At 37.6% G+C, this 144,179-nt stretch overlaps 5 protein-coding genes across 8 annotated transcripts; all 5 read right to left on the bottom strand.

Moving 5' to 3' along the window:
- Positions 1-16,492: 16,492 nt before the first annotated feature.
- Positions 16,493-18,349, bottom strand: LOC139694160 (glucose dehydrogenase [FAD, quinone]-like). The gene has a single exon (XM_071592590.1). The coding sequence runs from the start codon at positions 18,347-18,349 to the stop codon at positions 16,493-16,495; it is 1,857 nt and encodes a 618-aa protein (XP_071448691.1).
- A 30,756-nt stretch (positions 18,350-49,105) lies between these two features.
- On the bottom strand, positions 49,106-69,894 carry LOC139694159 (splicing regulatory glutamine/lysine-rich protein 1-like). The gene is made up of 10 exons (XM_071592589.1): positions 69,844-69,894; positions 69,621-69,761; positions 64,486-64,637; positions 63,788-63,921; positions 61,237-61,383; positions 57,526-57,832; positions 54,097-54,253; positions 51,586-51,776; positions 51,170-51,406; positions 49,106-49,577 (listed from the first exon to the last, which is right to left on the bottom strand). Exons 1-10 carry the CDS (start codon positions 69,892-69,894, stop codon positions 49,106-49,108), a joined length of 1,989 nt encoding a protein of 662 aa, XP_071448690.1.
- An 8,897-nt stretch (positions 69,895-78,791) lies between these two features.
- Arp1 (Actin-related protein 1) lies at positions 78,792-89,956 on the bottom strand. Its single transcript, XM_071592363.1, has 9 exons — positions 89,850-89,956; positions 89,501-89,565; positions 89,222-89,423; positions 89,008-89,132; positions 88,644-88,787; positions 86,643-86,808; positions 84,169-84,342; positions 83,988-84,050; positions 78,792-80,614 (listed from the first exon to the last, which is right to left on the bottom strand). The coding sequence occupies exons 1-9, from the start codon at positions 89,895-89,897 to the stop codon at positions 80,471-80,473; spliced, it is 1,131 nt and encodes a 376-aa protein (XP_071448464.1). The 5' UTR covers positions 89,898-89,956; the 3' UTR covers positions 78,792-80,470.
- Positions 89,957-92,524: 2,568 nt separating this feature from the next.
- On the bottom strand, positions 92,525-109,772 carry Pus1 (Pseudouridine synthase 1). Of its 4 annotated transcripts, XM_071591850.1 has the most exons (9): positions 109,694-109,710; positions 109,458-109,554; positions 109,072-109,339; positions 106,962-107,128; positions 105,801-106,131; positions 105,568-105,668; positions 105,299-105,453; positions 99,863-100,008; positions 92,525-94,017 (listed from the first exon to the last, which is right to left on the bottom strand). In XM_071591850.1, exons 2-9 carry the CDS (start codon positions 109,459-109,461, stop codon positions 93,711-93,713), a joined length of 1,479 nt encoding a protein of 492 aa, XP_071447951.1. In that variant the 5' UTR covers positions 109,462-109,554; positions 109,694-109,710; the 3' UTR covers positions 92,525-93,710. The 4 variants fall into 4 exon arrangements, with proteins under 4 accessions (XP_071447951.1, XP_071447952.1, XP_071447954.1 ...); XM_071591851.1 differs by lacking the exon at positions 109,458-109,554 and having other exon boundaries at positions 109,694-109,772; XM_071591853.1 differs by lacking the exon at positions 109,694-109,710 and having other exon boundaries at positions 109,454-109,675.
- A 5,038-nt stretch (positions 109,773-114,810) lies between these two features.
- On the bottom strand, positions 114,811-140,478 carry LOC139693901 (small G protein signaling modulator 3 homolog). The gene is made up of 16 exons (XM_071592224.1): positions 140,276-140,478; positions 139,966-140,165; positions 139,755-139,853; positions 139,465-139,628; positions 139,171-139,381; positions 138,962-139,092; positions 138,619-138,852; positions 136,294-136,388; positions 135,190-135,356; positions 130,452-130,549; positions 126,992-127,183; positions 126,588-126,698; positions 122,095-122,262; positions 118,072-118,214; positions 116,506-116,666; positions 114,811-115,869 (listed from the first exon to the last, which is right to left on the bottom strand). The coding sequence occupies exons 1-16, from the start codon at positions 140,342-140,344 to the stop codon at positions 115,659-115,661; spliced, it is 2,454 nt and encodes an 817-aa protein (XP_071448325.1). The 5' UTR covers positions 140,345-140,478; the 3' UTR covers positions 114,811-115,658.
- Between the last annotated feature and the right edge of the window lie 3,701 nt (positions 140,479-144,179).

Raw genomic sequence — 144,179 nt, 5'->3', positions numbered from 1 at the left:
CTCTCCCCCCCTTTCCACCACTCGCATTATTGCGCAACCCTGCCCGCTGCCCTCGGCCCCGTGGGTGCCCTGCTAATGGGGGCCATTCTGTGTCAGCTAGCCCCCCCCCGGTCCGTCTCTCTTCCCCCTTCCGCTGTCTCCCCCTTCCACGCGATTGGCTCCTCTTGTGTCGTCGCGGGGCGAACAGGAGGCTGCAGAATGGAAGCCGAAGGCCGAAAAAGGAGAGAAATTGATGGGACACAAACGAGGATAATATAGCGTGCGCCTAAGAGCGCAGGAACTTTGGAAACTGAGCGGAAAATGCAGGCTCGGAGGGGAGGTGGGGAGGGACGAGACAGGCGTGCCGTGCCCGCAGGAGAGCTTCCGGTAAAGTTAAAGGGATTTTGGTGGATAGGGAATGGCAGCGTTCGTGTGTGACACAACTGAGGGAAAATATTCCAGTCGAGCTATTGACGCGTGATACTCGAAGCTATGGTAGGAACTCGTAGAAATGCTGACACATGCCGTCCCACAAGAAATAATTCAAATATTCAGAGGCAAAATGGCACTTATAGTCAAAAATGGAGGACGGCGTCATGTGATAGGGAATGCAACCAACATTTTTCCCGTGGTTGCCTGATTACCAATGTTTCATTGCGTGCGTTTCACGATCAATGGAGCAACCCACGCAACTACATAGAGTACGCTTTAGTAGATTATTTTGAAATATTTACCTTGAAACCAAACTCACCAAAATATTTACCATAACTTAACATCATAGTAAGAGAATGTCTATTTCTCAGTATGAATATCTGGGAAATAAAGCCAATATTTTGCCAGAATGAATTTCTCTGACTAAACTTCTATGCATTGACTAATATCAAAATGTTAAAGAAGTTATAAAGAATAATGATGGTATATTTAGATACAAAAAAATTTCTTCTTTTTCGATTTAACAGATAAAGGGCCCATTGTTTCAAGCGTTTTTCTTTTTGCCCTCTTCCTTTTAATTTCTCGCTGCATTCCCTTTTCCTTTCTCCTGTCCACTTCCTCTTGCCCAGTTCTTTATTATTGCTTCCCAGCTATCCGGGAACATGCCCATTTACAAATGAGTATGTTACACGTGTATTCTACCGTGTACAGCCAAGTTCTATCATTTCGCGGAAGTCCCTTCCCACTTTCTCAAACCATATTCCTTTGTCATTTTATCTTAGAAGTACAAGTATCTTGTACTTCCAAATCTTACTGCTTATTTTCGTTTCTTGCATTCTCACCAAGTGCCCATAAAATGTAACTCTGAGTTTTTCTCCATCCAGGGAAGTGCATCACTCCTCCTGTGTCTTTCCCTTGCATATTTTACTGTCTCTGTTTAAGCCTAGCATTTTTCTCAAGATCTTTCTTTCTCTCTCTCTCTAGTATCCAATTTTTCCCTTTGCTCTTTTTTACCAATTGCAAGACATTCATCTATATAATGGGCTTATGATCTCTTCATGGTACAATAATGTCCCAATTTGGCAAATACGGTTAAGGACTTTTTTGTTGCATAAGTTTTTCGTAATTTGATGAGCCAGAAATGGTTTTGTATTTGTTTCATCGTGAAAATAAGGTTTCCTTTCCCAGGTTGAACAGTCCTGACCATTATTTTACGAGATACCTGAATTTCCCAAATGGCGAGAATGTTTTACCATTTATCTTAACGGAAACAATAATTCCGCAATAAATTCCAAAACAAATTATGAATTGATAGGCGCCGCTTCAGCTTAGAGAATATCACGCCGTAAATGAAATTCACATTAAAATTCGTGAAACATATCTGTCATGGCGGAATCAGAACATGCGGCATTAGACACAATATCTTCTCAATTTTCTGACGCAATATACTATATGACGGGAAACATAGCCGGTATTAGAATAGCGATCTCACAAAATGTTGTCTTCAATTTAACGTCGAATTAGCAAACGATTACCGTTACTTAAACTCAGACCAATTTGATGGGATATAAATCAACGACCTTGATATAACATGAAGTTAGGGAGCAAATCATGGGAGGCAAGTCAAATGAAACGGAATAAGGAAGAATGCCGGTCTGCGTTTATCAACCTTCGCAATGAAATTGAAGGGAGGGATGGTGAAAATGTAAACAGCTAGCAGGGCAACCAGGGCACATCCCTGCTTTTACGTTACCACTTTGCCCTACCATGGAGCTCAAATTCTCCAAAGACCGACCCTGTATGGGTAGGCAGTTGTAGATTTCCACCTGGTAGGCAATATTACCTGGAGAAACAGTTCCAAGAAACTGCGGGAGATACCGCGAAAGTACTCATAACTTTTGACGGAGTTACACGCTAAATGTGCATTACAAAGCAACAATTTCAGAGTGTAAAAATCATTCGCCTTGATCGGGATACCCTCGATGTTTAAGAGGACGCCTCGAAAGACCTCGGCCGGCAATCGAGGGATCCGGATTCGAACCCGGATACCTCGATGTCCGGCTGGGTGCTTCAGCCAGTTAAGTTACCGAGGTGTTCTCTTACCCTCCCAGATGTTTGGTGGCTTTAAAGAAACAAGATATTATGACGGAATACCATACATACAATGTCACAGGCTTCGTAGTCATGCGCGATGCGTCGAAACCCACGAGGTTAAAGCCAACTTTAAAAATACCAGGGGTGTTTTACCTTTTCCCTCGATGTGTAATAGGACGCTTCGGTAGCTTGCAGCTAGTCTGGGAATAACTAACGGAGCGAAGGTTATATTATAGATTAAATCTCTTGCATTCATTGGAAGGATGACTCTTTAGCAGTGATGTTGAAAATGTATCATTACCTCCATCGTACTACGGTAGGCGAGATCATGTCAATAAAATTAGAGAGATTAAATATAGAACAGATAGATTTAAGATGTCGTTTTTTCCCACGAACGATAGGGGATCATAATGACATTGTCTGGCAGCGTTAGGGTCATATTCGGGTCAAAATTAGTCTGACGTGTATTCACCCATTGCCACACACCCTAGCAATGGCTTGAAGGGTAATAAAAAAAACGAAATAAATAAATAGCTTAACTAGATAAAGCACTCGGTCGGGCATCGAGGGAACTTGGTTCGAATCCCTGTCAAGGCGAATGATTTTTATACGTTCTGAAATTGTTACATTGTGAAAAAACGGTATTTGAAGACCTAATTGAAGCAATGCTTTTGCGTGGGTGCAAACTTGTAGTTTACATACATATCTATGTACTTGGATATCGTTTCCGCGAAACACATCCCGAGTGGGAGAGGTGAAGGAAGGAGGTGGGAGTTGACAAGGGGGCGTGCAAGGGGGAGGGAAGAAGATTGACGAGGTCGTTAATTCCGGGAGGGAGGGAGTCCCCCTTTGACGGGGTCGGCGGTGGTGTCGTGAGCGGTCATAATGACCCCTCACCCTCACACACAAATCCTCCTAGTCTTCTTACCACTCCCCACTCCCTGGGTCCGTCCGCAATTAGGTCCCCGCCCGCTCCCACGGCACCGCATGAAAGGAGCAGGGGCGACCGATTGAGTGCGATGCGGCATCATCGCGGGCCAGTCCATCGCCGCGGCGGCCATGAATGGGGGGGCCCGACCCTGCCGGGCCGTTGATGCGTGGTCCACATGCAAGCACGCAGCCGGAACCTTTTGAAAGGGCAGAACGCATAAAAATGCTGTGCCGGGATAAAAGAGTTTATGGGCCCATAAACACGATTCGTTTTTGATTCCCTTACGAAAGCCATTCCCTCGAGTGTAATGTGCTTACTTTAAATTCGGACCATTTTAATGGGTTTTGGGGGGGAAGGACTTTAGGGTCTCTCCCGATCCTTAAGAGTTTCGCAACGAACGCACCTACGTACCCTGCGAGAACCATTGTGAGGACATACTAAAAATCTTTACAAGCCTCACGGATATCACGGAAGAGTAATATTCATCACTCCCATACCTCAACACCTTGAAAAGGTGCTCATTTCATCTTTAAACTGTAATCGCGGATATGATACCTTTTACACGCTTGCCGTTTTCCTATGTAATGACAATTGAGGGGGGAGCGTGATAATGGAGGAACATCATACGAACATCTCTCTAACATGATATCCTTGCTACCACTTCCTTCCGTTCGCTAAGACGAGAAACTGAAACGATTGGACATGAATTCATTCGTAAATGAAATGAAAACATTTTAAAATATGCTAAAGAGCTTCTAATATGTTAATATTCTGAATAAATCAAAGGCTTTAATTCTTATAAATAAAAGCATTTTTCTCCAATTAAGTAAATTATCGCATTTCAATCTTAATTTTATCATGGAAAATGTAAAAGAAACACAATCTGTTCAAGCATGCGAAATAATTTAGGCTTTTGAACGAACCAAGTTCAACTGAGTCCATCGCTATTGTAACGACGTTTCAGTGTAACGGCTGCATCACTACTGTTCTTAGCCTTCGGTTGAAGTTACGTTTTGGATGGAAACAGATGACTGAGCATTGCTGCCCTGTTTCATCCTCATGAATCTGACTCTACCCCTCATTAGGACGGCATTGCGATCCGAATCCCCATCGCTCCCGGGAAACCATTCGAATTAATTACGCTGTTCCGAAATCTGTGCCTAACCGTAAAATAGTCTAACTGATATTCTTCTGAATTCCTGGGCAGTATTAAATTATAACTACGTCTATTGTGGTGTTCAAATCAAGTGCCCATCCATTACTTTCTCTCTGCCCTCATTTCTTGTTCCTAAAACGTAGTCCCGTACCTCATGTCATTTCTAACTTCAGTAACCATAGCGTTCCAATCCCCCATAACCGTCAAAGGATCCCCTCCGGGGATACCTGAAATTATTTACTCTAGTTCACTGCATACCCTATTTCTTTCTCCTTGTGATTACTTGTTGGCATTTACACCATAACAATTGCCAGGTTCGTTGATTCAGCCTTTATTCTACCAATAATGGTCCATCACTAACCTGCTCTTTGTGTACCACGCTTCTTCCTACCCTTTGCTCAATGCTATTCCCACGTCTCGCTGACTCTCTCTCTCTCCCTCCACTATATATTTATCTTTCCTCTCTTCATCTTCCGTATTATATTTTCTAATTTTCCTGTCCTAAATATCGTCCTAAGATTCCAATTTTGTATTCTTTTTCTGTACTCTAATGCGTCCTACGACATTACTATATCCTTTAAAATTATGACTACACAGAGGCAACAATCATATCGTAGTGTCTTATAAATTTTGGCATCTTTTGGAATTTTATTTTGAACATTGTCCTTCGATTTTCTATGGACGTCTTCTTCTTCGTTCCAGCCATACAATAGTTTTGGTTGGGAATGAAGGTGAAAATTGAAACTGTGCAAAAGTAAAATATTACTGCTCTCCAAGCGTATTTGATGGTCTGCACGCTACTTAGATACCAATGGGCCACTTGAGATAAGGTGTCCCAGGGGCCGAAAGATCATCGTTGGCACACACCCAAGCCAGGGGCGGAGGTCTTCCCCACAAGCTATGAATGTTTGCAAGCGCTACCACCTGCAGTTGCCATCCCATACACTGGATCTCATACTAAATGTCCACTGCAGGTGAATACCGTCGGAGTGAATTTCTTTCGGTGATTTTGGGATATTTTACGTCATTAATTCTTTTCCCAATTGACAGATGAGGATTGTGATAATATGCTCGCCTGATGAAGGGTACAAGAATGAGGATTCAAGAATTTGTGCGTATATTCAAGAATCGTAAAATGAAAAACTTTTTATCAATTGATTAATATAAATAATAAAGTAATCAAATAATTGAGTAAAAATTGATTATATATATTGAGAATAGCATTGATGGTTGAGGTTGCTTATTATATCCGATTCGAGCAATAATTCAATTTTTATCAAATTTCGAAATACGTGTGAATCGAAATTAGCGAATATTTTGAAATTGTCGTATAAATTGACACATAATATATGAAATATAATAGAGCAAAAGGGAGTTGTGGAAGTTTAAAGTGTCTTTTTTACCCTTATCAGGAAAATTCCATTTCTTATATCGCCCATCGAGGTGCTCATAACCCATACTGCAGCTTCTAGATGAAGATTCATAGAAATGTTGGTGGAATATCACATTTCCTTAACCCTACTTACATTTTAAAAGCCTAGGTTTACCCCATGTGTATTTTCACCTCAGCATTCCATCCTTCTTCCGTTACTTCGACTAGTCTCGTATATTTCTTCGACATGCATAATTGGTCAAATTGCGTGGGTCAAATGCGTCACTGGTTTTCAGCAAAGCTGTTTTAAAATCCATTAACAGAAAGGGCAGTTAAATATTATACTCTTAACATTTCACAAACAGATACCTCATCATAAAACTATGGTCTATTTTTGGCCTATCTAAAAAAATACTAGGGAATTGCAATAAGAGGGTCAAGGAGCTTTTCTATTTCACGTTATTCAGGCCCCAATTTGAGTATGCCGCGGGTATATGGGATCCTCACGAAGTAGGCTCAAATTTGGAACTAGATCGAGTGAAACGCAGAGCAGCTAGGTTTTCAAAACGTTGTAATGAACAAAGTAGCTGGGTCACGACACTATTGGATGAATTAGAATGGGAGCCACTAGTTGATCGCATGCTTAAATACAAGTTAAATTGACGGCGTAAATTTGAGGAAGGTTATTTATCCGAGGATATTAAGGACATATTACAGGTCCCGACGATCAGATTACGTACTTATAATCAGGGTCGATAAAATATGGTCGATTAGATTACGTACTTAAAATCAGGGAGATGGATAGTAGAACGGATGGATTAAAAAAGTCGTTTTTTCCTCGTGCTATTTATTTGAGAGACCCATCTTTTTAACAGTTCTACGGCAATATTTGAATGCACGTACCCTGTTATTAAATATTGTTGCATGTAAGTACTTTATTTAGTGTGTTTAAGGTTTATCAAGCGAATAAACAAAATAATGTTTGTGTAAAGGTAACATGATTTGGTTTTGCATGTGGTTTCATCCTAGTTTACGGGTGGTGACCTAACACTCCCCGCCACACGCCCTTGTGGCGGCTTGCTGGGTATTGTATAGATGTATCCATGTTATAACCGCATTAGCAGTCACCGATAAGTTGATCAAGCTATTCGGCCATTTCGTACTAAAGGAGACTTGAAATTATCGAAACATTACATTCAATTAGGAAATGCATGAACATAATAATAACATATTCAATTGGCAACTCTCCAATTAACTCGTATCATGTTGCATATACTACGAAGAAAATATCGAATAGGAGAAATTTCTTTCGGCCAATCCTAAGAGAGAGGATTTACACAACGATACACATTGATTGTAAGAAACTGACCGTTGATTGGCCAGGAGAAATACTGCCCCCAAATGACATGAAACATAGTGAAAGAATCCGTGAAGGATTCTCGGGTCTTCCACCGGGTCAAGGGTTCCATATTGGCCGACGTTTCGATGCCCGACTCGTGCATCGTCTTCAGGGTTGAACCCTGAAGACGATGCACGAGTCGGGTATCGAAACGTCGGCCAATATGGAACCCTTGACCCGGTGGAAGACCGTGCATCGTCTTCAGGGTTGAACCCTGAAGACGATGCACGAGTCGGGTATCGAAACGTCGGCCAATATGGAACCCTTGACCCGGTGGAAGACCCGAGAATCCTTCACGGATCAAATACGCCGGGAAAGCACCAGATCTTACTTCATAGTGAAAGAAAATAGTCCCGATTCGGAATCGCACGTTTAGAACTGTGAGGTTAGAACAGCATCGCTCCGCCTGAAGGAGAGTTGAAGTCTCCGGGATCTCCTTCATTCATTCTTCTCCCAATCGAGATGCACACAGGCACCGCGGAGGTCGCAGCCAATCCGCCGCCCCTCAGGGGGGCCTACGGTCTTCTTCACACCTTCCGCCCCTCAACACCCTTCCATCCCCACCCCGCCTCAAGAAGGGAAAGGGGGGGAAACTACTCCTCTTTGAAGGGGAGCGCATTGTCCCTTTCGCCCTCCCCTCATGAACCACCTCCACCAACCTTCACTCCTCCTCCCAGGTATGGCGGGGGGTGGGGGGAGGGAGAACCAGGTGCGTCGCCCCACCCCTTCCCATCTTCCCCTCCCCAAAGGGGCGGGCGCGTACCCAACGGTCGCCGAAATCCCGGAGCACGGCTGCTAAGCCGCGGCCCGCACTCCTCGACACGGGAGGCGAATACGAATAGTAACTATAATAGTGTGTGTACGGGACATTATACCCACCCCCCCTCCTCCTCCTCCTTCCTCCCACTTCCTCCTCCCGTCAATATACCCACGCCGCCGGCCATAATGAGAGGCGTCTTGGGTGCGCGCAGGCAGGCGTAAGGCACGAACGTGTCCATCTCGAAGACATGCTCGTCATCCTTTTGCTAGCGACGTTCTCCTTCCTTCCCTCCCTCACCCTCGCGTGATTGTGAGAGGAAGAGACAGACAAAAACCGCTCTCCCGAGTTCATCCCTTTAAAACACTTCATGAGGAGGCCACGGGGCGGTTTCCAGGTGGAAGGGACAATGGAGGAGATCGCAAGCAATCCTTTGGGTGCACTCGAAGCTCTCTGGCGGCGGAGAAGAGAGAGAGAGAGGGAAGGACGGCCGGCGGGGCGGGGCTTGTTGACCCCGCAGCGGTGCTAATGTGGACGCGGGAGAGGTGGAAGAGAGAGGGGAGGGGTGGGGGGTAGTGGTGATGGTTTGGGTACCCTTTGTTCGGATCACGCAGGTGGCAGGTAATAAGGGAGGATTTCTCATTGTGCCTTAGTTTAGGAGATGTGGTGAGAAGATTATGAAGGGAAATCGCGCAGTATGAACTCGCCTCTGCGAAATTTGCTTCCCGGATGAAGTCCTCGGCAATTTTTTGGATCCTTTTGGGGTACTACCGAATCGATAAAAAGTAATCTCTCGCCATTTATCTCATCGATATTCTTTGTTCCCACGCTTACCAGAGGTTATGAAAATGGAATATCGCTTCGTTTAGGCGAAGGATCTACGACAAGGCAAAATTTTGAGAGACCTGAAATTAAAATCACATGATTTCGACAAATAAAGGTGTTGTCTAATGGTTTAAATATTCATTCAATCCCGTGTTTGGGGCTAAATGAGGAACGTGGGAACCTAAGGACATAAGTACGGTATGTTTGCAATGGTTTCATGTCCATAAAACTAAAATTGTTTATAATTATTGAAAGGTACAGTGGTATATACCACTGTGTTGGATTTATACTTGTTGGATTTATCATGATTTATCTAATAATCAATATTCCTGAAATCAATAAAATTCGTTCAAACTGGGGGCGTATTGGGCTTTATGAGTTTTCTGAATGCTGAAAACATTTTCTCCGACTTCTCTCTAAAATACTCAATCCTCACTCAACAACTCTTTTATTGTGAAAACGTATTTTCACAAACATGTCCAAGTTCGTCTTCTTTCTGTAGGGATTCGAAGAACTCGCTTTGAGGTAAGTAATTGCGTAAATCGTTAAATTTCGGCAAAAGTCTCAATCAATATGCCCTTGCACTTAGCACTGAACGTTTATAAAACTATCACATTAAAAAGTATTAAATTATCACGCATGGTTTCTTTGGTACTTAAACATTTTTGTTAAAACCAGGTAAAAAGAAATTTCTTTAGAGTTATATTTTCCGTTCATCCCTCCTCAATATTTAGGTAACTTACCCACACGTTGAGGGTATACGTGGCAGCAGAAAGTGGCATTTTACTGCTCAATGCCAAAATAGGCGTTTCTTTCACATCCAGGCTTACTCTTAGCCGCAATTTTAGCATCCAAGTAATAGAGCAAAATAAATGAAGCTGACACGGCCCCGGAATAACAAGTCTATTTTAAAGCCTTGATCAGTACTGCTTCTGTGATTTGCTCCACTACAAGCGATATTATCACTGAAACAATTCTTGTTACTAAAACCACCAAGTCTGCTGTGCATAGTCTAGGGCCGGCTGGTTAACTATGGGTAGTGGCTCAGCATTTGGGGAATCTAAAAAGTCGAAATGTATTTATGGGAATACCGCTACTTTCTTCTATATTCAAATGCAAAAACACAGACCAAAAATATCGTCTTGACAACCAAAAGATTGGGGTACATAAAATTAATGGTTATTGCATTGAAAAAAGTTACAGCGGATAATAAATTCAGTCTTTCTTTTATAACTGGTAGAGGAAAAAAATGACGACCAATCCTTCCGCCAAAAACACAACCCATATTGTATTATGTACAAAAAAATCCAATGCTAGAAACTGCATACCTGTACGTCCTGAGCTTTTCTAATCTGCCTTCATATAGTCTCTAAAAACTAGACCAACCCAAAATCCATGTCCTTACCTTCATATTATCCAGTGAAAAATCGAAGGTCAGAGATTTGACTACACTTCATCAGGACATCCGTGTTGGCTCTTCGTACATGGTGACAAAATATTGAAAGGTCTCCAACGTCGACTAGGCCAAATGCTTTTTTTTTAAATGAATACCATTTTTGTGGATATGTTAAAAAACTACGCAGACATTGTCATTATTTTTCAAGATATTACGTAAACTATTGCATGAATGTTTTAATTTCCCTAGCTTAATGGCATCCACCATTGATCCATATTTATTATATGAGTCGTTTAAGTTCCAATCTTATCTAAAACATTAAATTAATACTGTAAAAGCACACAATCAATTAAAATAAAAGGTTACCTGGTGCACTGGAGCAAGAACTCGGCTAGGAATTCATTCCAGAATCCTCCACTCTAGAAAAATAGAATATTACATTAGTTCAAGAAATTAAATTAAAAATCAAAGTTAGCACTAAATGTAACAAGCATTCAGAGGTATTTACGCATAGCAGAGTAGATTGGGCATAATGCTCGACTAAATGCTGAATCAACAATGGTAAAAAAACTGAGCAACGGAAATTCTCAAATCACTAAACAAGATTATCAACAGATCAGTCAATGGGTCCGTAGTAATGAATGGACCTAGGAATATGATTGATCACATCTATTTATTTGGGTGTATCTCTCTACTACTGGTATCCGTGCGTGGCGTGGTATTATATGTACACTTTTGAGTCACCATGGATGTTAAATTGACGTGAACATATTTTCAACCCGATGGAGACAGGCGAAATGAATGGAAGATAGATATCTCTTCTGATGTAATGTTGAGAAAAATAACAGGATTTTCGCTAGTGATTTTTTATCTTTCGTTTTCACTTTTCAGTGATTTCTCCCGCTATTCCAGTATAACGGCCAATTTGCCTTTGGACATCTAGCGTACCAATTCACGTAATTGTTTCACTTGCAAACAACTGGAAATCGAGATGTCCGGTACAAAATGACGGACGTAATTCTTTAACAAGGAAAGATATATTTTTTTTGAAAATCGGATGGTTTTTTTTTATGAGAGGATCACGATTACCTGAAATATCTTTGAAATTCCGATTTTCCGAAAAACCTGTGTTACAAAATTCTTCGAGAAATGTTTAAGTGTGTACACCCAAGTCTTCCACTTCTAGCTTTGGACTGCCTAATGTTCAATAAATTGTGCTCTTCTGCTTATCAGTGTCAAGGTTTTGTCTTTTAACTTTCAAATTGAACTCTTCCATGCCTTGTTCCTAATTACCAAGTGTCCACTTCAGATTCCCTTCTTCCCTTGGTTCTACTATTAGGAATATCGACTGCTAGCGTCCTAACATGCCACTCTTTTCTCCGTGGGTCAACACTCGAGCTTCCATTCATTCAATTAAGTTGCACCAATTATGTTTTCTTTTGCAAGCGGCGTATCGCCCTATTGTCGCTGTATGGCACTCTTTTGTTCTTAACAATTAGGAGCGCTGATTCAGATCGGTTTTCCGGCATAGAATTAGTGAATGCGTTCTCCAAATGCAAGTATGCGATGAAATTATGGCTGGTCATCTTCTCCGTGAGCGTCTTAGATAAGTTGATTAAATAAGAAATAGCTACACTAAATACCTTGGGTCTAAAATAAGTTGACGTTTCCGAAATCCAAGAATGGGTTTTAAGAGGAGGCGACGGAAAAGAGAAACCCGGCATTGGCATTAGCCTACACTTTAAAAAAAAAGGTCGCAAGGGGTCAATAATTAAACGTCCCATTCAACGGACGACGTTTTCCACTTAAAGTACTCTACGTATGGCACCCAAAGGAGTGGGGCATTACATACATACCGTTCATTAATATTTTCAAATAAGAATTTTTTATCATTTTTTATTTTTGAAATGCGAACTGTTGTTTCTAAAAGTGGAAAGTTTCCCACGATGATCGGGCAGTACAACGCACAGGTGAATAATTAGCGTACATGATATAAATAAGTGTTTCACGCAGTAAAAACACCATTCGCGCATATGGCGACCGTCGTAAAGAGGAAACGGGATTACTATTTCCGATATCAGCGAAATTTCTGGCATACACAACGCAGCAGTGAGGGCTGGCGAAGCCAGGAACAAAGCAATGAAGGACAATAATTCAACTGGAGAGTTCGCGAACCTTACAGTAACCACGAAGGAAACGCACCGGTTTTCTCAAAGAGTCAATTTTGGTGTCCCCGTTCCTCGGATGAGGACGGGAAGGGATGGCGGAGAACACAGATGGAAGGGAAGGGGAGTGGGAGGACACGGCGACTGCAACTACTTACTATACTCGTAGGTAAGCAGCAGCTGCTCTTTTCCAAAGAAAAGGATCCCCCGCCGCACGCTTTCCTTCCCAGCCTGCATTTTTGTTGGAAGCAGCGGAGTATTTTATTGACTCATTCTCCATAGCCCTCCTCTCCTCCCTCTCTGAAGAGTTCCAAAGCAAAGAGAAGTGAACCCTCTCGACGACTGCACTTTCAAACTGCAAAGGTGTCATCAGAAAAAGTCATTCTTATCGGACCGTAGATACTCGAGTATGGCACGAGACGTAGCTAAGATTTTGAGCAATAATTAGAGGAAGTCACGATATATTTGAGCCTTCTAAATTTAAATTTTACTAGACAAAATGGACGACCTATTCAAACGCGGAAAATCGAATTTAAATGTTAATTTGCTCGATGAATCAATATAATCGATCGAATATCATAAGTCTGAATTATCAAAGCGAGATTCCAAGGGAAAAACATCTGATTTTTCACTTCTAGAGTTGGAAACAACATGTTCGACCGCCGTGTTTCTAAATTCGACCCAGAGCATACGAGGTCTGTAAGTGAAGTAATGAGACTGGCAACGTAGCGCTCGATATGGCAACAATGGAGGTGTTAGGCTAGGAGGGACGGCGGGGGAACATGTGATTCACCTTCAGTACGATTTTGAACTCGGTCGAGTCATTTGGATGTCCGTAGCGATTTTTTTCTTGAAACAGTTTTTTCTATTTTGTTCTACAAATGAGTGACATCAATTTCAAGCAATGGTGTGCCATCAGGTTTTGCTTCAGACTGGGACACAATGAAATGGAAACTCTAGCTAAACTTCTTCAGGCCTACAGAGATAGTGATTCGTCAAAAGCCCAGGTTTTCCGGTGGTTTAAGGTATTTTCAGAAGGAAGAGAGTCGATTGAAGATGAACCACGAAGCGGAAGGCCTTTATCTTCAAGAACCGATGAAAATGTCGACAGAATCCGAGATCTTGTGCGTTCAGATCGTCAGTTGACAGTCAAAAGGATCGAGGAAGAGTTGAATTGGACTCACACCACCGTTCATCAGATTTTGACCAGTGATTTGGGAATTGTGCAAAAATTGTTCCAAAAAACCTTTCGCGAGACCAAAAGAACCAATAGTTTTTGGCCAGTTTTTTATTCCTGTGTCTCCTCAGCCTCCTCATTCGCCTGACTTGTGTCCTTGTGACTTTTTTCTCCTCCCAAAGTTGAAAAATCACCTCAAGGGAACTCATTTTGGTGGGGCAGTCGAAGAAAACATTGAAACGGCTGTAACCGACCAGCTGAAGGCTATTCCAGTATCGGAGTTCCAGCACTGCTATGAGGAATGGAAGAACCGTCTCCAGCACTCTGTGGCTTCAGAAGGAAGTTGTTTTGAGGGTGGCAATATAAAATTGTAATTCTATTGGGATGAAAAAATTTTGAACAAATCAGTCTCATTATTTAATTTACAGACCTCGTACAGCGTAAGAAAGAGTGTTAGTAGCGAGAGAGACTGCATTTTGTTTTGTCAGTCCCTTTAAAAGCTAATACCTTCATTAATCTAAGTTAACATTGAGATTTATCATTTTTGAAAATAAAAGGTCTAGTGTTTGTTTCTTAAAGGAGTGAGAGATAAAAGCGGTCCTCTTGGACGGCTTTTATTGGACTTGATGTCAGCAAGTAAGAGGGATTCCATGGGATAAATACACGCATATCCCGAACTCGGGTCAGACTTTTACGATTTGGTCAAGGAGAGCAGAAACAGCAGTCTTTACTTACATTCATCCGACTTCAAGCTTTAAGAATAAAAAAATCCAGGGCAATGCAACGCTGTTGTCACTTAAATAGCATCGGCTGGTTGCTGCACATGCGACGTGTATTAGTACTGAGAAAACGCTTTGGGTAGCAAATTCTGAGAAAGTTTCTCAGAATTTGCTACCAATGGATTGTGGAAACAAAAATTGATAATTATATTATCAGAGATTTGCCATCAAATTAATAAAATGTTGCACAGCTTGGGCAATTTGGAAACACGGGCGAAACGCCCAAGGCAGTTTACTTCTCAGAAAATGGTACAGTACGCGCCTTCACGAGAGAATACTTCTCGTGAAGACAAGTGTTGTCCTTGCCTGGATGGCTGGAGAAGTAAACTGAAACCTTCAAGAAAGTCAACCGGCTAAATCTGTACTAAGATATAAAATCCCCTCGGGCGTATTCGTTAAGAGCTCAACAGAATGGCTGGATGGATTATAGAGTTCTATATTGGTAGAACATTTTTTCGAATTGTCGACTGTTTAAGTCAACTGCGAAAGGCATCATCTCTACTTTATGTTCAGGATGCACCAGAAAAATTCTAATGGAGTCAGATGCAGTGCACTGAAAACAGTGATATGAGCGTTATATCTGGTGGCTTGACATCCCAGCGTCCGTCCCTCGATGTTTGTATAAGCAATGCTCTTTAAGGATCGTATTCGCCAGATGTCGCCTGAACTGGATATGCTCTGATTCCGTTAAAGCAACAAAAAGTGGACTGCCCCTCAGACACCCGACCTGACTCTTGTTTTCCGCTGGGTAAGGACGCCTGAGATAGAATTCCACCTAAAATTATCCAAAAATCTCTTTTAAAATGAGGAATCGTCAACGCCCTAGATGGAATAGAATATGACGCTGTAGATGAATATGAAGAAAATGAGGAGTACAAAGAAGACAGAGACGATTCACGCACACAAGCAGTTCAATCAACATCTGAAGATCTATGAGATTTGTTTGCGAGTTACGACATTCTAATTTCTTATCATTTTTCCAAATTTTTAGCCCTTGCATTATTCGAATGTTTTATTCAATCATTATTTCACCGGGTCAGCTTTGATGCCGTAAACATTCCACGAAAACGAAGGCACCCAGGAAAACAAAGGACATGTATTCAAGGAGAGGAATTCATCGTTCTTGCGCGTTTATTCAGAAAATTAATCGGTTTAAATACCACCAATACAACGAAATAAGTATATGTGTGCCATTTCAATTCCATATCAGAACTGTTGGATCAACGAGAGAGCGTTCCCATGGAAATTATGAAAAACAGCATATTTACAAACCCACAAGGTGTATGACATCAAAACTGATGCGCATTTAAAAAATATTCACATAATTTTAAAAACTTTTATTTCTTTATTTCTTTCAATGCAGTAAATTCACTGACGCCATCTATGGAGCACCTCAAAAACCATTCGGCGTGCCTTAAACATATATCTTTTGGGTATTTTTAGGAATACTATCGGTCATACTATATGAATATCAGAAAATTATTTCCAGCTCATAAATTCAGCTTTGGTGCTGGAGAGTTGTGCATATCTCTCATATGGTTGAAAGTATTTCGTGAGAAAATGAGATCATCAATATTCCACCAGGAAACACCGCCTTTAATTTCCCGGACTCGCATCAAATGTGAAGTTGCCAGTGCTTAGGAAGAAACGCGCTGGAAAAATGACTATCATATATACATCTGATGTATTCAACAAATACTTCACAATTTAACAATGTATTCCATTTCGACTCGTGTTCCTTTCCAAATTTAAGGTGATTTCGCAAAGGATGGTATTGCAACTATACTATATACGTAAGTAATATACAATAAGTGGATACAGCATTTTAAAAAATATTTTTTTTATTTTTAATACACATGTATACAGTTTATTATCACTCATACTTATTCATTTTCATTTACAGTTGGAAATTGCAACCCGAATCTTAAATTCACTTGTTCTGTAGCAAAAAGATAAGGAGAAACGTCAACAGTTAAACAGCTTATAACAGGCAATCGTAATGGCTCCCTGAAACCATCGAATTCAACTGACTAATGCCTCCAGTCTTCCTTAATCATCGTGGCGCCCTTCTCCGCCAAAGCCACGACGGCGCCAACTGTCTCCCCGGTCGTGATGGTGGGCATGATGGCGGCGTCGATGACCCTCAGTCCCTTGACCAAGTGGACTCGGAGGCGTGAATCGACCACCGAGTGCTTATGGCTGGGTCCCATCTTACACGTGCCAACGGGAAGGAACTCTGGGGCTGCTATCTTCCTCACCGCGCACCGCCAGTAATCCAACGACATGAGCGGCGAATCGTCGATGTTCCCGCTCGGAGAACTCTTCCCGGGCCTCCAACCCTTGCGCAAGCACCGCTTCAGCAGCACCCTGGGCTCAACGCGAGCCGCGCTCTTCAACGCGCACGTCCTCGTGAGCTTCATGCCCTCGGCTATCCCTTCGAGCAAGGCCTGTTCGTCGGCTATGTCCTCGAATAAGTTCGGGACTATAAGGGGTTTGTCCAAGGGGTCGCTGGACGCCAGGAGCATTCGTCCGCGACTCCTCGACTGTTGCAGAACAATATCAACGACAAGAATGTCAGCCTCCTTCAACAGGGAAGTGTACGAATTGATGATTTCTTTATCGTAATTCAATGCTGACAGTGCCGTGTAAAGGGTTTCGGTGTCTCCCTTGGTGTAGTAGGCGAACTTCACTTGATTGATTGGATGTTTGTGGCCATGCTTGGAGGAATTGATGAATCCTGTGAATTTTCCGTACCCGATTCCGGAAAGTTGTCCCGTTTTGCTCACCAAATAATTCACCACCTTCTCTATCATTTCCTTTTGGGAGTTCTCCGAAACGACCACTCCCCTATTTATGCTAGCTACTATACCCGGCATTCTGACGTGTCCGTGCATGTTTTCTCCGACTGGCAGGTCCGCGACGGACTTGATTCCAAATTTGGCCAGGTGCTCCCTCGGTCCGACCCCAGACAACATCAGCAATTTAGCAGAGGCGAAAGCGCCAGCAGAAATAATGATTTCCTGTTCAGCACTGACGATGAACTTCGACCCGCCCTTTAATAATTCCACCCCGACCGCCCGTTTCTTGTGGTTAAATAATATCCGCAAGACGTCAGCGTTTTTCACGATATGGAGGTTCTTCCGGTATTTGACGGGAGCCAAGTAAGACTTCGCGGCGCTGTAGCGAGTTCCGTTGCGGAGTGTTCCCAGGGGAAAGAAAAATCCAAGGTCGGCCAAAAGTTCATTGTCGTAAGAGACCCTATTTCCAAGTTCTCCGGCGGCGCTAGCCAAAGGATAAAGGAGCGGCAAATCCCCCCCGTCGAATGGCTCCAAAGTGAGGTGCCCCTCATCACCATCCGTCACCTTTCCCTCGGATTTTTCGAAGTACTTAACCATGTGATCATAGTCCCACCCTTCATTTCCCTCCTTGGCCCAACGCATGTAATCTTTCGGATTGCCCCGAAGGTAAACCATCGAATTCAGCACGGTGCTTCCGCCAAGAGCTTTCCCCTCCGACCACCTGCACTTGTGGCCAACCATACCCAAGCAGTAGTGTCCTTTGCCATCTGACTCGTAACTCCAGTCCGCTTCGGTGTTGTGCAGACTGTCGGTGAATGCTGGCACCTCTGAGGTGTACGGGGGATCTCCGCCTGATTCCAACAGGAGTACTTTATTCTTGGGGTCTTTCGAGAGCCTGTTTGCGACGACGCATCCCGCAGTGCCAGCACCGATCACGATGAAGTTGTAATGCTTCTCAAGGTCTGAGGACTTCGGGTAAATGTCGGTGTTCCCTATCTCACACTGCATATTAGTCAGCGAAGAGATTGCGCTCAAGAAAAGAGTCGCAGCCGCTCCGCTGGGAGTCACTCCGCTACCGCAGCAGGTCATCTTGGAATGGAAGAGAAGGAGACAGGGCCGTTCCTGTAAGAAAGCCGAATGGAGGTATGAGGAAAGACGATTTGACCTACGATTGAACATATGTTGGCGTAGGAGTTAACTTTTCCTTGACGCTGTATCTACGAAAGGATATTGACAGTCATCTTCTACTTTCATTTTTTGTTTTCTTTTCGAGAATCCTTACTGATCCCTAACTAATCTAACCTGATGCATTCCCTAAGGATAACATGTTTGCCCTACGAATAGAGCGTTAGATACTGATCGGAGAATATTGCGCTCACATCTGAATAATTCCTCCGGAAATAACACTTTAATCACAGATAAATACATTTCTGACATTAAAATTCTTAAATATCGACCTGGTTCAACTTTTAAATGATTGTAGACTTTAAAAAATTAGATGATGCATGATTAATTTACACTTTTTCCCTTAGAGCAATGCTTAATGCTTAGAGCAAAATATTAATGCCGAAGAAGACGGCGCGCATTCTTTCGGGTGAGTTATTAACACCCTATGACGTACGTATTATTCCCTCTTTATAAAGTTATCGGAAAAAATATTTTTACTTCCCATTAAAATGTAATGACATAATTTATTTCAGTTACAGCTACTTACTCTAACCGTTTTAATGAAGAATTAATTTGCCTAGAACATACAGAGTAATTATTATGTACTACTTCAAGGAAATAAACAGTCATTAGGCAATAACTGTAAAGCGTAAGCAATTCTTAAAGTAGGTAGTTCACATTATATGTTTTTTCTCGTTTTAGCAATCGTTTATGGTACATACGAGTATTATACATGGTCAGTCACAATCGAAATATCTTTAAAATGAAGATTTCAACGGAAATTCGACAAAAAAAACAATTGAACGCATTTTATTTTTGACAATACTATGATTCAAAAATATTACTCATTATGACGATAAGTTGAGCGGATCAAAATACTTCCTAAGCAAATAGTTTTAGAGAGAAATCAGCAAAGCAAAATATTTAGAATATCAACACTCGCGCAATTTTCAAAATTATAAACTTAAGTTTAAATTTGTAAGAGAAAAAGCAGACAAAATAATCAAATGACCATCTACGAAGGAACACCTTTGAATCGATTTTCACCGAAATCAACTATTTTCTACCCCTGGAAAAACTTTCTTGCGTCACATTCGTGTTGCACAGATCATCATTATTTTTACTAACCTTCAAAATTCCGGTCGATATTTTTCATGAACATCATCCCTCTACTCCCCCCTACCCTGATGTGTGAAATTCACACGCCGGCGGGCTTAGTACTGGGTGGCCAACTACTACCATCACGCATATATATATATATATATATATATATATATATATATATATATATATATATATATATATATATATATATATATATATATATATATATATGTATGTATATATATATATATATATGTATATGTATATATATATATATGTATGTATATATATATATATATATATATGTATATATATATATATGTATATATATATGTATATATATATATGTATATATATATAATGAACTTATAAACAAAAAAATAAACTAAACATCCCTCTACTACGTATAAAGATGGTAACTAGATAAAAGTATGTATTTAGCATGGCTCTAAGAAATGTGTCACCTACCGGCAAAGACCAGTGGGGGCTGCTTCGGGTCGTCGGATATGTTCCGCTGGAGTGTGCGTCCAGCGTCCGAATGTGGAGACAGTCAATTGGTGCATCATTTATACTTGGGTGCCGCGGGTGATGGAGGTGACGCCGGAACGAATGGAACCCCAACGCATTCCAAGGTTACGAGCACCCGACGGTGCCCAAATTTACGAGCGAGCACGTATTCCACTTCGCCAAGTTTGTTTTCAGACGCAATGTTTGGCATTTTGGAACACGCGACATTAAATCCGCTCGAAGCAAGCATTACTAGTGAGTATCTGATTGATTGAGTCGTTAGGTCTCCCTTCCGCTTTTAATGTCCCTTTACTGAAGTGATTCCTCGCGATGGAGTCGTGGGTTTGTTTAAAATCGCGAGAGCGGTATTCACTGGGTGTGGTCAGCGGGATCGCTTCCGTACGTTGAACTAGACGTCCACGATCAAGGTCACCTTGAGTAACAATAAATATTTTCATTGATGCCAGTTTATCATTATCATCTAAACGCTGAGGCATGTCACGGCAGTCATTCCCCTGCATCCACCATCAAAATTTCATGACAGAATAGAGTTCGGAGTCCATTTTACCGATTAAACTATACCATAAGGTGCTCTAAGATGATCATCGTGTTTTTCACCGAGATATTTCCTTCAATCATCGTGTGTAGCAGATTAAAGAGCTCCATCTCAAACGCCAGCTCAACTTCCCTTTCCTTTCGTTCCAAACGTCTTTTTAAGATTTCTTTTTTCACTCAATCCCTTAAGGCCTTTATCGTTGTATTCCTTAAAAGCATTAGCTTCGTTTTATTTTCAATTTGTTCTCGCCTTATCGTTTAATTTACTTATTTACTTACTAATTTACTTATTAATTTACTGAACCCAAAGCGAAAACTAATGAAATGCCTCCATGGTACTAATCAGGAAGAGAAATAAACACAAGGAGTGTGTACATCGAATTCACCAAGTTTTTAATGTTTGAAAGGAGCATTTTCACCTTTTGAGGAGAATTTACTAACGTTCTTTCAGTACTCATGCAAATTCAAAACGGTTCAACATCCGGTCAAAATAATGATGCCAGTACCATTAGAAAGTATGGCATTGTTAATTATTTTCAAATGGAATATCTACGGTACGCTTTCTTCTATAAGATAAAACCGTCTCAATTTGTATGAAAGCAGGTGAAATCGGAATAACAGCGTCTATTTTGAAGTTCTTCAAGTATCCCTTTCTATTTTATGTTCATCTGTATTTGCTACTCACAATTTTATTATACTTGTGTGTGTATATATATATATATATATATATATATATATATACATATAATATGACATGGCTAATTTATGCTGACGCAGGACGTAGCATAACAACTTTTTTAAAACCAGGATGCGAAATACCGCGACTATTTCATCGGAAAAAATCTTTTATGCACAAGGATGCATTTATATTTTCCCAGTATTTACAATACTGCTCGTGGAGCAATGAATTAAATCATTATGTCTGAAAAAATTCAAAATAATTTTACTGCCAAAATTCATAAATTTTCATATATTGTTGTATGAAACTCATCCCGAGTATCTTGGTGTTTCTGCTTCACGGGAGTATTTTCACAGAAAATTAATTAGAAAAAAAAAGAATTACGGGTGCGCAAATTTACATCGTTCTTATTGCTCGTGATATGTCTCCCTTAAAAAATCATTGAATTTAATTTCCTCGATACGATTTACTAAATAATACATTTTCAATTGCATTATTATTAATATAATGTTCCCATAATTTTTAATAGGAAAATAACCGTTAGAGAGAAGGGGAAAAGCAAAAAAATGCACATTATTGAAGCAAAATTTTGAAATAATGGAAATGTTGATGTTATTGCCACCAAAAGACGCTTTTGCTCCTCGTGAAAACTATGATCATTGAAACTACATGGGAAGGCCCAGAATACCCGGCCTGATCTAGAGATGGCGGTAGTTGTTCGAAACATATCACTGTATTAGAAAATGCGCAATCTATAAAGCATGCGTTTCAAGTTTGAAGACGCCATGCTGTTTAGTAATTGTTTGGCAGCCATCAATAGTGAAGGTTTTCAGTGAATTTGTGAAAATTGAGAAAATTGGTCATCGTTATGTGATGCAATACTTTTATTTGAAAGGCCTCAGCCCAACCAATATAAAAGCTGAACTGGATTCTACTCTGGGTGAGTCTGCTATTTCGTTTGCCTTCGTTTACAACAGTAAAATATTGGGTGGCAGAGTTTAAACGAGGCCGTACGAGCTGTCAAGACGAGCATCAAATTGGTCCACCAAATGGGGTGACGACTACAGAAACGATGAAGAAAATCCACAAAGTGATACTGGATGATCATCGGCTGAAAGTGCGCGAGCTGGCAGACGTAGTAGGCATTTCAAAAAGTGCGGTACATCGCATATTTACAGAAAATTTGGAAATGAGAAAGCTGTGTGCAAGATGGGAGGTGGCAAAATTTTTGTTTTTTCTTTGTTGTGTCGGGTGCTTCTGTGATTACCCTCGTAAATTATTTTTGATTCAATCAACAAACAATTTGCCCGACCCCTCGCCACGTCACACAGAGGAACTGGCGAATGCACCAAGGGCGGCGCGGGACCCAAGTGACAGGAAGCTCCGCACATTCTGCCACGCGCTCGGAATTCTCGAAGGTCTTCGCCGAAAGCAAAACACGCTGCTGCGGACGAGGCCGTTCTGATGACACAACAGACCGCGCGATATTGCGGGCCGGGCGGAAGCAAGAGACGGCTCAGTCAGACTCGAGATATTTGGGTAGTTCATCGTGAGATGAAATCTCAAATTTAATCGCTTAAAGCAATTGGTTTACCCGCCATAATATTAAATTTTCAATTTTTCTTTGGTAGGAGTGAAATTTTCATGCTAGAATGCACATTCTGTTCACGTTGAATGTGAACCGCTCTTACCTTAGTGTGCAAAAACAAGTAATTGGCGCAAATTCGCTATGCACAAGGTGAGTTCTACAAGCCAGAATGTAAGTTTCCGCAGGCGGAAATGAACTCCTTGGCGGTCACCGTTAATGAAAACCGCCAAGGAGTTCATGTTCGTTTTTCCCATTGATTACAAGATGTGTCTCCACGTGGAAATTCATTTATATGCTTGTTTTAAAGCCAGAAATATGTTAAAAAATATAAATGAATAAATTTCTACCGATTCTCATAGTGTGCAAGTGTCCCAGTACATTAAGTATTATTGTATTTTAGGAAAAGATGTGATCTCGACGGATCTCCACATTCAGATGAAATTTTTAATCTCATAATTGGGGGCGGATATTGAAGGCTTAAGATATAATAAATTATTATCATCATTGATATTGTACCGTTTAAGGTAGGTTTTGGATGGACAAGACTATGCGACGGTTCAATGATACATTTCTCTTCTTGCAAAACACAACCAGACATTTCACACTATAATGAACGCTTCTTCAATTCCGCATACTTCCTTCTTCCCTTCAATCCGTCCAACAAATATATATCCTATTTCTACCCCTTCCTCGCTCGCCTAACGCTCTACCAACTATCATAGATTTCAACATCTCATCGCCAATCAACACGCTCTGCATCCATCTTTCCTGCCTCCTTTGGATTTCTCCCCTCTTTCCCCACCGTGCCTAGCATTTCCGAAAGCCTCCAATCTACGACTATCGTCTTGCTCAAACAACCATCTCGGCACCGTGTAATAACACGCTCCATATCAAAGATTTAACTAGTACTTCCTTAACGTCCTTACTTAACGTCCCTGCCATCAATTCCCTCCGTGTGAAATCCTCTTTGCCTAACCTAATTCTTCTCCTTCTGTCCTTATTTCTTTGACCATTTTGGACCAAAACATTTCCAAGATAAGTAACTGTTCCACATGCTCAAGTGTATGAACTCCTACTTTAATAAAATATAATTAATTATCTTTCCATTTCTCCTTTGTTTTGGTTATTATCCCTATCACACTGACTTTCCTATGCGCTCAGCAATGTTTGAAAACCTATTGCTGACTAATAAACAAGAACTTGATCATCAGCAAACCTGATTTTATGAATTCTACACAGACTTCCATTCCTATCTTCTGTATCTTCACATGCCTTTTTAACCGTTTCCTTCGCATAACTTGAAAAGCATTGGCGTTAATAAATAGATAGATAAATAAACGTATTAATTCGGGCGAAATTGAGTTCCCTTCTTCCATTTAGCCGTGGACACCCGTCTTACTCCTCTTCCTAACTCTCCCTATCAGACTTTCCGTCCGCCTATCACACCTAAGCTGTCTGAGACATGTACAGGTTGCGGATAAGTCCCCTTTCCATCAAATCTACTCCTATTTTCTACAACACATTCAACAACTCCACTCAATTCGATCTATCTCTCACTTTCTCGACATCTAAGAAATAGACAAATATGTATATTCCGAATGTATTCTTTACTCCGCTCTATAAGTGACCTCATTACTTCTATGACATCACGCGTGCCTTTCCGAGCCCAAACTGATTATCCCCTAAGTATTAATCTGTTCTGCTCTCCATCCTTTTGTTGATGATCCCGAGTGCCTCTTTTGCTGGATGCGGAATCAAACTTTATAGTCCTCACATATGGCTGCCTTTCCCTTTTTTGGGATGGTCACTAACACTGATCTGACGAAATCTTCCGGTCATTTTCCTCTCTAATAAACGACTTAGTCCATAAAAACTCTTTCTCACACGTTTTTCCTAAACACGCAAGTAGTTCCGCGGGAATTTTATCCATCCCCACGGCCTTATTTGATCTCAATGCCCTTTCTATCTCACCATCAAGTCCATCTGGACCTAAGCTATTATCATCAATGTCATATTCTCTTTCTATGTCTAGACCTACAGGCATAATGTCTTCTATCATATATTTCCTCCAATCCTTTCCATTCCTCTTGAATGATCTCTGGTTAAATTAATAATTCTCCTGAATTATCTTGGTCTGTTTCAACGGTCCCATCTTACTTCCTGAGAGATGTCTCACCTTTCTATGCAGTGCATCGATTTTTCCTTTCGTAATCTCTCCTCTCCACGCGCTGCGTCTTCCACCATGGTTTTTCGCTCTATTACTTTCCTGCCTTAGTTTATTCATCAAAATTTCGAACTATGACAAATTCAAGAAACTGCGAGAGATACCGCGATAGTAACGTTTAGCGGAGTCATCTGCTAAATGTGCATTACAAAACAATAATTTCAGAGCATAAAAATCATTCGCCTTGACTGGGATTCGAACCCGGATCTCTCAATGTCCGGCCGAGTGCTTTAGCAAGCTAACTCTTATGTTTACATTATCCCATTTCCTTCGCTTGGTAATCTTTTTTATCATTTTGTCTGTAATCCATGGTTTCCTTGTCCTTTCGCCATGGTCTTGTTTGCGGCTCTCGACATCTCTTTTTTATAGGTATATTTCTCATTTTTCTTCTATATTACCCAGCTAAAGGGTCGCGGCAGTCCAGGGGGTAGAGCGTTGTACAGCTGACCGGAGGGTTCCGGGTTCGATTCCCGGGCAAGGCACTCTGGGCACCTGCAGCTCCACCCAAGCTATGTGATTTTGCGGATATTAGGCCTTCCTGGGAAGCCCTAACTGGCACAGTGTATTAAGGAACTGGTCCCCCTACCCTGATGTGTGAATTTCACTCGCCATCGGGCTTAGTACTGGGTGAACTCCGCCATCACCTACCGAACCGACCTTCGGGTTGGTTACTGTGTTTATGGTTATGGTTTATTACGCAGCTACCTTTCCTCACTCATGATTTTCACTACAGCCTGCTGATATTCTTGTCTTCCGGTCAATGCTTCACAGATACATTCCATTTCCTCAATCCTCTTCCCTGCTTTATCCTCTTGAACCTTAAGTTACTCTCCATTAGTCCTAAACTATTATCTTAATTCGCATCCAAAATATTTTCCCTCACATAATTACTATTTCCCAATATTTTATACTTTCAGATATCTTCATTTAAACTTTTAATGAGAAGGTAAATTTCATTTGCCATGATCGTTATATAAAGGTAAAATATTATTACACTCTAAACTATGAATTTACTCAAATGTATTACAAGAAATACCTATATACTACGGGAATATTACACATTATTCTTTGTTTTAATGAAGCCAAGGTTGAAGAAAAGTTCCTTTTAGGAAAGTCGGCAATTGTAAGCCTTAATGAATAACTGATCGTTGGACTTTTCCACTTGATAAAAATTTTATTTTACGACCGATTTTCGATGTATTACATTATCATCAGGTGTACCTGATGATGATGTAATACATCGAAAATCGGTCGTAAAATAAAAAAAAATCAAGTGGAAAAGTCCACGATCAGTTATTCATTATGCTCGACTTCCAACGCATCACGCCTGAAACTACTCTATTTGTAATTTAAATCCTTAATAAAAAAAGCATCACTAATGTATTCGAAGAAAAAGGGCAGCCTTCACAACACTTGCAAAAATTGTTGCAACATCTATAATCACACGCAAGACTATTTAACGAATTTAGTATACAACTTTGCTAAATTTTTCTATCAATATGTGGAAGTATTAAATATAATTTTTCATATGAGACACGTTAGTCACCTGACAGTGTAGCATAAAGAGATTTTTGTTTTAAATTACCAGTAGGATTACTTCAAAATAAAGGTTGGCACTCATTAAAAAACCTAACAAAATTACAGCTGCCATTACGAAAGCATCGATATTAATACAAATACGAAACCTCAAAACACAAATAATTTTATTGGGTCTCAGAAATATCAACGCCTCAACTCACAGCAATTATTATAAATTTGATCATTGCAGAGGGTTGAAAATACAATGCGATCAAATAATAACTATTTGTCTGAATGTATTGTACGTTTATTCACTACAGCCATCGTTATCAGTAAGATGACCGAGAATTTTCATCTCAGTTTCTATTCCGATGGTTGATTTCTATTCGACCACTTCACTGAAATGATTTCAGTCTTTGCTAGGCCTGCTCATTTTCTCCGGAGACGGGTTAACGGCGGCGCCGTCCAGGCGACTCCGAGAAGGTGTTCCGATTCTCCAAATCGCTCTCTCGGAAACTTGGGAAAGATCTCAGATCACAGGTGTCCAGTTGCCTTAGCTCCCTCTGAAACAGATATGAAAAACCAATAAAACAATTATTACATACAATAATATAATTATTATAATTCAACTGAATAAATAATTTCGGGGTCTTACGTGTTGTTCAGTCACGATATATTCTAGAAGGTTTTACTTCATAATTTCTCAAACAAGTTCCTCACTCCATTTCTGTCGCTTCTGGAGGTACGTTTGCCATAGGGATCCTGGTTAAGCCTTCGCTTATGATCAGGTTACTCTAGAGGCGAATCATCCGAGTTAACGCAACGGCCATACCCAAAGCGGGATCCGAACCTGCGACCTTTTGGCTGGCAGGAGGGCAATATACCCTCCACACGAAACCAGCCAGCTTAAACAAAAAACCTTTATGATATTTTAAATACTTAAAAAAATGGGTAAGAGAGCGTTTTACACCCGATTTGATGACGAAAATAGTAAAGCACGACAAAAGTGAATGGAATGCCACCATCAAATGGGAAGGTTTAGGAATTTATCCAGGGGGAGCGGGGGGGAGGGGGAGGATATGGATGCAGGCAATGAAAAGGTCACTATACTGAAGTCAGACCTCAATGTAGCAGTGCAAAGAACAGCGTAATCGATGAATAGAATGGTTTAAGGCGTCACTTTGTGGAAGAGATTCATATTGGAGAAGAAAATACTTTGTTCTTCCACATATATTTTATTATTAACGACCCAGGTTTCGACTTAAAATGATGATGACTAACCCCTGATGATGTCTTTGTAAGTCTAAACCTAGGCCGTGAATAATCAAATATATGTGGAAGAATAAAGTATTTTCTTCTCCGGTAATCAATAACGTTGCTTTCCTTGTCATTTTGCTTAAGACCTGACGACATTATTAAAAACCCTGGAGAATGTCCGAAGATGTGAAAAATCATCTATGATGCAGACTGTACCCGGGGAAATATCAATGAACTCCCAGAAGAACATAATTCTTCCCGGGCCTAAAAAGTACAGTTAACATATATTCATGTGAACATTTTGGACTGCCTGACTGTACATACACCGGCGATATTCACAGGATTTATCTACAGTATGAAACAAGCAGCGAATGAGTACCATTAGGCTTGGGTTTAGGAAAAGTACACGAAGGTTATAAAGGATATTTTTACTCTCTTTCTACTCACAGTCTGAAAGAGGATGGAAAAGAACCAACATACTTTCACTGCAGTATTATCCCTGGAAAGAGCATGCGATTATGTTGGAATAAAATGCTGAAGTAAATGGATTAGTTTTGTTGTCTCTAAAGCAAAATCGGCCGCTCTGAAAGAACTACATAATTACTACAGCTTCACAAGAAAAACCTACCAACAGCCAGCAAAACGATTCTGTAAGCAAGGAAGGTCTTTCATTTTAAACATCTGTAGCACTATTCTCCTTGGTTGTGAGGCATGGGCATTTGCAGAAACCGAAAAGTGAAGACTGGACTCGTGGTGCCAAAGGAGAATGGCGTAGATCAAATTGGCGAATCGAATGGCTAATGACGATGTTACTCAAAAAGTAGGAGAAGAAGAACGAACAGTGTCTTCGCACTTATGTGTGTCTTCTAGAAAAATGTCTGATTAGCATGTTTGGTATTCCACATTTTTGAATGTCGAAGACGAGCAACTCTCGGCCATTTTCAAATTTAAATTCAAAGATTAACCGACAGTGGGCCGTCATTCTTCCCATTTTAGAAGCTAGCTTGCTAACGCCCAGGTAGCTGTTCCATTTTACTATCCCTTGTTCATTATACTCTTAAGCCCTTACTAAGTCCGGACATTCGTCCCTCTGTCTTCCTCGTGTTATCTTTCTTTCTATTTTCACATCTATTTACTTCATGTCCGACAGGGAGTGCCCTTATTTACCTTATCGCCGTCCATACTACTATTCCCACCTCTTCTGCAGACCCCTTCTTAACTCGTACTTTTCAAATTAACCACCAGCACCCGTCTCCAGTACCAGTTTCCAAAGGCTTCTATTCTCTTCTAATCTACTGGTCGAATTATCCTTTCATTACTTATAGGATGATCAGATTGGTTTCAGGAAGGGAAAGGGTTAGGATTTCGGATGATTTAGCTTGAGTTAGTCAGTCAGTCTAAGGGTATATCACTGCTGAACGCATTATAAAAATCAAACTGACAGGTATGGGTCGAGAATGAATGTACAAAACTAAAGTTTTGAGGTTTTGAGAAAAAGGTAGGCTAACTTAAATAATCAAATAGCAAGGCAAAAACTTGAGTAGGAGAAAGACACGATTGAATTGACGAAGACATGGGGGGCCATAGGCAACCGGTCTGACCTAGAGATGGCGGTAGTTGTTTGAAAAATATCATTGCCTCATTTCAGAGAAATAAATACTTGGTTATTCCACAAATATTTTTTATTAAACACGACCCGGATTTCGACTTACAAAGTCATCATCAGGATGATGATGAATGAAATGAATCGCTTCCACAAAGTTACGCCTGAAACCATTCTGTTCAAAAATTACTGTATTAGAAAGTATGTAATCTATAAAGCATATGTTTCAAGTTATAAGACGCCATGTTGTTTAGTATTTGTTTGGCAGCTATCAATAGGGACCGTTTTCAGTGAATTTGTGAAAATGGAGAAAATTGGTCATCGTTATGTGATACAATACTTTTATTTGAAAGGCCTTGGCTCAAACAATATAAAAGCTTAACTGGATTCTACTCTGGGTGATTCTGCTCCTTCGTTTACAACGAGTTTAAACGAGGCCATACGAGCTGTCAACACGAGCATCGCATTGGTCGACCAAATGAGGTGACGACTCGAGAAATGGCGAAGAAAATCAACAAATTGATACTGGATGATCGTCGACTGAAAGTGCGCGACCTAGTAGACATAGTAGGCATTTCAAAAAAGTGCGTTACATATTAACTAAACATTTGGACATGAGAAAGCTATGTGGAATATGGGTTCCGCCTTTTCTCATACTTGAACAAAACCAGTGTCGTAAAGAAGTTTCAATATTGTTTGGCAAAGTGTCACAGCAGCAAAGGAGAATTTTTGTACCGTTTCATAACCAGAGATGTAATATGGGTCCATTACTTCACACACGAAGCAAAAGAACAATCAAAGACAAAACAATGGATTCAGAAGGGAGAACCACCTTCAAAGAAGGCGAAGACCGTTTCATCTGCTGGCAAGGTCACGGCGTCGGTTTTTTGGGATGCGCGCTGGATAATTTTCATTGACTATCTTGAAAAAGGAAAAACTATCAACGGCGAGTATTATGCGAACTTATTGCAACGTTTGACCGAAGAAATCAAGCAAAAGCGGCCGCATTTGGCTAAGAAGAAAGTGTTGTTTCATCAGGACAACGCACCAGCTCAAAATTCCGTTATTGCAATGGCCAAAACTCATGAATTTAAGTTGCATTGCTACCTCATGCACCCTATTCGCCAGATTTAGCCCTCTTGGATTTTAATCTGTTCGCAAACTTGAAAAAATGGTCTGGTGGTCAAATAATTTCCAACCGTGTAGAAGTGATGTCGGCAGTTAATGGCTATTTTGAAGAGCAAGACAGTTCTTATTATACAAAGGGCATCGAACTTATTGAATGTCGCTGGGAAAAGCGTATGTAGCTGAAAGGAGATTATGATGAAAAATAAATAAATTTTTATCCAAAAATTTTGTGTTTTCTCTGTTTGGCCGGGTACTTTTGGGAATGCCCTCGTACACCCGAACTACTGAGAGATATGGACGATAAGGGGCAGCAAAAAAGAGTTAAGAAGGAAATTATGCTGAGGAAAACGATGACAACCAAATGGCTAGGAAGTAGCAAATATGGAAGTTCTTCGGAAAATGGTTAAATATGCAAGACATTGACCAGAATAAAGAAATTTCATGTTTACCGAAAACACCAAATGAAGGAAAGAAAAACTTCAGAGGAAGAGTCAGGATAGTTAGATAGAGAGATATATGTGTATTTATTTGGACGAAATTGAGACCAAGTGGTCCCTTCTACCATTTAACCTATCATCTTATACATATTATATTACCCATTTAATTTATAATTACATGCATACACTTAAATACATACGTATAGACAGACAGACAAAAATTACATTTATATATACACATACTCATATACACATATCAATCATCACATTTACATATACACATATCAATTAATCATACACCTAAAAATACGCACATTAACAAAGCAAATTACAGTGAGGAAAGAAAACAATTACGGGGAAAATCTAAGCAAAGAATGAGGTCTAAAGATAAACTACGAGATGCAGGCGATAGAAGATGTAAGCGCAATGAACAATTAAGGAATAAAGGAATTTGCCGGGAACGAGATAGCTTGGAGAGTTTCTCCAGAACAATCCTCGCATGGACAACCCGTGATTATGATGATGATATCCACTGAGGAAAGAAAAGGCTCTGCATTTACCGGAGGCAAATTTAAACATCAAGGGTCTACCCCCAAAAATAAGTTGTATCATTTTTTCCCACCGACGCGGATGGCTGGAGTGGGGAGATTTGTGGCGGGCATGATGATGAGAGATCTTGACCAAAAACAAGATCGCTGTGTTTCCCCACCCAACCTGGTCACCACACCTGGCTCTATGTGACTTTTTCCTGTTCCCCAAACTAAAAACCCCGCTCAAAGGAAAAAGAATCGCCACCCTTCTAGGGATAGGGTGAAATTCGACGGAATAATTTTTGAGCATTCCGGCAAAAGCGTTCTAAGACTCTTTCAAAAAATGGGAACACTGTTTGTATAAGTATACATATTCGTTTTTTTATTTTAGTACCCTGAAAGCCCCAAAGGTGTGTGGCAGGGGGTGAATGCACACCAGACTAATTTTGACCCGAATATGACTCTAACGCAGTCGGACATGTTATTATGATTCCCTATCGTTCGTGGCAAAAATGACATCTTAAATCTATCTGTGCTACATTTAACCTATTTAATTCAATTGGCATGATCTCTCCTACCTTAGTACGATGGAGATAATAAATACATTTTCAACACCACTGCTGAAGAGACGTCCTTCCAATTTATGCAAAAGATTTAATCTGTAATATAACCTTCGCTCCGTGAGTGAATCCCAGCCTACGTTGGGGAGGACACTACTTTAAAGGGAACCCTGACCATTGATATGTCAGTGAAGTATTTTTTTGCAATAAACCAAGTTCGGGAAATTCCATAAAAGGCCTCGTACTCTTGAACTTTACATGCCGCGGAGCTCAGCGCGAGGTGAACTCTACTCTAATTTATAATTCGCCCATTCGAGCTGATTCCTGCAGCTCAGATACATTATTTCCCTTCAAATTCTTCTATCTTATATTTCCAAAAATTAGGTCCAATCAAAATTGTCCACTTCACTCTCCATATGGTGGTTCTTCATCGCAACCCGTCCCTAACCAATTACGGCGTATACTTTCATTAAAATTATATCCGGTTATTCACTTGTTCTTCACCTCACCGGACTCACTGCTGCTTTGTTTCACCGTACGCCTAACTCCTCTTGGTCTTCATCCCAAGGAACGACTCACTTCATGGCCAATGATTCTCGGAAATACAGCTATGACTGCCATGTTGCCTCCAATGGCCTTCGATTGTCCCTCCTTGCGCGTTGCCCGTCACGCTGCGTAAGAACTTCAAGGATCTGCTCGTGCTCTCTTAATACCAGTGTAGGTCAAACATGTTCGTCATAAAATACCCCTTGGGGGTAGTTCTAACCCCACGCCTTTCATGGGGAGCACATTTCAGGACAATTTGCGGATCCGCTTTAAATCAACTCAGCTTCATTAAACGGGTGGCGGGGAAATTAATTTAATTTAATTTAAGAATTACGTTGCAATTAGGCGATTTTTCTGGTGGCATGTAGAAAGGTAATGAGAAATTTAAAGAGAAGTGTTATTTTGCTCTAATTAGACCTCATTTGGAATATGCCCTAAGAATTTGGGATCCTTGGGAGAAAATTTGGCAAAAAGAATTAGATAGAGACAGGAGAAAATCTGCTAGATTGGTTAGAAACTATTATAGTGTAAGAACACAAGTGTGACGGGTCTCTTAGGGGGTTTAGGCTGGGAACCACTTGAAGTACGGAGAGAACAAGCGAGGCTTAGACTTTTAGAAAGGTTCAGAACAAACGAGTTTAACTATGACACCGAAGGAATTATAATGACCCCACACTACTTGGGTAGATGAGACCACAAAGATAAAATAAGGGAGATAGATTCCAGTACAGATAGATACAAATACTCACTATTACCCAGAACAGTCAGAAATCATAATAGTAAAAAACCAAAGATACTTTACTCTCTCACAGTCAATTTATTATTTTAAATATTAAAAACTTTTAATTTACAAGTCGGAACAAAATTAAACATTGCAAAGATATCAGGTACATTTGTAGGTGCATGTGTATGTTATTTGGTAGTTTTTGTGTTTGCATGTGTGTGGGGTGTAAGTGTTCTTGCATGAATGCATACCATGATTTGTTTGCGGACTGTATAAATTTGTGGCTTTTGCATGCGGTTTTTTTTACTAATTACGGGTGGTGCCGTAACACCCCCCGCCACACGCCCTTGCGGCGGCTTGCGGGGTATTAAGTAGATGTAGATGTGTAGATTTATACTCAAAAAGCTATCTTTGAAGTATTTTAAGACAAAGTCATAATATATCGCCGTATTGCATAAAAATTCCTGCGATGTGGATTCATTAGTATGTACAGAATGAAAGCAGTATTGAACATAATATTCGCCAAACCAACTTCGCCGGTCTTTAAGCCAGCTAACCATTGAATATCCTCATGATTGACCTTCAGCATGTCTTCTGAATAACCTTCACTCAGATACGTCTTCTAGCGTTAATTGAATCCGTATTATATCAGCAAGAGTCGTTTCAAAAATATGATAGCACAGAAAAACCCCCTTTATTTTTCTTGTTGCTTATTGATTTTGTAATGCATTCATTCACATCACGTTAAAATATTGGAAACACAATCAGCAATTCTAACTCGGGCAAAAGTTGCACCAATGGAATCAATTAATGACTTTATGAAAGGTCAATTTACTAAGCAAATATCGATTTATAATATTTTAATCAATGATTTAGACGATCAAAAAGACGAATACACAAAATACGTTGCCACGCCATACGTTAATTCAAAATATCCTAAAGACCATGCCCTTGGCGCCCTATGGCCCCATGCCCTACCTTGGCGTAGTGCGAGAAATGCCAATGGTGGACAGAAACTCAAAAGAATTTTATTTTGCAGGTAATTTTAAATATAAGCATCATTTAATTTAGACAGTTTAGATTGCGCTCCCTCGGTTGATGCGACCAGCATGATTTATTCCTGTAAAATCATTCAATACAAGTTTGGGGGATCGAAAACGTAACACCCTGAAGCAGAGCGGATTGCATCAAGTCCACTCAACGTCATTTTGAGGCTCGGAGTCGGAATGCCAACGTCAAATGTTTCATCATGCTACCGTACAAAAATGTTCACCCAAGCGAATTTCATAAGAACTTTACATTTCCTTTGACGTTCGCATCATGGTGCTCCCAAGACGCAGAGTGCTGGCTTAAATTATAGGCAGTGACATAGAAACAATAAGAAGGGAAACAGGGGCGGGCGTGGGGGTCCACAACGAGCTGAACTGACACGTTTGGGACAAGGTAGTTATTTCCTGAATACTTATTAAAAAAAGCCCTGCTGGCCCGGTTCTTTCATGATACGACGACGTTTAATCTTCACCCACATTAAGCTGTTACACTCAAACGAGGACATGAATGGGTTCACAACCTTTTGATTCATATTTGTGAACCAGAACTGCCCCATAACATAGTGCCATATCTAAATTATTAAGCGGGCGCTTTCAATTTCCATTTCCTATAACGGAGCGACCTCCTCCACCGATCAGAGCAGAGAGAGAGCATAACGCAATGGGCCATGGAAGTGATAACTATGACTTAGACGGCTAATTTGTACACTGATTATACAGGTATTATCATGGTGGGTATCGATGCCATTCTAACATTTTCTGGTTTCCTGCAAGCACTTAAAGAATACCATCTTTGAGGAAAAACCCATGTTGATAAATTTAAAACCGCCGAAAAAAGTTGGTTATAAGAAATTTCTATACGAAAATTCATTGAAATTTTGATCGTGGGACACATGCTTAGCCCTAACCCACAGAATGCTAATGCTTTTCAACGTTCAAATTGAACTGCGATCTGGAATTCGCCTTTATCTTCTAAAATATTCAACTCTTTTCAAATGAATATAATATATTCTTTACCCCATACCCGTCTTCCTTCCGTCGCATTCTTGAATGCATTCTCCCTCATCATATCTCCCAAATCCGCTTTTAATGCCCCGAATGCTCCACTGAGCCCACCCATCAAACTCTTCCAAACGTAACGCAGAAGCAAATGCCTCCCTCACAGATTGCAACATCAGAAAACCCTTCGTGAACTCGCATCTCGAAATCATACAGTCACCCTATATCACCTCACTAAAGATCTCACATTCCCGATCTCTTAGCAATCAATGTTCCAACTAATCTTTGTTCCCATTATTAGCTTATTCTTTACTCCTTGAAATTACTCCTTTTTCAATTGCAATATCATCTAAATAGGATATTCTACACAGCATTTTACCCACCTCTCCTTAGAATTTCGCCCAAAAAACTATTGCATCGATCCCATAACTTTCAATTCTCTTATGGCTTCTCGATTATCGAGTTTATATATAGTTTCACTTTGATCTCCTAATTCCATATCGGAATTCTATTCCAAACAGAAACAAGTAATCGCAATGCGTCAGATGATCCTTAATACGAGGGTAATTTGAGAAGTTCGCGGAATCACCACCAGATATCAGCGCTAGTGCAACGAGTTTCCCGCGTGTAAAGGTATGAGTAAACGTTTAAAGCGTCAGTGCTCTGAGAAGAAATGTATTTAATATTTAATTTCATTACCCTTGATGCCTTTTATCTCGCCATCAGGTATGCCTCGTTCTAAGCTGTTCCCATTTCTATTTCATTAAGGTAATCCATTATGAGTAAAGTCAGTGCACTGGGAAGAGATCTGTGGTGAGGAAGCCTCTCTGTTGTTGTTCCCGGTAGCGATTTGTGAAGATGGAAAAAAATTTAGATTCGAGGAGTGATTAAATACAGGGTGTGGTAACATAACTTCCTCTTTTCAAACGCAAAACGCTTTCAAAAAAAGGAATTTATGTTGCCGCAGCTTGTAATTTGGAAAGAAAGGTATGAAAGTAAAGGGAATTAATTCTGACTTTCAGAACACTCTGGAGGGCTCTACTCATTCAAATTTCACTGTGTCCAAGGGGACAAATGAGTTTAAGTTCAGTCGGGACAGCGTAGATGATGATCCGCGTACTGGTCGGCCAAAATACTTGGTCACTACCCCAGAAATTAAAGCAAACGTGGTCATGGAGGATCGCCGACCGAAATTGCGAGAAATCACTGAAGTTGTAGGGATGTCATTCGAACGGGCACATCACATTTTAACAGTGGTAAGTATTGGACATGGGAAAATTATCTGTTGAATGACTCTTGACGCAGATCTCGAACGCATCAGAATAGAACTTTCAGAACAATGTTTTGACCCATTTTAAGAGCAACCAACACGATTTTCCGCGTCGTTTTGTGACCACAGATGAAACTTGGGTCCATTACTATACTCCGGTGACAAAACAGAAGTCTTAGCAGTGGAAGCACATTGATTAACCGCCACCAAAAGAGAGCAAAGGCAATACAGCCGGCCGGAAAGGTGATGGCTTCAGTTTTCTGAGATGCGAAAGGGATTCTGCTGATAGACTATCTTCCCACTGGTCAAACAATTACTGGACAATACTACACTAACCTCCTAACATAAAACAGCAAAAGATACACAAAAAAGTCCAGGTTTGGCAAGGAAGAAAATCATCTTTCATCAAGACAATGCACGCCCACACACAAGTGTCGCTGCCATGGCAAAAATACGTGAATGAAGATACGAATTGTTGCCACACTTGCTTTATTCGCATAATTTGGCTCCATCAGATTTCCATCTCTTCTCCAAGCTCAAAATTTCTCTCAATGGATGGAGATTCTCTTCAAACAGCCAAATTAGACAAATATTTTTCAGGCCTGAAGGAATCTAATTTTCGAGATGGAATCAAGACATTGGAACATCTCTGGACCAAGTGCAGTGTAGTGTAGATGGAGACTGCATTGAAAAATAAAGTTTCACAGAGGTAAGTCGTTTACTTCTATTCCATTCCGAGAACTTTTAAAATTATCCTCTTACCTGAAGCTAGATTCGTAAATCCCAATGACTATGTTCTACAACTAAAAATACCCTCAAACCCATTCTAGGACTGTATGGTAGGTGTTCTAATTAATATTGCGAGTAGCCTACCTGCCAAGAAAGGTTTCTGGTGTATCAACTACCTAAGCACTGCTACATTTCAAAGCTCCACCTAACGCGACATTACTATCCAAAAGCCTCTAGTGAAATAAATCATTCCTCGACTCCACATACCTCCCTTCATTACGTCTAACATTCCTATCCTTTTCCCACCTCTCCCTCGTTTGCTCAACGTTCTCCCCTCTATCATCGTCTTCAACATTCCATTGGCACCCATTCATCTCTCCCGCATCCACTTTTCCTGCCTCATTGGCATTATTACGCCCAGCAACTACCTTCCCTCTTCCCCTTCCACACCAAAACTTCTATGCTTGTTTTTTTGTCCGTCCATTTCACTCCCCCCCCCCCAACATATCAAATTCCCCCAATCTGCGCTTATCCTCTTGCCTCAACAAACAGGTTTCCGAGTCGTAGGATACTACCCTCCATTTAAAATTTTCCACCAGTATATTCCTCATACCTTTACTTGAGATATCTGGAATCGATTCCTTACGTGTTGTATAATCTTTCTTTAACGGAAGCGATGCCTCTTTTAATGTCCTCGCTTCTTTGCCCACCGTCTAAAATAGTACCTAAATGGGTGAACTGTTCTCTAGTTCATGCACCCGAATCCAAGTTTATTTTAGGCCTCCTCTCTCTCCTCATCAATTTTCAACCCAATCCAAACACACATTCTGAAGATGTTAGAATATTGAGAGAAACTTTGATTCTTCATCGTATACCCTTGAAGACAAGTGGAGTTTAGCAATCAATTATTTTTAATTCCTGTCTCTGATATTTTCACATGCTGATATCCCAATCGCACGTAAAAAAAAAAGGCTCCTTGTATCAATCGGCTGGTGCGTCAGTGCATCTCCCTAAGATTCTGGAAGACTGATATTTATTTATCTTTTAATTTATTTTAGCCCCCTACAAGCCACCGATAGGGTGTGTGGCAGGGGGTGACTTCATCCCAGACTAATTTTGAACCGAGCATGACCCTACCGCGGCCGGACAATATTATTATGATCCCCTCTCGTTCATGAAAAAAATGGCATCTTAAATCTATATGTTCTGCACTTAATCTCTCTAATTTTATGAACATGATCTCTCATATCGTAGTACGATGGGGGTAATAATACATTTTCAACATCACTACTAAAGAGACGACCTTCCAATTCATGCAAGAGCTTCAATCTATTCTCCTAATTTAACCTTCGCTCCTTGAGTGATTCCCAGCCTAGCCGCTCTAATATTTTGGATATACAACAGTTTATCATAACAACGTTTAACAGAATTAGCTCCTCTACGCTGTATGCGATCCTATTCGGCAATTAATCCAACTTCATCAGGATCCCAGTAATACTAGCTGCATGTTCTAAATATTCAATTTGGAATCCCTCTCTGCCAGCAGTGAAATCATCCTATTAATATTTTTTCCAGCAATCTAAATAATTTTTCCATCGTGTCTTGAGTTCCTCCCATTCCAGCTACAAACGCTAAAAATCACGTAAAGACGCGGTGCATTCGCTTTTGCTCTCTGTCAAAAGTTTCTAAAAAAATCAGTTAGCTTTTTTCGTGAGGCGTCCATGGGTCAGATTTAAACGTGACACAACTCAAAAATTCCAATCCCTACGACACCAAATTTAGCACTTCGCTTGTTTATGCCTCTCGAATCTCATGCTAACGACGACACGGAAACAAAAATCTTTCCCTGGTCCAAAAATGAGCGAGATGGTAGCAGTAAGTCAATTGGTAAACAGACACAGACAGAAAAAGGGAAGAATGGAGGAAGTGTCCTCACCACAAGGAGCTGGCACGCCGTGGTCGCAGAGCTGAGGATGAGTGGACAGTCCTCGTTCGGTTGAGAGCGCTTTCCAGGCTTCCAGTCTCGCGAGAAGGTGACCTGGATGAAAGAGACTTGGTTTTTGTACAGAACCACAGACATTTATCTCATGGGCCTCATTGCATTCAATGACTGAGAAGCTATGAGAGCATACAGCTCAAAAAAAAAGAATAAGAATGGACAGAAGGAAAAGCCGCTTATTGGAGTTGCAAATCTTCCAATAAATTGCGAGAGATTCCGGAACAGTAACTTTTAACGGATTCATCCGCTAAATGTACATTACAATGCAATAATTTCAGAATTAAATTGTTGCCATCCAATAACAGAATTGGTCGTTCTGATATTGGATGGTAACAATTTAATTTGTATTTTGAACTTGAGAAAGTCTGTTGTCACCCATTATCAGAGTTTTCTGAGCTGAGTATCGGAAAGACATGCCAAGATTTGCAATGCAACAACTTTAGTGTAAAAATCATTCGCCTAGACTGGGATTCGTACCCGGATCCCTCGACTTCCGGTCGAGTGCTTTAGCCAGTTAAGCTATGATCGAGGCGCCCATTTACTCTTCGAAATTTTGGGGGCTTTAAATGAACAAGGTGTAGTGACAATATTTCGGGCATACAATGATATTGTTGCATTTTTATGCCCATTCAGCGGATGACTCCCTTAAAAGTTACTGTCGCGGTATCTCCCGCAGTTTCTTGGAATTTTTTAAAAGGTGAAACACGCCAAGTGTTTTTCCTCGTGGACCCCTTGGCTTTAACCTCGTGGACTAAGGTGCGTCGCTCACGAATACGAATGCCTGTGACATTGCATGTACGGTTTATCGTCACAACATCTTGTTCCTTTAAAAGCCCCACAAAATTTCGAAGTGTAAATGGGCGCCTCGATCATAGCTTAACTCGCTAAAGCACTCGACCGGAAGTCGAGGGATCCGGGTTCGAACCCTTGTCTAGGCGAATGATTTTTTACACTAAAGTTGTTGCATTGCAAATCTTGGCATGTCTTTCCAATACTCTGCTCAGAAAACTCTGTCAATGGGCGACAACAGACTCTCTCAAGTTCAAAATACAAATTAAATTGTCGCCATCCAATAATAGGGACTTAGGGAGCAAGGAAACGATAGCTGGGGCTATCGAATTTGATGACCAGTGGAACCTGCCAGCGTTTTTTTTCTAGAGAGCAACAATCAAGAGGTAAAGGAAAAAAACCAATGAAACTAGCCATGATATTTCCGGAATCGAACCCGGACCTTCTGACAGTAGATCAGTATACTGCTAGGCGGACCAATGAAATCCGTTCCTGGCAAAACACGAGCAATTAGCCACATTCCCAAGCTACGATACACTCAAATGTCAATCAATATACCTGACATTGGATTTGCAGAATCGCCATGCAGAGGACAAATACACAAGCCGTCCTCAGACACCCCCTGGAATAAAAGCAATTGCTTAGTGTTCAAACTTTTGAGAGAGAAGAATTAAAAACAATCAAATTCAAACAATTAGGGCAGAACGGGATGATGGGGCCAGCCGTCAATTGGGGAACGGGACTAACCATGAGAACATGTCGAATGCCTTCGCTTGTTCCAGATCCACACCAGGGAAATTTTGCAGATTCTGCAGACTTCGATCTCCAATCCTGGAGTAGTCTCGTCTTCTGCGGGACCTTCTTCCTGCTGCTTGGACCTTCGAGATCACCCGGAATGTCGCGTGAGAAAAACTCTCCGGCATTTATACTTTCCGGACCAGAACAAAAAAAGGGGAAACAAAGTTCCGGTCACAAAGGAAGAAAGGGAGGAGGCTCTGAGGTTGCGGCTGCGCGCACCTCCACAAACGCCCAAGACAGGTTGCCCACGCAGTTTCCATGGAAACGCGAATAACGACAAAAATAGGGACGCCTTTAGTGGCTAAAATGATTTTGTATCCGTAAAAATCCACGAGGACCAAAGGATGCCTCAAGAATCTTTTCTGGTAAGGGTAAACGTATCGCCATGGAAACGGAAACCACATTCTTTGATGCGTAATGGCTCCTCGGAATCGAAAGTAGGTGTTATAAGATTATGGAAACCCGAGGTCTGATCCGCAAACGTCACTTCCATATGCCCAAAGGTCTCCACAAACCTATATAAGAAAGAAAATCGATGTACTCTGAGAAACATGTTAAACGAAATAATTGTACTTCATGCGAGCAAAGTTTCTCGGGAAATCTCAGACCAACGTCAGCATGAATCTTAATATGTGCATAGAAAATAAGACCTCGTTCATAATGTCTATCGTGGTCTTATATGTTCAATTAAGCAATGTTTCCGAGGCCTTGAGTTACTATGTCATTCACTTGTAATTCCCACAAGCATCGGCAAAAACATATTTCTAAGGGATTGCTAAAAACATTTCCATTTTGATGCATATATACTAAGAATATATATTGTCAAGAAAGGATACGAGTCCCGCATCTCAAGATATAGAAAATATTAATTAATCTGTGTGAGTTAGTTCACAGATCGTTGCGCGACCCACTGCACTGTGCCCTCAGCAAGACACGACAGGACGACATTGACTTTTTGATGTAGCGACATGGCATCTGTGCGATTTTGACACCCCCCCCACCCCCGATACGTCGATGACGACATCAGAGACCATGCCGATGTCTTTGATGCAAATGTCGACGTCGAAATCGATATCGCGTCGACATGCAGTGCCGATTCGACACTCCAATCTTGTCTCGTCTGTTAGATCTATAACGGACGAATGTAACTTCGGACAGTGTACGTGTCGAATCTCATCCCTAAATGATTGCCACAGGATGAGATCGGATGGAGGGAAATACTCTTTTTAAAAAAACTATTATATAAACTATTATATACCATATTTTTCTACGGTTTCCTTTGCCTTTACCATGGCTGGCAGAGATAAAAGGATGCATCATTTACGCACGCGGATTACCTCGATCCTCAGGCGTAATGCGTAAATATGCAGCAAATGCATCTTATGCCTCCATTTATGGAGTCGTTTCTTTATCGCATTCATGAAATGTTTCGTCACAGAATACTGCCTATATTCACATCAATTTCAACCTCAATATCAATATAGTCATCGATATAATCCTCATCATTTATTATACGAAGTCGAAACCAATATCGACATCAATATCGCCCAATAATTTTATATTGACGAAAACATAAATCAGTGTCGACAGGTTGATATCAAAGTTAATAATCACTGACACCTTTCGGTGGACGGCTTCCATTTCGACATCCACCCGAAATATCGAAGTGTCGCACAGCCTCGATGAGCTTGGGATGCGTTCATGATTTGGGGAAGAGAGAGAGAGAGAGAGAGATCGTGTATTCACGGCCTCCCTCGAAGGGAACAATGTGAAAACGTCGCAAATCCACTTTCCGATACATCCGGATTCGAAGGCTTTCCTCCCTCCCACCAAAGGCGACAGGTGCTCTCTGGCCGAGTGGACAAGAATGGACTCCTCCTTTGAAGTCCGACATCCCTTTGCACCGACAGCTCCCCTTTTTCGCGCGGGGGACGCGAAGGGGGATCGCGTGGGCGGGGGGGGGAGGAAAACAAGCGCCATCGGCGAGCGGAGCGGGCGCGTGTGCTGGTCAAAGGCGGCGTCCTACGGCGCCGCCCACTCCTTCCGCTTTGAATCCGATTTCGTGGAGAGCCGGGATGAGCGGGAGGGGCTCGGGGGGAAGAGGGAACACGGGATGGATGGGAGCGCGGAATCTCTCGCGTCGAAAACAGACGTGAGGTGAGAGTAGTAAGTTTTATTTTTATTCATTTATTTTTTAGGAATCGAACGACTGTCGAATGTAGCACTCGTTGGAGGATGTGGGTCAGCAGAAGAAAGAAATTTACTTGACGAATTGGTGGGTATAACTATTCGGTTCAGATGAATGGTCAAAATGGTCGAAAATAGCCATTGCATACACTTCCAAATCGATTTGAAAGAAATAATAATAATTTGGCCCGTTCGATTAGAATCGGGCAATTTATTGTTTCAATTTTGTGGGGTAACTTATTATTCAACCCCAATACAACTTTGTTAATATTTTGCAAAACATGAGTTACATATCCTTCCTCTCTGTCGTTCTCCCCGTTCCCACTTTATCTTTTGTCGATAAATCTATCCAATATTTTCCGAATCGGTTCCTCGTGTAGATATTTCCCAATTTTTTGGACGTTAAGCAAATGTCCAAGGATAGCTTCCAATTCGCGTCTTTATTCGGCATAAATTGGGACTAAATAAAGGACTCTGTGTGTATTGCCGTGTCCTCCTCAATCATGCATTCACACGACCCCTCCTTTTTTCCCTATTTCCTTGAGGTATGATCTAAACTCCCCGTGTCCTATTAAAATCTGCGTACATATGTATTTCGAGATCTTTAATAAATCCAGCGTAAAGAACCGATTCACCTATTTGTTACTTTATTCAAAAAAATATTTAATGCGTGCCGTATCGGAAATTCTTGTTTTTATCGATTAAATCTTATTATTATTTATCTACGGTGAGCAAGCCGATTCATAAGCATAGATATTTCAAAGCATGAAATAAATCGAGCGAAAATAATCATCCAATCGCATATTTTATTTTTCAATTACTGCGCTTCGTGTTAAACATTCGAGTTTTCATAACTTCCTTTCAACTCCTAAATGGCTTTATCCGTAACGGAATTAAATTACTACGTCGACATATGTACGTACTAAACCGGCAGATGCTAGTTAAGGAATCCTAACAAATTCACAGACGCATTCACGCCGAATGTTGATCATGTGAACACGCTTGAAAATATTTGAATGCCAAAGAATAATATGTTCATCACGGAGTCGATCAATCGAGGGAGGGAAACACTGCATATATCATTCGATTAATCTAACTAATATGATCGATATATTGGGAAGACGATCAGTTTAGGGAAACTCTCACACATCATAAGCATGAATTTGTAGGGAAAATGAAACGTTGGTGACTGGAGGGTCCTCCTTAGCGCCCGTGAATTGTGCCACGAGATACTATGAGTGGCATAGGTGGGAACATTACCACCGAACGGAAATTCAATGTCAATTGGTAGGTCAACCGGTACCAAGGGTAACTCTTGCTTGGAAGAACCATAGACAGAGAGATAGGACTTCCCCTTATTCCTCCCCCACCGATTCGGAGCTATGTCTGGAGACGCAGCAGTGTGATATCAGGGGTCGCCGTAATTAAAATTCTATATCACATGAAGTGCTTGAGTCTATCATTTCCATACTTTTCCGAATATATTCTCACCTGTATTTTTGAAGGCGTTGAGATTGTATTTTAATATCTGGAGGAGAGGATTTCATTATCTTTCACTCCTAATTTTATTTTCGGGAAAATCCGATGGGTGACCGGGACATGGCTCCCAGACCTTCAACCCCGCTGATCCAGCCGAGCGAGGAGTTCCTCGAAGAAGAAGTGCTCTCGAGGTTCAAATTCGCTCCTAACCCACAGCACAAAGAGCTGAAAACGAGACGAGAGCCTAGGTTTGATTACCGAAAAGAGGAAAAATCTCCCTGCTGGAGAGTGAGTCCGCCCCTCCCCCTTTTTTCTGGGTTCTTTCCGAATCAAAAGGAAGATCTTGCAGCACAAAGTAATTATCGATTTGGTATTATTTTTTATTTTGCCTAATAGCGTATATATACGAGGTCTGTCCCTTTTTAGGACATTTTTTCTCGGATAGAAGGACGGACGGTCGGCGGTTTACTGGGTACGAGGAAGGCGAGTCTCAGGAAAGGCTGGAGGCCGGTGGCAGTTGGCTCCCAGCCTATGCGGAGTGCGGATCGTTCGTTTGCAAAACCTCTGTAACGTGACCTCGTTACGCTCCGTCATGAACCGGTAAATGGAACAGCGCTACGCCATCAAATTTTGCGTAAAACAAAGCAAATCCAGGAGAGAGACTCGAGACATGCTCAAGGCAGCTTATGGTGATAAGACCATCGGGTCGGGTGTTTTTGAGTGGCACAAGTTGTTTTGGGAGGGTAGAGAAGATGCCGAACGTTCAGTACGCCCTTGGACCTCAAAAAGTGATGAAAATCTTGCAAGAGTGAGGGCTTTGTTGAACAGAGATCACAGATTATGTGTTCACATGGTTTCTGATGAACTTGGAATCCCTAAAATTGATGTGTATCGACTTGTGACTGAAAATATGGACATGAGATGGGCGCGTGCGAATTTGGTGCCGCGAGTGCTCTCCGACGTACAACAGGAAACTCTCATGCGGAGCCATGACCAAGAGCTTCTTGGCCATGTGAGCTTAGCAGCATTCCGGGCGCCACCTTCCAGATGGCGTATGAGGCGTGGAAAACCCGTTGGTGGCGGTGTGTGGACGCACAAGGGTGCTAATTCGATGGCTTTTGAGTGCATGTATAAATTCTGGCATTATATTTTTTTCATCGGCTCAGTGTAACAACTTTTAGGACAGGCCTTGTATCAACAAAAGTAGCAGTATGTTTGGTATTCCCTTTAATGACTTCAATAGGTAAATATTTTCATTTGTAGCAAAGTTAAACATCCCCAATCTTTCATTAATAGTTCTATCACTGAAACAAAATTTTTGTTCGCCATATTCCAGTAAAACGCCAGGTAGTTACCACCAATTATCCTGCATGAGTCTGGTAATATTTCTATGAGCATTCATAGAGAAAGGAGGAAAATTATTCAACTAGTTTAATATGCACTGAAGGCACCATTTTCAGCTATTCAGTACATTCACCATGTAAAGACTCTGGGACTTGGAAGGTTTCTTGCTATGTTTTTTAGAGACCTGATGAGTAAATTGAAATAGCGTGTGGAACAACAACCTATTTAAACACTTGAATGCTGGACAACCTGTATTAGTTGTTGCACCCAAGAAATCTCTCTACAAATCAAAACAAATTCGTTTATTTTGAATTTTTATTTTTTTCTTTTTTAAAATTTATTACAAATTCATCGAATCTCAAATATTGAACAAATATCTATTAGAGATTCTGGAAAAATAATTCAAGGTGTGGTAAGTAAAATGCATCTCTGAAATAAAACATTAATTTACTACAAATAGTAAGAGTAAGTAATTACACTTCTATGGTGCTCCGATGTTCAAGATGACTTCACTCCATAAATGCAAATGCTAAAAAGTCAAAATAATCAGAATAACAACTTCGCCAAGCATTTACTAGAATTCGACCACAGCAGTGACTTCGTCCCAGAGATATTACACACACTCCCAAAAGGATTAAAAATGGACGCTCTCGAGCAATTAGAGATAAGAAGGCACTTGGTAAACCCCAACACGACACTTTGTAATGAGCAATTGTTCCCATACCCCTCCCCACTCCTCTCCGAGAAGCTAGCCTGGAAATGGTCAAAACAATCCATCAACGCACCTGCGAGCCCCCACCCCTCTCAAATCCTTCCAACCCTCCCCGCCCCCACTCTGTCCTGAGGGTATATATTCTTACTCTGTCTGTTTTGCAAATTTGTACCTGATGATGCCGCAAGTCGGTGAAACGCGTTGTACCGTATAATAAAATCTGTGGAAAAGTACGAGTCTTTCTTTTTAGTATGGATATTAAATACTTCCATGAAGTGAAGCCTGAAACAATAGAATATATGCTAAAAAGTCATTTAGTGACAATATAAAACTCATCAGACATGCAGGCAGCATTAAGAAGTGAGGATGACGCCTAAGCCAAACAACGTGCTCCCCATCTGGCTGCTATCCAGACCAACTAATTCACCACAAATGAGCTTCTGTTTTAATATTATGCCGACAATTCACTGCCTACACTTCTGTATGAATGAATCGGTTCCCGGGTCCAGTTTTTCTGTAAGTCTTTTCACTGCATTCTCCATGGGAAATGAACAGAACATTTAGCAAGTACTCGTACAGCACCAATTTCCTTTTTGAGTTTTCAAGATATTTTTCTCACCTAAGTTATGCTTATGTATGCTTTGTAAGAGCCAATCATTGGGTTAAAAGTGGATAAACATGGGTGATAATAGACCCATTTTATATTCCTATAAATATGTAATAGTAAATCAAAATCATAAAAAGATAATTGCCTCCAGGAACAGATCAAAGGATGGAATTAGGACAGAGGTTCAGCCACATCCCTTGGTCTCAAAGTCATACTATGCTTCCCATTGGCAGATGCAGATGAGGCGTGCACAATCCTCAAAGGAGGAAGGAATGGGAAAATGATTTGATGTGAAAGTTGATGCCAAAAAATTTTATTTTAAATGTCCAACGTCGAATTCATATAAAATATATTTTTTAAGCACCTTCCTAATTTAACGAAGCATATTTCTATAAAGCTCAAAATTATTACCAGCAGATGCCCTTTCATTAATATATTTAAAATGGTTACAACATAATTAACTTTCAATTATTTTTCCAAAAAGGTGATGCTATTTGCTTCCTCATTACTTAGAATTAATGTCATCTATTATTTTTCATTTCATGTTTGCAAGGGCTTATGAACACAGTAATGCCAATCGTTCATTAACCTAAGCTGGTAGGCTACAGCCAATAAAAATTTTACATTTATTTAGGACAGTAGCTAAGGGAATTTACAGAAGTTTAGCCAAGATATGGCATGTAAATATTTTATTGACCACACACACAGGTGCTATACCACACGGTTGTAACTTCCCTTGCATTGAATTCATCCCTGTCATTTCTTCAGAATGAATGTTGTCACAAACAATCAATCGAGAGCCCTTGAGGATTCACGAAACTATAACATTCTATGGAGACCACTTCACAAGAATACATTAGGGTCTAGCCATGTGTTTCCAATCAAATACCAGCCCTGAATACTCTCAACAGTATGAAAAAAATATGTGTGGCTTATCTCTCGTCTAAAAATTCCATGAACTGAGATTTGCCTGGATTACTAAATAAATGCCCAGGACTGACAAATTCCATGAAAAAGAGAAATATAACACATCAATAATAAAGTAAGAAAACTTCCAGAAAAAAACCTCAGCTGTCTCTGAAATTTCATAGAAGCAAATAAAGTTCAAAGGATTTTTATTGAACTCAGCATGTAAGAATTCTGCAAATGTTTATTTCATTTTAAGATTTAAAATGAGCCATCCGTAAGATATAATATGTGTAACATTTACATATGGTTGAAGGTATTAACTACTGACTATAACAAATAAAAACTTCCAAGACCAGTAACAATACCTCCAACAAGAAGAAATGTCGGCATGGGCATGGAGTTTATGCAAAAATCTATGTAGTGCAGGGAGTAACTTACCTGTCTCCCATTTATTTTTTAAATAAATAGTTTTATATGTAAATAAATTAGTTTTAAATAAATCATTGAATATTAGAAAACAACAACTCTCTGTTAGAAAAAAACAAACACAAACAACATACATGTACACATAATGCACAGAAATGCAGCACACTCTGACAATGGTGTCCCAAATAATAGAAATAACATTTTCAATAAGAATTCCCACAGATGGATGAAACAAAAGTTGGTTTGATATCACATTCACCATGGTGTTAGTTATACCACGAAAAATCATCCACAAACACATGAACCGGTATATTATTTTGAAGCATTTAAGGGCAATTGACACTAACAGCAGAAGTACAATGTGACCTTTTTATTGATAACTATTTGCTTCAAAAGTATAAACCAAGCCCATAACCATTGATTAGTTCTCCATATCCTCTTGAGAGCAGGTCTCAACCCCTAAAAAGAGTGGATCAGTTCCTGGCACGAAATTATCTTCCTTGAAGTCGAAATGGGTGCTAATTGCGGCATTCACTGCCTCTTTGTCCTCACATTCTCCACCACGGGTGGAATTTTGGGAGCCGCTACCAGAGGCTGTGTCAGCATTGTTTATGTCCTCTGCCTGGGAAGACCCTCTCTCCTCTTCTCTGCTTTCTTCCCCACCCAACTCATCCAAGAAGTCCTCATACGACTCGGGATACACCATGACCACAGCAGAGTGGTGACCCTTCTTCTCACGAGTGCCTTTCTCATGGCCGTCCTTACCTCTGCAATGAGAGCTGCGGCCACGTCGCTTTGGGCTATTGCGGCACTCCTTAGTTACAGAGCGACTGGAGCCACCCCCCTCCCTCGATTTGGGCCTCTTCCACCTCTCTCCGTGATGGGATGACCTCCTGCATTTTGGAAGAGAATCAACTGGCTTCACAATTCCCATCCCTTTAAAGAAAATGCAATCCCTAAAAAACCATTAGACACTTTTATTTAGCCATTCAATACTATTTAATTGGCTATCTTTCCAAGTTTTGCTGGCAATATTTGCCACCCATCTGCCTGTGGTTCCTCCAAACCCCATTTCAAGAGAGTATACATTGTGGCAGTGACATCACTTGCTCAATGCAGACATAAAGGATGAATGTCAATGAAATACTCCAAATAAACTGTAATACTAATACAAATTGAAACTTCCTTACAGCCTTGATAAATATCTGGGCAAGTTATTTAAACAATAGAACCAACCAATGGCAACCAATTGATCACTTTTGATTTTTCGGATGTAAATAACTTCATTAATCTTTGTCATATTGCCTTCGAATTTTTTTCATTTTTACCAGTTTAGGTGATGGTCTATTTACAAAAGAATTCATATTTTTATATGTAAGTTTTTGCTTCAACATCATATTTGGAAATAATAGCAGTTTTACCTACTGTGCCCAGAGGTGGTCAATTGACCATTGCTAGTTCTAAACTGTTGCTCCAAATATTTTTTTGTGGCATAGGTGAAATTTACAGGATTGCTAGGATTGGCAGACCATGGGTTGCCTGGGTAAGTAACTGCGAACTTCATTTAAATATAAGGACACATTTGAAAGGGTGGTCACGCATATCATAATGAACAAATATGCCTTCGAGTCTTTAAAAAAGGCAAATCTTTTCTTATTCTTTCAATACAGTCACTGGGATAGTAAAAAACCATATCATTTCCATGCAATTCATCCCAATAATGGCCGACCACCTTCCAACCTCTTCTCTCTCTCTCTCTCCCTCCCCTTCTCCAGCTCGACCCTCCCCTTCCGTCCTTCTCCCCCTTCACCATTTGCCCTGAGGGCCCCATCTCACCACCACATACTGAATGAGCCCTTGGACAAATAGTATGAACATAAACCACTAGGCTAGCTGGATAGGATGTTATTTTCACTCATGGCATATACAATCCGAAAGAGTGTTACACCAAATATGGCCATTGATTTCATGCCCTGGTTAAATTTTTCCCTGGCAAACCCACCCATACATGTGTGACAAAAAGAAGTTACATACCTAGATATTTTGCATTAGAGCACATTTGTAAAATTTGACTATATTCCAAGATAAAAAAAGTCTATTCCAGGTTTGATGTAGTGGAAGGAATCAATAATAAAGCAAGGATAGAGTACTTTTCCACAAAATAAAGCTTTATTGTACGACACACTTTACGACTCAGAGAGCCGTCCTCTGGCTCTCTGAGTCGCAACGTGCAATACATTTTTATTTTGTGGAAAAGTGCTATATCCTAGCTTTATTATAAAAAGGCATCCTGTGTGGTGCAATAAAAATGGATGTAAAGAACCAAAGATATAATGAAAGAGATGAGATTAGTGCTTTAAGAAGTGCTGCAGAGGTTATCTGAAGTGAGAAGGAAACTGGGAGGAGAGCAGCAGCAAGGCAACATCCAGATTTGCAACTACAACAACTGTGATGAGAAGTGTAAATTAGTGGAGATTAGAATCACCTTGAGTAGCGATCACCTGACCCAGAGCGCCGACTCCGTGAGCGCACATCGCAATGGTGGTGATGGCGGTGATGGTGTTCCAATGAGGGTGACCTTGATCTTCTCCTGTGTGACCGCCTTTGTCTTTCTTTCTCAGAGGATGATGGACTCATAGTGATCAAAGCAGGACTCCTGCAACGCTCCCGCCAGCTCAATGACCTCCTCCTGCCACTACTGCTTCTACTCCTCGACTTCTGACTGTTAAAGAATGAATAAAAATGTCTCAATCTTACTTAGCCAAGTCAAAAATAAAGGCAGTAAAGGGAGAACTTTTTCCAAATTCCAAATTTTTACAAAAGGAGCATACCCAAGAATAATAATGGAGTTTTTCAGTTCATAACCGACCAAAATGGATTAAAAATGTGGAAGGAACTTACTCATTATGTGAATGCCATCCTCTAGATGCCATTTCATGCCTAATCTTCTTGGCAGAACCTTCTTCCATATCCTTGTCACACAGCACTTCAGTCCTCTCACTTGAAGTTTTAGTAGAATGCAACACTGACTTTAAAACATCTTCCTCACTTCCCTGCTCATTAATCTTGTGTTTGGATTCATTTTCAGATAGCTGAAAGTTAATTAGATGCTCATATAATTCAAAAAAAACCTTCAGTAGGTGTGCTTAGTAAAATCATCATATTTAGATGTTTGAAATTAAAATGAAGGTTCAACATAATCGACAGGAAAAAAAAATTTTCAATCACTTTTTAGACATTCAATGATTGAGTGTTAGAAATGTCCAAGAATGAAGTTGTTAAAGCTCGTCATGCAAAAAAGGGAGCATAGCTTATATGTAACGAAAAAAATTATCTTCTTCCGGGAATTTTCTCACTATGCATCCTAAAATCCTCCCACAATGCTTCAACACTTCATTTTCTTTCTATTCTGCGGGGAGATGACTCCATATGTATGCTGGCATTAGATGCAATCTTTATCACAGATGTAATATAACATGTGGCAAACCTACAGTAGGAAAATTATTAATTTTTAGCAACTTTATACAAAATGACATGAATAAACAAATCACAGTTTTTATTTCCACCCTGGGGAATTTCCATTTTTTCTTTTATCCACCAATATGTGAAAATTAACGCAAGATTAATTTGGAGGTGAAGTGACAGCTATGCAGAGCTAACTAAGCAAAGTTAGTGGAGGTACCTCTTCACCACTCCTGTAGAGATTGGCAGAAAGTATGATGTTTCAATACTGGTACTATTTGCTGGCGATGGCACTGGGAAAAGGCTTGGAGACTACTCTATTTTGGACAATGGATATGCATATGGATGGCAAGGGCTAATTTTTAGTTTTCACATTCTGTTTCTCAATTGTTAGCGTCTGTATTTATGATAAGCATGCACTAGTACAGACAGTTCACACGCCTGGCACAACTGTGAAGAAGCAGAGTTTGGTTAGCAATAAAGACTCTTAAGTATTCTGCAGTGAATGACATATTTTTTCATGGATCTCAGAGTGTATTTCTCAAATGTATTTCTGGCCAGAACTGTTGCTTATTTGGAATATATAAATGCATTTCATTTTCTAAACGAAGCGAAGTAAAAAATAAGCCAGATAGCATTGCAAAGAGAAGTTATTTAATTGGAGGAAATGACAAAGTAAGTAACACAAAGTGATACCTAAAACTTGAATGTGATAGATGAAATTTCATATATATGCATTAGTTTCATCATCATCAAAGGCGATCTACTCCAGGAATGGTTTGTAGTAGCTCTCCAATCTCTGATTTTTTACCCTGTAATTTTTCATTCCTTTGTAATTCTATGTGCTAATGTCTCTCATCACCTACTCTTGTCATCCCTTGGCCTTCCTCTGTCATTTCTTCCCTCTGCTTCCTTCAATGATCTTCAGTAAGCCATCATGCCATATGATCTGTCCAATATTAATTTCACACTTCTTCTTGTAAAAGTCCTTCAAAGGCTTCTCTGTTTATTTCCTCATCAAAGCACTTCTTCATTTGTTTTTAAGGCATCAAAGTGCTTCTTAATCTGAGCAAGTTGCCAATATTTTTGGCCATTTCAGATTTATTTACCAAAACGAAACTTTTGTAACATTCAAGCATGGATTTTGTTGTGATAGATCAGATAAACTAAAAAAATGACATTTCATATGTAAATTCTTTTTATTTCCTCATTTATTTCGATACTCTAACAAAGAACATAAACATGTAAAATAGGAAAATGTTAATGCTTAATAAATGTAACACTTAACAGGGCATCAAATTCCTAGAAGGTTGAAGTCTGTTAAAGTTTCATATTAAATAAAATGTACAGTTCATGTGCTAGTGCTTGCCACTTCAAGTGTCACTCTTTTAAACACTTTTGACAAACCTTCACATAGCTCTTACATTGTCCACACATTATCTCCTTGCAATGAATACTTAGTTTATATTTCCTATTTGTGCTAGAGAGACCTGATCTTGCTTGGGCATTGCTTCTACTCATTGAGATGGAGTGTTTTCACCCACATATTTGCACATGGAAGAACTGATGACTCAATGACTCAACAGGATGAGTGTTATGGTGAAATGTGTGGCTGCAAACTTGACCAAACAGCGGGAAAAAGAGGAGATGTATAATAATTGGAATTTAGGAAAAGTAAAAAAAAAAAAAATTGAGATAATAAATCAGAATTATCAAAAATCCAAACTCATCAAATGATGGATGTCTGTCTTCTTGGCATTAAAATGGACCATTGAGAAAGTTTCCCTTTAACTATTATTATTTCCCAATCTCCTGCTGTGTTAGGAATATTCACATTAGCCCTTCCTACCTTTCCATATATTTGAGGATATTAAACATACTTTTCATTTAAGCAGTTTAGAGCAAATGATTAAAATTTCTTGTGATGTCAATTGGGCTTGAGCTACCTACCTTTTGAGTGGTTTTCACTGCAATTTCTTTCTTGTCACCCTCAGCCCCATTCATTACATCATTAATGTCTTCATTGATATGCTGTTTTTCAGTTGATTTGTGCACTTCTGAACGTGAATTGCTTTGATTTGATGACACTGAAGAAAGGTGTACTGACCTACAGAACAGTGTAAACCCAACTTAAATTAGGAAAAATTCTTTTTGCAATTTGTGCATTCAGAAATCAATAAAAATACAGTTCTTCCAATAATTGTTTATAGGTTTTGCAATTGTATTGGTTAGTTCTTCTTGAGGCAATGGATGGCCATTTTTAATTCATAATTGAGTTTAGAATGAACTTGAATGAGCGTTGGGTGTAATGACATAAAAGACACTGAAATAAATGGCATTATTTGGTGGAAAATACCAGCAACTCCTATAAACGATGATTGAGCAATAATTTGAAGATTAAATTTTCTTTTTTCATGAATAAGCCCAATTAATAACTTAATGTACTCCATTTCTTTTTACCATTAATGATTCAATGGTAAAAATGCAACTTTTTAAATACCTGTGTGAGTGTATGCCTTACATGCAATTTCGTGCTTGAAAATGCAAAAATAAAATTAGGGCATCTAAAATAAGTGTTTAACATGGATAATAGCTAAAACTAATGCCATATACACTAAAACTTGAATATTATGACATAGCATAATATGATTTCCTTTTCGCAAAAAAAATAAATTTTAATCATAGACATCAATTTCAAATGCACTCATGTTTCATAAATATACTCTATTTTTTCAAATGGTGGGTCACGATAGTCCAGGGGAGAGCATTGAACTTCTGGCTGGAGGGTGCAGGTTCAATGCCTGAGCAAGCCTCTCCAAGCACCCGTCAGCACCACCCAAGCTATGTGATTTTTCAGGTACTACATCTTCCTGGGAACCCTTAACCGGCACAGGGAAAGACACTGGCCCCCTACCCTGATTCGTGGATTTCAATTGCTGTTGGGTTTAGTACTGGGTGAACTCTAACATCACCTACCAAGCCGACCTTCGGGTTGAATACTATGTTTCAGGTTATATTTCCAATGGACATGATTATGCCATGCATGGGGTCATCAAGATGAAGTCATTTTGAGGCTATAGGTACATTCAAGTACACATATGCATACAAATTCACACAAATGCATAAATATGAGCAAAGTTGATAATATAGTTTAATATTAAATCATCATCACAACTATCCGTATAATGGATAATACTATACATGTATGTTTTAAGAATCTCCTTCAGCTTACTTCAAATGCTTTTTGATCCAGACACTTAATAATTGTGGTCACTTATTATACAATAGAATCTAAATTCATAATGAATAATACTATTAAGGTTTTTGTGATGTTATGATTGCTGATATGCAAACAATTTAGAGAGCTAGCATTATAATCATGCTCACCTGCATCTTTCATAAACCTGTTGCTGTTTTTGAATGTAGACAAATGATACCAAAATGTGTCAACCCTGAACAGGCAAAATATTAAGTTATTGAAAAGTAGGTTTGCTGGGAATTTTTAAAGGAACTTGTTTCATGATTTCCATGACCCTTTTTTGAATTAAAATATGTATTTTATTTTAAGAGAGGAGCCCCAAAGAGGAATCGCATACGTTAACCTAGATTGTACTAAACCATAGTAGAGAGTCCTTGATACATCAAGATATGAGACTTTGCTTAGGACACATTGCAAATGAGACTGAATTTGAGGTCTCAGAGAGTTGTCCATATTAAATGAGTTTGTAATTTTCCACAAATTTAAGGCTGTGGGAAATTGCAAACTCATTTAATATGGACACCAAACAATCCCAATAAGGTGAAACCTTTAAGTGTACAGTATATCCCAGAGAGTTGACTTAGATGCTCCTCTCATGACACATGAAAATCCATTCAGAAACCCAGTAATTTTACATTGGTTACTAATTTGATATTATTGCCATTAAATACAATCTTTAAGGGGGCAAATTGTGTTTTTGTGCGGGTTAAATTTATGAAGTTAGTTTTATTAGTATTCACCATTGAGCTCCTCGTAGTCAGCCATTGTTGATAAGACATCAAGTGCTCACGTTCAGTTGACACATAACTGGGTTTTTATTTTTTAAGATTAAATTCATATCATCAGCAAAAATAACTGGTTCAGCTAACAGAAGATTTGAGGGCAAAGAGTTAAACAAGAGAGAGAATTGGTTCCACGATTGATCCTTGGGGTATGCCACATGTTACTGGGTGAGGGCAGGGGGAGAGAGGTGTGGAGATTCATTGAACCACCATTGAAATCAGCCATCAACAACTCGTCAATGCCAAGGATTTGTGCCGCATTTTGCAGCGGACTTGTTCCAAGCCACACACGATGACCGAGTTTTCCAAAAAAAGATCATAACTGCAGATTAGTCATAGGTAGATGGCTATGACCAGGAAATAAAAGCCCAGTTACCCCCAAGAGTCTGTTGATAAGATAAAGGAGAATGCGATGAAATAGATGATGGCCAATCTGAAAAAGGACTTAGCCTATTGTTTTTTAAAGTGGAAGAGATGCAAGGATCAGTGTGTGAGGTCCCTAGGGGAGTACTTTGAAGGGGATTTAGGCCTTATTGTTGTTCTAGGCATGGTATTTGATATTCAAAATATTGCATGGGTGGATAGTTTCCGGACAGACCTCGTATAAGATCCATCTGAATGGTGTAGGAAAGCAAACAGTATCACCAGAGTACTCATATTTTGAGAAAAAAATAAGGAAGATGAGAGAGAATAAGTCAGTTGGACCAGACAATATATCAATTAATGTTCTAAAACTAGGGGACAACTTAATAGCTCCATATCTAGATCATCCATTCAATGTAATTTTAAATAACAATGCATTGCCTAATGATTGGAAAAAAGCAAACATCATGGCCATTCTTTAGAAGAGATATAAAACAATAGCTAAAAATTATAGGTCGGTAGGTATTACATCGGTTGTCTGCACAGTAATAGAGAAAAGGAACACTGACTACATTCAGAAATGGTGGACAGTTGATAGTTAAATATTCAAACACCAGCATGGGTTTAGAACAGGATTCTCTTGCAAAACACAACTCTTAAGACTATGTCAATACATCATCAATGTAATAGATGAGGAAAAGGAGGTCACATGCAGTGATTGTTGACCTTTTAACCTCTGAAATTCTGACTTCATATTTGGATTCAAAGTGAAAATTATTCAAGAAACTTTCTTACATTCAGTTAAACTGATGCTGACAGGTGCAATTATTTCTCAGGGCATCTAACATAATTATAGCTTAATGACGATGCTACTATGACTAATGTAACATATGATGGCATACACGTTGTTGCAACTATGATGGCATGACTAATGCAACGTATGATGGCATACTATGTTAACATTAAAAATCATACCTGTGTGAGGCATGACCTTGAGATCTTGGCCTATCATCATGATGATATGTTCTTCCGATTCCACCACTGCCTGAATGATGTTTGCCTGTCCTTTCCTTGGATCTAGATATTTTCCTTTTATGTGCATGTTCAGTTTCTCTTCTTTTAGATTTTGATGATTCTCTCTTTGAGCGTTTTGTTGTGTCTTCTTCTTCATCAACATAAACAGGTTTTTGACTTATATACTTCAAAAAAGACTCAGGAGAGGAGGGTATGGACTCTTTGCCTCCAAATGTTTCTCCAAGAATACTTAATAGCTGAGACTCCACTGTATAAATATAAAAGTTTTAGATATTACTTAATCATTTTATTGTCTACTACCTTCAAGCAAACTAGGTACCAACATATCAAACATTAAAAATATCCTGATACTTTTGGTAAATAAATGAGAATATCATTTACAATAGTATTTTAACTTTGGAGGTCAGTTAAAGGTCATGGCCATTTGATTTTTAATATCATAAATAAGAGGAAATAGTGATCTACGAGGGTCATCCGGAAAGTAGTACCCGTTCGTGAAATAAAGACACAAAAGTAAATATTAACAAACATAAAAAATTTTATTTGAAAGAGGATACTTTAAACTACTTCTCAACATAATCTCCAAGCAAATTAAGGCATTTGTCATAACGTGTGACAAGTTTCTGTATTCCTGCTGCATAGTCCTTCGCCGCCAGCTCATTGAGATACGCGAGGGACCCATCTTGCACAAATTTTTGCATAATGCAGATGGTGTTTAACAATTTCATGAACAATTGTTCGAGAAACATTGGGAAAATGCTCACAGATGTCATCAATTGTGACGCGCCGATTGTTCCTCATGAATTCGTCAACTGAGCTCACCAGTTGGTCTGTAATGACAGACGGTCTCTCCGAACGCTCATCGTCGTGTGTGTTCCCCCTCCCCATGTTGAAGTTGCGACACCACCGCCGAACAGACGACTCGTCCATTACATTGTCTCCATACACCTCCTTTAATTGGCGATGAATATCACATGGGCGAACGTTTCTTGCATTGAGGAATTTAATCACTGCCCTCACTTCACAACTGGCGGCGTTCTCAATTTATTTAAACATTGTAAACAATCACAGAAACAACACAGGCAATGCTAGCGTCACGCAACTTGGCTCAGAGAAGGCAGACAAGCCACTGAAGCTATCTGACCTCGTCCAGCGGCTACTCGCGTCGTCAGCACTTCATGCGGCACGAACGGGTACTACTTACCGGATGACCCTCGTATAAAAGCATGAATTTTGGGGATTTATGTTAAAATTGCCATGTATGTATATTTTTTCAAAATAAAGGTAATTGAGCCACTTACATAAGCTTTCTTGAGAAATGCTCTAATCCATGATTTGCTGCTGGTAAAGTCTATGGAAACTCATAGCTAAACACAAACTGAGTCTAATTTTGGGTATCAGAACTTACTGGGAAACTGTAAGAGGGAAACAGGCAAAGGAAGCCTCCTCTTAACACCTTGTTGATGTGTGAATGTTGTGCACAGTAGTGCTTAGTGCAAAGTGAAAACCACCCTCACCTATCAAGCTAATCTTTGGTTTGTGTCCACTCCTCTGCATGAAAGGGGTGGACAACTACATAAATATCTTGACAATTCTCACTTGAATAAACTCCAAGTATTGGCATGATATCAGTATCATGGATCCTATCCCTAATAAATCCATTTCATTGGGCACACTAACTTTTGAGATGATGACTTTGAAATGCCTCAGCCACCAGCATGTCAATCAATAGACTGAATGACAAAAAATCATTATAATTGTCATCATTAGTGAGAATTAATTTAGTATAGAGTATTTTGATGCCCTCTCCCATCTAGATCAAGCACATTTTCAATACTGAGATTGAAGATAAGAAATACATGGTTATATTATACCAGAAAATATTCTGTGCCTGATGTTCACCAGTTCAACATGAACAAAAAGTATCATGACAAATTACAAATGCATTTACATTCACCATTTTTTTTTGACATGCAACAGAGATATCATATCAAGATAGCATAGACAGACAGGTGCTAAAGATACTACAGTAGAACATGCAAAAAAATAGAGTACATTGAAAATGTATTCTTTGCCATATAAATGTCATGATGGACAAATTACACCAATTGGAAAGGTTTGGATTACTTTTGATCACCTGGATGATGTGCATTGTCCAAGATGTGGTGTTATGGGTCTTCTCGATGATGCTCCTCAGCAGTTATTAGTTTTAAGTCTTTCAGCAAAAACTTATCTCACGGCCATTTATGTTTTATTTCTATCAATATCTTACTCCTATCGCACGCACTGTCTTTTTCATAGAATAATAACCAAATGCTTTGTTTGCGCTAAGGATATATCTTGCATACTGAGTGAGCACACCTCAAAAAAGGACACTGCATTCCAATTAATGTAGTAGGATACTTTATTTTTGCTACAAATTTGTTTTTCATATGCAGTCCCATGAACAAATACTTGTCTCCTTTATGTCCATGCCATTTCATGTGAAGCTGTCTCTTCGACATTCCTTTGTCACCCTCCCTCTTTATACCATGTTAACCCCCACCCTTCTCCTCTCCCCCATCTATAACCCCCCCTCACTCCTCCCCTATCACCTTTCCGGCAGCTCAAACCTTGCCCTATTCTCTCCCCTTCCCTCCACATTCCCTGATGAAGGACTAGCTTTTTTCCTTCAACCTCTGCTTGCCAAAGGTGTACTCAAGAGAGAGGCAATACTTGGAAGGCGCAAACAACCTAGTGAGAGCAATCAATGGAAGTTCACACGTATCTTGAATTAATCAAGTGGCCATGTATTCTTAATTTTCGGTTGTCTTTTTCCTGAAAAACTTTCTTTGATTCCTAAATTATATCGTTAAAACGCATTCCCCGCAATCATCAAATTCTGCCGAGAACACATTTATTTCTCTCATAATCTTGTCTTAACGGAATATCTTGCGTGAAATTTGAAAAAGACAGAATGATGCATGAAGTAGATGCTGAGTAGTAGAAGATTATTAATTGCCATACTACAAGGTGGAATGCTGAATTTGAGGGCACGAATATGGAAGGGAATAGGCTTTTTGGGGCATCACAGCTGGGAGAAGTTAAAAAGAACTGAGGAGCAATAATACAGGGCAAACAAAAGTTTGGAGTCAGGGAGGTGCTAGAAATAGTCATTAGGGTCTATCCACAACCTACCTTTGAAGGGTTAACCTCCTGAATATGCTTTGCTCTTGATGAATTTCTACTCACTTAAAATGTAAGACCTTTCTTTCATCAAATCCTATAATGATGGCGCCAGTCACTAGTAATAGTAATAGCTGTATCATGCTTGGTGACATGAAGTAATGAAAAAACCCAAGTCATAAAATACAACACAGCAGCAGTTTTTTCTCCAGAGAGTTTAAGGATAATATAGTTTTAATTTATTGATTACTTATTTTTCTTTCATCGATTTTAATAACAAAATGTATTCATATGTGTATTTTCCAGAATTGGAAGCAAGCCTGCAAAAACAATGTCACCACACTGATACTGTTCTTTGCAAGGGAACAATTAATCAAAAATTTAAACCTTACAAGATGGTACCTAACAAATGTAACAACCCATTTCCCTAATGCTTAAACTTAAAAAAACATTTTGATCATCAATATGCAGTCTAATTAAAATTACCTGGGCTTATGGCAACAGATATTAAACTTTGAGCAGATAGCACTTTAGATAATGCCTCTTCAATTTCACAAATGGCAGTTTCAGTGCTTTTCAGTGGTGATTTTGAGGTTGGCTGATTATCACCACAATAATCTTCATATTCACTCACTGAAATAATATATACCTTGGATAAAATTAAAATATTCACAAGAGTATTCATGATAATAAATATACAGCAAATTACTCCAACAACAAAAGAAATTCATTATCAATCAAAATAAATTTACCACAGATTCTGTCTTGATATTAAAATTTATCCAAGTTAAACTTTGATTTCTATGAATTTATCACAAGACTGGGCAAATAACAATAACAATACAAAGTAAATATGGGAGTCATTTGGTATAACACTATGGATATTGATGTATCGATATGGATATAGATCTACTTCCACTGGTAAGCTTGAAGTTTATTCTTTTTCTCCAAACATTATCTTACTATAACCATGGATTTCTAGAGAAAAGACTTTAGCCAGAAAATATAACTTGCAGGCCATTTCATACAATAAATTTCATCTGCAAATGTGCATGAGATAAAGGAAAAACCTTCTACACAATCAGCCCCTGAATCGTATGTATCATATATGAATGCATGTACCTATTTTGCTGGTGTACACTTTGGCCCTTTTAATGCATGTTTTTAGGTAAAAAATCTCTACATTTTTCTTGAATTTCCATTATTAATTGTTACAATAATTGTATAAATATTCATGAGCTTTTCAGTTTTATTTTTTGCATATCTAAAAGAGTGTAACTAGGAATATTGTAGCCATATTCCTTTTCATTGCCAATCTCAAAATCCAGAAATTCATCTCCAGAGTTAAATGAATATTGAATTGAAACCTTTTGTTCAGAAATTGAGTCTTTGTGTAACAAATCATCCTCTGTGCTATCAAGAATCTTAATAACCCCACATTTCTTAAGTGTTTTTACAACTGTTTCACATTTCAGCATCCCATGAATTTCTGACCCTTTCACAAATCTACAAAATACTAGTCCTCTTTCAGAGTGAAGCATAAATATATCACACAGATCATCATTTTTACAGATTGGACAAAAAATTATGGGAAGATTAATTCAAAACAACTCTTTTGCAAAAAGACAAATTGCAAGTGAATACTTTTAAATGTATATTAATAATATAAACCAGAAGTTTTAGACAAAAATTTCAACTCATAAAATCGATTACCAGGGCATAAGATACACCAAATTTTTAAACTGTTGTTTGAGGGAAAAAAATATGATAAAGTTGAATTGCTAAATATAGAAGTAGACTGGAGGGATAGCTGACTTATTCCAAACTTGTACATGAATCTCGGGGCCCGGGTAAGAGTAGTAGAAGAAGAATCAGGATGAGCAGGGATAGTTATGGTAGTTAAAAGGAGTTTCCCATTATTTCCAGTACTTTTAAACATATATGCTGAGGAAATGTTAAGGGTGGCATGGGAAAGGCTTGAGTTGGGAAAAAAGTGGGTAGTGAGATGATTTAGTCACGCTTGCAGTTAAAGAGGCTAAGAGTTAGTCAGAGAGTTAAAGGGGTGACAGTCATTATTGACTGCTTTACAGGAACAATGAGGGGGGAATGGGATGAAGACTTACAAAGATAATGAGATTCTTGAGGAATTGGAAAACTATTAGGGTCAGTCACATGAAAATCGATTGAATGGATAAAACAAAGTGAGGAACAAGGAAGAGGAAAAGATCATATGGAAAGAACTCAAATGGCAAAAAGAACTAAATGGATTGGACAAACCTTCAGGTGCAATTTGTAGGTTATAACATTAATAGAAAGGAAAATTGAAGGAAAAGTCCTGTGAGGAAGACCAAGAGACAAGTACATTCCCAAGGTAAATTAAGATGAACATAAAACAGAAAAGGTATCATGGAGTGAGGGAATTAACCCTGACTAGAGAAGAATGGAGGGCAGCAGTAAACCAATCTTAGAATGGAAATACTGATGAAGAACCCAGTGGAAACCAACCACCTCCATGAAGGGGTACCTCGTCTGGCAACATTGGGAACAAGAGGAACCTCATGCATACTACGACCAGTGCTCAGGTACATGCTAGAACTACCAATTTTCACACGGCAATATACACTTGAACTTGGGCCCTTATGACCAGCAGATCTTCATGCCAACTACATCAGAGCCTTACTTAAACTTCACTAAATACTTTTAGACCACTGAAATATTTTTATAAAAACATTTTTAGGTCCATGATCAATTACATAAACAGCAAATATGAAAAGTGTTATATTTTTATGCATATTATAATAATTAATTATAATAATATTAATATAAAATTTTATTTTGAAAAATGTTAAATTTAGCTACAATAAATTCCATAAAAAATTTAAGAAAATTTTCGCGTAAGATATTCTTGGGTTAGTAGAGATTTTCCTAGGACTAGATCAGCATTCCTCAGAAAATCCCACTGATTCTAAAAACTAATTATAATGATGATAATGCCCCTCATCATTAACTATAAAAATGGCCTGAGGATCATAATTACCATCTTTTGCGGCTCTTTCTATAACTTTGTATGAATCTTCAACATGAGATTTTAATCTGCAAAGGTATTGTTTAAAAGACTCAGGGTCTTTTAAGTAAGATGGCTTCTCTATTACTTCAGTGGAGTGATAGACCCTATAAAAGAACAAATTTCACTTTATCTTTAAAAGAAACAATGTACTTAATCATTGATTTTAAATACAGTCGCATTTTATATGTTTAAGATTATATTTAGATACGAGAAATAAAACTTCTGGGCTTAGTAAGGGTTACCTGACCATAAATGTAATAGAAAAAAAAACACTCTTGATTTTTTCTCATAAAAAATTATTAATAGGAATGCAGATTCAGTATTTTAAATATTAAATTAATTTTAGACTTATATTAACTCATGTGGAGTCACTCGAGGTAGTCCAGGGGTAGAGCTTTGGACTGATTGGGGCCTGGGTTCGAATCCCAAGCAAGTCTCTCTGTGCACCCTCAGCACCACCCAAGCTGTGTGATTTTTCGGGCACCAGATCTTCCTCGGAAACTGTAACCGGCATAGGGAAAGGAACTGGCTCCCCTACCCTGATGTGTGAACTTCACACACTGTTGGGTTTAGTATAGGGTGAACTCTACCATCACCTACCAAACAGACCTTTGGGTTCATTTATGTGTTTATGGTTCATTAACTCATGTAGTAACACTCAAATAGACCATGGTAGTCCCATGGGTAGTGTTGAGCTACTGACTGGAGGGTCAGGGTTCGTTTCCAGGGCACAACTCTGAGCACCTTCACCAGAGCTGTATGATTTTTCCCAGATATTCCTGGGGAAACCATCAGTGGCACAGAGAAAGGAATGGCCCATCTGTACAATCACCCTTATATGTGAGTTTTACATGCCATTGGGCTTAGCACTAGGTCTAACTAACACCAACATCGTCACCTATCAAAACCTAAGAAGATTTGTATACTGCAATTTTGATTGATTGTCAATTCTATTTCGAATAAGCTGAAGGATACTGTCATATAAACTGTGGTAGCCATGATGAAGTGGATCTTAAAATACCACGGGCATTTCCCAGAAAAATGCTCTAGGACCAAGGAAAATGAATAAAGTGATGATACAGAAAATTCTACATCAAGATATATGGTCTAATTTTGGTAAAAAACTATCACTAGTTTGCATCAAAGATATCCTTGGCCAGATGTTCAAAAATAAACATTAATGAAAGACATGAAAAGAATTGTTTCCAAAAACTATGACTGACTAAAAAATTGTTGGCACCTTATTTATAAAAAGATTAGCAACATCTAAACATGAGCTGGCTCAAAAAATCAAGGCCATTTGTCAAAACAGTGTCATTCCTTGGCTGGACATTAAAATTAAATTAACTGCCAAAAATGAGCTAGCTCAAAAAAACAAGATTAGCCATTCAAAAACCAAGGCCGAATATTCAAAAAAACAATATGTAGCTGCAAACAAACATGACAAATTGATGAGGAGATGGCCAAAGAGAAGGGATTAATGCAAATGCAAGGTAGCTATAGAACAGGGTTGGCTACAAAAATTCATGTTACATAGCCCTGTATCCTGATGAACACAGCCATGTCACAACACAGAATTCTCTGTAATATTATTTACAAAATCAACTAGGATTTTATGCATCTTTTTTATCATTTTTCCTGGCATCATATCTCCTCGCTGCTTTAAGTTGTTGTCACTGACTTAAGTTTTTTGCAATTTTCTAAGACCATCCTTGGTCATCCATATTTTTTTCGACTGCAATACGAATTGTGTTAAACCTTTTAATCCTGTTGTCTACCAATAGTTTTATTCATTGACATAGAAATTGCTGGATACATTATTATAATAGTTATTTCTACCCTATAGGGTCATAGAAAGTATCCTCCAAAAATACACACGCAATATATCCAGATTTCCTTTCTGGGGTTAGCTTCAGTTTTATTTTCAAATACTTGGAATAGATAGCATATGTAAAAGAATCTTGTTACTTGTATTATAAACGTTACTAATAAAAGTTACTTGAGTCTTATTATTTGGTCACCTTTGGTATTTATAATAATTCCATCATTATTAAAGAGTTGCTCACTGAATCATGAGTCACATGTTAATTCAGCTGAGTCAATCATATTTGATGTTCCCTCTATAATGTCGAAGGACACCATTTTGGGATATTTTTTGTTTGGCATTTTAATCAATCATATCAGTCATTACATCTCTACTTTAAGATGCTTCTCTATTTTAAATATCTACAAGTATTTGAGTCCCTGCTAATAGTCATTCTTTGCCATTTGGTTTACAGAAGTTCCCTTAGGCAACTTTAAGCTCCAGGCTTAAAATACTGAAAATGGATTGCTAATTAATACATAATCAACGTCAATATCACTTATAAATAAAATTTATTCCAAATATAAAGTCCATGTGAATTCAGTAATTCATCAAACAAATATGCATTATACGTTATACTTTTAAATATTCGCCAAATTCATTCATAATCTCAATTAAACATTTAAAAAAACAATTTGTCAAGGCTTTGAGCTGTATCATAGATAATAAGGAATAGTAACTTTGAGTCAAAAATGACCCAAAGGTAATGAGCTTAAGACAGACGAACTAATTCATTGAGATTACAAAGAAATAAAATCAACAGCCAATTTAATCAGTTCCATTATTTTTAGACGGTCTGCACAAATTAAGTATCCCAAAGGAGAGATAACTACTTGGGTGAATAATGAATATGGATCATTATTTAAAATCAGGAAAGACATTTGGGATATTTGAAAGCAACTGAATCATCTGATTGATTCTATAGAGGGTGACAATATAAAATTGTAATTCTATTTGAATGAAAAAAGTTTTAAAAAATCAGTCTCACTACTCAATTTACAGACCTCATATTAGGGTCCAGTACACATATTACCGCTTTACTCAATGGAGATGAAAATGGGCCTGGCGCGGTTTTCTGCTCATATTCCTTTTATTTTATTTTACTCCATGAATAAATCCAAAAAAGTCTAACCCTTATTTTTTTCCTCTGAACTCTTTAGTAATTCTAAGAAGAGACTATATTTATTCCTATACCTTATTAGCCTTCATTTCTTGTGGTGATATTTATATTTTCCTATATGGTGCACCTTCACCCAACACAAATACTTGTCCACAACGCATATTCCCATCTATATCCAAGCTATCTAACATACTCATTCGAATTTTATTCTCGCGTTACTTTTAGTATCCTCTTCTGGGGTTCCTCTCCCCATGTGAGCATAATATTCAAAATCCAAAAGAGGATTATACGTATTATGAGCAATGCTCCTTGCGATGCACCATGTAAACCTCTCTTCAAAAGATTTGGTTTATTACCAGTACCTTGCATATATATATATATATATGCAAGGTACTGGTATATATATATATATATATATATATATATATATATATATATATAGATATATATATATATATATATATATACATATATATATATGTATATATATACATATATATATATACATATATATATATGTATATATATACATATATATATATATACATATATATATATATATATATATATATATATATATATATATATATATATATATATATATATATATATATATATATATATATATATATATATATATATATATACATATATATATATGACATTAAATATATATATATATATTTATATATATATATATTTAATGTCATCTTACATGCAAAGGGTAATATTTCCCAGTACAAGTCCAACCATAATTACCATAGTCACTATACAAGGACCTGCAATGACCTGCACCAACCATTTGTCAGCACACACAATACTGCTCATGGGCCCAAAGCAATGGGCTTAATAAAAAACAATTCAATTCAATTCAATAAACTTCCCCATGAAATCAAATATGAAACAAAAGTACCTGTTTTCAAGAAAAAGCTGTTAAACCTTTTAAAAAATAATATGATCTATTCTGTAAATTAATACCTGGAATTGTCACTACGCATCAATTCTGGCTTAACAAATTAATATGTAATTATACTAGTATATATATATATATATATATATATATATATATATATATATATATATATATATATATATATATATATAAACCATAAACACAGTAATCAACCCGAAGGTCGGTTAAGTAGGTGATGGTAGAGTTCACCCAGTACTAAGCCCTATACGGCATGTTAAATTCACACATCAGGGTAGGGGGGCCAGTTCCTTTCCCTGTGCCGGTTATGGTTTCCCAGCAAGACCTGGTACCCGAAAAATCACTTTAGCTTGGGTGGAGCTGCAGGTGCCCAGACTGCCTTGCCCGGGTATCGAACCCGGGACCCTCAGGTCAGCAGTCCAACGCTCTACCCACTGGACTACCGCGACCCATATATATATATATATATATATATATATATATATATATATATATATATATATATATATATATATATATATACACATATAGTATCTCTTCTAAAATTGTGAAATATATAATATATATATATATATATATAGTATCTCTTCTAAAATTGTGAAATTTATATCTGACGTGTCCTATATTTGTGTATGCATGAATATACAACAACAAAACTCCGGTCAAAAAAAAATGTACCCAATAATTCAAAGAGTCTTGCAAAAATAAATAAGTCTGGAAGCACGCCTTTCCAATCGATTTCTATTTTATACAGAAGAGGTGCTGTTACAGTTATTTCATCTCAAAAATCTATGAGAAAAAGGGCGCGCGTTACCTAAACAAATTCATGGTAACTACTAAGTTCTAGATGCGCGTTATACATTAGTTGCGCGTTATCGATGGGAAAATACGATATTTGACTAATTTCAAAGCCCTTCACCATTTCTTAAAGTAAGATTCATGACTGATGATACATTCAATAAGGGTTACATATACTGCTTCTCTTAATTGTCTAATTAATCTATATTTAACTACCTGGTATGAAATATAATAACTTAGCTTCGAAGTATTTCATCATATCATATACTTTGTTTTTCAAAAAGATAGCACTCCAAAGTCATCAAAGCAGTCCATTTAATATATTCTATAATTTCAATTTAAATAAAATGTTTGAAATTTACATTCATTGCAAATTTATATCTTACTTGTGAACATGTACCAAGTCTCTGCAAGCCAGGATGCCCTACAGAGACTTAAGTCAGCTAGAAAACTAGAGCCATCATTTGCTTCTATTTCTATTTTTTCAATTTCCTCCCCCCCCCCCCACAAGCAAGTACAGACATCATATTAAAGATATTAGTTCTGTAATATCACATTACATGCCATTAGGGAATAAAGAATTTAGGAAAATGTTAGAAATGGAATTGGCAAAATGAATTATGGAATCAATGCTATAAATTCAATCAAAAATTATCAGGTGTAAAATGGATAACATATTTCATAGCCCTTAGCCTAAGAAAATTATTGCTGATGGTCATACTTACTTTATCACCCTTCCATGAAGAGTTTGATTATTTAATTTTAGACCATTTATAATGGAAATTAAAGAACTGAATTCAACCAAGCAGTAACGAATTGGATCATTTCTTCTACTGCAAAATCTAACATATTTTACCTCGCCAGCACTCCCAAAAAAGTCTAACAGCTCCTGCTCGGTAACCTAAAACATAAAAATGTATACTATTGCAATTGAAAAGTTCTTGAGTAAACAAAGGCACATCCAACTTATTGAATCTTATTCTCTCTTAACATAGAATTGCTACTAAGAAAAAAACATTAAGCAGGAGGGAGCATATGCACATATTTATTTGAATGTAACAAAAATATATTACCGGTGATTGATACTTACGGATTCATCAATATTGACTACCACCAGAGTCCTTCGGATCTCTTCTAATGAGACTAAATCACTCAATTTATGATGTAATCTAGGAAAGGGGGGCAATGACTCTTCTTGGAGAAGCACATCCAAATGAAGCATTGACTGTAACTGGCATACAGATTGATTAAATGTAACATATTTATCATAACTCCAGCAAATATTAATTCAATGAATTACCCACTAAACCTACCAAAAGTTCATCATTCTTGTAATCACAGAATGATCCCACAGTAGCTTCCATGCTCAGCGAGAACCGCGATGAAAATTTTCAATCATAAACAGAATACCAACGTATAATGTCATTCACTTGCAACAGCAAGCGCCAAAAGCTGTATGGACGCGGCAGTTACTTTGGTTAATTCATCCTTCGCATCCCCATTGTTTAATAATTGGTTACAATTAGAGGAAGGACGACAGCTTGCGGCATGAGTATTATAAATAACAATAGCAACTTCTAACACCTTTAAACATTGTTTACATAGGCGGCATAGTAGTGTAGTGTAAACAGCAAAAATAGATGTGTCGTTTTGTAGTTTTTGTCACAGCATTACTCGTCGCCCGATATCAGTTCATGTAAAATACCACACAACTTTTCCAGCTTTCAAATATTAATGATGATCAAAATTGATACTCGACGCTATATCATTCATAGTTTTGGGCAGAGCTAATGCCTATGTTTGAATATTTTACGCACGAAAAAATTAAGTTCGCCGCTTTATTCATCACTTGCAGAGTCCTCTACAAGTCCATATAGGAAATATAACCTAAGTTGTGGCTTCTGAGTCGTTTAAGGTAATGGCAATGGCAACAACACCCTTCGCGAGAGTTGCAACCATTGCGCCGGTGAAACCTCTGCTCGAAATCGGCTCTTCGCAGAAACCATAAACCAGGCATTCGCGTTTAATCTTGAAATTTGCGCGAGTTAAATCCGAATTGGTTTCGCAGGAATCAAGTGTAGTCATGGCTGTGCGCTTTCGTTCGAGACGGTGCGGTGGCTATCGTACTGGCTTCCCACCCGGAAGGCCCGGGTTCAAATCCCGGCGGTGATGAATAGTTTTCAGAGGTATCCCGATGCTTTGTGGCACTCGAGGTGCTTAATGGAGGGCACTTTGAGTGAGTACGCCGGGTTTCTCTCCACCCTTCATCCTTTCCTATCCATACCCTGTGGCGCAAATGACCTTAGCTGTCGGTCGCCTCCCCTAAATACTACTACTATCATTTTCGCTCTCGGTTAGTGAAATACATGGTACCATTACGTACTATACAGACAATAAGATATTTTTTCCAGCTAACAATAAAAACTCCGAGGTACACTCATCATTCTTGTAATCACATGTTACATGCTTTAGAAATGGAATATTCCCACCAAAATAGGTAACGCCTAGTATTTAATCTACTCGACACATTCCGTTTCGGTATTCCTGATGCAGTAGGCGTTCGGGAGGGAACTGTTCTTTTTCCCAAAATTCATCATTTCGCACTTTTTTAAAGCTTAATTCTAACTACAGAGTGTTGCACCAGCGTGGTTTAGCATTAGGTCCATCTGATAAAATCGCTCTGTCCTCAGGATTGGAATTTTGAATACTCAGGCCAAAATATTAAATGGCACAGAATTGTATTGCATCAAAAGTCATTCTTAATACGCAGTAGAATCGGCGTCTATCTTTCACCTTTCCCGTCCCAAAATACTACAATTTTTGGGATGGGGAGTTCATATTTATGTAAGTATCAGTGAACTCTGTGATGTATTCAACCTTTTCTAAAGAATATTTCATTTACTTTGAATTAAAGCTTTTGTTTCCCCAAATATATTTTTCTACAAAATCTCCCATGCACGTCAGGTAATTATTATCACTGAAAGAGTGAACGTTGAACCAGTGATTAATTGTACTGGAAACGGAAAACGCACAATGGAATAAATATAATGTAATCCTGTTTTGTCATACCAATGCACTTTGTAAAGGGCCGATGTATCTGTTACAAGCAGTGAAAAACAAATTTCCCAGAGGTTAATTTTTGAACAGAATAGTGTTCATTAACCAGAAGAGTTTATTGGCTGCGGTCGTCTACTTGTAGATCAGCTGGTTGGTTGACGGGTGTATATACGTTATGGTACCATTCCCAACTGACCCAAGCTGTGTGCTCACCTCCATCTGCATCCAAAAGGGTTGATTCAAAGACTGGAATGGGATGTCAAATTTAAGCACTAAATTCATATTTCTACCACCCATGGAAGTATTTGACTCAAATACAGAATGGTAATTATTTTTCATTGGATATCCTACTCTATAAGGCATTTAAATTGAGTGGCAATGGTATTGTCTACACATCCTTGTTCATACTTTCAAGCAAATAACATTTCCCCTTTTTGCGTTGTCTGTCAAACAATCTAATTCAAGTGTCAAGACATATTAGAATACATTTTTCATAGCCTTAAAGTTGGATTTATTGATCAGAGCTCTTATGGTGAGAACAATCATTAGGGTCATACCTTTACCACTCTTAACTGAAAATTGCATTATGCTAGGGATAGACAATGTAGGAAAGATGAGAGCTAATATTGTAACTCTTTTTGTTTAAAGATAGGTCCCACTACTATATTTCCATCCCTTTCAATCCTTGATTTGACCTTCTAGGTTAGTTTAATTTTTTATATAATGTCAATCTATCACAAGTATTAGATAAATAATGCATTAAAATTGTTGACAATGCACCAATTTTTAAATGATTGTTTGATGGTTTCTACCGTAGATTAAAATCAAAGCAGATTTCATTACGAGTGGAGAAACATTTTCTTTAAATTAGGTGCTGTAAAGATATGCCTTAATGCTTTCAATTGTGGACGATGCCTCTCTGCTGACAAGCATGGTGTTAGCATAATGTTTATCACCTGTAATAAATTTGGTCCCTATAGAAAATATACCATTAAATTGTATGTCACTTCTTGAGTGATGTTGTAAAGTCAGACTAAATTGCATTTGTCTTGGAACATGCCAGTTAATTTGTTTCAATTTGTAAAATCAAGAGTATCAAAAACCTTATTTTCTACTGAACTTTTCACCTCTTAAGATATTCAATATGATGAAACTGATGGTGTTAACCATAAGTTCAACAGATTCAGGCTTGAGGTCGTGGAAGTTCATCATAATGAAATGAGGACAATTTGCACTTTTCCTCAGTTTATTTTACGTACGATGCGTTTCAACTCACAGAGTCATCATCAGGTACAAGACAAACTAAATAGTAAGGAGACCTTATTTATATGTACAGCAGATGTGGTTGGGGAGGGAGAGTCGAGTAGGGGAGAGGAGGAGGGGGGGGAGGAGAGGCGGAGAGGTTATAAAGAGCGAAAAATGGGGGGTTAATGACAGGAAAAACCGCAAAGTGGGGGACGAGGGGCTGGAGTATCGGGAGCGGGTTGTTGTATAGCAGGGGGTTAAAGGCTTAAGGACATAGGGAAGGAATTATCAGTAGAAGATAGTGTGGGGGGGGGGGGAGATGGGTTAAACAGGTAACTTTCTAGGAAGCAGAGCCCACTGCTGGTTTTAGTGGAAGGGATGAGCCACGTGCTGCGAGGGGGGGAAGAGAGGAGAAGGTAGGAGGGTGAAGTCATGAAAGAGGAGGGGCAGTAGGATTTTGATTCTTGATTTTATTAAGCGGGAAAGGGATCTTGAGGAGGGGTGAATGGTTCACAAAAATTTGTTCATTTAGGAGAACATTGTGGTCCTCCTGCAGTATTTCTAATTGTTCCAGTGTGTCAAGTTTCATCCCCTTATTCTCCAGGTGGAGGATTTCCGGAACAAACTTGCAATCATGCGATGTCCTTATTAGATGTTTGGCTAGGAGAGACGTTTCATCACCTGATGTCCAGCATCTCTTATGTTCTTTCACTCTCGTGATGAAACCTCTCCCAGTCTGGCCTATGTAGCACTTTTCACAGGAATCACATTTCACTTTGTACACACCGGATTGAAGGAGGGGGTCCAACTTGTCTTTGTTTCTGCATAATATCCTCCCTAGTGTGGAGGGGTTGTAAAGAGAAATGTTATATGTATCTTTGGGGAAACGTCTGGCTAATTTGTCCGTGAGGGGACCAACATAAATGCTAAAGAAAAAACTCCAGAGAATTGCCATTTCCAAAATTTGCCCTCTTAGGCCCACTAAGGATAATACAAAAAAGTGGTGTAAATTATTATTACATCAATATTCTACAGAGCATCTAATATTCCTACAGAGCCACATTATTGGAATTAAGTCTGACAGCTGCTGTCCTAGTTTGAGGTTTTTCAAATCAGTTTAGATTAAATAAAAGCAAATCTCAAGTAGCAATTTTCAGCAGCAACACAATTTTTGCATCACATGGAGTAAAGGGTATATTTTTGTAGTGGAAAGGGTAAGGGATAAAATTTTTATTGAAGAAAGACATATGTTAGATTTAATTACATCCTTTAAATGTGTTCCTATCCCTTTTCGTCATCTATTTCCTTGTGAATGAATATTAGCTCACCATATGGCGGGATTTCGTGTTTGAATGTGTATTTGGCCAATGTGGCTCGTCTCTTTCTTCTGGCTATGCGTGCCATGAAACACACTGTTCCTATCCTTTATGGCATTGGATGATTGCTTTCGCTATTATACTATCCACCTATGTTCTTGTCCATTTCTTTCTTGGTGGGTGGAACAGCTCTCTAACGCCATCTCTTGGCCGAAGAATCGGGGCACTTGGTTACATAAAAGACCCGCGGATCTCCATGTAATTTATGTTTCCTTGATAGCTCAAGTGGTTAGAGCATTCACTCGGCAAGTGAAAAGATCTTGTGTTCAAGTCCCAGACATGGAAATATTTTTGCAAAAATAGATAACACGTAAAAGGACACTGACATTGTAGATTGTTTGAGCTTTCAGCCTTCATCAAGTCAGGCTGAAAATTTTCAGAGGGAGGTTAGGGGACTGCCCCCCCCCCCCAGGGGAAGGGAAGGTGCAGGGAATGCTGGGAAGGAAATTAAAGATGGTGGTTAAGGGAGGAATTTTAAAAGATCGAAAAGCTAGTATGTATGCGGATTCACGAGTTCTCAGCTCTATATTGGTGGCTGAATCGGGTAGGGATTCTAGGATGTTAAGGGAGAAACACTGATTAAATGAAAGGTTGTGGGAATTTGTGTGTGAAGGGATAGGAAGAGAAGAGAGTGAGGCAGAATTACAGGAGTACCGGTGATTGTTCATTCGAATGGATAAGGGGGTAATGCATTCGCCTATATAAAATGAAGAGCATTTTTGGCATGACAAAATATAAATACTGTTTTTTGAGAGTCAATGAGGGGGTGTGGGGAGAGGGGAGCAGATCTGATAAGTAAACATGTTTAACATCGGGGATGGTTGCAAGTAGGAGAAATATGAGGAAACTTGTCAGGGGGGAGTGCCAAAGGGTTGGTGGAACTCAGAAGGTTTTTGAGATTGGCCGGTCGTCTGTATGCGAAAGATGGGCATTGGGGTAATAAGGATGAGGTCATGTCATTGTCATGTAAAATCGGAAACAGTTCTTAAAGAAAGGTTTTCAGTCTGTCAGATCCAGGGAAATAGGTGGTACAAAGTTTTGAGTCCTGCGTCAGATATGGGCTTGTTTTTATGTGGTACGTGTGGTTGGGTGGAGCGGTGGATTTTATTTTGTAGGAGCTCTACCAGGTGACTGCGTTTGTAGAGTGCAAGGTGTAGATTGTCGAGGTATTGGTTGAGAGCGGCTGTGGTGTTGATTGTTGACTCAACAAATACCTCGACAATCTATATTTCCTTTTTCTGGAACAGGAACTAACACTCTTCCGGCCAAAATCCTTTCTCATAAATGCTACAAATTAGTCCATATTGGCAGGAATGTTTTTTACCCCAGCCTTATTTGATTTAATTTACCGTAATGCCCTTTCTATCCCATTGTCAAGTATGCCAGGACCTAAGATATCTTCATCCACATCATATTCTCTTTCAATGTCTAGCCTAGCTGGCCTAAGTTTTTTGTCATACAGTTCTTCTATATATTCCTTCCATCTCTCTTGGAACTTTTCCATTTCAACCATTATTTTACCTGACTTACTGTTACCTGTTTGTGTCTAACTATTAACACGGATCTTCCCTTCTTACTTCCCTATTGTGTTTTAATCTTCCTGCATAGCGCAGCAATTTCACCCCCCCTCTTTGGACTTTCCATATCCTCGTTCTGTCTTTTCCACAATGCTTCTTTTGCTCTATTTGTTACCCACCTCAGTTTATTATTCAATTTTTTGTACTTCCATCTACCTAACTCTGTGTTTATATTCTTCCATTTCCTTATCTCATATATCATTCTAATCACCTTATCTGTGACCCATGGTTTCCTTGTCCTTTTCATATTGACAGTTCTCATAGTTTCATTTGTACTCCCATTTTTGTCAATAGTACTCAGCTACTTTCCCTCAATCATGATTTTCTCTAAAGCCTGCTGATACTCCTTACTTGTTAATCCAGTAAATGCTTCTACATTCCACTTCCTAACCAACCTCCCTCTTTTTGAATTGCATGCTACACTTTATGGCTACTAAATTGTAATCAGATTCTGCATTTTCCTCCGGGAAACTGCAAATTTATTACTTTCTCCCTTAATCTGAGCCAAATTATAATATGGTATAACTGATACCTTTCTGAGATTTGTGGCATTTTCCATGTGTACCTAACAGCAGAACTTGAATGCTTTCTCCCTCTGGTCATTTCTTCTATCTAAATGGTAATCCCCCACCTCATCACCATCTCCTCCGGTACTTACCATCACATTCAAATCTGCCACCACTACCAAATGATTTCCTCCAGAAACACCTGTGATTATGTCTTCTTCACTGATCGTAAACCCTATCAGCGTCTCCCTTCCTATGATTGCTTGGTCATACCTGAACAATGACCAAGTTTGTCGATTCTGCTGTTACTTCTACTAGTAATATAATATACTAGTAGTATAGTATCCACTTGCTCTATCTTGGCTATACCTCTTCCTACCTTTTTTCCAATATTTTGGCCACCCCTCACTGGCTCCCTTCCCCTCCACTGTATATTACTCTTTAACTCTCACTTCAGTAGTCTGTATTATACTTCCCTCTCTCCTCGCATAGACCTAAAATATTTATATTTCCTCTTTCCATCTCTCACTTAATAATCTCTAATTTTCCTGTCCTCAACATTTCCTAACATTCCAAATTCCTACGTATTTTAACTAATTCAGTCTTTTTCTTTGTATTATGTGCTGTTGCTCTTGGTTTGGCTGTGCAAGGGTTTTGTGAGATGACAACCGTGGAAACCTTGCTTCTCCCACTGCCGGGCACAACACATGGCCGAGTCCCGTAGTTGCCAGGACTCATTTTCTCTATACTGTCCATCATAGCAATCTTGGGAATAATAATTGAGGTGGTTCCACCTTGCCTTCCTTAATAGTGTTTTTAACATGATGCCATCACTCAAAGGCTGCCTCACTGGGGTCAGACGCCTTTTGGAGCCAACTCACTGAGGAACAGATGCTGCGAGGACTACCTTTTGTCTGGCTGCTAATTTTCAACCAACCATGGGTGATCCTACTGGGAGCAATCATCATTCCTCCCACCAGCAAAGCCCTAGGGGCCATCGGAATGCACAAGCCTTTTCTCCACATCAAGGTTGTAGTCCATGGGAGGATAGAACCTGATAAATATGATGAATTCAGCAGTATGTAATTATAAAGCATGAAAAGGAGGTCACGAAGGAAACAAGAATAAGTAGACACCAAACTTCAAACTTATCACAAACCAAAAGGAAACTGGACACAAAAAAATGAAACAACCTATCCATTAAGGTTAAAACCACACCAATGCTGCTTTTTAAGTACATATACCTACAAAAAAGTTGGACGAATTAAGCAACCCAACTGTCTTCCTTTTCTCAAAATAATTACGTATGAACCTCTCTGGATCCAAATAAATAGGAAACCATTGCCATCTTGAGTGATCTAATTTTGATGTAAATCGTTTTCACCTTCTAGGACTTAGTTTCTCTAACATGTATAATTCACTGAAGGAAAGTTCAGAGTATAATGAAGGCAAGTTCTTAAATTGTGGAACAAAAAATTTTTGTTATTTGAAGCTTGTTCTTAACATCTCTTTTACCACTAGGACAACTATTGACCCTTGGGGCGTAAGCAAAAAATGCCACAGACTGACTTGTTTATTTATGCTCTCTTTGTTTCATGTTTATGCTCTTACCCTCTATTTTGTGTTTACTAAATTTAAATGGAGTTAAGAGCAACATTATAAAATCAGACTACATGTTATGCTAGTCCAATGAGTAAAAATGGAAAAATTTGGTTTCAGAATCTAAATATTAGATTCTATACAAATTCATATCAGAAAACATACATGTATATCAAATCTCAGTAATTTTACACTTGGTAATAGCACTTGCTAGAGGGCTAAGGCAAAGTGCGCGTAGAAAGAAGCACATATACATATTTAGACCATATATGTGCATGTTGCCTCCAAGCTAGGGTATTTCTTCCAAACTTTCCCAAGGAAGGTCCCTCAAGTAACGTTTGTTGCATTAACTGACGGACTATTTACTGGTGAACCACTTTTCAAGTCAGTTCAATGAATCTTCAAATCCAAAACAGATCCAACATTCTTAGGAGAATCAAGCAGGAGCAGAGACAAAAAGTGGACTGTCAGCCTTTTCCCTAGCAATGTGAAGTTGAGAACTGTGATAGATGGGAATACATTATGTAAGCAAGGAAAGAATATCAAAAGGTTAGGTAAAGATCAGTGGAATGAAGGAAGTGTGCGAAATTGAAGAAGGGTAGATTTTAGTGTTGGTGCCAAGTTTTTTTCTTAAGAGAGGCTAAGAAATGTACCGTTGTTCAAACTGTATCCATCCAGAACCTAACTTAAACTGTCAAATAAACAAATATATTTCATTATTTCAGTGTAAACTCAGACTCCCAACTTATAATGTGCTGATCATGCATTAAGTATAATTAAAATACATGTATTACTGTTCAGCTACCCTGATGAAACACATTAAAGCCAACTAAATTCTATTCAGGTTTAACTACAATGGAAAGCAATTTTTAACGCCAACATTAATTATTTTTTGCTTTATTTTACGGAATTAAGGCACAAAACAAATACATAAAAGATGCCACATAATGAGGATGGGAGATGATAAATATTTCATTGAGTGATGCACAAAATATTTGTTTTTACCAATTAAATTAATTTTATTACTTAAAAAGTATAAACTAATATTTAAATAGAAATTATTTCACATAAAAATGCAATGATTGGTTCTAACAAGAACCTAAATAACACTTGAGACAATTTATGCACTGTTGTGCTAATTTATCCTTATAAGATTTGGTATCAAGTATTTAAAACAATAGGAATGAAGCAGAATGCATTCTACAGCACCTGCAGCTGTAATGCGTATCACACTTTATTCAATCCTTCATTGGTGTCTTTCTTCCAATCACAACTGATGTGTTGACCTTAGAAATGCTTGCAATATCAAACAAATTTAATTAATGGCTAATTTATATCACTGGAAATGAATGCCAAATAGCTGGTATAAATAATGGAAATCACCTGATAAGTAAGACCCATGATTTTCACTATCTTCCAATTTAATGCATTCCACAAATTAGGAAATAAAGCAAATCCATCACAGCAAATTGAAATAATGCCCACAACAGTACTGTATAATATTCTATAAATATAAAAAAAATGTGCATTAATTTGAAAATGAAATGAGTTAGGCCTGGTTTAAAGGATAGATATATTATGGCTACCAAAAAATGACCTATATTAAATTTGTTTTTTTATTGATCTATATATTTTTTTAATTTTGCAGATTCAACACAATTATAAATAATTTATTCAGGGAATTAAAGTGAAAGCAATTTTTTCACATGAAAAAAACCTGACTTAATAAGAGAATTTTTGTGCATATGCTTACACTAAGCATTAAATAAATGATAATAATTTCACAACTACTAAAGTTATGATAACACTACATGTTATCATAACTTTTACATTGCATTTTAGTCAGCAGTCAGTTACCATCTTTACCTTTGCCAATCATTTAATACATCCATCTCTGTGCATATTTTTTACAATTCATATCTGCCACCTGATCTATATTTATATATCAATAATTTTAAAATTGTTAGAAACTCAAAGTCTTTCTCAAGAAATTAAACAAATCTTAGTAAGCTTCTGTGGCAGAAATTAGCAGTGACTCAAGATAGAAACATTAGATAATTATGCCAGCCGGTGCACAGCCATAGGAAAGTGAAAAACTGATCAACAGGATTATGGGAGAATATGAAAGCAGCAATCACCAAATACAACACACTTTCTATTTCACAATCATAACAATTTCTCTGCATTGTAATAAAACGCTTTCACATTAAGACAAAACAGTCTTCCTGTTTCTTTTGATTGGAAAGCATAATAAATTAAAAAACTGCAGCCCAACAGTCATGCATGAGGAAATAGCCAAACCGCTGTATGTATTCATCACAAGCTTTATCCATTGCTCAATTAACTTGCCCCTCAATTAACTTCAGTGACAGGACTGAGAAGGATAAAAGCCATGTATCTTACAGAAGAGAGAAGAGTGAGCCAACATATTTTCCCATTCGATAGCACCTGTCCAAAAACTTGTACATTTCCGAAATAAATTTGCTCTACAAGTTGTCTCCTCTTCCCGTACTCTGTTACAGTCCTCAACCATTTACACATACACACAACCACTAGCGCATAAAAATCAATAGCTGCTATTCAAAACGTCTTCCGATGGATGGCCCTCTGCCCTTCTTGCTCATACTCTCTTTTCGACACCCACATCCTCTTGAAGGTGTCAAGGGAAGCCAAGATTGATCCTCCAATCCACGTCGAGTAGAGACGTTCCTGGGGAGCTGATATCTACAAAAAAATGCCAACAAATAAAACTAGGGTCTAAAATGATGGGTGCATGCATCTACAATTCACCATACAAATGAAATGGCAAAATATAATTAGTAATTCTAAGGTTGCTGTTGAAAATGGTGGCTAATTACACAATTAAAATGCCTTGTACTCTTCATTGGCTTTATTAGTAAAACCCTGACTGATTTCCACATAATAAGGCACCATTGGGCAACTTATAGAAGCCAATACTATTCTGACTTCAAGACTAAAATGTTCACCCCTCTAGAGTAGCTTGCCTCAGCAGCCACCTCAATGAAGAATGGACCAGCATGTTGACTACTTCTTATCCCATTTAACTTGTCTGTTGTGGGAGACCCTAACAGGATCAATGATCATCTCATTTAGATTAATAAGCTTATGGGTACTAAAAAACATCAAATACCCTATGATTTCTGTTCCCTGCATTTCTCTATTTTTTAAATTTTAGACCTAAACTCAGAAGCATTGATGAACTTTTTCTGTGAAAATTGCCAACTTCTAGTGAACATGGTGAAAAAATTCAGTTCAACCCATTTCCTTTAACACAAATTTAACTTCAATCTAGAAAATTTTGCGGTGAAATCACCTTTTACCTTAATTGTACTTATTAAACATGGTATTTTATAATGATATTCGATAGAAGTATCCCAAATCTGAAAATTACGCCAAAATATATTTTTTTGGCTATTATGTACAAAAAACAATTTTTCATAACTACATCAAACTTACAAATTTTGAATGGCTGTAACACCCGAGGGATCAGTCAAACAGTGGTGAAATTTGCTAAATAGACCATAAAAAGACCAAATTGTTTGAAATTTAAGAAAATCTAATATGGTAAGCTAAGTCATTAAATTGTCAGATTGGGAGGCATAGGAAGCCCAGGCACTCAAGATACATTGGTTTATTTTGCCAATCTCTGTTTAACCTGAACACTGAATGCAGATAGGGGACAAGAGCATCTTGGCAGAGATATGGATGTCAACCATTCAACCTTCATTCTGGCCCAACATTGCTTTACTTTAGCGATCTAAAGGGAGCCAGTGTTGTTTCAATGTGGCTAGACCCTTGTCGGAGATGGTCAGCTCTTTTCATTCTTTCAATATGATTTGGCCTACAATAGCCATCCAGTCTTGTTCAACTTCATTTCCTTTAACACCTCTTCTATTTTACAATCACGTGAGCCATTGGTATCCTCAGAGACATCATATGTTCTATGTTAAAACTTGCTGACCTGTTAAAATATCTTCACAAAGTAGTTACTCTTAAGTATTCTTTCTAAAATCCCTAAATTCAATTTCTTCTTTTCCCAACCCATCTTTGAAAATGTGAACTGAGTTTCCCTTCTTACTTGCAGACCGTTTTTTCACTTTCCAGCACAGCACTCCAATTACACCTGGCCTCCGTAAAATCTCCATATTCCAACACTCATCTTTCCACCATGTTTCATCCACCCCATTAGTTTCTCAGATTCGCCAATTCTCATTCCCTCAGTCCCTTTCATGTGGCCATCAAAATTTTCAACAATCGGCCACCAGGCATAAAATCAGCTCCTTCTAATGGTACATTTAAGAAATATCTCAAGCATTTTCTGATAGATAAATGCTATTGTAGCGTGGAAGACTGACTAAATATTTGGGACACTGAAACAGTTGATTGCTTGTTCTCTGATGGCCTATATTTTACTTTGTTAAGTCATGAGACCAATTAATATTACTATTATTTACACATTTGCCGCCAACATAATTTGGTGAAATAAATAATTGAGCAATTTCTCTCTGTCTTTATTAGCTGGGCTTTTAACAGTATATCAAACATTTTAATAGCCTTATGCCACAGAGGATAGTATTAGGAGCGATTATAATACCAACAGCACTAACAAAGCTTCTGGGGGCCATCAGGGTACATAAAACTAGTTACCATATCTAAGTTGTAGCCCATAATGGGGGGGGGCAAAACAGTTATAATTATCCTCAGTTAAGAAATAGAATAAGATAAGGATATTTGGGAATCTTAAATTTTCACCAGAGGTACAGAAAATTGCATTTGTTTGGGGTTGATTAAAAATGATAATCAGTTTAAATTCAGATAATAACATGGTGGCTCATGATTCAGCTGTGCTTGGACTAAATTTATAAGGCCAAGTCGCTAGAGACACATTAGAAATTAGAAAGCACCTCATTTGCTAAAATATATGCCATGCACTATTTTCCACAAGATCATGGGAAATGACTTATTTTGTAAAATGTGAATGAATCTTTTGCAATAACACTAAATTTCTCTAACACAGGAGCTAAGATCAATACAGTAAAACTCTGCACTTGCTTTATCGAATTTCACATTTTCCTACAATTTACAACCTTTCTATCAAGTCCCATACAATTTCCTATTTTTCCAATGCATGTGGAGACCCATATTTACACCATTTCATATTCAGTTTTTCTGCTATTTGCCCCAAATTGCGATCCCACGGATTCGACTTCCTTGGACTTCCACGTCTTCCAAAAACTCATAAGTTCCCTGGGTGATCAATATTTTTCATCCAATTATGAAGCAATTATGGCTTTAGATGAGCACTCAGTAGCATTTCCAGAAGAACAATACAGAGTCGGGATAATGGCACTGGAACACCACTGGATGAAATGCATTAACATTTAGGGTGATTACGTTAAAAAATGAAACTTTTTCGGAAACATAAATTGTCATTTTCATCATCAGGATGAGAACTTCTCAGATCACCCTCATCTGTAACTTGATTGGGAATTTTTTCATCTACCACTGAATAATGTGCACTGATTATATTTTCAACTGAATGAACTTTTCTGTATGAATGACAAGTGCGATACCGGAAGGAAACAAGTTTCATGCTAAAATTACGATAAAATAATCAACGGAATTACCGTAAGGACAAATTATAGGTATGAAAAATAAATCTGAAGCTAATTCACAGTGAATTCATGTTCACTACTTTGTGGATACCCAGTTTCTTATTTTAAAAAATTGTAAAGAGGGCGAAAATTCCCAATTATTCATGTTCCCTGAAATATCATAATTCATAAAATAAGAGAAACCATAAAAAAAGAAAGTGACCCCAGCCTGGAGCATGATATGTATCTTTTTTTTGCATGTCACCGCTGCCACTCCCACTATGTATAGAATGAGAAATCAAATGCACCGAGTTTCATGGCATTAAAATTTAGTGGCACGATGACCCGGTGGATCAAGAATTCAGCTACTGACCAATTTCCTTTTAACATACATCTTCATTATACTCTTAGGCCTCTACTCGTGAAAATCCATACATTCAAGTTTTCACAACTTCAATTTTATCCAAGTTCTATATCCTTACCTTAATTTTAATATCCTTTGGAGCCAACTTTCTGATTTCCGCCAATAACCTATCTCCAAAACTCTGTAAATAAAATTAAGTAGGAATTCAGTTCAAATGAAAAATGAATTCATGAAATGAGAGCCAAGTTTTACATCTTCAATTGTAGTTTCTTCAAAATAAAATGGAATGTAAAACCAACCCTGAAAAGAGTTGAGCCGCCAGAGAGAACAATGTTTTGGAATAACAGCTTTCTAAGATCCATGTCACTCTTCTGAATTGAAAAGAGCAGAACTTCATGCAAACCCTCGTATTCCTCCCCAATTAAATCGGGACGGAAAAGTACTTCTGGTGCACGGAACTGTGCAGGCCCAATCTGCAAGAAACACAAGCAATACATTGGAAATTAGGTCAAGTCGGTGAGAAGGCTATGGAACTAAATACACACACCAATCCACGATCATTACCTTACCCCACCCCTTCACACAAATATGTCCTAGTTCAATTGTGCATCACTCGCAAAATAACAGGTCAATAAATACATCCAAAAATAGGTATATGCTGAGCATCCTCGTGAGAGAATGGTGAGAAATAACTTCAACTAAAACATACAAAATATGTACACATTTTCACAAATATATTGTACTAATAAAAATATTACATATAAGTATAATTACTATAATTATACATAATCTACCAAGTGAGGTAGGTTTTGGATGGACACAAACGACCAAACAGCACAGGGACAATTCCCTTGCCTCTCCTAACGAACCAACCACGCATCCTTATACTAATTATTAATCCTTTCCATGGGAAGGGCATCTTTAGACGTGCGCCTGCGGTGATGGTGAAATGGGGAACGTTTATAGACGTGCCACACAAAATTATTTTTCCCCCTTGGGAAATGCATCTAGGGACGCGGTCTTTCGGATCTAGATTGTACATGGTTCTGCCATCTACTGTAACTTTTTTCAACTCGATGGTGTAAGTAGTAGACGCAATGGAGTTCTTTACTTTTGTGAGAGTTTTACGGTATTTTCGAAACAAAGGCACCCTTTGCGGTACTTTTTCTCTCACATACCCATGGTCACTTTTCTTACAGTAGTGGATTTGGTTTTGGTGTGTATGTTTGGTGGATAGAAATCTTTTTTTGGTGCACCTTAGCAGTTCTTTCATTCAAATCACTAAGGGCGTACATTGAGTGCTTGAATTTTCTTTGATTTCCTCTTTTTCGAGTGGAAATTAGAGCCTTGAGTGCCTTTTGTGTTGACTGCTACATTATTCAGAGTTTTGTTTCTTCCGTTTAGCAGATAGGTGGGTGTTACCCATTACTAGGTGTTCCTAATTTGTGATACCCAGGTCTTGAATTATTTGACCCTGGATGTGCTGCTCATTTTTTGCATCCATCATCGTGCTTTCCATCAGTGTGCAGTCTTTTTTAGCGACTGTGTTACTATCTCATCTAACTTTCCATCTATGCATAGCTTATAGCTTTCAGAACTCTATTAGTATTTTTTGCTTCTTTCATAGAATTTGGTGGAGGAAAGGAAAATCATTTGAGTTTCCGTTCGGATCTCATTTATCGACTACTAAGTAAATACAGAGGAGCAATTTTCCAAGTGCCGAGAAAAAGTTCTAAATTAGACCCCGCATTGTGATTATCAGGTAGGTATTTCCCGGACCTAAATTCACCAACTGTGACTAAAAAACATTCACACAAGAGTTGTGTAGCGTGCTTGCCACATAAGCAGTGGAGGGAAACAATGTACCGCTTAAGAGAGTGCAACATTCCACTCTGTGCAGCTCCGTGCTTCCACACGTACCATACTCAAGCACAGGACTAGGACAGAAATGCAAGTGTGTACATGTGTAAATAAATATTAGAACAAACTACATTCATTGGTGTTCAATAAAGAAGAAATTGCTGTATCGGTAAGAAACCATTGCTTTCATTTTTATTGCATGAAATTAGCAAATTTTTCTTAAAAAAATATGGCTCATACATATAAATAATGAGAGAGAAATTTCTTTTTTTTTAATTTCCCTCAATAACCAATCAATGATAATATATTCCAATAATAAAATAAATCATTTATCCACGGATTAAAAACTCCGCCAGGAAGTGGGACTAGTAGGAAATTTGTCCCCATTAAAGGAGGTTAACAATACAAAATACTACATAAATTTAAATCCATGGTGGAGAAAGTTTGAATCATCATGAATACATATTGTAAGCCAAAAGCTTTTTGGCAAAATAGAAAAAATTGTGCATTATTTTCCACAATTATAAACAAAAGAATAATGGATTTTTGTGATTAAAAATGTACTATACTAGATAAGAGAACCATACATTCTTGGATGTTCGTGAAAATATAAATTTATTTTACTACATTTGCAAATAACTCTTTAAAAGGAAACCATTCTCACATGAGAATATACTCTAATAAAAATCATCTTCCAAGAAAACGAGAGTGTAAAAACGCTGTATCCATGGTACATCTATTAAACAACATCCGACTCAAACTAATGTAGACTATTAGTATAAGGGTGATGTGGGTGGTAGAATTAACATTTATTTCAGTTGTAGGCAGAAGAGGATCACTAAAGGTTTAAGTTAGAGAATATATGTAAATACATGCATAATTAAAATCCAGGTGCTACAAATGGGCTACAAACCTCCAATGTACTGCCGTCAGGAAGCTTATAGGGAACCTTTTCTGTCTCCAGTGTCTCCTCCTTCTGGGGATTGCTGGCCAAATAGCAGGCTCGCTCTTTGATTGTGCGGACAATTTCAAATTCGGCAGTAGTCCTAAAGTTAAATCCTTCCTTGCGAAGTAATATCCTGTAATAAATTAGGAAATGAATTATTAAAACTAATTTAATTATAAAAACGACTAGAAAACCTACAAAATACGTCAATTGTATCCAGGTAAATTGGTCATTACGGAAGCATAAAGGACATAATAAAAGTTTCTGCACAAAGAGAAGCCCTAACATTTTCATCCAGCAATATTTTAAAGACGCCATCTATGAGACAATAGGCTACCAATTATTATTTTAAAAATACTTCTAACTCAACATAAAGATATCTTAGTTCAATTACGAGAATAGAAGAATGTAATGTTTTAAGAGTAGTTCACAAGATGTTACATTCCAGACTTGAAATGTTACTGACTATTCGGTGATTCTTGCAGAAACTATGCATTTCCCAATGGCGATTGATCACATCTCTTTGGAAAGAGAAAAAAAACACAACAACAACCACAAGGCAGCCGTCTTCTGCAGAGACTCAAGACTTCATTCCCTTATCTACGGAATAATGCAAGTCTTGTTACTTAGGACTTTAGAGCAGTCTTTTAAGATACAAAACCTTTTCCTTAAGTGAAGTGACTTCCCAACTTGCCTCTTCACAAATACCCCCAATCCAAGTACAGCTATTTCAATAATATATTTTTGCTATGAGGTGGAAGTATAACACTTTTTTTTTCAAAATTTTTAAAATGCATATAGAATTACAAGTGTAATTTAAGATCGTTATATCACTATCGGATCGTGGTAGTTCAGTGGGTAGAGCGTTGGACTACTGACTGGAGGGTCCTGGGTTCGATTCCCAGGCAAGGCACTCTGGGCACCTGCAGCTCCACCCAAGCTATGTGATTTTTCAGGATCAGATCATAACCAGCACAGGGAAAGGAACTGGCCCCCCTACCCTGATGTGTGAATTTCACACGCAGTCGGGCTTAGTCCCGGGGTAACTCTACCATCACCTACCAAACCGACCTTCGGGTTGATTACTGTGTTTATGGTTTTTATATCACAATCATACTGAAGACAATGAAAGATATTTATGTTTATGTGTGACTAAAATATATAATGACTCACAAAGGGAAAAATCTATGAGAATTACAAGGCATACATTTCATGTGTCTCATGTCATCATCTATTTCTTTAAAAGCAGATTGAGAATAATATTCATAAAAAAGCAATTGCCTAAGTTCAATAAACATATAAAAACTACTGTTTATCACGGAAACAACCTGGACAACATCAGCATTTGTTGGGAATTTAGGATTGATAATTTATCTCACTGTCTGTCAAGATGGGCAACATAATAGTCAACACTTTTTGGCTACCAGAGTCGATAAGATATCTGTGAATAGGTGAAGTCAACACCACTCATGGGGGTTGCTTTGTAAGTGATGGTTTCTGCTTGGCAACTGTGATTATATATATCTTAGAACTGTATATCAGAGGGGATATGAATGACTGGATTGGTGCAAGTTTGGATGCATCCGCAAAGGTGATAGGGCCATTTGGTGAACCTTGAGTGAATTATAATGGAGAAAAGCTGAAGTGTTTGCATGCATAGAAAACGGATGTCTTGAATACAAAATTTATACAAAAAATTATTAGAAGAAGGGAGAATTTTTATTAGGAAAAATGCTCCTCAGCTAAAATATAAGAGAGACACTCTTTTCTAACAATGGAACAGAAGTTGAATCAAATAATTATGGCGATATTTTTTTCTGGTGATGAACAAAAGAAATACATTAGTGACTTATCAGGTTGATTTTTACAGATTGTCTATACTTAGTCTTGAAGACACGCTTAAATGAGTACCACAATGTTTCGACTTAAATAATAAAGAAAACTTTTGTTTTGAGTAAAAAGCAGTACCTTAAGTATCTTGTGACATCTCTTCCTGCAATATCAACTCTCATTATGCTGTGAGGCATCGCAAAGCCTTCATAAATAGGGACTGAATGGGTTACTCCATCACCCGAGTCTAAGACAACACCTGTAGTTCTACCAGTAGCGTAACTGTAATTAAAAAGAATTATATTAATTTAAATTTATGTACCTGGAAACAGAACTCTACGTTGTAGGCAAACACAATTTAACACTCAGCAACAAAGGCACACTTCTGCTTACAAGGTTAATTTTATTAATAAAGCAACTCCCTTTATCAATTTTGGTGCTTTAAGCATTTTCATTGTATATCAACACAGACTGCTAATTGTGATCAAATACCAAAACTTACAGACTAAGCACTGCTTGCATCGACACAAATAACGCCGGTACATTGAAAGTTTCGAAGAAAATTTCTGCAGCCTTCTCTCTGTTCCTTCGGGGGTTTAACGGTGCCTCTGTGAGTAATACCGGATGCTGCGAAATGGTACAGGAATTATACAAAGTCAAGTTGAGTAAGGTAATAATTTTAATTGAAGTTGTAATTAACAATATTTAACTCTAACCTCCTCAGAAAATGTTTGAAGTTGATCTTTGCTGTAGATGTATTGCCATATTCGTTCCATGTCATTCCAATCCGTTACAATGCCATGTTCCATTGGATATCTAATACTAAGAAGGCCTCTATGCTCCTCAGCTTTCGGGCCTACAAACAGGTCTCCTTCTAAGGCCCCAGCCATCACCCGTACATGTTTTGGTCGACCAATACTGGAAATATTTCAATAACGTTACAATCACCGGGTCCAACGGTATAAGACAGAGAAAAATAATGGATAAAGCCTTACTAATTTGGGAATCTGCATTTCGGAATTTGATCTCCTGCAAACCCAGCTTTAATTACTCCAGAGCCCTAAGAGGAATTTTATTGACATAAATTAACTATAATTTATTAAATCAATTCACCATTCAAGTTCAGCGGATATCGAACATAATCATCAGTGATAGCGAAAAACCAACAAGGCTCGGTTTCACTGTCGAAACGAACGCCAATTTGTTTGTCTCGCTTTAAAAGGATGCTTTCTATTCTACAACATGGCGATGATTCTATGTTAAAAGACTTGACAGCAGAGTTGCTGCCCGCCAGATTTAATGGAGTAAATATACACCGTATTTTCGTGTTATGCATAAACTTACATTGTCAATAACAACTGGCTGATTTACAATAACATCATACGGTTCCATAGCCAGACAGTTAGGGAGCAGCGGACATATGAAGACGAAAACCGGAACTTATCTTCAGTGATGTCATTTCCGCAATTTGATGACATCGATGCGAATAATAAGAGGGAAATTCAAACTCACAGTACCATTGCAGAATATAGGATTCCATACATAGTATCCATTATAGTAACAATATCTCCAGTCTATAGTAGCAATATCTGAATAAAAATCATTCTAAATTATCTTCTCTTGAGATTTTCTTTTAAACATAACCATTGATCATATTATAAAACATAATTTTAACTAGTGTTTCTTGGTAATTTACATGCCAGATAACAATCTATTTTGCCCTTATTGCATCTTACTTTTCAAATTTCATTATTAACGCGATCCCTGGGCCAGCCAAGCCTGCTCTTTGGATAAAATGGTCACCACAGATGGTAGCAGATGATGATCTAGTTAATGTACAATAGTAATATTTTTCTGCTGCTTCTCATGAGGCTGAATTTGTCACTGTATAATCTTATCAATAACTTGAGGTAGTTACTGTGAAATCCGATTACTATGCATGATGGTTATAAGAATAATCATCTTTGAACTGATACATTTTTTTGGATAATTAATTACAACAGAGAAACTTTTCACACCAACTATGAAGCACTAACACCATCACAGCATGAGCCACATTGATGCCTCATGAATTTGACCTCGTGAGAATTTTTAGTTCCTCCCCACGGTATGATCCATTTACAGTTGTGTGTGCAATTATTACATGTGGAGATACCATTCCATGAATATTGAAAAATGATAAGACCATAACTTTTCCAGCGTCAGCCAACATTTGCTGTTGTTGGTGATGCTTGAGATTTCAACAAAGAATGTTTACTGTCTGCTCTCAGGATATTAATGAAGCAAAGTTTCACCAAAGTGATAAGTCTTCAAAAGTAGCTCATCTTCTGGTCACATCAACTACAACTGTAAGCAAACCTGAACACGAACAACCTGATGTTTAGGAATCACCATTCTGGGAAACCCATTGCACAGAAATGTATCTTGTTTAGTTTATCTGATATCAACATGTGGATGGCAGATTTAACTAAATGCTACGGTATCAATGACAAATTAGTAAATTAGGAGTCATCGATGGGTTGTGCTCAATAGATGTAACTTAATGACTTAAGCTCACAAGTTAGCAGCAATCTCAGATTATTTGAGGATGACACAATGGTATACAGGGTAATAACAAGCCCATCAGATGATGAGCTACTCTCTCGAGACTTAGCACAATATCAGATTGGTGCAAGGAATGGAGATTACTGCTTCATATATTCAACCATGCACTTTTGGAATTTTGGAACAAAGGAAGTGATGAACAGGATAAAAATTATGAAATAAGAGGGTTCAGTGCTAACTAGGGCCAATCAAGTTAAATATTTGGTGGTAGTTCCAACACCATGCCTTTCATGGGGAGCACATATCAGGACAATATGCAGATCTGCTTTAAATAAACTCGGCTTCATTACAGCGGTGGTAGGGAAATGTAATGACAAAGTAAAAGTGAGGGGCTATTTTGCTCTCGTTAGACCTTATTCGGAACATGCCGCAAGTATTTGGGATCCTTGGGGGAAAACTTGGCAAAAAGAGTTGAAATAAGTCCAGAAAAATATCTGCCAAATTCGTGAAAAATTATTATCATAGACAAGCCTTTCACAGGAATTAGGCTGGGAGCCACTTGCTAAGAGAACAAGCCAGGCTGAGACTCTCAGAAAGGTTCAGAACAATTGAGTTTAACAATGACATTGAAGGAATTACTTAGGCCCTACACTACTTGGGTACATCAGACCATAAAAATCAAGGAAATAGATTCCATTACAGATAGATACAGACACCCATTCTTTTCCCGGACAATCAGGAACCATAATAGCAAGAAACCAATGTCAATATAGAAATATTAAAGACATTTAAGGTCAGGACAAGATTTAAAGTTGCATAGACATAAGGTATGAGAGTGTTAGTTGATAGTATATGTATCTGTATTGTGTGAGCGGTAAAGGTTTTCGCATGAACATGTACGATTTTGTGTGTAGATAGGCATGAATTTGTGGGTTTTGCATGCGGTTTTATTCTTAATTATGGGTGGTGACCTTATTCCCTCCCACCACACACCCTTGTAGGGTACTATGTAGATGGCACCCAATTAAGTTTCCAATATTTGTGATGATCTTAACATTATACCACCTTCTATCACAGATGTGTCATCATGTTTACTTCCATGAGAGCAGCAACTGGAGCTCCAGGTCTACCTTCATTTGACACTGATTGCCTCCCCTCTTCTAAACAATCTTCTAGCCCTGCTTGCAGGGAGAGCACTTTCTCCATAAGCCTACTAGCAAATGAGGCTTAATGATTTGTTCCCGCACATGCCAAATTTCGACGCAATGCATTATGCAAGTCATTTGAACTCTTATTCTTGCCAAAAGCGAACTGAATGTTTCAACTTTCAATGGATACTGCACTACTCAAGTAAAATCAATGGAATTTTAACAGAACATAAATTACATGTCCAGTTAAAAATTTCATAAAATTACCAATAACAAAATCAAAAAATGTTAGCACAATAAATTGTTAGAATAAAGATTCTTTGATCAGTCTTTATTAAACAGCTTCCAGCCCTTGTAGGAAGGTCATCCATGCACATGTGCATATCAACTATATTTTAAATCCTACTCCTACCACAGTTGTTTGCTTAAGCAGAAGTAGGACTTTCAGGTCAGTTATATTTTTCAGGGGATTTCCCAATCAATGAACATGAAAAATCATTAGCCATCATTAATGATTCTGGTAGCAGTTTTATAATAAATGGTCCAAATACAACAGCAACAATTTAAACATTTTGGTTAGGTTTACATAGCCATTTAACTGTAACAAACGCATATTTCATACTAAGTATCATCTTTAAGGTTTAAATATTGCTTTTAAGGGAAAATTTTAATCGAGAATATAAAATCAATTATAAAAATCTTTTATCAATACACATGATAATATAATAGACTGAAAAACACAATAGATGCAATACAATTATGCACATCAGCGGATCTGAAGCATGTCAAATCCGCTTTTGGTGCACTTAACCACTTAAGAAATAACATAAAATATCTTCAATTCATTAAAATTTTAACAAAAAATTTCAATACTTATTGTTATAGTTGGAACTGTTTGCCTTTGGACTATTTCATGATGATTTGCTTAAATACCATGAAGGAATGTGAATGCAGATAAATAAAACTTAGGTTTTCTAAATGTAAATGACAATAGCTACTACACATGAGGAACACACAAAAATTTGTTGCATTAAAACATATGCATAAATAAAATATTATAATTAAAAAATTACCAAAAACCACCAAATGAATCACATATTCATTCGTGAGAGGATAAATGGAGACACTATATCTCATAGTGAAAAACTGCCCCAAGAAAAAGTGTAAAGCTTTCTTGAAAAACTCTTTCTATTCAATTTTCTCCATCTATTACATTGGTTTAACAATAAACCATAGTGTTCAATTACATCAAAAACTAAACAATGTGAGTCATACTTCGATAGTTTAAGAAAGTCAACAATAAAAAAAAAACAAAATACTTCTCAGAAAAGATAATATAGAATATGATTCACACTAAACAATGTCATTTATCTCACACACCACTAAGGTGAAGGTTCCACCATTTCCCATGGTGTGGCTTCCGCCATCTTCTATCAATAAAACCTAATGAATCACAGTCCTTCCACTTCACTCACAATGAAAGTGCATCAAAGCAGTTGCATCCTCAAGAATTTCACTGTCCATTTGGAACATCCTTAGCGGGGTCCCCTAATCCACTCCTTCCACTCACAGCCTCAGCTGCATTAGCCAGTGTCCTAAGTCCATGGGACAAAGATTCAGAGGAGGATGGGTTTCCAGATGAGGAAGAGCTTTCATCATTGAAAACATCCTCTCTTACTTTCACCTCCAAAGAGGAACTCTGTTTAGCTTCTACCCTGCTACTCTCCTTATCCACTGAATCGTCATCACTTCCCTGGTTGATGTGCTGCTCTCGCGCATCGTAAGAATGAAAGGGAAGCGTTTGAAGCCAATTAAACATACTGCATCACGTTAAGGGAAATTTTGTCAATAAATCCAACAGCAGTTTCACTAAATTTTTGTCAAAAATCAAACACACCATTAACTCACCAATAAATACACATGCAAAAACACAGGATTTAAGATTATTACATTTGAGATGAGAATAAGATGTCAATACATTTGCACAAGGAAAATAGCAATTTTGGTGACGACTGTAAATCAAATTCAATTTGTTAAAAATGCTTCATTATTAAGAATTCATGTACAAAGGCTCTCGTTTCAAAGCCTTCCTCTCTTCTGGGCAACCTTCAATGAATTGCATGCACTCAAATTTGCAACTCCATGCTTTTTCTTTCACCTGCGGGATTCATTAGACAGTAGACTAATCTAGATGGCACAGCCTTGCATGAAATTGGTTTGATTAATTAACTACATTATTTTACACAATACACTAGGATGGATTTGCAAATTAAACCTCAAAAATACTGTTCAAGAAATTATATTTAACACCTTTTCAAAAAAGCTTAAGTCCATTTAATTATTATTTACAGTTATGCCTTTACGTAAATCATTAATAAAAGGGGAGACTGGTGGGAAAGAAAGATATAAGGAAGTAAAGAATAGGCATTTTGGACAAAATAATGGGTGTTAGATATGCAAACATAAAGAAGATGTTGCAATATGCATTAAGAGTTGAGGATACATTGCGCTCCATATTAAGGTTTTTAACAAACCTTTTCTTAAAATCCTAACTGAAAGATCCTGTCTTCAATTATGACCTCCTCATGAAAGCTTTTTTGCCTAGCACAATTCTCCTCCTTATGTCATACACAAATGACCATTTTGGTCCAAGCCACTTCCAAGATATATGTACGTAAACCATTCCACCTGCTCTAGTTTGGGCCATCCTATTTTAAGGTTTAGCCTTCCTCTTCCTGGAAAATTGCATAACCTTTGTTTTATTAATATTGATTATCATCCCATATCTGACACACAGAGTTTCCAATTCTCTCAGCAATGCTTGCAACCCTTTGGCTGGCTGAAAAACTAAAGCTTGGTCATCAGCGAACCTAACTGATTTTACGAATTCCCCACCCACTTTCATTCCTACCTCCAGTTCTTCCCATGCCTCTTTTATCATTTCCTCCACATAAAGGTTGAACAGCAACGGTGATAATGGGTAACCCTGCCTCACACATCTTCCTTACACTGCCCATTCGGACTCCCCGTTCCCTCCTCGCACCTGAGCAGTCTGGACAAGCACAAGTTGCGGATTAGTCTCTTATCCTTCCAAACTGCTCCTATTTTCTGCAATGTATCCATTAGTTTTTCCTAAGTCACTCAATCAAAATCCTTTTTAAAATCTAAGAAATAAGAAAATATGTCCTGATTGTATTCTATGTTCCTCTCTATTAGTGCCCTAACTACTGCAATGGCATCATCACATATGCCTCTCCCCTTCCAGAACCCAAAATGATCTTCCCTTAAGTAATCATTTTCCCTGCACTCCATCTGCTCGTTGATGATCCCAATAACCACTTTAGCTACATGCAAAATCAGACATTGTTCTGTAGTCCTCACACGATGTAGCTTTTACCTTTTTTGGAATAGTAACTAACACTGATCTCACAAAGTCTTCCGGCCAGATTTCTTCCTGATGCTACAAATCAGTCTACATAGACTTTTCCTACCACATTTTCCTCAACCTTTTAGTACTTCTGCAGGATTATTGTCTACTTCCAAGACCTTATTTGATTTAAATTCCCTAAACACCCTTTCTATCTTGCTATCAAGTAAGCTTGGACCCAAGCTATCCTTATCTACACCAAATTCTCCATGTCAAACCTAGCTGGCATAATGTCTTTACTATACACTACTTCTATAGATTCCTTACATCTTTCATGAATTTTCTTTGTTCACCACTATTTTTCCCATCTTATATTTGACTGTTTGCAATGATTTATCCTTCTTACTTCCTAACAGAGTTTTAACCTTCCTACTTGGTGCACCAATTTCACCCTTTCTCGGTACACTTTCCATATGCTCGCACTGCATTTTCCACCATGCTTATTTTGTTCTATTTGTTACTGGCCTCATTTTATTATTTATCTCTTTACACTTACTCCTGTTTAATTATGTGTTTATATTCTTCTATTTCCTTCTGTCCCCAATCTTTCTTATCATTTCATCTGTAACCCATGGTTTCCTTGGCCTTTTCCTTTTTAGAGTTCCTATCATTTCATTTTAGGCCCTGGATGACCCTTCTTTCATATGTTCCTACTTTATCTCTATAGTATCCAGCTTTTTTCTAACACATGATTTTCCCAAAGCCTACAGATACTTCTTTTTTGATCCAATTAGCACTTCTAAATTTCATTTCCTTAACTGCCTTCCTCGTTTGATCTTTTTGAATCAGCGGCTACACTTCATAATTATGAAATTAGGATCAGAGTCTGTATCCACTCCACTGCAAATTGATCACACTTCCTAAATCTTTCCCTAACCTTAATATAGTCCCAACTGATACCTTCCTGAATCCCCAGCATTTTCCATGAGCACCAAAACCTTTTGTGCTGTCAAAAACAAGTATTCGTGACAATTAACCCCAGTCTCCTGCAGAACTCAAGTGCTTTGTCCCCACAATCATTCCTGATACCTAAACCATAATCCCCCACATCATCACCATCTCTTCCTTTGCCTACCATCACATTCCAGTTCCCAATCACTATAAAATGTTTCCCTGCAGGAACAGATGCAATTATTATCTCTGACTGATTGTAAACCCTATCTGCTTCTTCCTCCCTATGATTGCTTGGTGGCATGTATGCCTTAACAATGACCAAGTACATCAGTTCTGCTTTTATCTCTACTAGTAATATTCTATCCATTAATTCGTATATCTTGACTACGCTTCTTCCTACCTTTTTATTTAATATTATGGCCAACCCTCCCTGGCTCTTGTCCTCTCCACTGTATATTAATTACTCTATAACTATCACCCCAGTAATCCCCACTATCCTCCATCTCACCTCCAATAGACTTAGAACATCTAAAATAATAATAATAATTTTATTGGACATTAAACAAAATAGTTTTGCAATAGTCTTCGTCATAGAGATACATAGTTTAGAGATTATGGTTACATAAACACATATTTAGATACAATGGGTAAATATCAAATTTCTCAAAATACATTTGGTGAGACAAATGATTGTATGTCTATCATGGACCACACAATTTTTGAATCAAAAAACTCATTTACTGAGTAGAATGCTTTTTTAGTCAGCCAGTTCCAGATAACTTTCTTAAACTTGGGCACACTCACAACTTTAGCCTCAGAGGGCAATCTATTAAACAAACGAATTTTTGGAATATTGAAAGAATTGCTGTTCTTGGCTAATCTGCAATAGGGAATGTCTGGTGTATCACTGTTCCTTGTATTATGAGAATGGAAGTTAGACCTTTTCTCAAAAGAGCTAAGGTTTTCCTTAACATTACAAAGGCATTTATAGATATACAGACTATGCAGAGTCATAATGCCCGAATTACAGAAGAGGTTTACAATTTTCTCTTGGGGGTGAAAAGGAAATAATTCTTACTGCCTTTTTTTGCATCTTAAATAACATATTTGTGGAAGGTGAGTGGCCCCAAAGTACAATACCATAGTCAATGTGGCAATGAAATAAAGCATAGTATACCTGAATAAGGAACTCTTTTGGAATAATATATTTGAGTTTACGTAACATATACCAGCCTTTGACAATTTTCCAAGTGTGCCCAGTATGTGAGGCTCCCAAGTCAATTTTTGGTCGAGTTCGAAACCAAGTAATTTAGTGGTACTCGGGGGATTAGATATGGTACTTAGTGAGAAGACCAGGGACTGAGTTTTATCATTATTTAGAACCAGACCGTTTGCAGAAAACCAGTTTGATGCTTCTGATAAACACAAATTAGTTGTAGTACTAGAATTAACATTCTTAGTCTCGTGAACAAAAGTGGTATCATCAGCATAGAGTATGGACTTGCAGGAGACATTTGACGGTAGGTCATTAATTAAAATAAGGAATAAAAGAGGGCCAAGGACTGAACCTTGAGGAACTCCATAGACTAATTTCAGGGGTGAGGAAAGATTGTTATTAGTGCAAACACATTGGGATCGATCAGCGAGATAGAACTCAAAAAATTGTAATTCAAGATCATTGAAACCATAATAATGAAGTTTTTCCAGAAGAATTGGATGAGCAACACAGTGAAATGCTTTAGAAAGATCACATGCAGTTATAACAATGGAGGATTTACTTAGAAAAGCATTTAGAATTTGATTAATTGCGGACTCGACAGCTGAAGTAGTGGAGTAGCCTTTACGAAAGCCAAATTGCGAAGGAGAGAATAAATTGTTAACTTGAAAGTGCTCATAAACCTGAACCTTAATAGCCTTTTCAAAAATTTTTCCGAATACTGGCATTAAAGAAATAGGCCTATAGTTGGAGTAAACGTTTTGTCTCCTTTTTTATGAATAGGTACCGTTTTTGATATTTTCAAAGCATCAGGAAAGATGCCCGATTGAAAGCAAGAATTTAGAATTAGCGCCAGGGGTACTTCTATGAAACCCACAAGATCTTTAATTAAGTTGACCGATAGCCCATAGACATTGGTACATCTAGAGTATTTTAAGGTTTTGATAATTTGACGGATTTCCTCTTCCGTAATCCATTTCCATTTGAAGGGAGATAATGTTGCTGGTGAATTATTAAGAAGAGGCAAGGCAGTGCTTGGAGTTGAATTAAAATTTGACACAAAGCTATATTTCCTCTCTCCATCCCTCACTTTATATTCTCTAATTTTATTACCCTCAACATCATCCTAACATTCCATATCCCTATTCCAACTAATTTAGTTATATTCTGTGCAGTTTCTGTCCCCTTTGCTTTTCAAACTGGCAAGGGTGACCCTAACAGGGGTAAATGCCTTTGCTTCCGCCAGAACAGCTCTTAGAGGCCAAGAATGCACTAGCCCTTCCACCAGGTCAAGGTTGTAGTCCATGGGGATGAATGGTAAATAAACCAGAAGTGATACGTACAATATTTTTTTACTATTGAACCTCAGGGACTTGGATGGAGAGAAAATACATGGATACAATCCATAATGCAATTGAAACTTTGGCCATCGAGTCTTTTGTTCAAAGTCACCTTGACTATGTCAATCTTAATGACATATTGTATGATGGGACCTGCTGACACGGAACTTGGAAACATTCAATTTGGAATATTTTAAGGTGGGCTATCATTTCTTAAATATGCAGGGTAAATATCAAGTCATACTTTCCTCTTTGATGACCATTGCTTAGGATTTTAATAATAAGATTTCTTTTAATAAAAGTAGAATGAGCATTATAACAGCCAAAACAAATAATAAGTAGCAGAATTTGACATTCAGCAGCTAAGGTGGCACCAACTCCATTTTTATGGAGACTACACACACAATGTACTTTGAAATTGATTACTTTTAACTAGCAAACAAGAATTTCACAAGAGAGAGAGACATGTTTTGCAGAATCTATATGATTGCTTCAATAATTGATAAAGGGTATTCTTTCCAGTTCATCAAAATAAACAGAAAATATATGAATAATACACTCAATTAAAATAATTTTTTTGGCAAATTTTTATGAGCTAAATCCGAGTGACCAATTTTATTTATGAACGAAGTCACAGTCTAAACATGTATATCTATATATGTAATAGAAAGAAACTTCTTATCAGGCAGGCAATGAATTTAAGACTAATATTTTAATTACTTATCCTGTGTTTTAAATTATACACGCACAATGTCAAACTTTCACAAATTTTCAACCGAAAAGGATACGATTTTTCTTCCTTCTCCACTTTTATGATCATACTGCTTATGAATTCTTTCTTGAAAACATTTATCTCTTCATCATACTCAGACCAATCCAAAGCATCATGCATTCCATCATTTCCAAATTTTCGGTTGTATTTGTCGTAGTGGACCTAGAAAGGCAGCAAATAAATTTTATAAGCACACAATTTTTAAAAAGTATTCAGTGGAAAGATCACAAAATGTCCACAATGTTTACCATTTGCCTCCCAATAAGGGTTGACACAACTAATAACGACAGATTAATTATCATTGGCAAAATAAATCAACTTGGGCTTCATATAGCAAAAAAAAAACTTCATATAGCAAAAAAAACCTTAAAACTTAAGATGGAACCTCAAAACTAACAAAATGTTAAAAGCAGTGAGAAACCCTACCAATTCTTTTCTCCTCCTAAGATGTCATATCTCTGCCAAAACATTTTTCCGGTAGTCCAATTAACTGGACAAAATTAATTTGCAAAGATTCATTATTAATAATTTATGGCAATCAGTAAATCATTTTGGTGTAGATACATCTTGCATCTATGCATATTTAGACCAGACAATGTTTTCACTTTCGCACCAACACTCATCCCAAGCTAAGTTCCTTAGTTAATAATAGACAAAAAGCTATTTTTTAACTATTCACCACCAATTGCAGAGCATTGATAGATCTGCTATCTGAAGAAACTATCTGCATTAGAGAATTTCCAACAAAAACAAGGGTAAATAAAAATGGAGTCCAAGGCAGAGTCAGGCTAAACAACAAACTATCAAGGCTATGCTATTATGGGCAACAACTTGACAGACAGAGTGAGCCCCTTAAGAGAAGAGTAAGTGGGCCATAGTCTCCATATGATGAAGCTGGGGAGAATTCGAATACAGTGAACAGTACCAGCAGAGTTTTAACATCCTTAGCACTTTCTCCCCTAGTTAATGCCGAAATTTTCGTGAGGAGGTTCACAAATTCTGTTGCAGGCCTTCTCCTTCCTCGCCCAACCAGCAAAACAAAGAGTTTCCGTTTTTCTTGAAGGCCCAGCGTAAGATGTCAGAGGCATTAATAGTGACTCTTAATGCCACATTTCTATTTGTCTCCCAGCTCTGTGAAGGGGTCTCCTACATCACACGTGATGCTGTATTGAAATTATGCTTTTACCAGAACAACTCATCATCCAAGCCCAATGTAATGCCACAGGGGGATTATGGAAGAGTCCATTCTTCCTTTAAGAAGAGCAAGATGATGATTTGAAATATTTGATATCCAAAACTGTACTGTTCTATATTTATGTCTGTGCTTTCTGTCAATTAGTGTCTTTTTCAGGATTTGATTTGGCAGATGACCCTTCAACTTGTGCCCAAATTTTGTAATTTCCAATGAAGAAGGAAGTGAAGCTGAGACTGATTTTTCTCCTTCCAAATCTGAGAGTTCCAAGCTTCAAACCCAAATGAGAAACCCACCTACAGCATCACGTGAGGAAACTCGGGGAGCTGTTATCCCATTTATAGGATCAAAATGACCCTTGCAGCAATGTCCCAGCCACTAGCAGTGAATTGAGTGATCCTAGAAGTAACCACCAGATATTCAAATACGAGAAAACATGGAATTCCCTCAGAAATAACTGTAACTTTGGATAATGGGATTCTGAAAAATTTTGTCCATATTTTTTTAAATAATGAAATTATTGAGGCAACGGTAGCGTAAACAAATCTTTTTGAGATGCAAATTTTAATCTCTACCCAAGATTTCCAGGAACAATCAAGAATACACTCAATACGAAAGAAGAAATGAAGAGATTAATTAGGGCTATTGGCCATGCGGGTATTTATTTATTTAAAAAAGCAGCTAAACATGACACAAAGACTTTTACATTGGCTGACAGGCAATACATATAATATACATAAAAAAGAAAAGGGTAAGAGCAATTAACAACAATGAAAAATTAACAAAAATAAATGCCAAGCACAATGGTAACATAGCAGGAGAGCACACATGCAAGCAGATTGGGCTAAATGACTATCGGGCATTTAAGGAAGGAGGTGACAGCAGTGAGTGAGGAAGAGAGGTCCAAGGAAGGATACTCAATGGTTAGGGAATTAAATATAATGTGGAGTCGATGGAATAGGGAACATTAAGAGATCGAAAGATGGAATTTTGGAATCTGTATCAGACTCAAGTTACATGTTGATCGAGAGGGAATACGAACAAAGAAGAGAGGAAGAAGGTCTTTGGTATGTAGTGTTTAATTGAGGATGCTATGTAAGAATTACATATCAGAAAGCAAATGACAGCAGCATACATGGGAAATACCAAGGGATGAGAGAGTTAAGTTACAGGTCATATTTTTGCGGGTATAGTTTAAAAGCCAGCAACTCAGCACTATTGGTGCAAATGTAGACTTTTTGACCTCAGCATCATTTCAACAACAACGAGGTACAACAAATTTAGAACTCTGACTAAGAATGTGGCACTTTGGTCATACTGTAGAGAGACTGAATAGGGATGGAAGGTTAAAAACAGATCCTCTCAAAGATGCATGGCAGACCAGAAAGTGGCAGCCATACTTCACTCCTGGCATTGTATGTGCACAAGACATTAGCACCATTTGGGGTCATTTAGTAATATATTACTCCGCAGAAGAACCATAAATATGGCAGAATGCATTCAACTTGTATTCAGGTCAAGGATACACATGGAACATGAATATGAACTGTGAGAAAGAACGAGATACCACTGCATCAATTTATCGCTCCCATCAGTTTACTGGAAATGTGAAATTAAGGGAATGTAATCAGTATTCTAAGGCTTGCTGAAAAATAATTCAGTTGCAGTGTCGGTACCGAGAAAGAATTTTTATCTGTGAGTGCAAGACACTCCCCTAGTTACACACACAGTGGAAACTTGCATAACGAGCACCTTGCACAGCAAGTAATTCTCATATAGAGCAAAAATATTGGTTGCAAAAATGACTCGCTTAATACGGGACTTATCACATAATGAGTGACGAGGAGAGGGGAATTCCTGGATTCCTTGCGCACCTGCTGCTGCAGTTTGTCTCCAGCATTCGTTCCACTGAATCTCAGCGTTGCTAGTGATTACAAATTCTTCTAAACTTGTACTTAAACATATTATTAGTGATTTTAGTGTGCAAAGTTTAATAATATTTCATAGTTTTAAAAATGACCCGAATGAAAAATACTTAAGAAGAAAGCCAAAATAGAATAAAAATAACTGTAGAAATGAAAAGTAATTTTATTGAATATTGGGAACAAGGTGTGAGCGTGGCTGACCTAGTACGCACATCAATAATCAGCCCAAATCAATAACTCGCCTTTTCTCCAAGAACACGGACAAGACTAACGAGAGAGATGCTCAAAATAGAGTGACAAGAGTATCTACGCACCAGTTACGCATTCTCAACAACATCAAAAGGGTGTTTCTCATACGCACAAATGAAAAGCCATTGCAACGCGACACCATTAATGAGAATATAATTTGTGATCACGGAAAAGTGATTTTCGCAGACCTCTTTAATAAGATGTCACGATCATCAACGGCTGAATAATCATTTAAGGCGAGCCGCGCGTGGTTCAAGAAGTTAACAAGAAGAATCGTCGTCCATGATATTGTGAGGTATGGCGAAACAGCAAGCTCTAATTCAAAGGCAGCAGAGATATATTTATTTAACGATCATTCAGAGATGCATTTTTACCAAATTTCGGAGTGCCAGCAAAAACAAATGTCTCTAGACAGCTTTCTAGTAATAAGAAATCAGGTGCATATCATAAATAATTGAACATTTATTTTACTTCTTTTTTGCTTTTACAAATCAAGTCCGTATTCCCAGTTACTTCAATCCACGATAGACGAAAAGGTGAATGCCATCCACAATCCTGAACAATGCATACATAACTTTTTTTGACTAAAATTGCCCATAATTTTTTTTCTGCATGGAATGCATTGTCATATTTTACATTAATTAACATGCAAAAAGTTGTTTTTCTATTCAAGTGTTTTTGCTTTACGAGAATAATCATGGAGTGGATTACACTCATATTGTGACATTCAATGTATGTGCATTCAGAAGGTATTTATTTCTATTCATAATTTAAAAAAAAATAATAATTACGCAGAAAATTAATGAAAGACAAAACTGAATTGTGTTCATTCTGAATATTAAAAATACATATATACTTTGGTTTATTCATGTCATCGTTAAACTACTATGGTAATTTTTAGATGACCATTTCAGAGGTGAACAAAGGATTTTTGTGGGATAGGCAGAGGAGGGGGGTCTGTCCAGTCCAGCCTTTCATTATAATTCATCATTAAATTCTTCTAAATAAAAAAGGATGCCTGTATATGTTAGAAAACGAGTTAAAGAGATGAACTGGTCAATGTACCATTCTGAGACTAGGGTTACAAAAGGTATAATTTTTTTTATCAATTTTAATTTGCCCTGTGACATTAAAACAAATTTTTTCCTCTTTAGCTATGGCATAAAAATATTTTCCCTTTCCATCTGTCAGTGAAACAACAGCCAAAAATATCTAGGCTGAACTATGGTCATACTGTGGCTGATAAAATATCTTTGAATGATGTACAGGAAGAATGGGAAGGTGTTTCCAGCAATGCCAACTGATTGATGGGAAAGAGAGGAACAAATCTTAATGCACCTTTCACAGAAAAGGAAACTCAATCATTGTCCCAAGTTCTCGGTGATAAAATAAATATGATGGAAAAATTACAGACCATCAAATGCTTTGATGACCTCAGTGATGTTTGGGACAAGACTTCAAGAAGACCAAGAAGGCAAGTCATTTAATTTTCTAACACAATGTTGGGCTGCCTCTGCACAATAAAAGCATTTAAATTACATTATTAATAAAGTGAAAATAGTGAATAATAATTAATCAAATTTAAATGAATCCCTGGCATTAACAATGATTATAACTCATCGAATGAGATTTGCAATGGAAAGAGAACTCCTGACACAAAGGGGAAACCAATAAAACCATTGGAATGCCATTTAACAATGAAAAAATGCATGAATAAAAAACAGATGACTATGGAGAGATTATTTTTGTTTATAATTACATGAAATACTAAATCAGTTATTTGGTTGCCTATTAAAATTATATGAAAACCATATCGTCGCTACTCCTACCTCTAGAACTCACATCTCCTTTAACCTCCATTCAGTGATCACCAACAGAAAGTCACCTTTCTTTCAGCCGCTAAACAGCTGATTAAGACAGGTTTTCACACATTTAATTTTTCCTCCACTTTCACTTATCACCTTCAAAATTTCCTAATCAAAAGCTCCTCAGCAGTAACCATTTCTTTCTCGGATGATAATCACTTAGTGATAAAAATTAACCATTTTTTTATGAGAACTAACACATGCAGCTATGATTTACATACCTCTTCCAAGACTAATCCCAAGCTTGGTGCCACAGGGATATCTAAACGCTCAGTTTTCCATGCCTTTGCTATAGTTTCTGAGGAAGTTAGACCTCTAAGAACAGCTATGGCCAGTCCAACCATTTTCCTTATTTGATGAAGCATAAAGCTCTGACCTGCAAAAGCATCATTCCTTGCAATGGTAACACAATAAGGATTACACAGAGCCAATTCTGCAAACATTTTCAGTGATTAATCTAACGCCTTGAGAGCCAAATAATAAATATTACCTTTCACAGTGATGGTGGAGAATTCAATGTCATCATAAACTTCAGGTTCTCCACACTTCATGCTTAAAATATAACGCTGTGCACTGGGGTCCAATGGTTTTCTGTGGAAAGGAAATATATCCAAGATTCATGTGAATAATTTAAGTCAAGTTGCCATGCTGAAGTGTGTGTAATGACTTTCTACCAAACTCAAGATGGTAGTAATGAGTCCCCGGAGGGCAAATGAAACTCACTTTCGGGAGGTGAAGTTGTGGAAGTTGTGGGTGCCCTCGAAGAGTTTTAAGATTTCATTCACACGAGCAAGAGCCTCCGGAGGTAACCTGAAATCTTCCTTGGGCTCCGCCGGTTGACTGCTGGGTTGAAGCTTTGCCTCCTGGCTCTCTCCCGAACGCTCTTGAGGCACAACACTCGGCTCCAAGGCAAAGGTTGGGAGCATGTATGAGTAAGTCCGTGCATCACATGCAGATTTGCTGTTAAAACCCTTTGTCACACGCTTCATGCCAATCACTCTAATTTGAGGAGGCAAATACTCGTTGATACTTTCCACTACTGGTCCCTCACATGCTGAATCAATGAAAAAAATTAAAGAATATATGCAATTGTTCATTTACATTGTAATCACGCACGAAGGGTCAAAAGAGTGACACAGGTGGTTCAGGCAGTGTAGGTTAGATATTAAGAGTAAGGGTGGCGGGAGAAACCCAATAGCATCAGAGTTATAATTTTCCTGAACCTATTAATAAGATTTTGATAAAAATATGGATGGAATTTTCCTAAAAACATTTACACTTGCAAAAACTACCCCAGAAACATTCATGCATTGAATAAGGTAGGGACAAACAATGACTGGCATTACATATAATACATGGGGTGGGTAATGCATGAGTATGTCAGGGTGGAGCACACAACAGCAGAATGGGGAAAAAAGAAAAATAGTATATACTATTATTATTATTATAAGGTAATCTACCGGTTAAGGTAGGTTTTTGGATGGACAGAACTACCAAATAAATATTTTTTGACTCCTAACAAAACACACAATCCAGCAACCTAGTCTACATCGGGTCCCTCTTCATCTCAGACTACTCCCTTCATCCCGTCCAACATCCCTATCCTGTTCCTGCCCTTTGACAGTATATATAGGATATAAATACTTAACTAAAATATAATGCCGCATGATTAACGTTAACCTAATGCACATATTAAGGATAAATTGAAAAATTATGATTTTTTTGAAAAAATTTACGACCTTCCAAAAGTTAAATGAAATGACTTTCAAAATCTGCAATTGACTTCATTGAAGCTTCTAACCATTTTAACAGTTGATATAATGAATGCTAGGCAGGCAGGCACTACCTTGCTATCAGCGGAAAATTTTATTCCAATATACTTACGCAGTTTAAGAGAAACAATCTGTCGAGCAGCAGACACTCCTTTGTCGGTTCGCGCTGCTCTTTGAAACTGAATTTCTTGCGGATGCTCGTATGCCTCCTCTGAGATGAGATTTGCACTTTTCATGGCTCCAAGAAGATCTTCCTCTATCGTCTTCATCCCAGGATTTCTATGAACAGCAAATTTAAACTGAACTAATTAAAAGGCAAATTAAAATTTCAGTTGACCTATAAATATTTATAGTACCATGCTTTTGAGATTGTAGGTCTTTGTTTACCAATATTCCAGAACCTTTGAATTGGTTAAGCATGATATTAACATGAAAATTACAGAGCAGGGGTATTTCTCATTCACTTTTGTCATGTTTTGACTTGTTCTTCAAACAGAATTGAATTTGTAAAATTTCATAGGAAAACTAAAGGCTCCCTCAGATGAATCACAGACCCACATCTACTCTCATTAATGGTAATAATATTTGTAATAATATTTACAAAGGATTTTTCAGAAATATTCATGGATATTCATTTTCTCTGTTTTACAGACGACTTTAAAATGTTCAAAATGAAATCCTGAAATTCTTATAATTTAAAAAGTGAACATTTTAAACAGTTCCAACTTCCATTCAAAAATGCAGTCATAAAAATGGTATCACACTACTACTAGTAAGTTATTTGTAACTAAATGTAAATCAACGTTTATCAAATAATCAAAATACTGTAAGTTCGTTTATATCAGGAAAAAACAATCCTATCTAGTACCAAAGATCATGGTGTATTCTTAATTTAAGTTTAATGACCACATTGTTTACATAAAAACAAAACCTAGAAAAACATTGGTTTTATTTATTGCCAGTCTAAAAATGAAAAAAAATCCTTATGTTTTTCATTTGCTTTATCTATTTATTAATATAAAATTTAAAATGTGTACTCAAGTTTGGAATTCTGAATCCAAGATTAAAAGTTTGTCCGCAGAATAGAATGAACATAAATTTAAAGGTATCACTCCTACCATCGCCGCCTTCATTGCCAAGGGGAATGATTATTACACACTGAAATTAATGCATTGTAATGTATATTAACGGATGACTCCGTACAGTTACTGCAACGACATCTCCCACAGTTTCTTGGAATTAATCATTATATATTCTAGTCGATGATAACATTTTATCTTGGATTTAAGTTTATCTTTTTATCCTACATAACACACATTGATCTCATATTTTTCTATGAATAACTGAATAAATTGTATGAATAGTGAATCATCTGAAAAGAGTAATTCCAATTCCTTAAAATACCTACAGAAAGAATTTTTTTGTAAATAGGAATCACACTAAATATTGAGCAAAAGTCATGTGGATAGGATGATTCACCTAACAAATGAAGTTAACGTTGACCTATCCTTTCGATTAATAAAACTATAATTAATATGATCGTAGTTGTATTCATATAATTAAAACTTTTGTAAATAAATATGTTAGGAGTGTGCTATGAGTATTCCCATCAAATCGCTATCTGTATTAAGCACAATATGTTAATTGTCAAAATATGTAAATTTGCCAAAATTGGTTCATGGTTATGTTTTACACACAATAGATTATCTCAGCTACATTCAATTCATGCTTTGCTTTCTAGGGGCTTTTGAAATGTGTATTGCATTTATTTGTGAAGTATTGATCTCTTGGGTCTTGGAACAAAAGCCTTCCTTCTATTTCAAACATTACACCATTGTATTATTTTTACTCCAACGAGTAATTTCATGCAAATAAATAACCGCAGTAATCAACCTATAAATGTGACAATTAAATTTACCCCAGATAAGAATAAGCCAAAATATATGTGGCCAATTATAAAATTTTTCTTTATCGTCAAAGTAACGAACTTAACGCCCAAGGTTTTTCCACGATTACCATAGTTGAAAGTTGACGAAATGATTGCATGCCAAAACTTAACCAAATGTTCCCAGATCAATGAAGATTGTACATTTAAAATTACCTTTAAACTTCACTAATAAATGCTGCATTTATGCTTTTGAGGTTATCATTCAATTATTTCACATGAACAATATATTCATGAGAAATTAAATATACTAGCAAGTACTCATGCTCCAACTCACCTCTGCATTCCTAAATAACCACTCCCAGAATAGGCCAGTAACACGGCCATTTTCTTTCGCTTTACTTTCTCCAGTTTCGGGTTTTTTGGTTCTTCGGTAGGCTCTTGAGTACTGGAACTTATACTAAGAGGTCTTTTCCTAGAGCCATCAGACACGTTCATTACATTTGAACTCTGTGCTTCCGTTTCACCGACGCTTTCCGTTTTCATATTACAGAATGTATGTCCAAAATGCCTTTTCTGCCAACGTAATGTACGTAACAAAATTCCTGGAAACGAACAACTATTACATTGTATTCGGAGAACTCCAAGCAAATTTTTAATCACTAAGTATTAGAAAATAAAATTATGAGCAGCAAACAAATTCCAAACTGGAACGTTACTTGCTCATTTTCCACTGAACTCTTCAATCGTCTTGGACGGTGATAATTCATACAAAGCAAATGTTAAGTATTTTATCACTTATTTTTGATCAGAAATAATTCTTCTCGAATGGCACGTGCCCACGTTACATATAACACAGAACACAGTCATGATGAATAGTTAGACATTAATATAGGTATATTAACGCCCAGCTATAATTCAATTGTCGGTTTAATAAAGGAACTTGAATAAATAATTACCTATTCACAGCTAACGTTGCACGATTCCTATCCATGCGATTAGTTAAAACGTTACATACACGCTTTCGCGATAGTTGCCCCAGGAAGGTAAAATTAGCACGTATTTGCAATGCAATCTGCCTATACTGCAGGATACCGTATTATCCTGCAATATAGGCAGGATATGCTGTCTAATACAAATTCGGCGGACGCAAATTTACATTTTATCAGTTGTAAATGTACTGTTAATGAAAAAGATGTAATTTTCATGAAACTAAGCACAACCTTGGACCGGTGTCTCAAAAGAATTACATTATCTTCCTCTTCACTAAGAATTGAAGGCCATCTGATGAGATGGCCAAAAATATTGTCTAATAAAAAAAAAACCATTAGCATAGTAAACATGTTTCTGTCATACAACCCAACGGCTTAGCACTGGGTGAACTTTTTGAATAAAACTTTGAATAGAAATGTGAATACAATTATTTAATAATTTAACTTTATAATTGAAAGAAATTTAAAATTTTGGTATTTTTAGGGTGAAACTTCCAAAAGGAGATGTTTCATCATGTGAAATAATATTCAGATACTAAGGACTCGGACAGGCTGTAAATTTTTATATATGTCTATGTATTTTGTGACTTCTCAAATGTTGATATACCTTATATCATGTGCAATTGACCATCTTTGCTGTATTGTATCTTGACCTGGCAACAATGCCTAAATATTACAATATTTTTATACACATGTGATTCCATTGTATATAACCATTGACTTACTTAACGTAGTAGGACATATCTTGTGGACATACTATGGTTTACATATACTATTTTGCCTTTTAATGAAGTTCTTCCCCAGATACAATAAGTAGGCAGTTAAAATAGATGTCAAGTTCTTCATAAGGCCAAACAAGTGGCAGTATAATATGCCCTCAAGAGTTTACCACTACAACAGATTTGCCTCTTTTTGACAATCAGGACACATTCATTGTTGATCAAGCTATTATTTTTACATACAGACCCATTTATCCATACGCACCACATATATATTTATTTATACATACACACCACTCCACAATGTAATATAAAAGAATGAATTTTAAGTCAGTTCTAGAAACCCTCCCATTTACTAATTTCCTCTCCTGACTGTCTTCATTACATGTCTTTTACCTCAGCTACATTCATAAATGGTTTTATATATGCTCAACCACTCCATATGCTTCTATCATTCCTCATCTTGGGAGTCTTTTCACTTTAATTCAACAATGACTTTCTTTTCTATTGTTTCCTCTGAAACCATTGACCTTAAAAAATGTTTTTGCCTGTTCGGTAACTCATCTGCTGACCACTCTCTCAACATGACTACACCAGACTAGCACAATTCTTTCATGCTTGCCTCGCAACAGGGCATCCAATACACATTCTTTCATCCTCTCTCCTCTTTTGACCACATACACTTTTTAAGTGTTCCATTTCCACCACATACGGTGGAAATTGATGTCAACCCAAGTTTTTCTTCCGCACAATATTATGAGGAGAGTACTTTGTAATGTACTAATATATCTTTTATACATGCATGTACACATTGCCATCTTTGCTGCCTTATCAACACTCTATTTTTGGTATGCATACATGCTCCACATACTTACCAATTGCCATTCTGCTGACATTTCAGAAGGAACTCTCTCCAATATATAAGTATAGGGCTGGAAATATTTCACCTTCACTCCCTCCTAAACGTTTTCCTTCCCAGAACCCATTCAGCACCACCCCTACCACCAAGATTCCCAAACCACCATTTCCTTCTTCCCTTTATCCTGTTTCCTCAAAACATGCCAGAAGTATCCACTCCCAATCCCACCCATCGTTGCCTGGGCCCCCTGTCCCACACCCCTCCCCCTCCGCCGAGAAGAACAGCATCCAGCATGATGGTCAGGTTCTGACTCCTAAAATGCAAATGCCCCACCCACTATCCAACCCCCGATATCGCCTATATAAATGAAATGCAGCCTGTTTACTTTGTACATGAGAATGCTAGAGTGTAGTGATATCTTGTTGCAACTAAATAAATCTGTGGGTAACAACAAAAAAAAACCTTCATCTTCATAAACCTGAAGAACTTCTATGCCTTTTTTAAATTTACTGGAATTAAAAGTATAAATAATTTCAGTATTACTCTCCCACGTTATGCTGTAACAGAGAATAACATTGGACTTTCCCAATCAGTGATGTGTGGGCCGTTCAATATGTTCTTAGGAAAAAATATGAAAGCAAATTATTTTGGGTAGATTTTTTTCATTTTAAATCATTTCCTTTCAGCACGATAAACTTTTCCCTGACTTTTTTAAGCCATCCAAAATTTAGAATTTCAGAACAGCTTTAAAATAGGTATCTATATTGGCGATGATCTCCTCATTCGACGTGAATCATTTTTTACTGTGAAATTTTTCCATGCTCGGAAATAAAATGAAGACCCTGGGAGCCAAATCTGGTGAATACGAAGTGAATTATGTAATAATTTGAACTTTAATTTCACAATTTTTGCCATTGAAACTCACAGATGTGCTCCCATGAATTATCTTGATGGAAGAGAATTTTTTTCTCAGCCAAGATGCTTTTTCTTGATTTCCATGCTCAGTCAGGCCAATAACAACGCATAACAAGTACTCGCCATTATTTATTGTTTGTCCTTTTTGCAAGTAATCATTGCAGATGATTCCTCATGCATCCCAAAAACCTATGACCAGCCATCACCTTGTGGGCCAATTTCACCTAATTTGATTCATTGATCAATTAGAACCATGCTGTTGGATTTTGCCCATTATTTCAAAGGAAGTCACTTCCATTGGGTGTCCCGAATGATGTTCATCAATTGTGGATGTAATGCCAAGGTTTAAACTCATTTACCCAATTGTAAACAGTCGTTACCACAGGAGATGATGAACCATAAACATCACTCAACTCAGGTTTGATCTCTTTTAGTGTTACGCCTTTTAAATAAAAGTGTTTAATGACTGCACGAAACTCATTTTTTTCCATTTTTCTACATAAATAAAAGCTTGTTTCTTCAATCGACTATGAAAATGAAAGAAAGGGATGGCTATAGCTGAAAGAGCAGTCTAGTGAGAAGTGAGGCTTACTTAAAGCAAACCTTTCCCAAATACTATGAGTGCTATCACTTGGATTTTGTAAGGAGTTATTGAATGACCCACATATCTCAAAATTAGCCCCGTGAGCAGTAAGTTCTGAAATGTGATATGAATTTAAATAATACCTTTGGTTCTAATGCAAGATAAAATAAATGTACATGAAGTATATTGCAATATTTTCATGTGTCTCAAAGGGAATTATCTTGGAGCAATTATCATACTCTACTCATCATAACATGAATACATTAATTCATCACAGTCTCAACTGGTCCAAGCATAAACAAGGTTTCCTAATTCAATCTGACATCAGCTCATTGCATCTTTATCTCAACACTACTACGTCAACTATTTCTTGATTTGTTACCACCAACTCTTTTCAGACGTACCATGGATACATACAGACATGAAATACATGAAACTTTACACATTAATTTAGAGTGAATATTTTCGATTCTTTTCTTAATATCCTTACTCAACGTCCCTGTCATCAACTCCCTCCTCCTCGAGGCTTTCACGAGGAGGAGGGAGTTGATGACAGGGACTTTGAGTAAGGATATTAAGAAAAGACTCATAAAAACTTTGCAATGGAGCGTAGCTATGTACAGCACAGAAACGTGGTAATTGAAGCAGGAGGATAGACGTAGACTGGAGGCTTTTGAAATGTAGGTTTGGAGAAGAATGGAGAAGGTGAAATGGACAGAGAAGAAAACAAATGAGTAAGTACTTGGTATGGTGGGCGAGGACAGGAGTTAGTTGAGAGAAACCCTATGGAGGCAGGAAAAATGGATGAAGGGGGTTTTGACCGGCAGTGGGATGTTGAAGACTGTGATAGAGGGGAGAATGTTGGGCAAACGAGGAAAGGGAAGGAACAGGATAGGGATATTGGACGGGATGAAGGGAGGAAGAAGGTACTCAGAGATGAAGAGGGACCTGATGTAGAGTATGATGTTGTGTTTTCACAGGAATCACTAAATACTTATTTAAGAGCTGTGTCCATCCAAAAACCTACCTAAACCAGTAGATTACCTAATAATAATAATAATAATAATAATTTTCGATTATCATTTCTTAATGTCACACAAATGTTGAAAAAACTTTGGAATACTATCTTCTAAAGAAACAATCCATGCCATGATACATGAATTTCAGAACCATACATTCTTTTGGAGTAATTTTTTGGTGGGAAGACCTGCTGCCCAGTATGTAAGGGTCTGGACACTTCAAAAGTTCATCCATTATAAGAAGCCTTTTTTGCCCCCTAGAGCTTCTCAAATATTGCACCATGAGATAATTTTAATGTTCACTTACTTTGGATTATTTCACATATACAATTGAAGAAATCATATTGATATATTACAAGATTGAAAAATTTACAAGTTAGAGTAAGAAAATGGATTTCCATTCACCAACTCAAATTGATTTATTATTGACAAATTGCCATAGAGTAATTACACTAAGTAAGAATGCAGCATTCTGTCCAAAGGTGGTTACAACCCAAAAACATGTAACATGGAGCCCATTTCCTAAAACAAGAGTACCTAATTTAAATTTCAAATGTAAAATACCCATCAATGATTAATAGTAAGTGATTTTGAAATTTTCCCACAGTTTTTAATGTTTTAAGCACAATTTTTTTAACAGAGAAGAATTCATGACATTTTTTTAACTCAGGAGTGTTCTTATCTTTTTCAACGTTAACTTTTGTCCATTTTCCCATGAAAAATCAATTTTTTAATCAAAAAATGTGTAGCCAGAAAGCTGTGGCCATCTTGACTTAAAACACATCTCTCAGACTCATTCAAAAGACTAAAAAGTATGCATGTGGATCCCACAAATCTACCATGTTCCCAATTTAAAAACAGAATGTCACCATGATTTCCTCTTGGAAGACTTTGCAAATGTAATAGCTGCCTAGTGCTGGTTTTGTACAAAATGCATAATTATATAAACAAAGTTAAAGCATTTGATTTATTTTGATCAATGTGCAGTAACAAAAACTACAGGTATAACAGGAAAAGTGGTATAGACTATCAGCAATAATTTGAAGATTTCAATTACAACATAGGTCAGCCAGGGACCATTTTTTATCAATTGTAATGCCATTATCATGAAATAAAATCTAAATTATTTTAAAAAATTCAATGGAATGAAACATATTCTAATCTTGCCCAAGAGCCAACATATTTATTAATTTGAAAATAACAACAAGCTTTTTATACCATACCCAAAACATACCATGGAATTTTGGCCATATTTTAACACAACCATTAAAAAAGAAAACAAAAATAAAATCATGTATTACTCATCTCCAATTGAATTCCCACATTTACCAGCAACAAATAAATAAAGCCTAGAAATCATTAACTTTTTCATGATGATGACCAGTCTTTGGAATTATGTCTTTACAATAACATTAGTCATTAAATGCAGCAATAAGTGAGTTAATATAGTTCTATCACCTTCATCACTAAATCAGTATAATGGTAAAAAAGATTGTACCAATCAGTTCCTGTACATCATATGTATAATATAATTACTTACAACATAGCCACAATTAGTGTAACAGTAAGTTAATTTAAAACAATAGTTTTGTATAACAGTATACATTTTAATGTCTCACCGAAGGAAATTAATTCATGAGAGCCATATATTCACTGCTCATCAGGGAGTTCTGGGAAAATAAGAGTGAAAGTAAAGGGCAGCCACTCAACTAAATTAATTCAGATCTGAATTCTTCTTCCAATGAAATATGTACCTCATCAATGTTTTCACTGGCAGCCCAATTGGCCATCATATATGTTCCTGTCTGCTGGACCAGAGCAAGGGAACAAGCAAATCTCACAGATCCCAACTGAAAAGGTGGTGCTTGACCAACATGTCCCTGACACCATCTTTCAAAGGTTGCAACTGCTGTGAGTGATGGGAGCGCCTCGTGTGAGGAGGCAACTCCCAATCGGGGCTGAGGCTGAACGCAAACTGAGAAAGTACTCTCAGCTCACATTTCACCTGAACCCAACCAGGACTGCACACAAAACTCCACGGGTGAAACCTGGGACAAGAAGAGGACATCGATGAGATTAGAATGTGGCAGACAGCATTCCTGAGGCTCAAGCGAGGATGAGAGCTCTTGTAAAATACACGTAGCCAGCAATTTCATTCAAGTTACATATATAAAAGCTCAGTCACGCACACCTTCAAAGAGACTTAAGAGTGAAAACAATGCCATAAATAGAGGATTGAACTAATGAGGTATGAAGTGAATTAGTTTCTGAAGCTCCTGTTCCTGGGTTTAATTCCAGGGTTGGATACACTCTTCATTGACACTTAAGAAGCTGCATTGCATAGCTGGTATAGGGCCATGATGAATTGTAATAAAATCACCACAAATAAAGTAAAAACAGAAAGTGAAATAAAATTATCTTCCACAAAAATTTGTGCAAATATATTAAATATCAAAAGTATTAATTTTGAAACATGTTTGTCTTAACTGGAATTTTAACTGACTAGATTAGTTAAACGAAAACTCAAGGAGCTTCCCTGGCTTTACCGCATTATAAAACAAGATAACATTCAAACAGCAATGATTTCTGCTTTCAAAAAAAGTGTTCATCCTTTGCATCTCCAGTGGTGATATGTACATATACGCATATTTAAAAAAAAACAACTTTTGCAGTTTGAAACTTACCACTTTTGTACAACGGGGACACAGGAACATAGGACCTCAAGCCATAAATGAAGTACTTGTTCATTCAAGCCCAAACAAATCAAACTTCTGAGTTTCACATCCATTTGAGCATGGGCAGTATCATGAGTGAGGTTGATGGCTTGAACACATCTATACAGCAACTATATTAAGTTCACAAAATGAGGGAACACAGGTGTGTATTAGTACAAAACTGTCTTTTCCCACACTACGATTCGTACAAAAGAAACTGCGAATGTAAGATTTGCTTTCGTGTTACTTCAAAAAGGTAAACAAAAACGACAACAATTTTATTTACATGACAAGATTTTCTGCATTTGCTGTGGTAGAACAGGTTCAAAATGTAACATTAAGCATTGAGCAGAATATCATAAACACCAACATTTATAGTAACACTAAATTTCAACATATGTTTAGTGCCACAGCAGAGCATTCTGACATTAATGATTCATACTCCCAATGTCGATTAACAAAGGCATTTGATTCTGGTGATAGAAATACTAGCACTTTTAAAGTTTGTTCCAATGAAATTTCTCAGATTTTATGATTTCTGGCTATATTCATCAAATATGTAACTGTATGGATAGATACAGTTTTTTTCTGAATTCTCAAGTATTATCATTCTCATCTGTATAGTGATAACAGCCATGATCATTCTCTAAATATTGGTGTAGTGCATTTACGGGGAAAATTTGGCATATTAGTTATTAGTCCCAATCAGCAAATTGATGACATCTGCCCCAAAGGCATGTGCATTCCTGACGTGACATTCAGACAGCCAGGATTTTGCATGACAACTGAATATATATCATCTGCTGTTTAAAGACACACAAAGACTTTCTGTGCTTTCTTTCCCTGGCCTCTTCAGGAGTACCATTCATCCAAGTACAGCTATTGCATTAATATATAATCAGGTTTTTAAATTTTAAACTAGAACACCCTAGTGTTTAACATCTAGAATATGCTGTGCACTAGCACAATGAGTAAGTGCAAGAAAGCTACTTATTTCTCAAGGAATTTTCACAAGTTATCATTTAAAAAATTTTTTATAGAAAAGGTTTTATGTTGCACAAATAATTTTTAAAATTCATGGTTAAAAATTTGTGACATCATGAGTCTAGCTGGGTCACAAGATATGTTATTAAAAATTGTATAACTGACGCCAACTGCATTTTGAAGAATGATGACACAACAAGATCCTTGAATGAAGACCTGATCTTAATACTCAAGTTTCCAGTGTTTTTCTCATGCTGTAAGCAGTCTATTCATATTAAAAATAAAATTCCTCAAATTATTCAGCATGTCATACGGTGGGATCAATTATACTTACTACTCCAATAAGATTATTGACATTATACCAGATTGTTTACATTGCTACCATAGAATATAAATGCATACAAGTCCAATGATCACATTGATGCAGCATGTTTACTAGATCAACAACTTGAATGTGAATTACTGATGACATATTTCCTTGAGTCTCACTATTGATTTGCACTTTATTTTTTATGCTCCCAGTGGACTTTGATTATCCTAATAGGCCCCTACCTCTTCTGGAGTTAACACCTTCCCATCTTCATCAAGGCGATACGTTTTGCATAAGACAAGTCGACTGTATACTGATTCAAAATCACGCTCAATCTCCTTGGAAGCAGCTTCTTCTATGAATAGCCATGGGTGGCAGGTACCTCCTGTAAGACCAGAGTACACTAAGTAGACCAAGTTTGTAGGTATTTAAAGAAATTCTGCCCTGTGACATAGCTATTAGTTATTACTATGAGTGAGTAGTATACAGATAGCCTTCAAATTTACATTCCAAGTCTTTTCTTTTTCAGAATTCATTCTTTGTTTTTGGACAAGAAATCAGCACAATCGATTGTTTTACCATTATTCCTGAGGATAAAATGTTATTCTCTATACCACTATCAGTTTTTTAATGGACACACCTGAAAAATATCTGGTAAAGACATTAACTGTTCAAATAATCCCTGGTTCAGATAATATCCACCTTATGTAAATCTTATTTTTCAAAGTTTTGTTTCAACCAAATACAAAATAAATTTAAAGTGTGCACACTGCATTGCATTTGACACAATAGTACATAAATATTATTCTAATCATATTGTATTCTGCAGATTGCAGAATACAGACAAGGAAGAAGAATGACAAAGAAAATGGCATGTTAACCATCCTGAATATTTTCACTATGGTGAAAATGAAAGAATAGTGGAAAGCAGTTCATGAAATCCTGAATGAACACAATGCAGTGGATGCAGAAGAAGGAAGGTGGGGATATCTTGATAAAGGGATAATTAAAAACACAGGTAACAAAATCTTTGCTAAATTTCAAATGGAGATGAGACAGGAAAATTAATCAAACCAAAAGAGATTCAGACAAAATGTAAAAACCACATAGAATGACTACAGGCATTGTATACTATTGCATTAGTTATTCAAGTTTAGATAAAGAGAAAATGTCAATGATAATAGATTAGGTTCAACCATACTTGATTGCAAGACGTAAAAGGCATTCAATGGAAATAAACAAGGCTGTGGGGATAAATGCTCATGAAGAGCCATTAAAGAGTTTAGGAAAAAGTGGAAGGAATGTTTATTTGGATTCAATAACACTTAAGAAGGTCAAGAATTTCATTTGGTTGGGAGACTTCAATATATGTACATAGTTGTATTATTTCTCATCTCAAAAATGGGAAAAGCAGCAGTGTGACGCGACTATAGAACCATTAGCTAGATTCTTTACGCAGCAAAGGCAGTACTCAATATAACCAACAAAAGGATGCAGGAGAGGGAAAATAATTATTTGGAAGAAGACCAGGTTGGGCTCAGAAAAGAGAGGGCTACACTTAATGATACAAAAATTATGCTCTGCTAGAATTATGCTCTGTTAGATCTCTGCTAGAAAGTAATATTGAGTATAATCAAGATATTATTTTGCTATTTGGATTTAATGAGGCACTAAAAAGAGTACACTGGGAAGAATTAATAAATCATCAGACAAACAAAAGTAAACAGATAGGCCAAGAGCTTCTTGACCTTCCCTCAGCCACCTTACAGATGTTACATTGCTCCACTAAACATCTTCCTCTTTCCCCACCTCAAATCCATGCTGAAAGGATGTCACCACAGCTCGGTGGAAGTGTTACAACAGGCCGTGACGAGGGAGCTTAGCAGCATTCCGGGAGCTGCCTTCCAGAAGGCATACAAGGCGTGGAAAACCCGTTGGCAGCGGTGTGTGGACCCATAAGGGACCCACTGCTTTAAATACTTTTGAGTGAATGTCTCAATTCTGGCAATACATTTTTATAATCGACTAAGTTCTGCTACTTTTGAGACAGACCTAGTAAAACTGAACTGACGGAATCCTCTGCACTAATTCCCCCCTAATAAATGCTACAAATTAGCAAATCTATTCCTTCCCCATTTTCCCAAACTGTAAGTACATTCATGGTAGTGTTATCCATCTCCAGGTATTATTTGATTTCAATATCGTTAATGCCCCTATTTTTGTTCTAATTTCAGGACAAATAAGTGCTACGAGGGTAATCCCAGAAGTACCTGACCCAACAAAGAAAACACAAAACTTTTGGGAAAAAAATGTATTTATTTTTCAACATAATCTACTTTCAGCTCTCTACACTTTTCTCAGCGACGTTTAATACGCTTGATACCCTTTTAATCATAAGAACTGTCTGGCTCCGCAAAATAGCCATTAACTGCCGACTTCATGGTTGGACAATCTTTGACCACCGAGAGCCATTTTTTAAAGTTTGCGAACAGAAAATAATCCCAGGGGCCTATATCTGGCATGAGGTAGCAATTCAAACTTTAATTCATGAATTTTGGCCATTGGTATAATGGATTTGAGGGCTGGTGCATTGTCTTGATGAAACAACACTTTCTTCTGAGCCAAATGCGGCCGCTTTTGCTTGATTTCTTTGCTCAAACGTTGCAATAAGTTCGCATTATACTCGCCATAGATAGTGTTTCCTTTTTCAATATAGTCAATGAAAATTATCCCACGTGCATCCCAAAAAACCAACGCAATGACCTTTGCCTGCAGTTGAAATGGCCTTTGCCTTCTTTGGAGGTGGTTCTCCCTTTTGAATCCATTGTTTTGATTGTTCTTCTGTCTCGAGGGTGAAGTAATGGACCCACGTTTCATCCATGGTTATGAAACGGTACAAAACTTCTGCTTTGTTGCTGTGAAATTGAAAGATATTCATGACACTGGCTTTGCTCGAATGTGAGCAAACGCCGCACCCATCTTTCTCAAGTCCAAATTTTCAGTGAATATGCAATTTACCGCACTTTTTGAAATACTGTCATCTCATTTGTTCGACCAATGCGATGCTTGTCTAGACAGCTCGTACAGCCTCATTTTAACTCTGCTACCCAATATTTTACTATTGTAAATATAGGAGCAGACTCACCCAGAGTAGAATCCAGTTCAGCTTTTATATTGTTTGAGCCAAGACCTTTCAAATAAAAGTATTGCATCACATGACGATGACCAATTATTAATAAATGAAAAAGAAACACTTTGTTCCAATCCACCACTTTATTACAGGTACGACTAGTTTCGACGCTACGGCGTCATCCTCAGGTACATGAGGATGACGCCGTAGCGTCGAAACTAGTCGTACCTGTAATAAAGTGGTGGATTGGAACAAAGTGTTTCTTTTTCATTTATTAAAATGAACTTCCACAAAGTTGAGGCTGAAACTATTGAACTAATGACCAATTATCTCCATTTTCACAAATTCACTGAAAACGTTCACTATTGATGTCTGCCAAACAAATACTAAACAACGTGGCGACTTCAAATTTGAAACATAAGGTTTATAGTTTGCGTACTTTCTAATACAGTGATCTGTTTCAAACAACTACCGCCATCTCTAGGTAAGGCTGGGTACTTATGGGGCCCCCCATGTATTATTTCCAATCTTACTGATGATTAAACAATGTAGATTCTTGAATACCTGATGGAAATTACAGTTTTTTAATGAAATTAAATGTTAAATGTGGCCCATATGATAGCAATAATCTGCGCACTGACAAAAATACCCCATTACTTAGGAGAGTCTGGATAATTCTAATAAGGATTTGTCATAAATGTTCAGCTGTCCAATAGACCAGATTCTAATGCTAGAAAATGAAGTGCTAGGGTGACAAGTTGTTGTTAGGGATGGTCAGTATATAAAAACATGGAAAGAATAACTTTTTTTTTAAATTTAGGCCTGACCAATATATAACACAGTAAAAACAAGTAAATCACAAGGATGCAAAGAAACACGAAATGAAAGTGATCATAAATCAAAGGAAGGATCAGAATGCCACTCACACACATCAGCTATACAGTACATATGCACTTCAATAATACATATGAGTACCAAGAAAAAAGTTCAGGGGAAACTTAGTCAGGGAATCAAATAAATACTGAGTGGAAGTGGTGGATTATATAATATTATGTCGACTAAATAATAATTAACAATTGTGTGTAACCAATTTGCAAATCACAGAGTTCCTCATGTGCAACTTTGAGAATCGTACCTAAAAACGTTGGCCTCTTCATTCCATGCTCCAGGACCTGCTTTATGGCAGGGCAGAGGGTGCCTCGAACTAGATCAGTCACAGCTTGCGATACACTGTCATCGCCTGCACACGAGTACTGTTTACTTCTCTCGTCCAATAATTCCACAAACTTTGCAGGAAACCATCCTTGAGTTAAATTAAACAATAATAAATATTATAAAAATTGATAAATTTAGAAAAAACTTCTTCCTTGTGCACCAATACAATTCATTCAAGAACATGAGATAGGCAATATCCTTTATTGGAATTTGGCTTTTGCTTGAACATACTATATCATTGTCCAAGGCCTATATTTGCTTTAAGAGACTTATGGAGAGTCTGTTTTTCCCCGTAGCAAAGCTAGAAGGCGATTCACTGTCCTACAAATCCCATTGCCAATCAATATACTCTGAGACCACCTTTCCTGTCTCCTTTGAATTTCTCCCAACGATCCCCTCTCCTTGTCCACCATACCTAGCACTTCGTCATTTGTTTTCCTTTCAGCCCACTTCACCTTCTGCATCCTTCTCCACAACCACATTTCTAAAGCCTCCTATCTAAGCCCATCATACTGCTTCAATGGTGATATTTCCTCGTACATTACTATACCACATATCATAGTTTTAATGAGTCTTTTCTTAACATTCTTACTCAATGTCTGTGCCATCTATTCCCTTCTCCTTGTGAAAGTTTCACTGTCTAATGAGATTCTTCTCCTTATGTCCCTACTACTTTGACCATTTTGGCCCAAAACACTTCTGAGATATGTAAACAGTTCCACCTGCTCTAGTTTTTGCCATTCTATTTAAATGTTTATCTTGGCTTTTTTTTCTGAAAAACCACATAACCTCTGCTTTATTCTCATCCTATATCTATCGCACTGAATTTCCAATTTATTCAGCAATGCTTGCAACCCCTTGGCTGATTGACTAACTAAAGGTTGGTCCATGAGCAAATCTAACTGATTTTATTGATTCCCAGCCGACTTTCATTCCTATCTCCAGTTCTTCAGATGTCTCTTCAATCATTTCCCCAACATATACGTTGAACAACACAGGTGATGATGGACAACCCTGCCTTACTCCTCTTCCTAACACTGCCCATCCGGAGTCTCTGTCCCCCACTCGCATCCGAGCAATCTGAGACAAGTACAAGTTGCGGTATCCTAGCCCTCCAAGCTGCTCCTATTTTCTGCAATATATTCATTAGTTTTCCCAATTCACTCTATCAAAAGCCATTTTAAAATCTAAGAAATAGGAAAATACTTTCTCATTGTATTCTATATTCCTCTCTATTAGTGACCTCATTACTACAATGCCTCTTGGCTTCCTAAACACTCAGTGATCTTTCCCCCATTTTCCATACCTTCTACCCTTTTGTTGATGATCCTGAGAACCACTAAAGCTGCAAACTCAAATTAATTTTTCTGTATTCCTCAACACATTGCAACCTTTACCTTTTTTGGAATAGGAACTAACATTGATCTTCGACAACATCCTATGACCAAATTCCTCCCTCATAAATGCCACCCATTAGGCCATAAAAACTCTTCCTCCCACCTTTCCCAAAACCTGAAATATTTCTGCAGGAATGTTGTCTACCCCCAGAGCCTCATTTTATTTCAATTCCCATAGTGTCAATTCTACCTCACCGTCGAGTAAGCCTGAACATAAGCTAACTTCATCTATATCATATTCTGTTTCTAGGGCTATGCAGTGGCTAACATACTGGCTGGCTAGCCGCCTCCAGGATTTGAACCGAAAGTACCTGGGTTCAAATCCTGGAGGCGGCAAATATTTTTCAGTAGTACTCTGATCCCTACTTGAGGTGCTTTGAGGAGGGCACTTTGACTGAGTACGCCATCTGTCGGATGGGAATTTAAGATGCGGACCCCTTGGCACCTTTCGTTAAGAGTAAGCTAATGCTGATGCCAGGTTTCTCTCCAACCTTCATCCTTTCTTGTCCATTCCTAATAGCACAAATGGCCTCAGTTGTCGGTCATCTCCCCTAAAACTACTACTTGCTAAACTTGCTGGCCTAAGTTCTTTACCATACAGTTCTTTTATATATTCACTCCATCTCCCTTGGTTTTTTTCTGGTTCAACTAGTATTTTTCCTGATTTATCTCTGATTGTATGCAATGATTTTTCCTATTTACTTCCTGACAGTGCTTTCATTTTCCTGTAAAACATACCAATTCCACCTTTTCCTTCCAAATATTTCACTTACTTGTATTGTCTTCCACCACTCTTCTTTTGTTCTATTTGCTCACCCTCCATTAATAATTTAACTCTTTATACTTTCTTCTACCTAACTCTGTACTTATATTCTTCCATTTTCTTCTCTCATCTATTTTTATAATTATCTCCTCCATAAGCAGTGTTTTCCTTTTCCTGCTTACTATTTCCATATTTTATTTTGTGACTTTTAATATACCATTTCTGATATATTGCCATTTTTCTTCTGTAGAACACAACTCCCTTTCCTCAATCATTGTTTTCTCTACATCCTGCTGATACTCTTTCCTTGTCAATCCATTTAGTGCTTCTACATTCCATTTCCTAACCTGCTGCCCCTGCCCTATCTTTTTGAAATGGACCGTCACTTCATAACAAATAAATTGAGATCAGAGTCCGCATCCGCTCCCGGCAAGCCGTCCAATTGATCACACTATTTCTAAACCTGTGCCTAACCAGAATATAATCTAACTGATACCTTCTGAGTCACCTGCATTTTCCATGTATACCTGTGCCTTTTGTGGTGTCTAAACCAAGTGTTGGTGATGACTAGCCCCTGTCTCCTGCAGAACTCAACTGCTTTCTCCCCGCGGTCATTCCTTGTGCCTAAAACGTAGTCCCCCACCTCATCACCATCTCTTCCTTCGCCTACCGTCACATTCCAATCCCCCATCACTATCAAATGTTTCCCTGCAGGAACACATACGATTATGTCCTCTAACTGGTCGTATATCCTATCGACCTCTTCTTCTTTATGGTTGCTCAGTGGCAATTATACCTGAATAATAACCAAGTTCGTTGGTTCTGCTTTTATCTCTACCAGTAGTATTCTATCCATTGCTTGCTCCATGTTGAATATGCTTTTTGCTACCTTTTTATTCAATATTTTGGCCATCTCTCACTGGCTCTCTTCCTCTCCATTAGTATATTACTCTTTAACTATCACTCTAGCAATTGCCGCTATCCTTCAATCTCACCTCGCATTGACATAAAACATCTATAATTCCTCTTTTCATCTATCGCAGTATGCATGCATTCCATAATTTTTCTGTCCTCAACATATTCCTAACATTCCAAGTTCTTATTCAAACTAACTTGGTCTTATTTTGCATCTTCTGGGCTGCTACTGTCTGCTTTGCTCTGTAAAGATTCTGTGAGATGACAACCGTGGAAGCCTTGACTCCCCCGCTGTCAGGCACAAATAACACAAGGTTCATTGGACTGAGTCCTGTAGTTAGCAGGACTCATTTTCTCTACTGTGCCCATCACTCAATCCTACGGATAGATAATTGAGTTGGTTTCCCATTGCCTTCCTTGATAGGCAGCACTGAAATGAACTGCCTCAGTGGGGTCGGATGCCTTTGCAGCCACCTCTATGAGGAGCAGACACTGCGTGGACGACCTTTTGTCTGGCTCCTACTCTTCAACCTCTCTTGCCTTGGGTGACCCTTTTAGGAGTAAATATCGTTGCTCCTGCCAGCACAGCTCTAGGGGTCATCGGAACACACAAGCCCTTCTACAATTCCAAGGCTACAGCCCATGGGGATGGACAAGTGTATCATTAATGGTAACCCAAACTCTGATTTTCTCAGACTCCCAAATTGCCGATGTTCAAGGAATTAAAATTGGAGTGCATGAAGTCAAACGCCATATAAACTTAATTTCTTCACATAGTCAAGGTCAAGGTCATGTTAATATGAGTGAGGTCCCTTCATTAATTATGTAAAGAATAAAAATCAACACTTTTGGTTGGATTTGAGGCCAGAAGTCTTCTGCTGGCATGAATAATTTGGGTCAAATTGTGATTTTTTTGGGATGGCTGTTATTTGGAAAAACTATGTAAATGAATTCAGGAATCACTCTAGGTGCACTATGCTATGAAATAAGATAAGAATCATGTATAACCACATTTTATCTAGGCTTCAAAGAGAATCTCATGATTAAATAAAATTTTGTCATCAATTGAAAGAAATTGTGTTATTGCATGCTTAGATAGGTGTACGTAGGGTTTGTGCTGCTAAGGGAATTCCCTTAGTTTAATGCATTCCCTTCTCCCCCATAAGACTAATTTCAACCCCATTTGAGCCAATTTATCACAGTTCCTTGAACACATTAGTGGACACAAAGTGCCAGTACCCAGTGCTGAACACTCCTTCCACTTCCTCCCCTCGTAGCCACCCCAGCATGCGCTTGCTTAACAATTATTATTTAATTTATCCTACAATCCACACATACCTCGTAATCCATTCAACTCCCCAATCCAGCAATGTTCATCTTTTTGACTGATAATGGTTATAATGTCATTTTTTCGAAAGCCCAACTCATCATCATCATGCCTTTCAAAATCTGTAAAGTAACCAGTTAAATTTAATTACAATAGCATCAATTAAAAGCCATGAACACAATTATAAAAACAAGACCTTGTATATTTCCAAAATTTGCTCATAAAATACATGAATCGCTTCCACATGACATTGCCATACTCTGGAATTGTGAAGTATAATTGAGGTGACACAGGAATGAATATTCGCTGTGAAGGTGCAAAATGAAGTGAATGAACGCCTACTCACTCCAATGGTATAGATTCACACATCAAGGACTTATTTCATAAGTCGTTTAACTAATTACACATGCATTACCAAGTAGTGCCTTTGCCCGCCTATGCCTGTTGCGTGATACACTCAAATAGCTCTCAAGGTCTTTTTTATGGCTTTCCATTGAGTAATCAGGGGTTAATATAACTTTGGAGCTCTGCTGTTGTAAATTTGGATCAGTTGAAATAAAATGCCGTGCAACCTGCAAAATTGCCTCCCTCAGATCCACCAAGATTTCTGAAATATTGAAATTTTACATAAATCATTAAAATGTCACATTACAGGCATATGACTCAAGTTTTGTGCTAGAAATTCCTACCTACATAATTTCTTATTATGATAAGTTGAGTTATTATAAAGACATGTATTATCATTACAAACTATTCTCTAAAGCTAGCTAATTCTGGATGATCTATAGAATAGATTGCAAACAGAGATGTAAAGATTTTGGGAAAAATGTTATGAATTAAGGACAGCTTTGAAACTCAAGTGATCAATGATGAAATTTATTTTTCAGTGCTGCAATCACTAGTGTTTTCATTAAATGCTATCTTGCCACATTTTTTAATTCAGAGTACAGACTACTTTGTATTTTACAATTAAAGAAGATTGCAGAAGTAAATTGTACTAATTTTAACATAATGTTATTAATTTAAAACCATGCTACACTTCTGCTAGATGGGTGGTGCAAGCAAAACTCCCTCCCCCTCAATGTGGATAAATCAAGCTTAGTATGCTTAACTAACAAAAACAAGCCAAAAGCTAACATCAGTATCACTATTGATGGGAAAATGATTCCACAAAATACCAGTACTTGCTTCCTGGGCATTGGAGTATATAGTAAATTATCTTGGGATGATCATATTAACAAGTTACGTAATAAATTAGGCTCCAATTTTTCTCTCACCACAGAGATCAGGATCACCATTATTGATGATGTCCTGTCAGCTGTGTATTACGGTTATTTCTATATACATGTAATTTAGTGTCATTTTCTGGGGTTCCTCACCAAAAGCCAGTACAATATTCAAAGTACAAAAAAGGACTGTTCAAATAATGTGCAATGCATCTTTTAATGCACCCTGCCCCTCTTTAAAAAGCTTCACATTCTGTCTCTTCCATGTATATACAACAATTATTAGAGTTAAGTGCAACATCCAATTCTATAATAGCAACGACGATACTTATAATACCAGAACCTCTAAAAACCTACACCAATAATTTGTAAGAACTAAAAATGCAGCACTTGGGCCTAAAAATGTGGGCCTCAGTCTTTTTAATAAGTTACCTGACAATGTGAGGAATCTCAATAAAATGCCACCATTTAAAAAAAAACTTCATAAACGTCTGTTAAAGTATATGTTCTACTCTGTCAATGAATAACTGAAACTATAATTTGCAGTTGGATATTTCTTTGACGAGTCCTATATTTGTACAACAAACCCTTGGACAAATAAAAATTGATTGATTGCTGAATTTTATTGACAAATTGAATCTGCACAATGTCAGCCTATTATGATATTGTTTTAAACGAACTCATACTCAAAGGAACTTTGATTGATTAATAATGTTTTCAAAAACTCAACAGGCAAACTGTATTCCTTCTGGCTACAAAATGATTTCTGCAAATGAAAAGAAGCATTCAACAGCAACAGTAGACCTGGAAAAATTGAGTTTTACCTAAAGAATAATCTTAGTTAAAAAAGTAATGAGCTCTCGGCAGATGACCTCAGGTTCAAGAACCGACTTGTCTATTACCTTATTCAGTGCTTCTTTGCTAGCATCTTTCAGAACATATAGAGCTGGCCACGGTCAATTAAGAATTAGTGGTTGCAATTTTATAAAGGAATTTTCAATTTTATGATCCAAAGATTGAGGTCTGGGTATAAGGTGAAATGAAGTGCTATTGATTGAAATAGTAAATCATATGTTGCCAGAATAAAACAATATATTAAAAAAGTATTTGAGAGATAATAAACTAATACGGTCATAATTTCTCAAAGGAGTCCAAATTACAAGATAAAAGAGAAACAAAATCCAAGGAAGCAAGATGTTTAAATAATAATCTATGTAATCAGCATCATTTAAGATGTAATAGGTTTGAAAAGCTCTCATTGTATTCTTTTTAGGTAAATGTGATTACTGCAGAAATAATAATATAAGATTACCTGTAATAATTTCAAGTGACCAGAGTCTGATTGCTTCAAAGCCAAGAAGAGAAGTATTGAGTAAATCAACCTGCATGCACCCGATTAATTGCTGCAGAACAATACAGACCCCTCAGAAAATATCCACAGTAAATAAATTTGATAATAACAACAGGGGACAGTTTAAGTGAAGTTAATAATAAAAAAAAAGTTTGACAGAAGTATTTATATAATATGTAAATATTTTTGGCAGCCGTCCATAACTTAATACTGCGGAAAATACATATTTCTTCCATTTAGGCAAGAAAAACTAACAATTAAATAGGATTAATCAAGCCTTATTTAACATATTAGATCCTTTCTGAATAGGTTTTCAGAGTTCATAGCCATCATATTATTGGGTAGCTCATTCCATTGATGCCAGGACAATATATTTAGCAATTACCATATGAAAAGAGATTAATATAAAAGTAGTAATTATCAGCTGCAAGTGAACTAAACAAAAATATCCTTACTATCAAGCAAATGCAAGGAACTTTCCACTGAACTGAGGTTAAACGCGCAAACTTTGGCAAAGATGACAAATGCAACAATTTCAACAAAAGTGTAAAAATCATTCGCATTGACTGGGATTCGAACCCAGATCCCTAGATGTCCGGCCAAATACTTTAGTTAGTTAAGCTATCTAGGCGTCCACTTAAACCCGGAAATATTGGGGGCTTTAAAGGTAAAAGATGTTGGGATCAAATACTGCACATAAAATGTCACAGGCATTCGTAGTCATGCGCAATGTGCCACATTCTACGAGGCAACTTTAAACACTTTTGCAGTTTTTGCATTGAATTGCATATTAGCAGATGACTCCATTGAAAGGTACTGTGTCAGCATCTCCCACAGTTTCTAGAAAATGGTGAAAAACTTTAATAATTTGCATGATTGTCATCTCCACCAGAGCCAATGAATTATTTTGGTCCCCTTCATTTTCTGAATGCATATCAGTCCATGGAAAACGTGGTCAGAATTTATGCATTAAATGAGATAGCAAATATGCAGGGGCAAAGTTTAATATTGATTTCTTCATGTTTTCAACAAACTGAACTTTATCCATTATGCATCTTCCACCCACGTGCACTACAGTAGAATTTTGCAATCTTCATCCTTGTAAGAGCTTAAGGTGAAGCAAAAACTTGTAAATCGTGGCAGTATTCCTCATCTACTTCTTCAAAAATACCATACGTGCACATCAGAACTAATGGCCAGGTCATTTGTATATTTTAATAAGCAATTAGTGTATATATAAATATGTATAACATGTTATCAATGTTACCTAACATTAATTTCAAATGGGTCATACTGACCTGTCTGGCGAATGTTCTTTGACTTGATATCCTCTTCTCCATCTTCATCACCAAAGAGCAATACTTGAAGCATTGATTTTGATTTCTTAACCTGACGCCTTAAAAAGAAAATAGCAATCTTAAAAAACTTAATCTAACAATATTCCTAAAGTTTGTCTTGAACGCTGTCAAGTTGTTATTCCTTAACGATAAACATTTTACGCATCACCACATCTCTTTATGAAGTCCACCAAGCATGCACAAAGAGAGGAGATTGCGTGATCCTGAATGAGAATTCAATAGCAGTTCACTCAAGTTTCCTCACACACATTCACATATGCCTTTAATTACAAACTGTGAACCAAAAAACCAATACAGAAATGAAAAAGCAAGAAAGTACTTTTGGTAACAAGTCACTAAATTTGATATTTACATTAAAAATGAATGAAGCTAAATTTGCCATCAATTTCAGAGCAGAGGATGCCATTACATCCAACTAGCCATATTTGACTAAAGGTGATGATGATTTACACCTATATTTTTTAAATTTCCCCAGTCAAGTTAATTACAGAGTCAACATTTCTTTGGACAATCATTGCTCACCATCAGCTAACAACTGGTTAATAAAAATTAATATTTACCCTCTCAGAATGGAGTCTATAAAACTGGCATTTTTGTAATGTAATCTTTGGGCAAAAAAATGAACTATCATCATTCCAAAACCTCTTTATTTCAACTACCTGGTCAGTGTGACATTGTTAGTTCCGACCCAAATAAATGATATAAAGATAACTCTCTCGGTGGAAGGATGTAACCTTCAGATGATGTGCACAGCCCTTAAGCAGACAAAGCTTGTTTTTTATTACTAACAGACTTTATTCTTTTCTCTATATATGTAAATATATATGTATACATATGTGTATATATACATATGTGTGTGTGTGTGTGTATATATATATATATATATATATATATATATATATATATATATATATATATATATATATATATATATATATATATATACACACACACACACACATATGTATATATACACATATGTATACATATATATTTACATATATTGTTGTTAAGGACACTCAAAATGTAGTTTTGACGTTTCGGTGTCACAACCATCATCATCAGAATGCTGTTCTGATGGGAAGAGTGGATGGGATATGTGTGAGGGCAGGAGAGGTAAGTGACACATAGGAAACAGACAGGAGGGTGGGAGGGGAAATAATGGCGGCTATTGGATGGATTCAGTGGGCTTTATTCAGCCCAGGAGGTTTAAATGACTGGAGCACCCAAATATGCAGCAACTTGCAGGTTCTCACCTCTATGCTACTCGCAGATTTGGGAAGGGTTTCAATCACTGAAACAGAGAAGCAGTCATCCATAGATTGTTTGTGGGAAGCAGTGTGAGCAGGGATGGGATATTTAGGGAGGATGGGAGATTAGGTGGAGTAGCAGAGGTTATTCATGCGGAAGGAATGGGTGGCGGTGCACTCACCCACATAGAAGGCAGGGCAGAAGTTACAGGAGAGGCTGTATATTGCTTCCTGAGGTTGGCTCAGGGTGAGAATTGGTAGTAAGGGTGGAGGTGTCTTTTAAAGATGGTAGCATTTGCAGCGTGGGCAGTTGCATGGTAAATCACCATCAGGAAGTAAGAAGGGAAGATCTGTGCTAAGAGTTTCAGATAAGTTGGGTTAGATAATAGTTGACACAGGAAAGATCCAAGAGAGATGGAAGGAATAAATAGAAGAACTGTATCGTGAACAACTTAGACCAACGAAGTTAGACAGAAAATGAACATGACATAGAGGAAGATAGCTTAAGTCCATGCATATTAGAGGATGAATTTGGAAAAGGCATTAACGGAGATGAAACTAAATTAGGCCATGGGGTTGGATAACATTCCTGTGGAACTACTAAAATTAATGTTTAGGCAAATGTGGGAGGAAGAGGCTATATGGGCTGATCCGTAGTATTTATGAGGAAGGAATCTGGCCGGAAGACTTTGTGAGATCAGTGTTAATTCCTATTCCAAAAAGGTAATACATCATGTGAAGACTACAGAACAATAAGTTTGATTTCCCAAGCAGCTTAAGTTATTCTCAGGATCATAAATAAAAGGATAGAGAGTAGGGCAAATGATTACTTATGGGATGATCAGTTTGGGTTTAGGAAGGGGAAAAAAATGTGTGATGCCATTGCAGTAATGAGATAACTAATCGCGAGTGAATATAGAATACAATCAGGACATATTTGCCTGTTTCGGAGATTTCAAAAAGGTGCTTGATAGAGTTAATTGGGAAAAAACCAATATTACAGAAAATAGGAATAGATTGGAGGGACAGGGGGCTAATCCACAACCTGTACATGTCTCAGACCTCTCAGGTGCGAGTGGGAAACAGGGAGTCTGAATGGGCAGTGTAAGGAAGAGTTGTAAGGCAGCATTATCCGTTATCACCCCTGCTGCTCAATGTATATCTGGAGGAAATTGTTAGTCAGCCAAGGGGTGCAAGCATTGCTCAGTGAATTGGAAATTTAGTGATAGAGATATGGGATGAGAATCAATATTAATAAAAAAAAAGATTTTCCAGAAAGAAAAAGTCAAAGATAAACATTAAAATGGGAGGGATAAAACTAGAGCAGGTAGAACAGTTTACGTATTTTGTAAGTATCAAGGACCAACCGGTCAAAGTTGAATGGACGTAAGAAGAAGAATTGCACTAAGCAAAGAGGCTTTCACAAGGAAGTGGGAGTTGATGATACGGATGTGGAGTAAGGATGCTAAGAGAAGGCTTGTGAAAACTTTAATATGGAGCATAGTTATGTGCGGCACGGAAACATGGTCACTGAAGCAGGATGATACAAGTAGATAGGAGGCTTTTGAAATGTAGCTGTGGAGGAGAACGGAGAAGGTGAAATGGACCAAAAGAAAAACAAATGAGGAAATACAGGGTATGGTGGGCAAGGAGAAGGTTTTGTTGGGAGAAATCCTAAGGAGGCAGGAAAAATGGTTCAAGGGCATATTGATCGGCGGTAGGATGTTGAAGACTATAATAGGGAAGAGAATGCCAGGCAAATGAGGAAAGGGCAGGAACAGGATAGAGATGTTGGACGGGATGATGGAAGTACACAGAGATAAAGAGAGACTTGATGTAGAGTAGGTCTGCTGGATTATGTTTTGTTAGACATCACAAAATATTTATTTGGTAATTTTGTCCTTCCAAACTTTCCTCATCCCATAGATTATTTAATATAATAATAATAATAATAATATATATTTATAAAAAAAATCATAAACACAGTAATCAACCCGAAGGTCGGTTTGGTAGGTGATGGTAGAGTTCACCCAGTAATAAGCCCGTCAGCGTGTGAAATTCACACATCAGGGTGGGGGGAGTTCCTTTCCCTGTGCTGGTTATGGTTTCCCAAAAAGACCTGGTACCTGAAAAGTCACTTTAGCTTGGGTGGAGGTGCAGGTGCCCAGAGTGCCTTGCCCGGGAATTGAACCCGGGCCCTCTGGTCTGTAGCCCAAGGTTCTACCCCATGGAGTACGACAAAATAACAATAAAATGTTATAAAGAAAAATGCAACAATGTGCTTAATTTAAGCTCTAATTTTTGCTAGGATTAGACAAACCACAACCACTGCAACTATTAGAAGCTGAAATTTCCATGCCTAGTGCGATTACTTCATTCAGGGATGTCCACATTTCATTGGTTGGGTCTGCAATCCAACGAAATGTTTCCATCATACACTACATATAAAAAAATAAATGAATGCAGGCAAATAATAAATGCTATTTTCAACATGGGTTAAATAAAAAAATGTAAAACTCTATAGAGTAATGAATGCAAACAATAAAAATTTTATTTAATTAATTTATTCTCTATATATTACAATTTAAGAAATAAAAATAATAAAGATCAATCTGGAAATAAGGGACATTTGGATGTAATACTTACAATGCAAAAAAATTAATTACTTAGCAAAACACAGAGAAGTGGAATGCATACATTTAAAATATAACAGTATGGAACTCAAACACTCACTAACGTGGAATAGATGAACAAAAGTAATTGAAAAGCGCATCACAAAGAAGTACTTGCTAACTTAAGAAATGCAATGAGGTAAGAGCTTAGTTTGTTTAAGCAAAAGGGTTCAGCCACCTGGAATAGTATCTAATTACTTTCAAAACAAAACAGAGTTGGGCAGACATGAAGTCAATAAGCACAAATAAAATTAATATAGTGTGAGTGAGTAATCATCCCTTTATATTCATGACAATCAAGAAATAACCAATACATACATTATTATCAATTAATTGTTAACTGGCCATCATTTGTTTTAAGTAACTCTTGATACAAAATATAAAAATTGAACCATCTGGTAACTTTATGACATAACAACTCAAGTTGAGTATAAAAAGCATGAAAACAATACAACAGAAGAGTGCAAAACAACCGAAGTTGAACGGATGGAATTTAATAACAATTCTAAAATCAAGTCAAGTAGAAATAAATGAATGTGAGTTTTATGAATGGTTTGATGACTGATTAAATCTGCCACTCCTAGCTCTTAGCAAGGAGCCCGTTTAGGTCTGATTAGTAAACGACTGAAACACAGCAAGAGGCAGAGAGGCAAGGACAGCATAGACCATCGTGACCATTTCCATCCACTCCCGCCATCTCCTACTCCAGCACTACTTGCGTGGCCCTGGCTCCCCTCTCCCACCTCCTCTACACACCTGCTGAGGTGCTGCTTGGGCAAGTTGATGGAGGAACCAGAAGCCAGGGCTGCATCTGGATTCCCGACCAGGGCTCCTGCATCGGCCATTAGGTATGCCAAATGACGTCTCCGATGTGTATCAATGGAAACATCACTCAAGGAAGATGCTACTACATTCATTGAAACCTGAGTTTGAAAAAATTAGGGTTAAACAATTAGCTACCCTCGGTTCTTAAGTACAAGAATATAGTTGATCTATAAGTATTAAATAATTCAGACATAATTGGAGTCATTAGGTACTGATAACCCTACACTGCAAACTAATAGTGTTTAAAGCCAAGAAAAATATTTCCTGATAGTATATGAACAAGGAAAATTGCCTGATTCATTAATGCTTCTCATAATATGGTCAAATTAAAATACTAGATCAGGTTTCATAGAGCTCTTTGGAAGGAATAATGGGATGTTATTCTAATATTTGTTGTCTATACCATATCACTACTTAATTCATTCATGCTAAATCATTGGTCAAATTAATTACATCAACGCAAAGATCAACAAAGCGTTTTACTTCAGAATTTATATTACCTGGTCAATTGTTTATGAAAATTATAAAACATTATGGCCCAAGATCATTGCTCTGTGGAACACCTGCTACAAGGTTAGCCACCTTTGAAAAGGCCTCTTCTATTTTACTTGACAGATTCATGGCAGAATAGATGTTATACAAAGAACAACAAATGAGTACAAGAGTTAGCAATGGAGAGGAGATAATGGTCTTTCCCCAAGATACTGAAAATAATTGGTTTTACATACTGTTTACAGAAGGGGAAAGCAATTAGGATGGGAGAAGGCAAGTTCAAGATATCTGGCCTCTGCTACCAGAGAGGGGGCAGGAAAGGATTAGCTGGACAGTGGTGAGGGAAGGAGGGAAACCCACTCGAACCAAGAGACCATTGGAGCAAGAATGAAAAATCAAGGGTTTAAAGCCATAGCCTAAACTAAAGGGGCACCTGGGGTACAATATTCTACAGCCCAATGGATTTCTCCCACCAGCCTACACTACCCAGCCTTCCCTCCCAGGGGCTTAGCATGCATACAAGATGATGACTTTAATAATTACCTCAACTAAATTATCAACATCATCAATGTCACCTGGAATGTCTGAAAGAACGTTGAAGATTTGAGCAGAATTTTCTAAATTTTTCAGGGCTGGTTCTGAAATGTACAGAAAGAACATTAAAAATAGCACTAGATCTTATTTATAAATTAAAAAAAAACAGCACAAGAAAAGCAGAAAAATTTAAATTTAAAAATGTATATAAGAAAAAAATTACACAATAGGCTCTGTTAAAATTACTCTTCTAAATTTATTAACAATGTTAACATCAATTTATCCAGTAACAAATAGATTAAAATTAATTTAATAACCATTTTAACTTGGTCCTAGTTCATCGTTTCAATGTAAAAAGATTTGGTCACTCTGTTTTGATGCATATAATTACCAAAATGAGGTGTGTGCAATAAAGAGTATTGCCAAAAATTTAATTTAGTTTTATTCATAGCTTAATGTGTCATGTATATGTGCGACAAATTCCATTGACCTGACTCCAGAAATGTATTAGCAGCAGCCATTGCAATTTGAAACATTTTCAGTTCACCTAAATCTACTTCTGATCATGAATAATATTTCCATTAAGATGTCCCCTCAGCTTGAGGAACAGGAAAAAGCCACATGGGGTTGGGTCTGGAATACACTGGTACAGGGCGAATGAGAAATACACTTCACATTGAATTTTTGATAATAATCACAATATCTCTGGATATAATATTCACAAGCATGCCTCACTTCCAATTTTTCAGTTACCAACATGCAGTTGTTACCCAATAATATATTTATTATTTCTGATTATGCTCAATGTTTTTCTGCAAACTCTCACAGGCGCCAGAAAGGGGGTGATATGTAGTGTAGTTATTTACGACAAGGAAATACGACCATTGACGCAGGAGGATAGGCGTAGAAAGGAGTCTTGAAATGTGTAGGTGGAGAAGAATAGAGAAGGTGAAATGGACCGAAAGGAAAACAAATGACTATGGACACAAAAATGACTATGAAAACAAATGAAATTGGTATGGCGGGCAAAGATGTGGGTTTGTAGGGAGAAATCCCATGGAAGCAGGAAAAATTGATGAAGGGCATATTGACCAGCTGTGGGATGTTGAAGACAGCCATGGGGGGGAGAATGACAGGCAAACAAGGCAAGGGCAGGAACAGGATAAGGATGTTGGATGGGGTGAAGGGAGAAAGGAAATACTCAGAGAAGAAGAGGGACTTGATGTAGAGTAGGTTGCTGAATTGTGTTTTGTTAGGAGTCACAAAATACTTATTTGGTAGTTGTGTCCACCCAAAACAAATTATCTTAAACCTGTATATTACCTTACAATAATAACAGGAGAGGAAAAGAAAGCCAGCAAGGAAAGGCCTTAATAATGACTAAATGCTACAAAAAGCATAGTAAACATAAGAGGGAGTGATGGCATATTATTAGTAGAAGTAAAAGCTAATTCAGCAAACTTAGTCATTATTCAGTTTAACATGCCAACAAGTAACCATAGTAAAAAGAAATACACATGGTTCATGATCAATTGATGGAAATAACTGAGTATGTTCCAAAGAGAAACATTTAATAATAAAGGGGGATTGGAATGACGGTGGTCCATCATTTACGTAGGTGAACTGAACATGTTTCAACTTTCTACAACCAACACACATATAATGCTGAAGTCAAATCAACGAAACTTATACCACATATGCATTACACAATGGGCTAATTAAAAATAGAATTTTTGCACAGTAAGTTATGAGTTCCTCTTGCTATGATCATGTCATTGAGCAGCCCTTGCATAATGTTAACCCATACAGTTGATTATCAGACATTTGGATGACTGACAATTAAGCTACATTGAAGGAATCAAAACTAAAAGTATTATTTGTTGGAGTACTTCAAGGTTTTGGGGAGAGATAGTTCAGAAACTAGAGGCTTCGTTTACAATGGTGCTCGAATTCCAAATGCAGAAATAATAATTGGCAATATTAATTTTGAATGTATCACATGAGGTTAATTTACAAAGTGTGATTACTCTCTGAAAACAGCTAAGTAACAACACAAAGGGTACATTTTTTAAATTGTAAATATTACAGGACAAACAATGAAAAAAATCATTTTGAAAAATTGCCATTCCTAACATTTATTAACATATTTTAAGATAAAGTTCATCATGCAGAATATGAACTATAGCATAACTTTTACAGCTATGGTGAATGACAATGAAGGGTGTGTTTCTTAGTAAACCAATGCTTCTTTTTGAGATTTAAGTAAAATTTTCACATTAAAATTAATGTAATGTAATTTTATTTATGTAAACATAGAGAGAGCATCATATTTACCTTTAATCTTCAACATTCCTAAGGTAACTTTGAATAGAATAATAGATCCATCAAGAAATAACAAATCCCAAATTCGTAACAAAACTTTCATGTGAACAACTGAGGCAAAAAGTGTCAAAAACCAATGTAAGGTAATTAAGGATAATTCCATGTCATGTTTGCTAAGGGCTGCATCAACATCTGGAAGGTAATTGGCTATCAAAGACCGCAGGACATGCTGATCAGCTTGAATACCTGAAAATGATAATAAAAAATATCTCACTAAAATAAAATAATATGAAAGATCTATGGAAGTATTGCAAGAGAAACATTATCAAAAATAAATAAAATCCATATTAAACACCAATCAAGGTCGAGGAGTAATAAGATGCTGGCAGTAAGTCTTCAACGATGGCACACATCATCCAAAATGTGTCCTCCTCTTCCATTAATAAGAGGAGTGCTGCAGCCATCATACCAGTGCCTTGGCAATACCTGCAAGAGTGGCAAACAGTTGATAAAAGATTGCTTTAATGATTTTAAACATTCACAATTTCATAAACTATTACTTACCCTATATCTGGATAAAGCCATGCCAGGGACCTTAAAACACGTCTCAAGCGAGGGATACCCGTACTGTTAGGATGACTAAAACATGCATTGCCAGGTAGAGTGCGCAATAGATCTTTTTCAATTTGCTTTGAAGTCATCAAGGCATCATTGCTAGACGCTCGGACTACTTCTTTGTAGCTCGTTTTAGCTGACAACTTCTTTTGCAGGGCTCCTAAATGCCATTAAATTTATATTATTATCTCAAGCCCTGTGATTTAACCAATTGCCCTAATTCATCATTTGCAAAACGCTCACCAGATAACCTCATCCACATTGGCGGTCGTAGAGAATGTGGAATGCCCGCACGAACCATCGCCCTCAGCTTTTCTGTCCTGGGTAAAGTCACTTCCACTTTGTCCCATGTGAGATCACAGACTTCTTTGTTTTGATTAAATTCTAAATATGCTACCCATTGCAACCTTAAAGAAAACGACCTACTAAATACTCATTCTTAATTATGGTATTCATACATGACAGATGATGGAACAGCAGCCGGATTATGGTACAAATGATATTAATAATTTCATGAAAAAATAACGAAGTACCTGTGTTGAGGATCTTCAACAAATGGTATCCCCAGGAGTTTGTTCGAGTTTTGTTCGGGTCCATCCTCTTCTTCCACACGAAAGCCAAATTCATCGAACCTAGCGTGATCAAATACAGCCTTAATCATTAAGGTGAAATTCTTATACAATACACACATTCCAACAGTTGTACAAATATGCTAAATAAATGAGGTTGACCATAACATTTCACCTGTAATCTGGCTGAGAATTTGGATCCTCAGGCTGCCCCAGCTTAGTTAATATCTCTTGAGGCCACATTGACGGTGTAAGTGCGGAAAACGGACCACCTGGTGTAGGAGATAATCCGTCGGCAAGAACACTAACTCCCTCAGGAACATCTTGTAAGTACGAGTCACCTTCATCTTCGGAAATTGCAGTGTCTACCTTTTCCTACAAGCAACAACAACGAATGTGAGAATTTAAATAACCCGACCGTTGTCAACATCGAATATCTCAATGCCTTATTATCGTAAGAAGCACTAAATCCACAGAAAACTTACATTAAAATCCTCTTTGCCCGCGTAACCCTCAGGAGCTCTTGATCCAAAGAGGGATTTAGCAATATCCATCTCTGAAACTTAGAAGGATGAACTAAAGTACTACTTTCTTTCTCCTCATTTAGATAAAAATTCACTCAAGATATTCCAAAACAAGCAAAACTTATAAGAACTTCAAAACACATGTCACATCAGCCAAATTTACATTCAATCGCCTGATCGATTCTGTGCGATTAGTGGTCGGAACCACTCCAACGCTCGATATATTCCGAGTCAAATTTTCAAGCAGAAGAGATAGCCCGTCCCCATATCCAGAGAAAAACAAATCAAATTGAAGCATTAATATTGTAATGTTGTTTTTAAATGCTGAATTCAGTAATGATAGGGAACCATAAGTGCATGTTACGTAAATTTTATAGTAAAGCTGGTTTTCTTGTCTCTGTCACGGCATTTCCCTTTTTACACTGTTATTTTTTTTGTAATATTAATACAACCATATTAGATGTGTGCAATATAACTACTACGTTATATATAAACGTAATTTGTAAATGTATTGATGATTGCCGCTAAGTAATTCATCAAATGAGTAATTTGGGCGAGCAAGGAACCTGGTGTATACCCTATTCTGCAAACTCTGGATACAGTCAATACTAATTCAACTGAGTAGGCAGATAGTTACACAGTCGTATGTTCACATTATGAAATGTGTTCTACGTTGATAAGAGCCTACAATAGGTAGTATTTAGAATTTATCCGTAACGGTGGAGTTGTGGATGTGAGATCTTAATTGTCGAGGTTCTAGATATATTTTTGCATGAATTAGAGCCTTAAAGATGTATAAACTGAATACAGTCATGATTCTATACCTAATTAAAAATGTTTGCAGGAATCACATGGTGGAATATCAGCAAGAGAGTGAACAACTCTCTTGTAATAGCATAATTTAATATGTAAGGGACGACCCCATGACTCAACGCCGTAATTCAAATGACATTGAAGGAAGGCTCTGTAAAGTGTTAAAAGATACGCATTTGAAATGAGAAAGTTGAGTTTTCTTAAAATGTATACAGCTTTACTCAGTTTATTACAGATCTGACTGATGTTGGTTTCCCAGTCAAGTTCTGCATCAATATAAAGCCCTATAGTATTTTAGCAGTATCAATTTCAATCATTTTTTATTTAAGACTGCATAAATATGCTGATTTTTTAAAATTATTTTAATGTAAATGATCAATATTCCTCAGTCTACCTTTGGTTAGTGCTAGTTCGTACCTTTGCATCTTCTAGATGTTGACATTTTTTTACTAAAGTGTTGTCATCAGCATATAAAACATAATTTATATTTGATATTGCAGAGCAAATCTTTAATCGTGATAATGAAAAGTACTGGACCAAGCATAGAGCCCTGTGGGACACTACATTTTACTTTGAGAGCTGCAGATCAACAGTCATCAAGTTCAACAAGTTGGTGGCGATCATCCAAATATGTGTTCATGTGTTTGAATTGTTCACCCTTTACACCATAATATCCTAGCTTTGATAGTAATATTGAGTTGATAACACAGTCGAAAGCCTTACTGAGATCACAGTGTCACAGAGACTGATTTCTTCTCTTCGAATGCATTATTGACATAATTAATATGAACTAAACACCCATAATTGTAGATGAATAATATGTTGTTTGCCCAAAAGCTTGATATTTTGTTTTAGCAATATATAGCCTACCCCTGTAGACTAATGGCAGTGAAATAGAATTAGAACATCGTAAAAGCAAAGAAAAAGTATATTGCATATCTAGGGCCTAGTATTTGGGATGTAATACGTTAGTATGCAATGAATTTCTATAAGCTGGAGCGTTAATTTGTTAAAAGATTAAAAAAGTTCATAAGGTTCAAATCAAAATAAAAACTATTCAATGAGTTCAGTTATATAGCAGGAAATTTTTTTGTTTAGAAAATTAATAAGTACCAAACTTTCTTTGGGATAATATTTCAAAGTAAAAGGTAAAAATTTTTCTTCTGATGGATAAAAAATGGAGTCTAAGCCTGACGATTGTTGTGGTAATAATTAGATAGATGAAGTAATCATATCTTTCCATGATTTCCAGTAACGTTTTTTTTGTGTCAACATTCAGTATCCTTCTTTTAGTACCGACCTCCTTAAATATAGTTTAAAGCCACTTTTAAGTTATCCTAGGGCCATTACTATGGTTGATTTTTGCCTTCCACTTAATAATATTTGCTACATGATATAAAATGTAATCACAAGCTCCTGCAAATTAAAAGTTGGGGGTCTTAAGGGGAGTAGAGGAAAGGATAACAAGCTTTTTTCCCAACCTGACTTTGCACATTATGTAAAGCATATTCCTGTGGTATCAGCTGGATGAAATTTTCTTGGGTCTTCCACTTGGCCAGGGGAAACCCTTGACTTACTGTAAAACATATTCAAAAGGACTTGACCAGGGTGGATGAGAAAGATCGTAAATGTATTATGATTTAAAGTGTAATTAATCAACCAACATTTTGTAGCCTACCAGTACACTTAGGTTTAGGATGGATAAAAATATAAGACCTCTTCATTTTTTAGCCTTGCCACGACACAACCTGACCCCACACTACAATAAACCCTTCTTCAATACTGTGTACTTCTTCCTTACTCCACTCCCTGATACATACCCCAATCCTCTTTCTTCACCTTTGGATTTATCCCAACCCTTACATCCTTCTTTACACCTACATTTCAAAAGCCTCCAATCCATACCATTCCTCCATTACTTTGATGACCATGTATAAATGCCAATACAAGACCACTCTCCATGTCAAAGTTTTCACTGCTCTTTCTGTATTAACATTGCTCAACACCCCTGTCATCAAATTCCTCCTCCTTATGAAACTTATTTTGCCCAGCGCAATTCATAATCTAAGTATTTTAAGTTCATTGTGTATTTTTAAAACTTTAAATGTTTTGTTCTCATAAAAATATCACTGATGTCAGTTATTGGGTTACTAATCAGTTTTTCATTTTAGCTTAAATATGCATTACCTGCCCTTTTTATTGTTTTCAAAGTGCAATCCATTGTTTGCTACATAAAAGGCAAATCAGGATGAATTAAAATACATACTACTCCTTGGCCTGTACACGGACTGCAATGCCTAATTACGTGTAACATTATCCTTCAGGGTGAGGCGCTAGATTTATCGGCCAACATTGTACTGTAATACTTATTCATTATTAAATAAATTTTTGTTCATTATTCAACTACCGTAGCCTAAAATAATTCCTATTATTTTATCTTTTGGGTTGAAATAAATCTTTGCAGACAGCAGACCAAAAATTTAGTTTTTAAAAACAATGATATTCAATTGTATTTTTATAGGCAGTTTAATTATGTGTATTGAGGTTTTCATACAAAAATGCAATTAAAAATTATTGGTTATGGTTAAGTGCTTCTTCACCGCAATATCTTAATACTTGTCGCTAGTTCAGAGAACACAAAGCATGCTAATGTCTTTGGAGTAGTAGTAGTATTTAGGGGAGGCGACCGACTGCTGAGGACATTTGCACCATTAGGGATGGACAGAAAAGGATGAAGGGTGGAGAGGAACCCGGCGTCGGCTTTAGCCTACTCTACGAAAGGCGCCAAGGGGTCCGCAGCTTAACGTCCCATCCGACGGACGGCGTACTCACTCAAAGTGCCCTCCACAAAGCACCTCAAGTAGGGATTGAGATACCTCTGAAAAATATTCAACACTGTCGGGATTTGAACCCGGGCCCTCAGGGTGGGAAGCCAGCATGTTAGTACCCACACCATCTCGATCCCCTCTAATATTATGGATACGCTACTATGTTTATCAAAACAATGTTTTACAAATCTAGCTCCTCTATGCTGCATGCAATCCAATTTGGC

The sequence above is a fragment of the Hetaerina americana genome, unplaced genomic scaffold (assembly GCF_022747635.1).
Source record: "Hetaerina americana unplaced genomic scaffold, ioHetAmer1.1.p SCAF_5, whole genome shotgun sequence".
NCBI classification, from domain to species: domain Eukaryota; kingdom Metazoa; phylum Arthropoda; class Insecta; order Odonata; family Calopterygidae; genus Hetaerina; species Hetaerina americana.
Note: the sequence above shows the minus strand (reverse complement) of the source record. Positions and strands in the feature narration are given on the sequence as shown.

Excerpts from the sequence above, each read along its gene's own strand:
- LOC139694160 (XM_071592590.1), bottom strand. The coding sequence starts at position 18,349 with ATGACCTGCTGCGGTAGCGGAGTGACTCCCAGCGGAGCGGCTGCGACT.
- LOC139694159 (XM_071592589.1), bottom strand. The coding sequence starts at position 69,894 with ATGGAAGCTACTGTGGGATCATTCTGTGATTACAAGAATGATGAACTT. Across the intron at positions 61,384-63,787 it reads AGAAAGAGCCGCAAAAGATG|TGAGTGAATATGAAGATTAT; the intron begins GTAATTATGATC and ends ATATTATTTCAG. Across the intron at positions 57,833-61,236 it reads ATCTGTTGCCATAAGCCCAG|TGGAGTCTCAGCTATTAAGT; the intron begins GTAATTTTAATT and ends ATATTTATACAG.
- Arp1 (XM_071592363.1), bottom strand. The coding sequence starts at position 89,897 with ATGGAACCGTATGATGTTATTGTAAATCAGCCAGTTGTTATTGACAAT. Across the intron at positions 89,566-89,849 it reads AGCCAGTTGTTATTGACAAT|GGCTCTGGAGTAATTAAAGC; the intron begins GTAAGTTTATGC and ends AATTCCTCTTAG. Across the intron at positions 84,343-86,642 it reads CTGACGGCAGTACATTGGAG|ATTGGGCCTGCACAGTTCCG; the intron begins GTTTGTAGCCCA and ends TGTTTCTTGCAG.
- Pus1 (XM_071591850.1), bottom strand. Across the intron at positions 106,132-106,961 it reads GATTGTTTCTCTTAAACTGC|CATGTGAGGGACCAGTAGTG; the intron begins GTAAGTATATTG and ends TCATTGATTCAG. Across the intron at positions 105,669-105,800 it reads CACAACTTCACCTCCCGAAA|AAAACCATTGGACCCCAGTG; the intron begins GTGAGTTTCATT and ends TCCTTTCCACAG.
- LOC139693901 (XM_071592224.1), bottom strand. The coding sequence starts at position 140,344 with ATGGATATTGCTAAATCCCTCTTTGGATCAAGAGCTCCTGAGGGTTAC. Across the intron at positions 136,389-138,618 it reads AGGAATGTTGAAGATTAAAG|AACCAGCCCTGAAAAATTTA; the intron begins GTAAATATGATG and ends TGTACATTTCAG. Across the intron at positions 116,667-118,071 it reads AGGTGTTAACTCCAGAAGAG|TTGCTGTATAGATGTGTTCA; the intron begins GTAGGGGCCTAT and ends AACTTAATATAG.